The sequence below is a fragment of the Rhinolophus sinicus genome, linkage group LG04 (assembly GCF_036562045.2).
Source record: "Rhinolophus sinicus isolate RSC01 linkage group LG04, ASM3656204v1, whole genome shotgun sequence".
In the NCBI taxonomy this organism is placed as follows: Eukaryota; Metazoa; Chordata; class Mammalia; order Chiroptera; family Rhinolophidae; genus Rhinolophus; species Rhinolophus sinicus.
The window spans coordinates 5134626-5278804 of record NC_133754.1 but is presented as its reverse complement, the minus strand read 5'-3'; the positions used below and the strand labels follow the sequence as shown (position 1 = coordinate 5278804).

At 46.9% G+C, this 144179-nt stretch overlaps 1 protein-coding gene across 1 annotated transcript; it reads right to left on the bottom strand.

Annotated features, from left to right (window-relative positions):
• Positions 1-36608: 36608 nt before the first annotated feature.
• Positions 36609-96109, bottom strand: SIAH3 (siah E3 ubiquitin protein ligase family member 3). The gene is made up of 2 exons (XM_019756993.2): positions 95750-96109; positions 36609-42733 (listed from the first exon to the last, which is right to left on the bottom strand). The coding sequence occupies exons 1-2, from the start codon at positions 95882-95884 to the stop codon at positions 42062-42064; spliced, it is 807 nt and encodes a 268-aa protein (XP_019612552.2). The 5' UTR covers positions 95885-96109; the 3' UTR covers positions 36609-42061.
• Between the last annotated feature and the right edge of the window lie 48070 nt (positions 96110-144179).

The window sequence follows — 144179 nt, the reverse complement described above, 5'->3', positions numbered from 1 at the left end:
ATAAGCTGAGGGTCAGGTCAAATAGAGAAGAACACTCACAACCTAACTCAACTGGCTGGTTAACGGGAACCAGAGCTCCCTGAAACTAGTTGAGGGAAGGGATTCCAGAGGAAAACCATCTATGCGAGGACAGTTGTCCTGAGTTGCTCGGATTGCCAACAACAGGAACCAGAAACAAAACAATCCTGAAGGAAATCTTGTACGCTTTCATATGCTAGATTCTATTCTTGAACTTTCCCGTTTTCTAAGGCCTTTTCATAAGACCGAGTAACCTCCATCTGCACGGATACTTGCTGGATCCAGTGTTCGGTTGGGCAGCAGGGCCAGCATTTGGGAGCAAGGTACCTTGGGACAAGGTGTCTGATGGAGGAAGTCAGGGACCCCTCAGCCCTCAATAACCACCAGTTTGTTGTCCCTGGAGGTGAATTTCTGATGCATTAGATGGGAAACGTCTTTTACTGAGGAGCTAGGTCATCTTCAGAATATTCTGGATATACCAAGAACAGCTGCTGAGAACCGCATTCTTTCCATTGTCATTTTGAAGCCCTGAGTATTTGCAGCAGACAGAGTGTGTGGGGTTGCCCATCCCCTCCCTCTTTCACATGCATCTTCTCCAGCCACAGCTCTTACCAGTTTCTCTGGATAAACAGTTCTTTCCAGATTCCTTACCCTCTTTGTTCACGCAAACAATGGCCTTTGTAACCAAGAACAAAGTTAGGAGCTGGTGACAGATGATATTTCATGCTGTCAAGACAAGTGGCTGTTTAATGTATGACATTTTCTCTCTCTAAGCCTGCCTTTATTCTTTGGGTGATTCAGAGACCTCCATCAGAAATGGCTCCGTGGGTACAGTAAGTCCAGACCTTTTCAGAAACGGGTCAGTTGTCACTCAGGGCACTGTGTGGGACGGAACAGAATTTCTTGGCTGTCAGTTACTTTTCTGGGAACCTGTGGTTGGGCCGTCCTCCCCGCTTCCCACTCCTTCACTCATTCAATCAATCACTGGGTCCTGTTGATTCTATCTCCTAAATAGCTCGCGAACCCTCTGGCTTTTCTCTCTTCCTGTGAGTGTAAGTCCAGTCCTGACCACTGCCGTCTTCCTCGTGGGTGCCCCGACTCTGAATCGATCTCCTTATCTCCAAGGTTCCTTCCAGCCCGTTTTCCATGTTGCAGCCGGACAGATTTTTCTTAAATGTGTATGTCATCATGTTATTTCCTTTTAAAAATGTATCACTAGCTTTCCATGGTCTTTAGGAGAAAATAAAACTCTATTATGGGTCTCTGGCTTAACTGTGGATGCTCCTTTATGTTCTTCTGGCCTTCTGAATTTAGTTGGCACAGCGCTGCTTCTCAGGGTCCCCACTGGGCTCCTTTAGAACTCAACATAATTTAACCAAGTGCCCGCCTTATCCCTTGGAGGTCACATCCAGAGAGGAGAGATTCCACCGCCTGGGAAGGGCAGGCAGAGCTCTAGGGAAGATATCCCTGGAGTGGTGAGGAAGGACAGGGACATCTATGTGGTGGTTGTAATGAATCTTCCCTGGTCATGATTGTTGTGGGTGACGAAGCCCAATCACCTCCCACTCGCTTTGTCCCTAGTGACCATCATCTCCTCTGCATGGCCGTACACCAGCTGTGCGGACTTCAGTCAGACTGGGAATGTATCTCGGCTCCCCACTTACTGTGCGACTTTGGGGATGCCACTTAACCTTTCTCTGTCATGGTTTCTTCTAGAGGAAACAATGGCACCTGCTTCTGTCAGTTGGCTATTGTTGCACCATAACTCCATTCCAAAACGTGCTACAACCATTTACTATTTAGGCTCAGCTGAGCAGTTCTGGTCTCAGCTGGGCTTGCCGATGTACCTGTGGTGACCTGGCAGGTGGCTAGGTGGCTTTCCTTCCGGTGGTGGGCTCACTTATCATTTAGGGCCCTTTGGATCTTCTCCATGTATTGTCTCATCCTCCAGCAAGTTACCCCAAACTTAGTCTCATGGCAGAGGCAAAGATCCAAGAGAAAGAAATCAGTGTGCAAGGCCTCTTGGAATCTAGGCTGGGAACTGGTCTGTCCTCACCTCAACTGACCATGTTCTGTAGACAAAAACCAGGCATATATGAATGAGCTTGCATTTATTCACTTACTAAATGATTTACCAAATATTTTCTAAACACCTAACTATGTTCCAGGCTGTTATAGGTACTGGGGGTTCATTGAGGAGTAGGGCAGACATGGAATTTACATTATAGTGTTTGGGGAGACAAACAATAAACAAGTAATGATATAAGCAAGATGATCTTAGCTAGTGCTAACTGCTATGAAGAAAAACAGGAAATGAGCTGCTAGACCAGAGGAATGCATGGTGGTTTTAGATAGGATTGTCAGGAGAGGCCTTTTGGAGACTTCGTAAATGAAGGGTGAGATGTGCTGTTCTTTAGCTGTAGCCCCCTGTACAGAATCCCTATTGACGTGATGGGAAGTGTGGGGGAGGGGTCATTCTACAGTCCTATAGTATCAGCCTTTGGGTGATCCTGGGCTGTGACCTCACAAGTGCTGCTCAGTTTTCCCTCTCTTTAGGTGGGACAGGAGGGCTAGATGGCGTTGGAGTTGGGGATTTCCCTTCTGCAAGGTAGGTTAGGCTCTGACCAAAGCCCAGCTGGTAAAATCATTTCCCTTGAGGGCAAGCTTTGTTAAAAAGAATAGATGCTCTGGTGTCTTCCAAAATGGCTACTTCCCCTCCTCCTGCTAGAAGCATGAGTGGGTTTTCCTCTCATCTCCACTGTGAGAAACTCCACTGTGAAGAGTGGGAGGGTGCCCCTGACTGGGTCCCTCTCAGAGGTGCCCACGCTGAGCCTCCAGCAATTCATCAATTACAGTTCAGATTCTCCTGCCCCGGCACTGCTTCTCGTGGAAGCTTCTGCTCTAGTCAGTTCTTCTCTGTATCCTCCTTTCTGTTTCTCCAATCTGGGGGCAGTGGCTATTCCTGTGACCTCAATTCTCTGCTGGATCTAAGAAGAGTTGTGGATTTTCAGTTTGTAAAGATTTTTTCTTGTGAGAGGAGATGGGAATGACACTTCCGAGGATTTACATCCTGGACTGGAAACCAGAAGTCAGAAAGCCTCTCTGAGGTATCTGAGCTGAGATCTGAATGAAGAGAGGGTTCTGCCATGTGAGGAACCAGGGAGACTTCTCCAGGCAGGGGACTGACACATGCAAAGGCCCCGAGGCAGGACCAGCCTGGCGTGGAGGCCAGTGCGGCTGAGCTGAGTGCTGACAGGTTCAAGAGGGAGGCAGGGGCTGGGTCATGGAGGGCCTGAGAGGCCGTGGTGGGAAGGCTGGAGGTCTTCCATGTTAGAGGCAAACATGGATCTTGGAGACATAAAGAAAAAAGATTAAATGGCATGCTCCTGACTACTTCTGCACATACCATAGAGATAGAAAATTGACAGTAGGAATTCTCCACGTCATTTCCTTTTTGTATGTGTCTCCTAGTAGACTAACGTGGGATCCAAACAAGCAGAATGGAACGGGACCCTTACTTGCTGATGGGGGTCCCTCATCCCAGGAAAGGAGCTTGTGCCAAACCTGGGTAAAATCTGATCTGCGACCCTGGTTAGGCCTTATCTGTGAGGGTGACTAGAACTGAGTCCTGGGAGGACAGAGGGCACCCCATCCTGCCTTCACCTCCTCCTCCTCCAGATGGCCTCAGGAAGTTGGTTAGGTGGCCCCCCCAGGAATGGGCTCATTCAAGTGACCACATGGTGGCCCTCAGAGTAGTCTGCCCTGGTGTGGGTGAGAGGAAGCTTCAGCTGGGAATAGTGGCCCTGGGCCTGACCACAGACTCCACCTGCCTGCTGATTCCCTAGAGACCTCAGGTCTCCAGAAGTCAATCTTTGCAGACTGCTGAGATGGTCTCCATGGTAATCTGATTGTCCTGCTGGCAGAGGGTGTTTTCCTCATCTTGACCAGGTGCTCCTAGGAAAGTGAATGCATTTAAAAATCTGGGTTAGACAAGCAATTCCCAGGTAAATTCGATCTGCACGGAGATCAAGTGCAGGTTCTGCAGGTGAGAGAACTGTTTTACTCCCAAAGAGCAGTTTTCTTTTCCTTTCTGAATGATTTGAATAATGCCTCCTCCCTGGGGCATGGCAGCGTTTCATCTCATTTTTCCTATCTATACCCTGTACACTGATTTAGCTTTAAGTGTTTTGAGTGACAAGTCTTCCATCATTTACCTATAGAAGTCATTTTGCAGATTCATTTTAGTTCTTGCAGTTGCTTATTCATTCATCCAAGTATTTCTTTTCTCATTTCAATTCCATTATTTCTTCGTTCCATCGCTCCCCTTTGTTATGTTAAACTTTTCTCCAATATTCAAGGAAATTCTGAGTTCTCTCTTAAGCACGTCCTGGCACTGTAGGTTTTATTCCTTTCAGTTCTCTGCATGTCCCACCTTCCCAATCTCTGCTCTCGAGAATGTTGGGGTTTGCTCCCCACCTTCTTCCCAATGTGGGTGTGTGAGGCTGGGGGGGAGGTGTGCCGCTGCAACTGGGGGACACAGTCTGCTCTCCAAGAGTAGAACCAAACTCTCAGGGGGAGACTCCTTCCTGCCTCTTCCAGCTTCTGGGGGCTCCAGGCATTTCTTCATTTGTAGCCACATCACTCCAATCTCTGCCTCCATCTGGAGGAGGAGGAGACTGGAGTTCTTGGGTGTATGTCTCCTCTTCTGTTTCTTATAAGGATGTGTCATTAGACTTAGGGCCTGAGTAATCCAGGATGATCTTCTGAGATCCTATCTTGATTATCTTCATAAAGACCCTTTTTCCAAATGAGATCACCTCTATAGATTCTGGGGGTTAGAATGTGGACATATTTGGGGGGGCACATTGAACTCACTGGAGTGGTCTTCTCTCTCTCCACTTGCTGTCTTCAGCTGAAAGTGCCACTATTTAGAGACACAACTGAAATTTAAGCACTATACCTCTAGAGGGCTCCTATTAAAAGGGAAAATATCCCTGAGAAAGGTCCCCCGAATATTCAGTGCCTATTAGTACAGGGTAGAGAGCAGGATCCTGGGGGAAGGGACAGATGAGGCCAATTTTAGTAAAGGAACAAGAGACAGGAATGGTCTGGTAGATGGGCATACGGGGTTCAGGACTGCATTGTGTTTAGGGGAGGACCTTGGGCCCCCAGAAGACTGGATCTCCGAAAGGGCTCTCTGAGCAGTTAGGGCAGGGGTGTCCACACTTTTTTCAACGTTTTTCACCAAGGGCCATACGCGATAAAATACACAAACAGCTGGGCCACTCACTCGAGGTGAAGTACGTATTGCCTCTCCTGGTTTATTTAAGTAAACTAAATATATTTTTGGAATTTGCTGTGGGCCAATTAACAATGGATTGCGGAACATAGTTGGCCCACGGGCCGCAGTTTGGACACCCCTGAGTTAGGGAGTCAAATGTAGAGTCTGACGTTCCTATTTTCGCATCTATTTTCATATTTTTGTATTTCGTATTCCATTTTCGTATTTATACGGGGCTCACCTTCCGGGACTGCACAGGAAAACTGACCAGCTTCTTGCTCTCATCTGTTTATTCCTGGATCACCCCATACAAGTGTGGAGTCTGCAGCGGAATTGAGTTGGGCTTTTACGCATGAACAGAATGTCGCTAGCCATTTAACGCATCATGAAACATGAATCCACAAGCCAAGGGTCACATGCCTAATACGTGGAAAGGTCTACAGACCTCTGACTCCCAGGTAAATGTTTCCCCTGCTACATTTAGTTGTCTCTGAAGATTTCAGTGGAGTTTAGGAATATGTTTCATGTATACAGATCTTTCTGTTAGAATTGGAGTTTATTTAGACAACCAGCTGACATCATGAAATCCGAAATTTGTAGAGATCCCAATGGTGTACAGTGCTTGCTCCCCAGGGACTATGGCTTTGACCACCCTATTATATCTTAACTATCACTTACATGAATGAATGGATGGATAAGTAATTTAAATCAACCTTCCCTTTAAGGATTTTACGTGTTTGCTCAATGGAAGAACCAAGGTTAGAAATACAGCCTTGAGGAGTGAAATTCTCATTTTAAGCTGCTTGTTTTTATGGATAAATGGAAACCTCAGGTCTAACAGGACTGTCCATGCAGTTTGCTCCACTTCGTATCCTGGAGCCAGACAGAATGAGTTCAAATTTGGGTTATTCCATTAAATTCGCTGGAGGTTAGAGGCTAATTACTTACCTCCTGGAGGACTCAGTTTTCTCCTCTGCCAAAGGTGGTGGGGGCAATAATCGTTGCCATCTCTTAAGGTTGTCAGTAGGACTAAGGAAAGCAAACTTAAAGGGCTTGAGCTTTCAGGAGGAGTTCATTGTCATGACTTCTCTCAGGAGCGATGCTAGTCAGCGGGGAGTTAGGTGGGTTGGAAGGACAGGGAGTGTCACATGGGGCGTCAGGCGGGGTCTCAGCTCCCGCTGCCCGCACAAGAACGCAGGACACGGTGAGGCCAAAAAGAAACACCCACGGAGCCATAGATAGGGAGTTCATACCACTATATCCTCACTGGCAGCTGGGTGGGAGACACAGGAAGCAGGAGCCACACAATCCGCAGCCATCTGCTTCTCTGCCAACCAACCAACCCCTTGCTAACTGCAACCCGCGCTTGCTAGCTTAGCCATGGCTGTTGTGTCAGTGGCTAATGGCTAACCGGTAACAACTGATGGACATCTGATTGCAGCTGATGGCCATCTGCTACCCAAGCCAGCACCTTTCCACGTGAGGCCGAGAGCCTGGAAACTGCTCTCTGGGACTCTGTCCCCACAGGGAGTATTTGGTTAATACACTGCTCTCTGGGCTGGGGTTGGGATAACGCGGTAACAGTTCTTTATTAAGGCTTAGTTTGCCAACCTGGCTCTCCCCTTGAGCATCTCCTCCCTCCGTGTCCTCCCCCAGGTCTGCACCTGTCTCATCCACGATATGCTCTCCCTGGAGACCAGCTTCATGTGCACAGGTATTACAATGAAATCTATCATAAGAAAGATTCCCTCCAGGCTCCCCAGGCTCACGGTGGGGCACGTTGGTAATTTATGTGTGTTGTGTGGAGTGTGAGGCATTATACAAATAAAAATGCCATATATTTTATAGGAGTGAGGGTAAGCATGGCGATTACCCATGACTGTCGTGGCTTCCAAATGCAAATTGAACAGCTTTCTTTTGATCCTGAACTATGGCCACAAGCTAACATGGATCTTTGATCCTTTTCCAGCGTCTAGAGAAAGGATGAGGTCTCCAGGATGGGATAACAGGTCCTCATCAAGACGTCTAGCTTTAGGAAATTGTTTAATCTCCCTTCTCAGTGGCTGCAGCTTTGAGGCAGCTGTGACTGAAAGGTCCCAAGTGCTATTGAAAACAGCTCATCAGTTCAGAACAAAGCCGATTATGTAAATCGTGCATTACCGATGCAGCTCCAATTTAATTTTACTCTGTAAATAAATATCCCATTAACATCCATCTGTTGAAAGTCAGGTAAGACTATAAGGCTAGGGCCCCCGTGAACACCACATAAATGCCGATGGGGGAGGGATTAGGGCATCCAAGTTCACTAGGGAGAACTTTGTTTTTTCTTTAAATGGCAAGTCAGCTATAAAATAATTTTAGAGCAAGAAGAAGCCCAGATTGGCCGAGAAAGACACTGCCTCTATTTCTGGTCCTGCTCTTTTCAGGGCACAGGAAACCTTTCTCCGATTGCTGTCACAGAGATCAATAATAATTATGGCTCGCTGGTTTCCTCCCCAAATAAAAACATTTCAGCTGATGAGAAGTGAACACTAAATTAGCACCAGCTCTCTTTGCTGCAGGGCAATCTACCCAGCCAGAAATGCCACATGCGAGAACTATCTTCCCCGAATGGGCACAACTTCCATCTCAGAGTTGGCTGTGGTGGAAAATCCCACCTTGCCTCCAGAACCAGAACCGGAACCGGAACCGGCAGCAGGATTGCAGGGATCGAGACAGGCCGCCTCCAGAGAGCTGCCTTCTCCTCTCAGTTTCAGCTCCGTAACTCCCCATAGGCCTTGAGCTCTAGGAAAAGCTTCTGATACTTCCGTGGTAGCCTATTAACATCAGGTGCTCCTAGGGCGTGATGCTCAGCCCTTATCTGCTACCATTTAAGTGGGAATCAACTGTCAGTCAGCTGCCCTGAGGAGAGGTAAGAAGCTGTAGTATTTCTGGACGGTGGTGTACTTCTGTGCTGCGGCTGGTGGTGATGGCACGGAACAGAGATGAGGACTGGGGTTAGCACAGAGCTGGGAGGATCCGGGGAAGACCCCTAGTGGGCTACACACACTCACCCCCAAAGCCCTGTTTTCTAAACTGTTGGTCACTTTTCCTGTCAAAGTGGCCATATAGCTGGCTGGGGGCATCCCTGGAGGGTGTGAGGCAGAGGCCCTTCAACCAAGACTACTGGGCCCAAGGCCCCCAATATAAAAGGTGCTTTTGTGCATATTGCAAAAAGAAAACCCCTCTGAACTGAAAAAGATTAAAGATACCCCTTCTTCCCTGCTGATGAAGCCCTGAGTCTAGGCCCATGGAATCAGGAGAAGCAGGTACGTCTCTCCCATGCTTCTCTCTCTAAAGTATGCCCCTTCCTCAGGTGTGAGGCCTGGACCTCTGCCCCACCTGTTGTACCACAGGGAATGGGACTGAAGCTAATTCCTCCTCTTTTCTTCTTCCTGTCTTGAAGGTGGACATGATGTTGGAGCTAAAGCAGCCATTTTAGAACCATGAGGCAGCATGCCCACTTGCTTAGGGAGGCAGAAGCTAAGATGGGTGGAGTCTGGTCCTTAGTGACGTTGTTGAATTGCTCCACTAGCCTGGGACTGACTAACCCTGAACTTGTTACATGAGAAAGGGAAATCTCTATTGTAAACCACAGCTAGTTAAATATTCCGTTATAGCCAAAACAGCAGTAATAGAAGCAGGGAATGAGGGAGGTGGCAGCTAGGTGAATGGTAGCAGAGTCTGGACTCCTGATTCTTGGCAGGCTCATCTGCAGAAACAGCACTCATGCCTCTTGTCAACAGGATGCTATGACTCCCGTCAACGTTCACTGAACGCCAAATGGCTAAGTCTGTCCTTATCTTGTGCCCTTTTACAGAATTCCCTTTAGGTGTTCATTCCAGGATTGTTTGTTTCTGCACTGTCACTATGGGTCCTGAATGAATCAAGGACGCAGGTTGAACGAGGCATTATGGTAACTGTCAGCCCTGGAAGTAAAATATCAGAAGGAGTTCCATGGGCAGGAATGAGGTAAAAACATCTCAGCACGTGTGGCTGTTACACAGCCAAGTGAAAACCCCAGCACCAGCTGTGCCTGGAAGCCAAGTGCTTTATAAGACCTGTTCAGCCTCATTTTTGACTCCGGTGTCTGAAGTGTCACTGGGCAAAAAGAGCATTTCATGTCCTGCCTTCTCTCTCACAGGAGATAAATAGGTGTGTGTGCGTGTGTGTGTGTGTGTGTGTGTGTGCAGGAATGACTACAAGCAAGATCAGGACGTAAGGAGTATCTCTTCCTCGGTGTCCCTTTCCTACTGCATGTCTTGCCATCCCTCCACCCAGACTGGCTCCTACTGTCTTCATCCTTCTTGTGTCAATTAGAATAGACCAAGTCATCCTGTGGTAATGAACAAAGCCAATCTCAGTCACTTAAACTAATAAAAGGTTTATTTCTCTCTTATGCTGCTGTCCTTAGAGGATAGCAGGAGGGCTCTCCCCACGTTATTGTCATTCCCACTCCAGGATCCTGGCCACCAGAAGTAACCTTATCTGGCACATTCCTAATCTTTGTAGCAGAGGGAAACAAAGCTCTCGGGCAGCACTGTCCAACAGAAACCCACAATACAAGCTACATGTGCAAGTTCACGTTTTCTAGTAGCTACATTAAAAAGGCAACATGAAAGTAAGGTGGAATTAATTTTAATAATGTATTATATGTAACACAATATAATTTCCACATATAATCAATATAAAATACATTTGGGCATTCTTTCATATACTTTTTTTTGGGACACTTACTCTTTGTAATCCAGTGTGTGTATTTTATACTTATGGTACATCAAGGTTTGGACCATATGTGGCTGTTGGCTGCCATGTTGGTTGGCACAGCTCTGGAGTCTCCCTTCAACAATTATGTGCTTGGTTTAGTTGTGACTGACACGTATGTTTTCTGCTTACAACTCATTGGATAAAACTTGTCACAGGGAACCAGCAAGGACAGTCCTTCCTTGTACCTTAACACAGAGAGGCGGACATTTAATAAACAGCAGTTACGTCCAGCAAGCCCTGCTCGGCCAGCATTGCCCTTCGCTGGGACGTCTTCCTGGGCGGTGCCTCCTCCGGTATAGAAGCCTTTTGGGCCAGCAATCTGTTTTAGCTTGACCCCATTCCTTGTGTGGCCAAGGAGTGGGAGGCAGATATGCCAACTCTTGTAGGTTATGACCCAGAAGACAGCCACATTCTTTTTGGGGAAAAACAAAAAGAAATCTTGGAAGTGTAAGGTAAATACTAACATATTGAAGCCAAATGCTGGGGGTTCAGGAAACAAGGGAAGGTAGTCATGGAGCGGAAGGATTTTGTTTATCCTTTACATTTGCTAATACCTTTAGCTTCCTTCCTGGTGCCTTGTTGCTGGCCTCCCCTAGTTCCCCTCCACTCATAACACAAGAGCTAGGAGGCCGGGACTAGTGACTGTCCACTCCACTCTGTAGAATATAAGGTGATACGAGGTCTGATAATTACACTCGTGAACTTGTTGCAACGATGTTGCTAACTTTTGTTTGATATTAGAGGGATTATTCATTATGAATTTGTACCAACTGGACAATCACTTAACTTTTACTATTTGGAAGTGCTGAAAAGGCTGCGTGAAAAAGGTAGACGACCTGAACTTTTTGCCAACAATTCATGGCTCTTCACGACAATGTACCAGCTCACAGGGCACTGTCTGTGAGGGAGTTTGTAGCCAGGAAACAAATAACTGCATTGGAACACCCTCCCTAATTACCTGATCTGGCCCCTAATGAATTCTTTCTTTACCCAAAGATAAAGGAAATATTGAAAGGAAGACATTTGATGACATTCAAGACATCAAGGTTAATACAACGACAGCTCTGATGGCCATTCCAGAAAAAGAGTTCCAGAATTGCTTTGAAGGGTGGACTAGGTGCTGGCATCAGTGCATAGCTTCCCAAGGGGAGCACTTCTAAGGTGACCATAGTGATATTCAGCAATGAGGTATGTAGCACTTTTCCTAGGATGAGTTTGTGAACTTCATTGTCAGACCTCTTTTATGGGCACTAATTTTTTATACTAGGAGTTCTTGGAAGTCTGGACTACAACTTACTCTTTCTTGAATCTCTGGTACACAATAGATGCTGAGTAAGTATCAGAATGAATGAATTTTATGTTAACGGTCACAAAACCATTTCCTACCTAAGCTGTTTGTGTTTTTAATGGCACTGTGACTGAGAGTGTGAATTGGCCCATGTGACAGCTGTGCAGCTGGCATTGAAGAGCATGCTTCTTGGGGAGAGCTCTTCAAGTAAACAGTTGGACATGTGCTTTGTCATACATGTGGATGTATGTTTTAAAATGTAGATTTTATTATGGTGAAGCCAACAGATCAGGAGCTGATTACCATGGAAAAGACAGCGTATCACTAACAGTTCCCAAGAGAAAAGGGGCATGCCACATCATGCAGCGCCACACAGGACAGCACCAGTGTTGGTCAGGAGCAGAGGGAATGAGGGGAAAATGTAGACAAGAGCCTTTATTGTGGTTTCTGCAGGAAATGCAAGACAAGGCAGGGGAAGCAGGTTTAGGATGAGCTGGTCTGAATAATTTCAGAGGGTTCTGGGGTACAGGTGCTGTCCCTAATTGTCTGATACCTGGCCCTGGGGGGTTAGGCTCTGTGTAAAAGCTTGATAAAGGAAGTGGTGGGGGTGTGGTCATCCAATTGGTTAGTTTTGTGAAAATTAGTAAACAGAGACTTCATTTAAAATGGATTTGGGAGGCTGAAAGAGAACTCTCACCCGTGTGTCACTTAACACACACTACTGACCCAAACAGGAAGAAACATACTTTGCCTCTTGGACTTTACTACCTCAGCAGGAGGTAAAAAAGGTCCCTCCTCATTTAGTAACAGCTCAGCTAATGGGAGACGGCCATAACTCAGCCAATGAGAAGTCGCTACACTTCAAACTTTCAGTTTCCTCCAATGGACTCTTCCTTTACAATAGCTTCTCCCGAGTCGGTAAAAGGGGGTTTCTTTCCCTTGTTTCTTGGACTTGCGAGTGGTTCACTGTTATACTGTGTGTCCCAAGGTGCAATTCTTTGTTTTTCCTGAATTAAACCCATTTTGACGGAGGAATATCTGGCTTTCTGTTTAAGGTCAACAGTTTGCATATAAAAGGCATATTTACAGGCAAGTCATTTACTTTACCTCTAGGGACTGGCCAGCTCTGGCAGGGGCAGTCTCTTCAGGTTAGTAAGGCCCAGATGTCAAAGTACGGGTATCAAATACAGAAAATAAAAAGGCATTATTAATACATATATAAGTGACTGCTGAGTTGAAAGATGCCATTTCAGTCTCTCAGGGCTTCATAGAAAACTGAAGTTTATATACCCTTTACTTGTAAGTGTTCAAAAGTGGTGTTTACCACTAGTCTGGGGGATGAAGGGCAAGAATGCAAGTCCAGAAGGCAGAGGACCGAGCTGTATTCGTGTATCTGAGCTGTTGAAGTGCATTCCAGGAGGACCTCTGGAGAAATTTCTGAACCTCTGTATATCTAAATGGGTACATGTTACTGGATATGTTTTACCTCAAGCAATCTGACTTAAAAAAGTAAATAAATAAGTAAACAGAGCTGTCCTAAACATCCCAGGGGTGAAACGGGGGTTCATTCGTTTTCTTCCCTTTGCACCGTGTCCCACAGAGCAGACCACATTGGGATGCCAGACCAGAACTAGAGGAGTTGAGTGGGATCGAGGACGCAGAGAAGACTATCTGCCAAAACTGCCGGGCACGGATGGGGCCGTCAGTGCTCCCCATGCTGAGTGCCTAGCACCTTGCAGAGCAGCTGGGGGGCTAGCACGCGGACAGCTCTGGGAGTTCCTCCAAAGTGTATTAGATTATTTCAGTGACAGATACTCAGAAAGTCAAGTGGAGCTGAATCATACCTGAAAAATGTCGATGCACCATTTGGTTGTCCCTTAAGCTTCTCTGCAACTCAAATGCATGGTCATTCAACCACATGGAGCGCTTCCAACCAGAAGTTAAAAATTAAGTCTCCATCTCAAAAGATCTGAACATTTCAATATGTCCTGCAGAATTGGAGATCTGTGAGTACTAAGCTGCAAGGAGAACTCTTAAAATGATGGTGTCTAGAGCCAAGGATAATAGCTATTTATCTCCAATAGCGAACATTGGCTTTGAGAGTGATGGAGTGCCTGGGCCGACGCTTGTGTACCTGCAGTGGCAGCGCCGTGCTTTACTGTGAGGTCTGGCAAGGCAGTGTCATCTGAATGGTCACAGCAGAATGGCTGGCAAATTCTTTGGGACTAAAAAATATATATGAAAAATCTGTATTTTCACTTAAAAAATATATTTTTTTTACAGCCACACACAAAAAAAACCCTTTATATGTTTATTCAGACTTACCTGTCTAATTCAAAAAAGATATTTACTGATGGCTGGGGAAAAAAAATGGACTAATGATAATATTAACAATAGACTGATAATATTAATAACTGGTACTTATAGTACTTACTATGTTCCAGGCATTGTTCTGAGCCCTTTACTTATACTGATTTGTAAATTCCTTACAACAACCCTATGAGGTAGGTGAACACAGCTGAGATTAAGCAATTTGCCCAGTGGCCATGCAGCTAGTAAATGATGGAGCTGGGATTTGAACCCAAGGAGTCCAGCCCAACACTGTTAAGTGGGAAGGACAGATGGGAAGGCAGCACTGCCTTTGCTTCAGCTGGTGGTTACTTCCTTTCCAGTCTGTACTGATGTCTATTGAATAGCCTATAGGGAGTCATGGCATACTTGTATATCAAGTACTGAAAGTCATATCTCTAGAGTCATGAGACGGTCCATAAACCCAAACAGGCCTCCAAAGGGTTTGGGATTTTCACACTGCTGCTCCAGAAATAGAGCTCCCCTTAGAACACCAAAAATCTTAGGGATCCATAATTTTCACAATTCTGGCAAAGGCTTCCTGTGATCGCAAGGCTCCTGGTTTTCTTACTTGTGCCTGGTTCAAAAGCTTAGATGTATCACGGTAACAAAAACTCGCAAATCCCAGTGGCTTAAAACAATAAAGGTTTATTTTTCATGCATGACACCTGTCCATAAGTCACGGGTATGTGGACAGATACTTGCATGTTAGGTGCCTATCCCAGGTTGCTGAGAGGTCTTTGTTCATAGTAATCAAGAAAGGACCCAGGATATCAGAGCAGCCACCATCTTGAAGTTGGCAGCTGCCATCCAGAGGAAAAGAATGCCCTGGGAGTTCTTGTGCCTACAATTAAAGGTTCTTCTGGGAAATAACACATAATACTTGGGCCAGAACTGGTCTCATGGCCCCACCCAACTGGAGGAGACCAGGAAGTGCCACCCCCACATGTGCCCAAAGTGGGGGAGAACAAGCAATATTGGCAAACAGCATTAGTGACCTCCACTGGGCTCGGTGTGAATGACTATGAGAAAGAGGGTTTCAGAAAGAGCCCCATGTACCAGTCAGAGTCTGCTGAGACCGTGGTAGCACAGTGACTGGGATCGGTGTCAAACTTTACTGAGTCGGACGTAAATGCGTTACATTAGAATGCACTTACTTTGGCTGGTGGTTTCCCAGATTTCAGTGGCTGTGCCACCCATTTTTCTCTGCTTGCCTCCTTCCTTTATCCCCCGTTCACCTGCCAGATGCCACGATCGTAATAGTGATGCTGTGTATTTGGCACAAGGCAAGGTGCCAGGGCAGCTTTCATTCATAGTGATTTAGGGGATTGAATGGAACCACAAAGGGTGAAGAATGAGAATAGATTTGTAAACATGTTCTGTACCATCCATTGATTATATGTTCACAAGAGGGGGCTCTGTGGGACTCCTTCCTACCCCTCATTCGATAGAATCACTTAATTCTGTCTGTGCTGTTTTTGGTGTGTGTAGGACGCTGCTCATCACCCACACGTTGACCTAGAGCAGAGGAGGTAAGAGACCTGTCACTATTTCCCAGTTTGACTGATTGTGGGAAAAGGCTGAACTACAAACGTGATTATCTCGGTGTGTTCTTCTCAAGGCAAAAGACAGAAAGGGAATTGATTTTGGAGACATGGGTTCAAATTTTAGCGACATCTCCTATGGCCTGTGTCTTGGGCAGGTTTGTTTCTTCTTCCTTCATAAATGAAAAACACTGTCAACAGCTGCTCAAAAAGTTTGTGTTTTTAAGCAGACATAAAATAAGGAAAGCACTAGGCTGCTGTGAACTTACCTTTGATTCCGACCTGCTAGGAGCTGTGGTAGGAGTGTGGTGGCAACGGACCCATAAGGGTTGTCGTTAGGGTCAATACACGGGGCGCAGAAGCCACATGTTTGCATGTCCTTGTCACTCCCATGTCTTCAAAGAGCCATAGTTAAAATATTTCGATGTGTGGTTCATATTTAGGAGGGCCAATGAATAAACAGAGATCACTAATAAAAAGACTTTCAAGGAGAGAGATGTCAAAATAGCCCGCACTGGGGTGGGGGCTGATATTGAGTGTAAACAGCCTGATTTTTAGAGGAAGACACCCGAACGCATCCAAAGCCGGGAGGGAAGAGAGTCTAATCAAAGTGGTTACTTTTAGTCCTTCATTATTGAAGAGAAACATATAGCAGTGCTGGGTGAATAAACTCCATTGCATTTTCCAGAAACTTATGTATTTAAATAAAATTAAACCATATTTCTTGTTTTCTTTTTCATTAGAGTGAAAAGTACGGCAGTGAGACTGGTGAGTCCTGACTAAATCCATAAATCACCAAAGCAAAGGCCCCTTGAATCCTGTTGACTGCCCCCTCCCCAAATCTAATCCTGGGGGACCTGGCAGCTTTCCTGCTCGTTCCTGCTGTGGCTGCACTGGTGGGTTATTAAAATCAGGACCACTTGCCTGCAAATCACGTAATCAGGACCCTGGAGATGCGGTGTAGGGCTGTGCATTTTCACACGTTCCCCAAACACTGATGCTTGAAAACCAGTGACTTAGTGTCCATGTAGGAGATTCCTAAACTCCATCATCAGCACAGACAAGCCTCACACCCCGAAGGCTTATAAAAACCAGAGGTGCACTCCCAAATTGGGGAAAATGTTGAATTTGTGAAGCCCTCTGCTCCAACTTCGTATTCTAAATATTATTTTGGAAGGGGCAGATAGTATTTAGTGAATATTAAAGTCAGAATAATTCTCAAAAACAAACAAACAAACAAACAAACAAAAAAAACAGAGGTGGAACGTTCTAGAGCCTGCCTGTGGGCAGAGAGCCTCCGGAAACCCAAGCGGTTACCCCTTCCCCCAATTGAATTCTCAAACTCCCAGTAAGCATCCTGAAGAAGAGGTGATTTGCTTGTGGCAACACTCCTTCTTGGAGCCCCGACCCACCATGTGGAGTCTGACTATGCTGAGACTTCTGCATGTGGGGGAAGCCACCAGGAGGAGCTTCGAATGGCAGTCCCAGCTGAAGCCTTCCTCAGACAGGCACAGACCTGTGAGTGAAGGAGCCCCTGGAAGTGGGTCCTCTGGGCATGGTGGAGCCCTTTCCGAGTTCCTGACGTATAGAGCCCTTGAGCATAACCACATGGGTGCTGTTTCGTGCCACTAGGTTTTGGGGTGGTTTGGCAGCAACACGTAACTGAACAGTGGCATATGAGAAAAGGGCAGCTTTGGAGTCAGTCATAGGTCAGTTCACATGCCAACTCCCACTTGGCTAGTCCTGTGACCGTGGACAGGGTCTGATACAGCTTTAAAGTGGGGACCGTATCACCTCTATGTCAGCTTGATATGAGGGTTAAATGAGGTGATATATGTACAAGGCTTATCGTGCGTTAGGCATTTGCAAAACGTCTTCCTTCCCCTTTCCTTTCCTTCTCTTCCACCTTAGGAAGAAGAAAGCAATTGCCTAGCTATGTCCGTGTTGGAAACGTGAGTATAGTTGATGCAAATTGTGACCCCAGGATGCGTCACTCTGCATCAGAGCTGTCAGGTCACTTGCTCCAGTGCGCTGCCTGCCTCCCCCAATTCCTTAAGGCGGGGCCTGCTCTCTACAAACTTAGAGCTTAGCCCAGGGCCTCGCTCAAAATAGTTGCTCAATAAATGTCAAATAAACGTGTGGAAGAAATGTCCACAAGCAGAAACCTGAACCTATATGTCTGGCTTCATAGTGGTTTAGGGGGTACAAGCATTATATCTCTAAGAATTAAGCTTGCTTTTTAAATGTCAGCTATTAAAGAGACCCAGACTTTGGCACTCGACTTCCAGGGTCAAATTCTGGCTCTATTCTCCATTGGCTGTGTGACTTTAGGCAAGTTAAATAACCTCTCTGTGCCTACATTTCTCCATCTACCAAAAGGGAGAACAATAATGCTACTTACCTGAGAGGTTTGTTGTGATGAGTAAACACTATGCGTAAAACACCTGTAACAGTGCCTGGCTCATGGTAACCTGTAACCTGTAAAGTTGCTCCTCAAAGTATGGTCCATGGAACCAGGAGTCTCCACATCACCCATGAACTTGTTAGAAATGCAGGAATCTCAGCCGGTGGCCGGACCCCAGACCCAGATAATTGAAACCTGAGAAAATTTGTTCTAATAAGCCTTAGCTATTATTACGACGAGGAAGAGAATTAGCATTTGGGAAAACGTCTTCCTAAAAATTTTGTGCAGCCCCAACCTGCAGGGTTTTACAAAGTGGGATGACTTGTGGCGAGGTCAAATGAAGGACAGTGTCAGGGGCTGCCTTCCACTGGTCCAGCAGCATCTTCTCCTTCCCCTCTCACCGTACTCAGTCCTTCAGCCTCTCTTCTCGCTTGCCGACCCATGCGAGCCTTGCCAGGGGACTCCTGTTCATTCCTGGGCCTGATGGCTCTCTGTGGTCCAAGTGAAGTTCACCGGCCGGTGCTTACTCCAGGTAAAGGGAAGTATTTTAGTACCATCTGCAGGATCCCGACGCAGAGAGTTGCTCTCCATTTGTCGGAGACATCTCCTTTGTTGCACCTGTAAGTGTACCTGTAATCTTATGTGAAACTAGGAACCCATAAACATGTATCTTCGTGTAAAACCTCAGACTGCTCCACAGTTAACACCTCTGGCACTCATGCAAAACTAACCATCTGGTCTACTTGTGGATTGGTTCTTTCAGTCACGTATACCCTCTGATGGCGGGTATCATTGGGGAGAGTTATGCAGATGGTTTGGGACTGAAGATAATCAGTGCTTCTAAAATTACTGCAAGCTGAATTCTCATTTACATTTTGTTAATGCTGTTCCTGGTGTGTTAATCAGATACTTTTCAAAGCACATTACTCTATTACGTTTCCATTAGTATTGTCCACTATTTTAATAGTGCCGGATTGTTTGGATACCTTGGTATTTCATACGTTTGCATTTTGTATTAACACCTTTGTGCAAGAAAAGCAGTGTAGAGTGACTGACCAGAGTAAACATCCTGGTGTGGACTTTTGCACCCCCGGCTGTTCCCACACCTCACTAATACCCCAGAGTTCAGCGATAAAGGCAGGAGGGCCTTGGCGACAATTCTGCGAAAGTACCAATTAGGAAATCAGCAGATTCTGCATTCGGGGTCCTGGGGCCCCTGTGTTGTCACTTGACTGATAAGGACCACCCGGGGCTGGCAGTGCTGTTTCTTCCCCAGCCTGGTGTGGGTGGCTGGGGCTTCCCGAGAAGGGACAGGCAGGCTGTGGCCTTTTGGACCCGGCGATCAGGTGGGGAGCCTGGGGGGGCTTGTCCATTGCTGCGTGGAGGTGCTCTGACCTCTCCCTGCCCACGGAACCCTGTGCACCAACTCTGCCTCACACGGCCCTGGCCTCCTGAGATGCTGTGGACACCAGGTGTGAGATGGTTTGGAACAGCAAGGGAGGAAGGAGTGCCGCCTGACCAGAGACACCTGTGTGTACGCTGCCTCCCCCTCCCGCTGCGGTTTTATTGATTCCATTGTGGCAAAGCAAGCTGCATGTCTTTCTGTCCCCAAAGGGAGTCCTTCAAATTTGCAAAGCCTCCCTCCCAGCCCGCAGGCGTCTGAAGGTTTTCTGGACCAAGTGGCCGTCCCCAGTACAGATGTGATTGTTCCAGATGCAGGGCTCACAGTAGCCCCCATCCTTCAGCCTTTCACGCCGGGCAAGTCTATTTAGTAAACAAATGGAGTGATCAGGGAGCACAGGGCAGCCTGCTCCATTATTCAGGTTATTATGGAATCAGAACTGGCAATATTTATTTTCTTATTATAGTTTTCCAATTATGCGAGGGGTCTCCAGGGAGATGCCTGAAATTTCATATGCAGCTTGAAGGGATAGAAGGAGTTCACCAGGGCGGCGACTTGTGTGAATCTTCCCTTGTCACCGAGGGACTAGGGGAGCGCTGTGGATTTGCAGTCTTAATCAGAGGGGCTGCTGGAACTTTCATCATGGCTCCTTCCTTCTCTGGTGGAGCAGGTCACTGGATCCTTTGTGCACAGGATCTAGGCGCTCAGGGCTTCCTGGAATGGCAGCCCAGTGGCCAGCTGTTTCCCGTGCTGAGACCAATGAACCTTGCCTGTCCTCGGCCACCAGTGTGGTTGAGGACAGCATACTTAGCAGGGCACCTCCCGTGCTCCAGCCAGCCTGGCCGCCCCCTCTGCCCCACCTGTGCCCACTGCCACCCCTGGAATGTCCTCCTTTCTTCCCTCTTTGGCCACCATACTTGGCTGCCTCTTCCAGCTCTGAGGACACTATCTGACATGCTCTCAAGGCTTTAGAAGTCTCTAAACAAGCCCTTTCTTAAAAAAACAACAACAAAAAACAAAAACAAAACAAAAAAAAACAATGCCAAGATCTAATCATAAGAGCAATTCATTTGCGCAAATGTTGATAATACAGAATGTAATGTAACCCCGCTGCCCCCGAAGGTATTTGTTTTTCGCTCTTCAGCAATGGTTTTCATAATACATACTCAGTTCCTTTGGTCGCTTGGCAGGGCCGTGAGCCTTTTCTCATGCCATTACCAATCTTTCTGCAGCATCATTTTAAATGGCAGAGTAGTATGTTATTATATGGGTATCTTTTATTGTTTGGAAACCAATTCCTCATTTTGGGCCATTTACGTGGTTTTTAAGATTCACATAAACTGCTTAGTAATGAATGTGATCGTCACATCTATTATTGTCGCCTTAAGATACATTCCTAGACGTGGATTTGCCGAGTTCAAGTCCCCGCCGACTCTGAAGCGTTTGGACCAATACTGGCATTTTATCTTCCGTAAATATTGCTCCAGCTGCCTTTGCCCAGCAGGCAATTGGATTGCAGCTGCAGTTCCTGACAGGCAGGCAGCAGCACGCCTTCTTCTCGGGTCCCTACACCAAGTGTCGGGACTGGGTCTCTTGTTCGTGCTGGCCCACCCAGCCTGGGCCAGGTGAGGGACTCACTCTCAGGGGCAGATCTGGTCTGTTTACAATTCTGACAGTTTTTTCATCATGGATTTTTTTGGCATCAGTTCTGATTCTTTGAAAATATTGCACTAAATTATTATTTATCTTGATTACTGACATTGTGGCATCCTCTTAGATTTCACCTGAAGGGAATGCCTCACTCTCCTTCCTCTCTTCCTGGCCCTGTGCCAGCTTGCAAGGCCTTCTCTAATCCACTGTCACCTGCCACACAGGGCCTTGTTGCGTTGTCCTGCATGAGCTGGCCAGCGGCCGAGCGGTCAGTGTGTCTGGCCGGTCCTGTCTCTGCTGTAGTGAGTGTGTCTCATCTCTTGTAGGTGCATGAGATGACAATGGCAGCTCTGAGGTTGACACCAGCTTTGGCCCCGCTTGCTGCTTGTCTGTGGGGTGTCTGATGCTTCAGGAGGGTGCAATGAATGGTTCAGGACAAGAGAACGGGGCCATGCTTCTTGGCTCAGGGCTTTCCAGGAGCAGAGGTTTCATTCTGGCCCGGAGGTTCAGTGGCACCCCAGGGGTCCTCCCTTCCTCCTCCTGCTTTCTAAATCCCAGGGGTATCCGCCTCATTGTCTCCATAATTTGTTGCTAATACGTATGATGATAATAATAGACACTGTTCTCAAGCTCTTGCCGTATGCTCCGGAGAACACAGCCAGGAGGAGATGGAGTCCTTATTTAAACTCCTGGCCATGGCCAAGCCATTACAAACCATGGCTCTGGGTTTAGCCCGACTGCATTCAAAATCTAATTGGGCCACTTTCAAGATGGGTGACGTGGGGCAAATTACTTAAGCCTCCCTAAGTGAGCCTCAGTTTCCTCCGCTATAAAGTGGGAATAATAAGTGTGCTCGTTTTATAGGTGGTGCTTTGCCAATAAAGTACCAAGCCCAGTGCTTCACACACAGTGGGTGATGAGTCAGTGTCAGTGTGTCAGAGGCCGTAGTGATCCTCCAGAATTGGTTCTCTCCTTCTTATATAGTTCTAGAACCTTCCGTTGTTCTGGCATATAGTTATACTGAATAGCAACTCCTCTTCCCAGCACCCACAAGCCAGTGTGGTCACCCTAATTCCAGCCCTTCAGAGAATCCTAGGTTTAATTACAGTGCAGAAGGGGCCTCAGAAATCATCTCGCTCTTTATTACACAATGTGTGGTCGGAAGCCCAGCAGCACAGCTGTCACCAGGGACTTGCCAGAAATGCAGAATCTGGGACGCGACCCAGCCCTGTGGACTCAGAACCTGCATTTTTACAGGATCCCCAGGTGATTCTTGGGTACCCTAAAGTCTGAGGAGCACTAATCCCGTCTAATTCTCAGCTCTGTCTCTCCTTCCCAGGCCACCACCTCTCCTGCCTCTACTACCCCGTTTGGGGCTCACAGCCGGCACTCTCTCCCTCTCCTTTCTCTCTGATGCCCTGTTCGCCTGTGGGGCAGAGGAAGAGGACAATTGATGCCGCATCCTTGAAAAGTCGCACCTTCTAATCTAGGCTCTCAAGATGCTCCTGCCTTGACTCACATTCCACACGTCCCCAGGTGGCCAGGCGTGGCTCTGACATATATAAGAAGGTGACAGCTTGTGTGGCACCATGGTCACTAGCTTCTGCAGTGACCGCAGTGTTCCCAAACGTGCACGAGTAGGGCATGTGTTCCTGGGGGGCCCCAGAGGAGATTATCATCAATGTAGGTGGTGGGTCTGGGGTTAGGCAAGGGGAGGGAGCACAGTTGAACCAAAGAGCTAGGATAGTTGAATAATAACAGAATTGCACCAATGTCACATGCGCCAGTCCTCAGATCTGCCAACAGGGGCCCAAGGTACCATTAAAAAGGCTAAGTAAGCGATCAATCATGTGGAATGACCTGTCCCGGGTTTGCAGAAGTCGAGTTGCTCTTCGCCCTGTTTCTTTGTACTCAGCCTTTGGCACACTGGCCTCCAAATTCAGCTCCATCAACAGTAGCAGGTGTTAACTGAGCTCCCACTATGTGCTGGGCCATGTGCAGGGGTGAAGAAGGGATGGTCCTTGTCTTTCTGTTCACAAACAGAGATGGGGGCATCTGTGAATAACTGGGATGAAAGATGACTTGAGGTGGAGCTGTGATATGGACACGGAAATGGCAGGAGAGACGAGTCCAGCGCAGGGGAAGGTGGCACACACCCGGGCTGCTGACCCAAAGGCAGTTGGTTTTGCTTCTTCCCGGCTACTATCACCGTAATTTTGTTCAGACAGTGGGTGACCATCGGCTTCAGGGGAATTGGATCCTATGTAACTTTAACAACCTAAATGGGATGATGAAGAAAAAGGAGGATTGTAACTTTTCAAAACCATCACTTTTGGAAGTAATAATATTTCTTTTTCATCTGTTTGTGTCTTTTTAAAATCTCCTTCCATCGTAGCACAACACAGTGACCACAGAGCTTCTGCCAGCCTTGTTCAGGCCTGTCCCCTAACACTTTGGGGACAATGTCTGGCATGTGGTCAATATTCGCAGGAAACATGTGGACCCCCCTAGTCGGGCAGCTCATTTCAATTCCACAAATAGTGATTGATTTTCTGTGCTGTGCCAGACCCTGTGTTGGGCCAGAGGGACAGACACAGATGCAGGAAAACGGACACCAAACTCAGTGCTACAAGTGTGATGAGTGTTACTGTGCATCAGGATGCCAGGAGCGCAGAGCAGTGGGAGCCGCGTGGTACATCGCGGGCGTCAGGAAGGTACCAGGAGGGTGGGAGTTATCCAGAGGAATGAGGTGGGTGGGCAGGAGGGAGAGCATCGCCGACAGAGCACCAGCATGAAGACCCTGAAGAGAGAGCGCTCTGCACAGTCCCCAGGGCCTGAACGTTGCAGAACGGAGTGAGGGGAAGACGGGTGAAATAAGGATGACGGAGAGGGGAGGATCAAAGGGCCAGGGGGACAGAGGTGACAGGCGGAAGGGAGAGCAGGAGGCGTTGCACTGGGAGGCGGTCAGACCCGGGTCAGGATTCTCTGGAACCCCGCACAGGGGCGAATGGCAGTGCTGCGTGCTGGGTACTGAGATGCTCGTGTGTCGTCGTTGCTCAGAGCTGACTGACCGCAGGCAGCGTCCCCCATGGGGACTCCCGGCCCAAAGCCCGCCGCTGAATGAGTGGTGGGGATTTTACTCTTAACCAGAAGACGATTGGCACTAGAGTCACCCCAGCTGCCACAGTCCCATTGGGAAGGACCTCCGGGGCAGAAACAGTGATGGTGGTGGGCTTGCTTTGGAGCAGAGTTCCGGAAGTCAAGCTGGCTTTACACTATCGTCTTTTAAGGAGATGGGGCATTTATTCCTCATTGTTTTATTGAGGTGTGCTTTTTCTTTTCTATTGGGTAAAGTGAACACGACTTTATTGGGGAACAGTGTCTACTTCTGGGACTTTTCCAAGTCAAGTTGTTGTCCTTTCAGTCTTAGTTGTGGAGGGCACAGCTCAGCTCCAGGTCCAGTTGCTGTTGTTAGTTGCAGGGGGCGCAGCCCACCATCCCTTGCGGGAGTCGAGGAGTCAAACTGGCAACCTTGTGGTTGAGAGGATGCGCTCCAACCAACTGAGCCATCTGGCCACCCGGGAGCTGAGTGGCAGCTCATTTACTTCATCCTAGTTGCCGAGGGCACAACTTGCTGGCCCATATGGGAATAGAACCAGCAGCCCCATTGCCCAGAGCTCGCGCTCTAAGCAACTGAGCCACCCGTCTGCCCAAGGAGTGCTTTTAATCTCAATTAAAATAACAGGATGGAAATATCAGAGGCCTTTCCTAGGGGAACCCTATGCTTTTAATTTAGTTTCATTAATAGGACTATGGAAACTTCCCTTCCCTCAGCCTCACACAACTGGTCTTTCTCCAGAAATAGTTTGAGTTCTAGCAGGATTTGCTATTTCAACTCAACTCAATAAGCATTTATTTTCTTTCCTTCTTTCCTTCTTTCTCTCTCTCTCTTTCTTTCTTTTTCTAATTACAGTATTATATTAGATTCAGGTGTACCACTAGTGGGTAGACATTTACATAACCTACCAAGTGATCCCCCTAGTGAGTCTCGTTCCCATATGACACTATCAACAAGCATTTCTTGAGCACATGCTCTGTCAAAGCGCCACGTGCTCTGTCAAAGTGGCAGGTACTGAGGGGGATGCAAAGATGGGGCAGTCCTGCCTCGGGGGACACACACACTGGGGGAAAGGCATGTAAACAACTACCCTATGGCTCAAGGAGGGGTGAACTGGCCACCCTGATGGGGCTTATTCAGGAAGAGTAGGGGGCCTGGGAGCAGGGAAGGCTGTGTGGAGGGGTGACCCATGTACTGAAGTTTGGGGGGCTGTTAGGAGGGAAAGAGGATTCAGGTGAAGGGAGCAGCATAAGCAAGTGTCTAGAGGAGTAAACACCCCAGTTACTGAAGCGTGTGATGTGTGGGGAACTCGGAAGGACACAGCCTGAAGGGACCTCACCGCGATGGCTTTTCCTGGCACACTCCAGGGGAAGAACTGTCTCTCAAGACAGTGAGGAGAGGAGACTGACGTGGTCTGCAGTGTGTTGTCTAAGGATCCTCTTTCTGGCAGTGCGAAGTGCGGGCTGGGGAGATAAGAAGGTGGAGATACAGGGAACGGGGAACGGGGTGGATGGTAAGTTTAGGATCTAGGAAAGAATTTAAAAGGAAGCAGTGGGCCTGGCAAGGAAAGCTCTGAGAGAGAGCAGCATTAACCAACCCCATCTGAAATGAAGTTCCTAAATAATACAAGTAACTTACTCGCATAACTTCGGAAATTATAATACACTAAGTGTAATATAAAGGGGACACATTGAGAAAGTCATTTACAATCAAATAACATTCATTTCATTATGAAGTAGTCAGATATTTTTACCCAGATCTGTTACTAAGATCACTGTGAAGGTGGCAACTGCAATGGGACATAATATCACGGGGAGCTCTTTATACGGTAATTTGAATACCTTGAGTGGTACTGCCAGTTGTGAAGAGAGTTTCTGAAATCCGGGACAAGTCTTGGACAGCCAGTGACATAGGGGAACAATCAAGAGGGTGCCAGGTGGACTGGGAAAGCTAGTGAGGAAAAGGGAAGGGCTTAAGATGCCTCTGGGATTTCTGTTTCCGGGTGACTGAGAGGAGGCAGGGAACTCCAGAAGAATGGATGGTTTAGTGGGGACGCCCCCATACAGGTGGAGAATGCAGCCAATGATGAGTTTGGGTAAACTGAGTTTGAGGGGCCTAGTGGACCTGTCTATAGAGTGCTCAGGAATTGCCCAGAAATCCACGAGCACCCATAGCATCAAATGTGGCAGACTTTGAGTAAAACGAAGCTGATAAGAAGCCACTGAATTTGGTGATATGTGACGTGAGCAAGCCAAGGCAGCCACGCTGTGCCGGACGACGTGGGACACAGAAAGGGAAGACACTGGAAGTTTATGAAGTAGAAGGAGCGGGCTGTAAGAGTCTGGGCTGTTGCACGGAGCGGGGAGCGAGCGCGGATACAGAGTGTGTGTGTGTGTGTGTCCATGTGCACGTGCCCCCATGCATAGAGGTAGATGGGAAATAAAGGTAGGGACAGGGAATTACAAGTCATTTGGCAGAGGTTCCATTTAGAACTTAGAGAATTATGCTCTAGCCAACATTTTACAGAATTTGTTGAATTAACAAAAACAATATGAAGATTTGTGTTTCTCTTCAGGAATTTAAAAGGCACCTAGCCCAGTGTTCCTGGTATAATCATTGCCACTTCATTGTCACTTGGCTCTAGGCATTGGTGGGCCTTCCAGGAAAACAAAGGTCACTTGTTAAAAGATGCTTTGGCAATTTGTTGTTTTCCAATGAGGAGGCCAAAGGGTCCCCTGGAGTCAGCGGAGGCTTCTGTCGGGCTGAGCCTCCTTGAGGAGGCAGAGGGCAGATCGCATACAGATTATCATCTCTCCATTTGGACATGGACAAAGAAAAATGTGTTTTGTTTTTTAATAAAAGATCACCTGCATGGCACCAGGGCACATGGCACCAGGACGGAACCCCATGTGGGGTTGAGTGGTGAGATTAAAATACTTAGGGTTGGTCCTTAGAACTCAGTCTAAGGCACTGCAGACCCTGGGCCCCTCCCGCTGAGCCTGTTGCTGAAAAATTCATTTAATTCCAGTTTCCATCTCTGACCTGCTGGGCTTATTACCTTGCTTTTCTCCCATTCACCCAATTGTTTAGTACAACTGAATCAAGCTGGCATTTTGATAATCAACTCCAGGATAGGGCGAGTTTTCAAATTTGGTGTCTTTTTCCCTAATCTGGTTTTCATTGATTCTGAGAGTTGTTGGAACAGCGGTGGCTCGTTTACAATTCCCGGCAGGGACTGACAACACTCTCTCTTTGTACAAAGATGGCTTAGATTTCTTCACAGCTTCCTCTCCTGCAACAGCTCAGGAGGCATAAATGGGCTGGGGGATGGGCAATGTGTCGAATGGAAGCGTTTTGTAATTTCAAAGCAACCACGCAAAATAGATCCTTCAGAATGGTTTTCTCTTCCGTGGCGATGTAGTCCGGGCACGCACTCTCCTCTTCCTCTCTCTGCGTCTGTAGCCTTTTGCATTACTTCATCACTAGCAGAAAATAGGATTTCTCACCTGCAGATGGGGAAGAGGGAAGAGGCTAGCGTGAACATTAGGTAGAAATTACTTGTCAAGTTTGATCAATTCAGAGAAAATCCAAACCCTTTTTGCAAAGGCACAGTTGATATTTGACAATTTGTGGGGATTCCTTATAGAACCATTGTTTGGCTAAATTGTCTGCATATGCAGTGTGTGTGTGTGCTAAATGAACGATACATTTGCATCTAAATGGTCCATAAATAATTGGATTCTGCTCCAGCAGGGTAATAAACAAGCCCCCTCCCCTCGGTTGGACTAGTGAGATGCCTGCGAGTGTGGGCTCCTCTCTTATTGCTTTGACTGTGCCATTATTTGACAAGGCACTGGGGGAAAAGTGTGTGAATCTATTAACGAGAACCAATCTCCATTATGAGCTGAGATTGGAAGGAGCTGGAAGAGAGAGTTTTCATAATGTGCAGCGTTTGGCCTCTGGCTCTCTGGGCAAACATTTAAAACAAGAAGTCAGAAGTCAGAGTTGCTGTCACCGTAGCAAGTCTGCTTCAGATGTGGGGACAGTGTGAGGCGTTAATTACCATCTGAGTGCTGCGTTGTGTGAGAGCATTAAGTACCTGCGCCTGGTGTCCAGCACCTTGGCGAGTATTTATAGCGTACACATAGCCGTGGCCCGTGACCTACGTTGGAGGTGGTCCTCAGAGGACGTCAGCGACTAAGCCCTTCGAGGACCACGCAGGTCTTTCCCACCGCGTCCAAGCAGAGGAGTTCCAGCACTTACTTTGGAAGGCAGGGAGTGCAGCGAAGGCAGTGACGGTGGCCACTTTTACATTTGCAGTCATGCCATGCCTGTTATGTCAAAACTGTGACTTTTTATGGCCTCCTTTCATAAAATTTGTGATGTTCCGCTCTTTTAAAGGCTCCAAGGGGATGGTATACCTGAATTCGAGAAAGCGCAATATATTAAATCCAGCTTCATGTGAAAGATATATAGAAGGACGATTATTCACTTTGCCAAGGGATTCACACTGGGGTGCTTTAAGTAATAAATACTGTATGAGGCACTTAGCATGTGATTTAGTTCAGATTTTCAGGACTAAGGTCTATTGGCAAAATGCAGTCTTACTTACAGCATTTTGGTGCTTCTTCAGATGACTCACCCCTTGTTTCGTAGCTCACACCAACATGGGTACAGTCCAGAACTCAGATGACAATCCCAGTGGCACCTGCCTCTAATCCTCAGTTTTGGTCTCGAAACTCGAAACCTCTCATTCTTTACTCTGTCAGGTAGTGTGACTGGCTTGCTGCGCTCACACTCTGATTCCCTTTCACTTTGCCTTCCTGAGCAAAGAGCCCCAAAGCTGAGACCTAGGTTTCGGTTCCCTGGCATTGAGGACTGTTCACATGACTTAGGGATTTGATCTTTGGCAAGCGTGGTGACAGGGGAGGGAAAATGCTGTTGCTTCTACCCTTCTGAGTTCTTAGCTGAGACTCCCGCAATAAAAGACAGACTCACAAGAGAAAAACAAACAGAAGCTTATTAACATGTGTACCATATGCATACATGGGAGAGGCCCAGGAAAAATGAGTAACTCCCAGGTGACGTAGAACTCAGCATTCAGTACCCTCTTAATAGGGAAAGGGGAGGGGAACAGAAGCCTCTTCGGGGAGTGGAAATGATTTTAAGGGAAGACTGATGGGCCGGGTCCTTAGGAGAATAGATGAGAGGTAGGACAGTTTGTGACAAAGTTTGTCTGAGTGTGGAGTCCACTTGTAGTCTCTCCCGTGACTTCTCTGGTTGATGAAATTGTTAGGGAGGGGACCTATGACAGCCAAGTTCCTTCTGGAGGATCCGTCTATAGGCAGATAAGGACAGTTCAGAGACAGCCTCTCCCTGCATTTGCTGATTTTAAAGTGCCTACAGCTCAGCACAATCGAAATAGCAAAGGGGCATATTTTGGGGTAGCATGTCCTGAACTTCCAGTGATGTTTTGGGTGGTATGTGCTGCTACCCTTCCCTCTTCTGGGGAAGCTGGGGCTCAGTTTCTGCCCCCAGTGTCTGGTTGTTACCCTCAAGGTGTTGAGAGCAGAGGGCGACAGCAGTGTGCTTCTGCTCAGAGAGTTCTGTGCTGTAGCTGAACGTTCCTGCTGCTCTGTCCCTCCTGTGAACTTCCTAATTGATTTTCTGCTTACACTAGACTAGATGTCCTTGTCTGCAACTAAAAACCTTGACTGTAGGGGGCGGCCGGATGGCTCAGTTGGTTAGAGTGCGAGGTCTGAACAACAGGGTTGCTGGTTCGATTCCCACATGTGCCACTGTGAACTGCTCCCTCCACAGCTAGATTGAAGGACAACAACTTGGAGCTGATGGGCCCTGGAGAAACACACTGTTCCCCAATATTCCCCAATTAAAAAACAAACAAAAACCTTGACTGTACACGTCCACTTCGCTGTGTGTCCTGGGTGGTTCCCACTCAGAGCTCCCGGGTACAGCTGTGCAGACTGTGCACTGCACAGCTACAGAGGGCACCGTGCACCTCAGAGGTCTGAGGCTGAACAACGTTTCCTTACGAATTGCTGTCGTCTCGAAAGGCTGTTTTCTGTCTCCAACCCTGCTGCTCCCACTGCCTGAGTTCAGGCCTCACGCCACAGCTTGTGCAGTAGTCATCCAGGTATGAAGAGAGCACCTTCCACGAAGGTTACACTTTCAGTCCACACGACCTTTTCCAAGACATTCAAACGCGTTCAGGCTGTAATTTCTTCTGTCTAGACACTTACAGAACTTCCAGGAGCTAGGTGTTTTAATCATGTGTTCTGTTTTCTATATTTTCTGATGCTTTGACAGCTTGGGACCTTGAGGAACCAAGAGGGGACTGGCCCTTCCAAGGTCAGCTAGCTAATTCCTAGAGCTAGCACAGGATTTGCTGTGAGTGTGCCTTTGACATGCAAACCAGCCAATCCTGAATCCACACCCCAGGGCTCCTCCTTTTCTCAGCCTCCCTCCTGAAGTCAAGAACACTTCTGCCCCTACCCTAAATCACCCCAAGGCCAAGTACGGGATAAACTGGAGACCATCCTGCAGCCTAGAACCCAATGAAATGATTCAAATAGCCAACCCAATCCTCTCAGCGGCTTACTCTGCCTCACCCATTCCTTCCCATGAGAAAACTACAGTACAAGCTTTTGCCACTGGTGCTTTCCTGCCTCCTGGTCAACGCTGCTTCCTTGTGTGTGGCCCGGCGTGGCATGGTGTGCCCTTCCTCCTCTTGGGAATTGTAAGTAATAACCTTTTCTTTCAAAGGTAGTCATGTCTGTGCCTGTCATCTTACCATACCTGATTCAATCAAACCTGGGTACATCTTAAAACGCTGGGAAAGAAGATATTTGAGCAGCATCACAGCATGTCTGTCACATGCCGAAGTCTTCTCTTACGATGAACTGGATTTCCCAAGACAGACTCTTGTATTTTGACTGTCTTCTGCCTCAAGGATGTTACTTGTAGAATTATCCACCAATGCACTGCCCCCGGCCCACATTGTTATAATGAAGCTGTAGTCCTGATTTTGTAGAAAGGTCAAAGTCCCTTTCATCATTTAGAGAGCATAGGAGCTCTCACGAGTAAGGCTCACTGTGGCCTTCTAGAATATCTAGTTCTTCTAGAATCTTGGAGGTGAATACATAAATTAAGATTCTAATGGGACTGTAACTTTATTCTTATATTAGGGAGAAAGCTCAAAATACTTGTATAGTTTGTAGTCATTCTATCAAGTTTCTAAACAATTATGAAAATTCAGAGTGATAAGGTACGCTAGGAATTATGTAGTATAGATATTTCCTCTTTCACTCTTTTCATCATTTGCTGCTGCTTCATCCAACTCTCTTCCCCGTGAATGAATCCCGTCCAGCATTGTCAACATTTGATCATTCCATTGCATCTGTGTGGATGCTAATTGTTGTGAAGGAGTTGATAAACTAGCCTGTAGGACCAGTTGGCTGCCTGCTTTTGTAAATGGTTTCAATAAAACTTTACTTGCATCCACACTCATTCGTTTAGGTATTGTCTATGGCTGCTTTCACACCATAAAGGCAGAATTGAATAGTTGCAATAGCAGACATATGGTCTGCAAAACCTAAACTATTTCTTATCTGGCCCTTTATGGAAAGAGTTTGGCAACCCCTATTTTAGCAGATAAAATGTGCTGCTAGTCTCGAATATTACAAGTTCTTCAGGGACAATCTCAAGTTCTTCCTCTTTATGTCAGCTTCCATCAGCTCTTCGTCAAAGGATGCCACTTAAGGTCCTAATCATTTCATTAACTCTGCATTATACTGTTGGTAGACAGGTGTCCATGAATGTCTCATGTTTCCCCACGTATAGGCATGAACAGCCAACTTACTTCAGAGCTGTCTTTTCAGGAATGTTAATATAAGCGTAGAGACAGTGACTCATTCCAGAGCAATATTCCTGGATAGTAAAATTCCTATATTCCTGGGTAGTAAAGTTAGAGGTATTCCTTCTCAGAGATTTGTTTACGTTTCAGGGGGAAAAAGTCTCTCTCCCCAGAGTGGGGAAGGGCAGGTTTGCTAGCAACCCCATGTAAGATCAGAGTCTCCGAATCTCAGGGTTCCTCTCCTGAATGCACCCCACTCTCCGCACAGGCCATGCCTGGCCCTCACTGCATCGTCCTGTTGGAATTGGGGCTCGGGGAACCCGCACCAAAATGTCCTTATTGCCGTAAGTCGTAAGCTGTGTAAGTACACTTGGCCTCATCGTGTCCTTGCTGTCCAAACCCATCTTCTGCTACTGGGCTGCTGCTTAGAAAGTGCTGGAGTGCTTGACAGTGGTTGAGGCAGGCGTTCGTGCATTTGTTTTGTCCCCTGTAGTACACCGAGGAGTTCCTTGACGGTGGGGACCAGATCTCCTCTTCCCTTTGTATCCTCCAGCAACCCCAGCATCCAGTAATATTTTGTTGCTTGAGATGAAGGCACCCACACATCCTGTCCTGAAGTGCTCTTCTTAGCGGTGTTGCAAGTGAACTGACATCTTAAGATGCTTAACCATAGAGCTGGGAAGACGATGGGTCAAGCTGGGCCCCTTGTTAACTCTCTAGTCTTGACTTCCTGTTGAACTCTATGGTAACCTCTGGCGGAGGGATGTTGGGGCACCTCTCATTTTTCCATGTGGGTGGCGGGAGGGCAGTCCTGCCTCGAGTGTGCTTGAGCTCTTTGATGGTTCCATTTCTTTTTCTTTTCCCGAATAAACTTTTTTCTTTGGTGTATTATCTGGAGAATTATTTGGCCAGACGACAGTGGCACACAGAGACTTGGGACTATTTTAAATGGCCATGACTTCCTTCTGCCCAAGTGCCCCTGAGACTCTGGGGTCTAAAGCCACCCTGGTCTTGTTCAAAAGCAGAGGCAAGTTCCAGCCCACCAGCATCCACTCAGAACACGGGCCCCTGGATGTGGTGGGGGGAGGGGGGCTAAGGAAAATGGCCCCGCCAGCCCTGTGGCCAGAGGGAGTGGGACACACTCTTGGGTCCCCAGATTGGGGGCAGAATTAGCAAGGGGGCCCCTCCCTCCTGAGTGCTTGCTCGGGGTAACAACCTCCATCCACAATAAAATGAATGTACTTTATGGACTTGTGGGGACAGAGCCCCAGAGAGTAGTTTACAGGCTCTCGGCCTCACGTGGAAGGGTGCTGGCTCGGGTGGTGAATGGCCGTCGGCTGTGGCTGATTGGCCGTCGGCTGTGGCCGGTTAGCCAGTTGGCCGCTGGTATAACTGCTGCGGCTACAAAGGATTGCCGAGCAGAGCCGAGCAGAGCCGAGGAGAGCGGAAGGGGAGAGCCGAGAGAGAGGAACAGAGGAGAGAGTGGAGGAGAGTCGTCGGTCGGTTGGCGGAAAGGCGGACGGCAGGTCGGCGTCCGGTGGGCCCAGCCTCCAGTGAGACCGTGGTGGTATGGCTCCCCTACCTATGGCTCTGTGAGTGTTCCTTTTCGGCCTCACCATGTCCTGCGTTCTTGTGTGGGGAGCGGGAGCAGAGACCCCACAGGCCGCCCCGCCTGAAAGATGGCGCGGCAAGAAGGCCTCCGCGCACGACAAATGGCGCAGCGAGCAGGGTCGCCCGCACGAAAGGACTTTTCCTCCTAGGTTTGCCAATTTAGCAAATAAAAATACAGGATACCCACTTCAGTCTGAATTTCAGATAAACAAGAAATACTTTTGTAGTATAACTATGTCCCATATTTTGCACAAGAGACACTAAAAATGTTGTTGTTGCTGTTGTTTAGCTGAACTTGAAATCAGCTGGGTTCCCTGTATTGTAGGAAGCAGCCCTGTTCCCTGCCCATTCCCCTGGAGGGCCCATTCTCCCCCTGCACCTCCCCACAGGGGGTCGCCTCTTCTCTAAAGCAGCCACGGTGATAATGTCTTCCTGACAGAGCACGTTTCCCCCATTTCCTGGGTGCAGAGCTGGGTGTTCAGGGGATGGACACAGGCTTTCAGGAGAACTGCGAGATTTGTTGATGGACCTAAGCTCCAGGGGGTCCAAACTGCGGCCCACGGGCCAACTGCGGCCCGCAATCCATTGTTAATTGGCCCGCAGCAAATTCCAAAAATATATTTAGTTTACTTAAATAAACCAGGTGAGGCAATACGTACTTCACCTCGAGTGAGTGGCCCAGCTGTTTGTGTATTTTACCGCATATGGCCCTTGGTGAAAAACGTTGAAAAAAGTTTGGACACCCCTGGCCTAGACCTTCTGTCACTGTTTGCAGGACGCAGGACCAGGGGATATGTGGTGGGCTCACCTTTTGAATGGTCTGGGAGCATTCCAATGTATTGGGGGGCTTCATTTCCTGTTGAATTGCCTTTTATTTTGCAAATCTGTAATTCCCAGAATTGTCTGTCAAGTCAGACCTAAAAATTAAGAACTGCCTATGTCCTGTGTATCAGTGAAAGTTGAATTGGAACCCAAGAAGAGGCAGAAAGATGGGAAAATTCGATGAGCTCCTATGGGGTGGTAATCCAGGCCCCAGCTTTGATCCTTAGCAGGTGCTTGCCCCCTGTGGGGACAGAGCCCCAGAAAGCAGTTTCCAGGCTCTCGGCCTCACATAGAAAGATGCTGGCTCAGGTAGTAAATGGCCATCAAGTGTGATTGCATGGCCATCAGCTGTGGCTAGTTGGCTGTCAGCTGTAACCAGTGAGCCATTGGCCACTAATATAACTGCTGTGGCTACGCTAGCAGAAAATGGGGGCTAGCAAGAGCAGATTGCAGAGAGGCGGATGCCGCCAGTGAGAATATAGTGGTATGACTCCCCTACTTATGGCTTCGTGGGTGTTCCTTTTTGGCCTCACCCATGTCCTGCATTCTTATGTGGGGAGCGGGAGCAGAGACCCCGCCCATCACCCTGCACGACAAATGGCGCAGTGAGCAGGGTCTCCCGCAGACCGCCCCGCACTACACCCCACCATCCCCGCCCCTTTGGAGAGGGTGTGCAGAGTGTATCTTGTTTACCTCCAGGCTGCTCAGAAACTAGTCCCGTGATTTCCTTTGCTCTCACCCCATAGGCAAGGCTTCTGTGAGGTTTAGCTCTAAGCTGCTGGGGAAAGTGGCCTGATAATTCACATTCCCCACCAATGGCCCTGAAATGGTGACCCCTGCTCAGGCATTCCAGAGAGATTTGCAGAAAAAATAAATGCATCGCTGGTGATTTGGTCGGTAACTCCCTGTCAGGGCCAGGGGCAGAGATTTACATATGAATTATCATCCTGACTTGGTGGGGATTTACAGGATGAGCCCCTTCTGCGCTCCCAGGGAAGATTTACACAGTCTGCAGTCTGTTCCTCAGCACCAGGCTGCAGGGATTGTCACTGTGTGGCACGCAGCACGGGGACCGCTCCACACTGGCCTCCATCAGCCAGCCCCCGTCCTGGGTCGTGGCTGATGAGCTCGGGCATCCTGCCTGCGCAGCCATTTCTCTGGTTCCTGTCCCCACCGCCCTCCACCTCCAGCCCCCAAATGACAGAAGAATAGAGCGCTCTCTCCCCCTTGGTCGTAGGGAACCCCGCTCAGCTCCCCTCTGCTCCCCTCCATTTCCTGTTTCTCCATCACAGTGTAACCATGGCCACTTCCCTCCCCTTGTTCCCTGCCTTCCTACCTCTTGCAGGCCCCCCCGCCCCTTCAGGTGAATTTATCTGCTCCTTTGTTTTCTGTGGCCCCTTTTCTCATCAGTGTGCTCAGCTCTGGATTTGAGAATCTAACGGTCCGCCAAACACCTCTAGCAGAATCCCGTGGGGAGAGTGTTAAGAATCAGAGCCCCGGTTCCCCTGTGGACCTCCTGAATCAGAATCTCTGGTTCCGGGCCCAGAAATCAAGTTTTCTGGATAATTCCTAAGTACACTGAAGTTTGAGCACTAAAACTCTAGGTCTCAGGGAGCAGCCTGGACTGGGCCTCCCTCCCCCGCTGAATTTCAGGCAGTTTCTTCTTTCAGCAGTCTCTCTCTGGTGTGTCTTTGAGGACATTTGGGAGGGAGGGGCAAATATCTGGGACCCCATAGGAACGGAATTGTCCCAAGAGGGAGGAAAGGGCCTGAGAACACACGTGGCTCATGAATATTCATGCTGGCCCTGTGGTCAGGGTTGATCACTCAGATCAATTCAAGGCGTTCTCTATAAGCCTCTGTGAGAGCAGCAAACAGGTTCTGGGAATAATAAGGTAGGGAAGGAGATAGAGGTTAAAATGAATCGACAGGCAATAGGATTAGAACTCGTGCTCAATCCTCATCTTGAGAGTAAGTAACAGTAGCCTGAGATTAAAGAATTAAACCAAGAAGCTCTCCCTTGACAACTGATCTGATAAGCCCAGAAGTAAATTTCAGAATCGCTGTCATCAGGGAGAGGCAGGGAGAACTGAGATAAGGGCACTGGGAGGGAGGGTGCTGGGGGTTGACCGCCTGTTTCTTTCTCTGCAATCCAGGGCGGAAGGCTTGGTCCCTCTTCTTGGGGCAGCACTATATTGGGGGCAAACTAGTTGCTTTGCTTCAACTCCACTGGCACTTTCTTTCTTACATCCAGTTATAACTGTAAAATGGCAGCAAAATTGGAAAGGGGAGAAAGATAATGAAACATAAGTCAAAAGTGGCAGCTGGCGAATTTCTGATAATTGTGTTTTCCCTTGTAGCGTTTCATTTCTGTTCCCTCGTGTTGCAGGGTAGCCTGTGGGAAGAAAGAACCCCCAACAACAACAAAAACAACTCCAAAGAGTTCAAGGAAACAATATCAAATGCAATTTAATGACAGTTTTCATGGGAGAAAGGGTAGAGATCAAGTAGCATTCTCGGTCTGCTTCTTCTTGTTCTCTTTAACATCATCAGAAAGCCTAGAAAATTGTACATACATCAATTTACATTAAGTAAAATGATTCTCAATTACCTTTCTCTTTCTTATCTCTATACCTCTAAAAAAAAGGTTAAAAAAAATGGAGGGGAGTCTTTATAGTATAGCACTCAAGGTGAAATATTTTCATACATTATTGGAAAAGACAGACGCTGACTCATGTGGGTAACCCATGTGATAACCTGATTTGGAGGAAAAAAATCAATGCTTATCTACAGCAGTCCTCTTGCATCTCTATTCAGTGAAGTTTTTCTTGGCTGGCCCTTCTCCAGGTTCACATAACACAACTTACCAGTTCTTGGAGGAAATTTTCTGAACAAATCATCTCAAGGTCTAACTATCTACTAGAAGACTCTGCTCTTCCTCTTGATGCTATTTGTAGCTGAACTTTAATCACAGCGTAATTCTTGGATGTCCAGGCCACAGTCCTTTCCCCTCCCACCAGAAATTGGACCCAAGTGGAAGCTGCAGCAAGCCTCACCTCTTCCATGCCTTCCATTGAAACCACTGGGATCAGAGTAACTGAGTCACTGTTGACCTTGGAGTTTCTGCCTGCTTCAAGGCACTCACCCTGCAGTTTCCTATGTCTTTTATCCTAATGGGAACCATAGCCTTCATTTAGGAAGAGTATTACTCTGAGCAGCCTATGGAGTAAGAACAGGGTCCTTGCTAGGTTGCAATGAACTGTAATAGCCAGAGTAGGAAGGTAAGGCGTTGGGCTCCATTCTCTACGTGACTCATCTCTTGACTCATTCCCTTTCCTGTCCCTCAGCTTTGAGCTATGGAAGAATCCCACTTTTGTAGTCACACATTTTATGTGATGTTTGAAACCACTGCTCACTGTGCCCTTCTCAGATGTTGCATATTTCCAATCTCTAATTTCAAAGTAAAATACTTCCTTAGGCTGGGTTTTTGTCTACACGTAGCGATAAGAAAGATGGCCTGTAAGAATAAGCAGCAGGAGATTCTAGTTTGGGAGAGCTTGGTTTTGTTTTTTGGATTGGGATGGCCAATAGGCTGGTTTTGTGGAGCCAGCTTTTTCTATGAAAGTCATCAGCCAGCAGTTCCCACACTAACAACCGTAGAGAAGGGGCTGGAGTAGGGCAGGGAATGCTCTTGAAGCAGCTTCAAAGCCTCAGAGTCTCTTCTCTAGAACAGTTTGTATTTTCCCAACAACTTGCTGTTTCACTGGCTGGGTGGTCATCTGTACCCCATCAGTATCCTCACCAGGGTCTCGTTTCTCCTTCTAAAGTTTCCACCCCACTCTGTGCATCCGAGATGTCTAGGTAGTGTGTGTTGGGAACCCTTTAACAACTAGCTCTCTGAGGAGAAAACCCCTAGTTTATAGCACTTGCCAATTTCCATGGTGTAACTACTACCATCCTGGCCAATTTCAAACTATATCACTACACGTGGACCTGGGAGATGGGCTGTAGACATCATTATATGGTATGTTCACCATGCAGCCACGGTAGATGGGAACAACCGCTGGAGCACAGAAATAATTAGGAAGTGATGGGTTTTGAGTATAACCTTTGCTTTTTAATATAAATAATTGTAAATTTATATCATTTCATTCTTAATAATGGCTGTGCTTAACAACTGGCTCGCAAAATTCCTAAAAAAATGTAACAACTGATATGCAAGCCACCTTAGCACAGCCTCTGTCTTGGGGTAGGAAAAGAGGGAGGAAAAGGAGAGGTGAAAGGGCACATTTAGTTCTAAAGCACTGAAAGGCCTCTAAGCCTTACAGCCTTTATGACCGGTCCTTCTAAGCCTTGGGTCCAGGAATTCATTGAAATAACACGGTTGATGTTGGTCAGAAGCCTGGACTTTGGAGCTAGACATGCTGGGTTTGAGGCCCGGCTCTCCCCTGTGCGAGCTGTGTGGCCTGAACCGTGTCTAACCGCTCTTAGGTTAAGAGTCTCATGGGTACCATGATGTAGTTGCTTTGTCAGTTTGCTATGGAAATTAAAGGAGCTACTGTACACTAAGTCGTCAGCCCTCTGGGCCACATAGTGAACCCTCAATGAATGGTAGCTATGAGTACTACTGTTATTATGAACCTGATCTATTTCTAAAATGTCAGCAGTAACCGCAGGTAGTGATGGGATCTATCTCAGATGTAAGACCATGCTGCGTCCGGTTGTTGAAGACAAACCTCTTTGTATGGTGTGACCTTTCCTTCTGCATTGACCATGTATATAGAGTCAGCCTGAGGGGCAGAAATGTCCTCTCCACATCTCCTGAAAAAATTGTTTTTACAGATGCCTGAAGTTCAAATACTGTTAACTCATTTTTTTGCTATTAAGTGCTACTGTCTCCCTAGGCCTGCTTTTTAAATGCAGATACTTAGAGAGTGTCATTAAGTCAGCACCTGGGTGGGAATGAAGGCAAACAGGTCCCAGGCTCGGCACAGGATGACTCCTGAGAATGCAAGCCTGAGCCTGGAGTGGGAGATGGACCCAGAAAGGGGCCTGAGGGCTCCACATGCCCCGTGCCGCAGAGTGGATCAGTTCTTCACGCTGAGATGCCTCTCAAAGCAGGTCTCTCTCACTGTTCCCCCAAGTATCCCGGGACCAAGACCCAGCTGACCCTCAGGCCCACAGTTCACTGATGAGGTGGGGACCTTGCTGAGTATTTGGGGTCGGTCTCCCTATTGCAAGAACACCAAGTTTGCAGTCAGTTTACTGGGTTCTAGTTGTGGTCCCAACCGCTTGATGTGTGACTTCGAGAAGGTCATTTCATGTCTCTGGACCTATTTTGTTGTTGTTCTTGTTTTTTTAGGAAATTGAAGATTCTGATGAAGATTAACCTGAGACTCAAATGAAGGGGCCCTTTGTGATTATGAAGGTCGTGTGACTATAAAGAATGGTGCCAACATGCTTTGTTGGTACCACTCTCTATCCCTCCTCATTGCTTTCAGTTGGCTCCTTTTTCTTTAGTTCTTCACATGTGGATATGGAGAGAAAGGCCTCTTGGCAGCACCGTAGATGGACAAAAATAACGCACTTCTACCCTTTGTTCTAAATTTGCTTTCTAGGAACCAAACGTAGATCCTATCTGGGCTCACATATTCATAACACAATGTGCACTAACAACCTTGGTTACTGCCGGTTTGGCTCAGGGCACTTGGCACAAGGAGGCCGGGTGAGGTTTGCAGGAGCCCTAAGGCCCTGTGAACACTCATTATATTCCTGCTGAGGTTTTGTTTGTTTCCCTGGGGCACCTGTTAGGATACACAAATGTTAGCAGGTGGCTGAGTACCAGAAACCAGGGGAGGAATTGTGGCTCGCAGAGGTGACAGACCTGCAGCCAAGAAGGTCTTAGGTGCCAGGGAAGGGCCTGGGGACAAAGGAAGGAGCCAAGAGAGCCAACCTGCCTCAGCTCGTTCCTCACCATCCGTGTGGTTTGGGGGGGGGGGGCAGCTGGTGCCCTGGTAGGATGTTCTGACAGTGCTAAGGAAGGAGGTGACAACCTTTTCCTTGGGACTGCGGACCTGACTTTTGCCTCGTCAGTGACACAATATTCACTGGCCCCCTTAGAAGTCTAACAGAAGGAAACCTCAGCCCCAGGGTCCCAGCCATTACTGTGTGACCAGAGGGAGCTTTGTTATTAAATCTCCTATTGAGTGGCACCACCCTTCCGGTGATTGGGGTGGGGGTTGGCAGCACGGGTGGCTAGAGGTTTACCTGGCCATGAAGGGAAGGGAAGGCTGTTATGTTTTAGGATCGATTATTTTTGGTGGGGGAAAGATTGCTGATGGCCAGCCAGGCCAAACTGCCTGAAACTAAGTACTCAGTTGGAGGCCTGCCAGGATCCAGCAGAGGTGGACGCGGTGAAGAAACAAGGCAGAGGGAAACATTAGGTTGGCAAAAGGCCCACTCGGTTCTAATGAGCATCGCGTGGGGTTTGGGCGCCTTGCTTCTGCAGCGACTGGAGATTAGCCAAGGGGAGAACAAAAATGACACGGAGGGAGAAGAGGGCCTGCTGGGAAGGCTTACAGGTACTCGACCTTGGACAGAGGAGACGAAGTTGACTAAATATGCCTGTGTTCTTTAAATACACGGTAGGCTCCCACAAATTGTTCTGATAAGCAAAGACAAAGCCATCCGCACAGAGGCAACGTGGATTTTCATTAACCCTCCGACAGGCTGCCGAATACGTATTTGACCAGTGAGAATGTCTGTGAGCTGAATGGGGCCCTCAGAGCATTTTAGAAAGTACAGAAAGGAAAGGGGACCCTCCCAGGTGTAGGAGGGATTGGGCCAGCTCTCCACGTCCCTTGTGTTTGATGCTGAGCTGTGGTTCTGGTTTAATGAGGTACCAAGAGCACAGTGGGTTCTTTGCATGATACAAAAGTGCTCAGCACTAGTGAAAAGACTGATGGATTGATAACATGATACCGAGCCTCTCTGAGGAGAGAAAGCCCTCCCAGAGGTGGGCAATTCATTGCATCCTTTGTTTCTTCAGCTGCTTCTCTTTCCCCACCTCTTGCCCATCCTTTTTACTACCTGGTCAAGGGAGGGCAAAGACATTCACAAGAAAGCACCAAAAACTTGAGGACTTTGATTGCAGAGCTGGAAAAGATAGCACAGGCTGAGAACAAGCCCACGGCAGGCCGCCAAAAGAGGCTTAAACACCTGCCCACTCCTGAGCCCTGGGGTCGACCCACAGGACTCAACATAGTGGTGCCTCCAGCCCCATGCCTGGGCCTTCAGAGGAGGCACCATCTCCTCACACCCAGCAGCTCAGCTCTGACCCTGAGGTTCCTGGAAAGGTGCCAGAGTTGTGTGTGTTTGGTCTGAAATGTACCTCTGAGCCAGCCAGGTTCCCCTTCCCAACCTGCCTTCTCACACACTTCAGAGTTAGTGTGCCCTGAAATAGGCTGAGAAGAGAAGGAAGAAATGGTTTGGATACTAAATCTCCTTTCAACCCCAAAAGTCTGCTTCATGGTCTCAGTGACTTTTGCTCATTTTGGAAGCCGTGGAGAAGGGAATTGGGGGTGGCGGGAAATGACCATTCTGATTGACTCTGATCCAAAAATTTCTATAAAACTATACCACTAATTAGAACAAAGGACACACCAAGGTCTTGAATCACAGGATGCTTACATAATATAATGCCCACGGCAGACAAACACTAAATACTTCTAAGTACCTGAGACGAAAAAAGAAAGGAAGGAAGGAGGGAGGGAAGGAAGGAAGGAAGGAGAAGAATAAAAAGGAGTCTGGAGTCCTGGCATCTGGAGATTCGAGGGGCACAGGCAGAGTGTCTTGGTGGAGGGGTGGCTGTGTGTGAGCATCTAATGGCTTCTTGCTTCACATCTCAGCCTCTGTGGAGCAGACCTCCGTTGCTGTGATAGCGATTCCGATGGCAAGGCTGCCATTGTCGGAGAAGAGCTGGGCCAGCGAGGTGTTGAGGATGAGGCAGTCTCCGTCAGTGATCACCGAGTCCACGCACTCAAGGACGGACCGGGGGGTGGCCTCCCATTTGAGACGCCGATGGTTTCTGTTAAGCTCTAGGCGATAGGTGAAGCAGTCGGCCTGGGTGGGGGTCCCAATCAGCATCATGGTGGCAAAGAACTGGGGGTGCCCTTCATGCCGCTCCTGTTTCCTAAGCACCAGCAGAAAGTGGTGGCCAAGGCAGGAGTGCACGATGATCCAGTCAGCCGGGGCGGGGAGGTGCATGTCCGTGGCCAGGAACACTATCTCGGCTCCCTGAAGGATGTCAACCCTGTGGATCTGGCGCAGGTGAGGCACCACCACCTCCAGGTGGCCTTCCCACGGGCAGGAGAACAAGGGGCACAGGCAGGTTGTCACCTGGGCGGCGTGCAGCTCTGCCTCGTGGTGGTGCAGGTGGTGAGGGTGTGCATGGTGGTGCAGGTGGTGCTGGGGGCGGTGTTGTTGCCGGTGGTGGTGGGTGAGGTGGTGATGGGGGCGGCTGCCTTGCTCTGGCGCGCTCTGAGTGACGGCCCGGCGGCTGGACACACACTGCAGGAGAAAGAGAAGAATGTCAGTGGGCGTGAGGCCAGTCTCTCAGCCTGGCTGAGACTCCCCTGGTGTTCAAAGGAGACTCTCCAGCACAGGCGGAGAAAACTTGATTTCTTAAAAAATGAGGAGAACCGCCATACTGTTTTCCAAAGTGGCAGCACCGTTTGACATTCCTGTTAGCCATGTAAGGGGCTTCCAATTTCTCCGCATCCTCGCCAACAATGGTTATTACCTGTTTTGACAGACATTTTGTAGACAAAATTGTTTCAGATGTTTTGCCAAATTTATATGCTGAAAAACTATGTCTTCTCTACATCAATTCATTTTGGTATAGGACCTAAATTTACCCAATTAAAAACAGAAACTCCTTCAAAGATTCCTCCTGCAAGAATAATAGATTTTTCAAATCTAATGGAACATTTTTTTTTTTTTTAATCCAAAAGAAAAATAAAGGATATGGTGGATACCTTGGGTGGTTGAAATTCTGAAAATTCAGTGCAAGAAAATGCAACATTTATGCCTTTCTGATTCCTTAATAAGATAAACAAAGAAGCAGTTTCACACTCAAATAACATACATTACGGTGGTCATTAGTATTAAGAACAAAAGAAATTATTGCTACTGTCGATATTTATGTGCTGGCACTGGATGCCAATGGGTTATTCCCCCGAACTTTATCATTGCTTTTATTTTTAAAACAAAATTTCAGTAAATGCCCATTTGTCCTCCAGTGTTATCAGGACTGTGCTGTTTTGGGTGCCCCTCTCTTGGGTCCTAAGGCAACTGGTGGGACACAGGGCTGGTTATGTGCAGTTGGGCCATGGTTCCCAGGGAGGGAGCCTCACCTGTGACTCCCGGGACTTTGTCTCCAGGCACACTTCTGCCCTTCCAGGCTCACTGTTCCCAGGCAGCCTCCACCCCGAGACTCTCCTGACCTTTTGTTCCTCATGGCAGTGTGCCCACAATGTCCTCCAAAACACCAGGAGCTGTGATGGCACCTATTGAGCAGGTATCAGTAAACATTTATTGACCACCTGCTATGGCCAGACCCTGCAGGAGCTAGGGGTACAGCCTTGGGCGAAGTAAACACCACGTTTCTTGGTGTGGATGGCAGACATTAGTATGCATATGGTTAATTGTGGTTTTCACAAGGTTCCTCCCTGTGACACGAGAACTGTGATTCATAGTTTTCAGATGAAGAAACAGGCTTCCTGGAGTGATGTGCCTGAGGTTACGAAACTCTTGTACATTCGTAATGAAAGTTTGGGATTCATTTTCATACCCCCTGACTCTGAGCTCAGCAGCGTTCCTCCTCCCCCAGTTATCCCCGCCTCCAGCATGCCCCCTCCCCCCACACACCGTTCCTTGAGTTCCTGTTCTCTGCAGGATCTAGGCTGTTCTGTGGAGGTGGCAGCTGTATGGGTGCTCCCGGCGTGAGGCCATCACATGGCAGCCTTCTCTGGTCTGCCCTCAGGTAGAGACTGTGTCTTCTGTCCTAGCTCTCCAAGCCCTTTGGGCGCTTGCATCCGTGCCTGGCTTCGGCATAGAGTACAAGGACATAGGTCTGTCTTTCACACTCACCACCACTGCTGCCAGACTTGCTGCCTCCCCAGACTCAGTGTGTGGCTAGCGGCTGAGGCCTGGCTAGTCTCTTTCTTTAGGGCACACGGCGGTCACTCACACACACACACACACACACACCACACACACACGCTGAGATTATCTCCCTGGTGGTGGAGGTGACTTGCAGGCAAGTGTGGTCCAGACCAGCTCTATTCTTGAGTTCACCCCAGCTGCCAGTTTCTGCATCTCCCCGCAACCTCGGGAATGCCGCAGTTTGAGCTACAGGGGCCCTTCCGGTAGCTCCTGCCCTGTTCCTGGATGGCAGCTACTGGGCAGTCTGCTGTCACCCACCCATCCATGAAGGGACCAGCGGGGTTCCGGAATCCTGCAAGCAGTGCATCTGACTTACCTTGTGGTATTAAATTCAGGGAAGGGAACTACTATGTAGGATCTCCTAAGTGTTTGGCATTGTGGAAAGTAGGTGTTTTTTGCATAATTGTTTAATTTTACACAGAAAAGATCAATTTCCTTTTTAACAAAAAATAAAATCTGGCTTAATTCCCACTTGCCTGCTGGTGGCATGTACCATTTAGTCAGTGGGTGATGGCGGGCATGGGGTCTCTTCCCATCCATTGAGCTTGTACAAGCCCAGGGCTCACACACTCCATCAGCCAGCTGCGAGGGCCCCTCCCAGGGCCTTCTGTCAGTCTCATGCACTGCAGAAGGTCAGCCTCTTCTGCTGAACTCAAGTGCATCTGGTCTTGGCTTCTCATGGAAAGCCCCAAACGCTGTCCCCTCTCCCAGCCTTTGAGAAGCCCCCCTTCTCTCTCACTTAGCTTTTACAACAATTACAAGGGAAACATATTATGTTGTCGTATAGATGAAGAAACTGACACACAGAGAGGTTGAGTCACTCGCCCAAGGTCACACAGCTCCTAAGGTGTACAGCTGGGAATGGAACCCAGATCAGTTAAAGGTGACATAGATTATAGACTGGGAAGATCACAGGTTGGATCCAGCAGACTCTGGTCTGATTCACGGTTTACTCATCCAGAAGTGTTAGTTTCCCCATCAGCAAATATTTATCTCAAAGGGTTTAGGGGATCAAATGAAATAATGCCTGCCAAACAGCTTTAAAACCACATTAAGTATTACATCAAGATGGCATTTCCAGGGGCCGGCCCGGTATTCAGGCGGTTGGAGCTCCGTGCTCCTAACTGCGAAGGCTGCTGGTTCGATTCCCACATGGGCCAGTGGGCTCTCAACCACAAGGTTGCCGGTTCGACTCCTCGAGTCTTGCAAAGGATGGTGGGCTCCACCCCCTGCAACTAAGATTGAACACGGCACCTTGAGCTGAGCTGCCGCTGAGCTCCCGGTGGCTCAGTTGGTTGGAGTGCGTCCTCTCAACCACAAGGTTGCTGGTTCGACTCCCACAGGGATGGTGGGCTGTGCCCTGCAACTAGCAACGGGCAACTGGACCTGGAGCTGAGCTGCGCCCTCCACAACTAAGACTGAAAGGACAACAACTTGACTTGGAAAAAATCCTGGAAGTACACACTGTTCCCCAATAAAGTCATGTTCCCTTTTCCCTTTAAAGACAAAAAAAATCTTTAACAACAACAAAAAAAGATGGCATTTCCATTTGGATGTGCTTTGGGGTGAAGACTCGGTGGCCTCCTGCCCCAGTCCATGCCTACCTGTGCCTACTCTGGTCAGCTGGCCTTCGTGCCTGGGCAGCACCCCGGGCTGAGTACAGGCCAGCATGAGCCCCACATCACACTTGCCCTGGGGCCTCCTGTGTCCGTGCTGACCCGTGACGACAAATATCCCGAAATTCCCATCTCAGAAGCAGTCTCTCGGCTAGTTATTTTCCACATGCCCTTCTCCAGATCAATTTTCCACCTTCTCCATTGTCATGCACGAATTCAGCTCCCACCACCCCCCCCCCCCACCCACACAAAAACGCAGGATATGGTGAGGCCCCAAAGGAACACCAATGGAGCCATAGGTAGGGGAGTCATACCACTAAATCCTCGCTGGCGGCTGGGTTGGAGACACGGGAAGCAAACATCCGCCAGTACCCCAACAAGGGGTCTTCTGCACCCCCGTTTCGCTGGCAGCAGGGGAGACACAGGAAGTTGAATCCACCCGATGCTCAATCCTCCATCCGGTTCTCTGCCAGCCAACCAGCCAACCAACCAACCAACCAACCAACCAACCAACCAACCAACCAACCAACCAGTGTAGCCACAGCAGTTACATCAGAGGCCAATTGGCTAACTGGGTACAGCTGATGACCAACTAGCCACAGCAGACGGCCATCCACTACCTGAGCCAGCACCTTTCCACATGAGGTCGAGAGCCTGGAAACTGCCCTCTGGGACTCTGTCCCCACATCCATCCTATTCTGTGCAGCAAACATTGGAGATGTGAAATCACAGCAGGGAGGGGGTGGGAAGAAATGCCTTGATCTCCCTTTCTTCCCTTCCTCCACACCCTGCCAGGGCCTCCCACTGGTTAAATCCAGAAGGAAGCCCAGAGATGCACTCAGCAAGGGTCTGCTCCCTTTGGAAATGGTGCTGGGTGAGAGGACAGGTGAAGAGGGAATGCCCACCTGTATGCAAATGTCTCCATTTCCTCCTCTGTGATGTTCGCTGATCCAAGCAGGCTGGGCCTCCTGGGCTGAGATTTGATGAGGCTGAAGGAGGCGTTGGGGGGTAGGCCTATGCCTACAATTAATTAAGCCATTCCACAAAACCGCACACACCACCTACCGTGTGCAAGGGGCTGCGAATACTGAGCAGAGTAAGGTCCTCATTCCTGCCCCAGTCGCTTGCTATGATTATGAATAATATTATACTAGAACGCACAAAGGCAGGATGCCGTGGGGGCCCTGTCGCTACCAGCGGGGCAGGTAGCCATTCTGGTCAGTGTGAAGTGACATTTAACGTGAAGGGTGAAGGCTCTAACAAAATAGGCAAAAGACGTGCTCACAGGGTGAAAGGCAGCTGTGACGGAGCCGGGGACAAAAGAACACGGGATGGTTAAGACATGCCAAGTTCCAAGTGGCTGTAGATGGAGAAGCTGGTGGACAGGACGAGCAGCTGGACCGTATTGCCCACATCTTGGAAGCTGAGCTGAGGTACCAACGTGGCACCCAGTTCCGCAATGGGAGTCCGTAGGGGGCCCAAGAGACACAGCGTCCTGCTTTAGGGAGCCCTGCGGCAGCACCAGCAAAGCCTGTTCTAAGGGGGTGCCAGGAGGGGCCAGCCGTCAAGAGGCCGTGCAGGAGTCCAGTTATCGGACCCTCACAGTGGCCATTGCATCTAGACTCTCCCGTTGCTACCTTTGGGCCTCATCCTCCACTAGCCTCTTCATGTTTCAAATTGCTGCCGGCTAACAAAGCAGCTGCAGGTCTAACCCATCGGGATGGAAGTGAATGACTGTGCCTATAGAATGAGACATGGAAACTCATGGAGAACCGGGAGCTTGCTGTGCCCCAAGAAAGCACTACGAATACTCATGGCCTTAATTCTTTCCTTCCTGCTCCATCTTCTGAAGCAAAATATGTTTCATTTAAATGATCTTGGGGTGAGCAAGGTCACAGGGCTGCCGGCAGGGAGAAGGAATTCTTTTAATTGGCAAAACGCTAATCGTTTTGGAAAATGAATTCTAATCTTTCCATCCAATACAGTGGATGTGTGAGTAATTACTTTCCTTCACTAAACTGTTAGTGCAACATTAGTGATTATGCTAATTAAAACTGATGAACTCTTACAGACTGATAAACCCCAGCCAGTCCACAGATGCCTTCTTTCAATTGGCTGTATTTAACTTCCCATTTGGAAGAGAGGTCTTGAATTAACCTTTAGAATATTGCCCAAAATTGAGTTTTAAAATGTAGGGCTTTATGGACTGGGTATAATTCTTTCTCGAAGCATTAGTGAGACCATTTCCACTGAGGGTGTAATTGAATTTAAAAACACTTCCTTAATCCGATCAGCCACACTCCCATAGTTGGTAATGGCGATCCCTCCAAATCCTGGCGTCCAAAGGGGAAAACTGCCCCTGGAAAAATCACGTGACCCTTTCTCCAGTGTCTGTTTCCTTTACTTAGAGGATGGCTTTGCTTTTGCAGTTGTTTCCAGGAACATGGCTATGCTAATGCGTTTCAGGTGAAGGAGGATTTTGCACCCAATTTCAGATGAAAGGCGTTTGCTCTGAGTTTGCTCAAGCTGTAGTATTTGTGAGAGTTAATTACCTAGGGTTTTCAGTGCTGGGTGAAGGGGGAAAGCAGCGACGCTATGGATGCATGTCTGAGAGGCAGAGCTGGTGTGTGGGGTGACATTTCAGGGCGGGTATCAGAGTAGTGGGATAAAGTCAAGACCTGAACCAAGCTGGGCATCAGGTCGGCTAAGGAGAGAGAACTGTGACTACTTTTTCACTCCACATGAAAACTTGTTGCTGTTTCCAGGGAGGACAGTCAAGGCTGAACGCTTAGTGCTGCCCACTCCATTTTCCTGGGGTGCCCTGGCTCCCCACTTCTCATCAAAATCTAGCATGACTGTACACGAGCCCACAAAATCCAGGAGGACTCTGGGACTCTTCCAAACAGTTAAGAAATAAATTAAATGGAGACAAAACAACAATGGGGCTTTTATCAACGGGAATAGAACATCTTAATTAGAAAGCATATCTACGCTCCTGCCCCCCAGTCATACTTGGTACGCAGATGGATGAGGTCTTCTGTAGACAGCATGATAATATCTATAATTTTCTTTAAAAGACTTCAGTGGAGAGAATGTGATATAAATATGTACATGTTTAGCCTACACTCTAGGGGCTGTCAATTCCCTAATCAGGAATTCACATTTCGAGGTGATCACCTAACATTTTACTGGAAAGGCCACATCCAGAGATAACAGTTACAATTGCTTCAATTAGCATCCATATTTCTGATCCACACCAGATGCTGCTAATTAGCATTTCCGCAGAGGTTTTCACTGGTGAAGTCAGTAGTTTGTTAGGCAGCATAATAGAAGCGAGAGATGGACTCTGATGAAATTCGTAGTTTTCAAGCTATGAACATAGGTTAAAATATTTCAGAGAGATCCATTACTATAGGGGTGGGTCCAGAAGCTTATTCCCGAAGAATTCCTACATCCAGTGTGGGGACAGAGTCCCAGAGAGCAGTTTCCAGGCTCTCGGCCTCATGTGGGAAGGTGCTGGTTCGGGTAGTAGATGGCCGTCAGTTCTGACTAGTTGGCCATCAGCTGTAACCAGTTTGCCATTGGCCACTGATATAACTGCCATGGCTAACCTAGTAAGCGCAGATTGTAGTTAGCAAGGGGGTTGGTTGGTTGGTTGGCAGGCAGGCAGGCAGAGAAGCGGATGGTGGGTTTCAGCTGGCAGGTGGGTTTGGTGGTTGGTTGGCAGAGAAGCGGTGGCAGATTGCGAATCGTGTGGCTCCTGCTTCCTGTGTCTCCAACCCAGCCGCCAGCAAGAATATAGTGGTATGACTCCCCTATCTATGGCTCCATAGGTGTTCCTTTTTGGCCTCACCATGTCCTGTGTTTTTGTGCGGGGAGCGGGAGCTGAGGCCCTGCATTACATCCGGCCACTGAATCAAGGATTTATGGTGGTCTGATGTCATCTTTAACAGTATCAAAACCTTGCCTCTGATATGTGACTACATACACAATTTCTTTATTGGTGATCAAAATTATGTAAATTGAGCAGGGAGACATTGGTTAGCAAACACACAGAAGCCTTGAGTCTTGGGCTATAAGTGTATTATCTAATTAGAAAAGAGAGAAATGAGTATTATTGGTAAAAGAGGAAAATGAAAATTGTGGTGGCCAAAACTTTTTAAAACCTAGGTTCATGGCTGAAAAACTGTAAAAAGGGGTCAGTACAGACGTGTCCACTGGTCCTATCATCTCAAAAGCCTGCCGACCAAGCTGGTCGTCTTATAAACACAGTCCTTGGCTATGACGGGGGCTGGGAAGGAATTTGTGGGTGACATTGTGAAAACAAAAACTATGACTCAGTCTTCGAGCTCCCGGGCCCTCCTGTAGTTCCTAGCTGCCCAGCGTTGGTTGACTTACACGTGCGTACTTTCCTACCTGTTGAGTGCCTGTAGAATGGGGACTCATTGTTCCCATGTCCTCACTGCTAGCACAGGGCCCGCACACCATAGGTGCGTGACACATATGTGTAGCGCTCATCAATGCATTAGTGGCAGCTTCATACATGAGGATTACGTTGGTCCTATTCATGTCGGGCAGTCATGGTCCCAGCTGGCGTTGTCTGTTTGAGACCATCGGCCCCTATAAGACAGGGATGCTGCCTGCCTCCCTCCCTGGCCTGTGGGTCAGGCAGGCAGCAGTTAAGGTCTGTCCAGACAAGTCACTACTTATTTCAACTCAGACTGAAAATCACTAGTTCATGGCCTTCTCTTCTCCACTAGGATGGCAGTCATTGAGAGCAGGGGCTGTGTTTCGTCTGCACGGTGCCTAGTCCAGTGATGGGCACATTTAGCACTTAGCAGTGTCGGGCATCTAGGAGACTCTCGGTAAGTATTTGTTGTTTGAATGAATGAGTGACTTATAGATGGAACCCTGTTCTGGATCTGGACCATATCTATGGTGGTAGGCTGTTTGTCTGCAGTTGGAGGCTCTGTTGCCTACCTTTCCTTCTTGGTTGTACAGAAATGTGTGTGTGTGTGTGTGTGTGTGTGTGTGTGTGTGTCCATCTGTGTGAATCCACAGCTGTGGGCTCAGCAGGAAGGTGTCCTGGCAGCTCCTCACCCAGAACCCAACAGTGACGAGACACAGAATATTCTCTGGGCTTTGACCAGGAGAAGGGCACTGACACTTGCTCAGCTGCCATCACAGGAAGTCAAATAAAAGCTTTGAAGAAGAAATTTCTCATGTCAGAGAGGTACTTTCTTTGCTTTTACTTTTCAGAGAGATTACTCTCAGCCTCAGGTGTTCCCTTTCTCAATAGCGCTGGTTTTATATAAGTTGTTTGGGAAACTCAGTCTTCTGGGTCACCCCAGAGAATCTGTCCACCTCCTAGAGTGACCTCGGCCCACTTTTCCTTCCCACACCTGGCAGGACCATTGACCTAACTAAAGCTGGATGCACGCTCACTACCTTATTCATTGTTAACAGCCCCCAGGAAGTAAGTTCAATCCAACCAAAGATTACTGCCCTCTCCCAGCTATACCCCTCCCCATGAGATGAGGTGCCGAAGGGCCATGCCCACCCCCAGCCATGAACTGGCCCGTTTAGACCACACTCCAGATATCTGGGGTCCTGGGATTCTCTACACAAGGCCTCTGAGTCAGTTTCCTGCAGCCTGTGCTATTTCTGGGATCCAATGTACAGAAAGTGGACCATTAGACACGAGGTGTGGCCAATGGGTGAATATTTGGAGGTGGATATGAGCAAAGCTTGGATGTGTGACCTGCTGCGTCCGCTTGCCTTTGCGTGAGATTCATCCCAGTGTAGGATTATGTCTCACTTGGAAAAAAGTAAGACATGTCATGGGCTGAGGGCTGTAGCCATCCAGATCACTGTGAAGGGTCAATCACTAAGGTAGGAGGGTAGAACATATTTGAAGAGCCTCTTGCCTTGATTTTTACTTGTAAGCATTTAGACATCCAGTATATAGGCCTCCATTTGCACTTTGGTGGTTAGCCCTGCACATGTCGGGGGTGCCCCGCTATCAAACCACACAGTCAAAGGAATGCTGCTCCATCTTTATTTAGTCTTTGGCTCTGCCTTTCATTTGCCATGAGTTTTATCAATCTTGCTAAATCTATGCTAATGAGTTTTATCAATCTTGTAGATGAAAGACTTTTTCTTAAAAGCAACTTTTTGTGTAGTCAGAGTTTCATATCTGCAATTGGCAAGTGAAACCCGGTGACTGTATGTGCAGTTGAAAGGCTAAAAATTAATTAATGAAGCCCCATTAATGATGACATCTCCAGAAGATGACTTCAGGACCACAGGGGTGACTGAGGGAGGTGTGCCTAGCACGCTGGGAGCACTATTGCCCATGGACACACACACACACACACACACACACATACACACACACACACACACACGGTATGGGCAGTAGTGTTGCTCATGTAACGGGTCATTATTCTAGGAGGGAGTGCTGTAACCTTAGAGAAGGGGTGGGTTGCTAAACATGGTTATATATGCAAATGCAAATTTCAGAAGCAGATGTGTTAGCAGACGATGCACGGGCAGAAGTGTGTCCTAGATGGTCTGAGACATTCTGATGGCCGGGCTGCCCAAGGCCCCAAGCCATCTTTGTTTGTCTGGTTCATTAAAGACCTCATGACCAGGAACTCCATAAATTCAGCTCTCGCTGCCAGAACCCTCCACCCTCTGCATCCCCTACCCACAGAGCACCCTTTGGCCAAGTTGTATTTCTCCTTTATGTGTTTCTCTGACTAGGTCATGTCTGTCTGTTGCATGTTTCCTTCCTAACATGCAACACACTTATTCAATGTCTAATTTTCCTGGAGCATGATGTGAGCTGCTGGTGGGTGTGCATTACCCACTGTACCCCCCACTGTACCTCCCTTGTCAGCCGTGCTTGGAACATGGCTGCTACCATAGAAATATTTACGGACAGGATGAATAAATGACTCTTCCCCATTGACCTGTCCCCCCAACACAATCTAACCACTTCTCACCATCTGACTGCCACCAGCCTAGGGCAAGTTACCCTCGTCACCTGTCTGGACTATTATGACAGCCTCCTAACTCGTTGTAGAGGGTTGAAAGTTGATCCCCAAAAGATATGTCCACATCCTAACCCCTGGAACCTGTGAATGGGACTTTACTTGAGAAAAGGTGTCTTTGCAAATGTCAATGAGTTAAGGATCTCGAGCTGACATCATCCTGGATTATTCGGATAGGCCCTAAACCCGTGACAAGTGTTCCTAGAAGAGATGGAAGAGGAGAAGACACAGACACAGAGTGAAGACAGAGCCTGGAGTGATGTGGCCACAAGCCAAGGAGTGCCAGGAGTCCCCAGAACCAGGAGGAGCGAGGAAGACCCTTCCCTGGGGCCTTCACAGGGGATTAGCCCTGCCAGTACCTTGATTTTGGAATTGTGGCCTCCCAAACTGTGTGGTAATAAGTTTCTGTTAGTTTGAGCTCCCAAGTGTGTGGTCAGTTGTGTAGCAGGCCTAGGAACTTAATCCATGAGTCTTCCTGTGTCCATTCTTGCCTCATACAGACTGTCGCTCTTCTCACTAAATATTTTAATGGTTTCCATCACACTCAGAATGAAACCCCATGCCCTATCATGGCCACCAAGAGCCAACATATGCTGGTCCCCAGCTAATTCTCTGACCTCGTCTTTTGTCTTACCCACAACCCCTCTCTCACTCTGCTCTAAGCACACTGACCACTTGCTGTTCTTTGAACATGCTGTCTACACCTGCCACAGGGCCTCTACACTCTGTTTGGAACACTACCGGCGCCCACGTGGCTCACTCACACTCCACTCATGTCTCTGCTCCATACTTACCTTTACCCTGAGGCTGTCCTTCCCTCACCTATTGAAAAAACAACCCCTCAATCCTCTTACCCTGCTTTATTTCACTTCACAGAACTTATCGATACTACAGCAGTACCCCCTTGTCCTTAGGGGATATATTCCAAGACCCCCATTGGATGCCAGAAACTGCAGGTAGTGGTCAACCCTATGTACACCGTGTTTTCCTGTACATACATACCTATGACAAAGTTTAATTTGTAAATTAGGCACAGTAAGAGATTAACAACAACAAGTAATAATAAAACAGAACAATTATAACAATATGTTGTAATAAAAGTTATGTGGATGTGGTCTCTCTCAAAGTGGAATTTTCCATATAATGTTTTCAGACTATAGTTGACCATGAGTAACCGAAACTGCAGAACATGAAACCTCGGATAAGTGGGGGGCTTCCATATATAATCATAAAGTATATATAGTGTAGGTCATCTATTTATCTGTGTGCTATCTACCTTCCTTACTGTGATATAAGTTTCTTGGGAAGAGGAACTTGGTTATTTTCACTGCTGTATCTTGAGAACATTATCTGGTACCTTAAAAAGCTCAATAAAAGTTTCTGTTAATGAATGGATCAATTCTTCTGGGTCTTAAACTTTTCCATCTTAGAGGCCCTGAGTAACGTGTACATGTCACTGGCATGTTGGTTTGACCATTCTCATCCCCCCACTGCCCCCTGGTCTCCCTGTCAGAGTTTTGGGCAACTCTGAGCTGGTGATGGGTGTCTCACAGCCTCTGAATGCTGGTACTACGGAAGTGCTGGTGCTGGGAGGGAACCAGGCAGACCATGGATGGCAGCATTCATCCCTGTGTGTCCCTGAGCCCAGGTGTATCTTTGAACTGCTTCTCTGCAGATTCAGAGTAAAATGAAGCAGAAGAACTCCCGAGCTCACTTGCTGGACCAGTGCTTGGGGCAGGCCTCGCTTACTGTGTACAATATCAGGCACATCCTGGCTCCTAGTCTGTTTCCAAATCTCCCAGCGCTGATGAATTCATGCCTGCACACCTGACCTCCTCTAAGTCTTCTAGGCCCAAGATGGCAAGGCTGTGCGAGAAGCAGGGGTTCCCTCTGCTTGCCCAGGACCTCTCCTCAGAACTCTGGTTTCCTACCTGGCGACTTGCTTCTGCCCTGGAGGACTGAGACTGAGAATGGCCTCACTGTCAGGACACACTGTTGTGTCTACACAGAGGCATAGCTATGGATGATTATCAACTCACACCCAAGGGATCACGCCAGAGAGGCTGAATCGAGAGCAGATGAACAGGTCATTTCACACAAATGACCATCTTCCAACAGCAGGCTCAATTCCCAACAGTCGTCTTCAGCAAATGAGGCCTTCCTATGAGCCTGTCCTTAAAATAGGAAGTGCGCCGTTGGACCAAGCATAGAAGGAAAGACAGTGCTTCCAAGTAGAAAGAAAACACATTTGAAGTCAGACAAACTTAGCTATGAATCCTGGTTTTGCTACTAAAAGCTGTGACACTGTGGACTGTTCACCTCTCTATGCCTCAGTTTCTTCATCTATAAAATGGGAATAATAATATCTCATAGGGTTGAAGTGAGGATTGAATGATATACAAAGTACATGATATAGTACCCAGCCCAGAGTAAGAAGATATTATTATGTTCATCATCATTATTATTATTGCTATTGAACAGCTAGCTGATGGAAACGTAAGCAAAGGAAATTCACCTAATTTCTAGGCTCGTATCTGAATTAGATGAAATCATGGAAATACCAAAGCCCTCCCAAGTCACCCTTAAAGCTCCCTGACAACTCTCACCCAGGACCAATGTTTTCACTAGCAACAAGCCTTTCACTGAGTATTTCCATCTCGTCACTGGCTAACGGATGCTGGCTGCAATGTACAGATATGTAAAGAGCCTCGCTTAGTGCCTGGAACATAGATGGTACTCAAGAAACAACCACTACGATCTTCATCATCATCATCGTCATCATTTACTAGCATTTTGGTCAGTGTAGTGCCGCTGGAAAGCTTAGCCATGCCCATGAGCAGCTCTGGCCAGTGGCCCTCCCAGCCTCCCGCGAGTTCACCCCTTTCTCCTCCACTGGGAGTCTGTCCTTCAGGTCTCTTACCCACCGTGGCAGGTCTTGAAAGACATTGCACAGGCATCACCTTCCCTTAAGATTAGCTTTCCCTGCTTGGGAACCACCTCACATTTCCTCTGTCTTTAAAATGTGTTACCTGAGAGAAGTTTGCCGTGTGTGTCTTTCTGCTTCCCCAGAGCCTGACCCCCGTTGCCAATGGCTCCCTTGGTATACGGCTATAAATGTATAGTTGACAGATCAAAACTTGGTAATAATATTCACGTTGATCTGAACCATTTACATTATAAATAACATGTAAGCAGCCCTGTATGTGGAAGCATCCCTGAAAAATCAAAGGCATGGCCATACCAGGAGGGTTTAAATGAAACAGACCAACAATGCCAAGTGCTGACAAGGGTATAGAGCCCTTGAAACCTCCTACATTGCCAATGGGAGTATAGACTGGTACAATCACTTCGTGATACTTTTCTGGTGGTATTGACTAAAACTTTGACACAGCCAGTCCACTCCTGGGCATACTCCTGTTGGGAAACAAGTCTCCACTGGGCTCTTGCATTTCTGTCTATCTTGCGAGCCAGGCATTGACTATCTTTTGTTCCAGAATATCTTTTCAAGGATGTTTGTCTAGTGAACAGCCTTGAAATATAGCGACACCAGTCGTGTCTCCCTCTGAAGCAAAAGGCAGGTTTTCTTACAGCCGCAGGCCTGAGATCTGATCTCTGTCTACAGCTAAGGGCAGGCAAGCCTACTATCCATTATGAAAGATTTGGGCTTCCTAAGCTTTTGTAATGCAATCTAGTGTGCGCAGCCATCGTCTAGCCCTCTTTGCATTTCCCTGTGGTAACTGGGTCTCTAGGAACGGGTGCAAAAATGCAAATGCTCTGCCTGCTGCTCTTGCTGTGGGTAAAAAGCTGCCCTTCATCTCTGACACAGGAGCTCACACGGCATCCACGAAACTGGGGCAGGCTAATTGGAGAGCCTGCAAGTAGAGTACAATCTCAGACTCTTTATAGTTACATTTAACACCTGATAGAAATGAATATTAGGTGATCAAAAAACACACATGAATATTTACAGAAGGATTAATTCACAATAGCCAAAAATCTAAAAGCCACCTAACTGTCCTTTAAATGGATACGTTATGTTACCTTCTTACAATGAAGTGCTACACAGCCCTGGCAGAGAATGAACGACTGCTGCAGGGACACACGGATACATTTCAAAACCATGCTGAATAAAGAAAAGTTAGACACAGGAAAGTATGTACTTAATAATTCTATTTGCGTGAAGTTCTAAAACATGCAAAACTTAATCTATGGTGACAGAGACGCGAACAGTGGTTATCTTTGGGTGGGGGCATACAGACTGGGAGGGGACAAGAGGAGGCTTCTGGGGAGCCAGAAATATTTTCACTTTGATCTAGGTGGTTGTTGTATGGGTAGACCTATAGATAGATAGATAGATAGATAGATAGATAGATAGATAGATAGAGATGTTATAGATAGATAGATGATAGATGATAGGTAATATAGATGATAGACAGATATAGATACGTGTACATTAATACATATTTATATATGTATATCCACTGAGAAATACACTAAAGATTTGTATACTTTACTGCATGTTATACTTTAAAAAAACAAAACAAAAAAAACAGCGGGCGTGGGTGTGTGTGGCCATTATCTCCGGGTCACTACCAAACGGGCATGTTGTCCGGGGCTTAAGGAAGAACCCTAGAAAGCCTTTTCTTTCATTTTCGCATGTGCTCATTTGACCACGTATTGATCTGGCTGCTGAGACGCTAACCATTAGGAAGACTGGAGGTCGCGGAGGGGAGTCACTGCAGGGACAGACAGGTCCTGGGTGTCCAGAGAGAGGAAGAGTCACATAAGCTTGGAAGGGGGTCGTGGCTGCCACTTCCAGGGAGACTCAGGGCCTGGAAGCCGGAAGAACGGCAGTGAGGGCGTTCCCAGCCTTGCCTGGAGTGGTGCAGGCCTAGCCCTTAGGTTCTAGGGGCAGAAACCTGCTCCCTGAGACTCGATTAGGGGCTAAGGACCGAAACCAGTACCACAGCCACCAAGTGGGGAGAGGAGGCCACCCCTGACATGGCACGTGCCTGGCTGGACAAATGGCTCCTTCTTTCTCTCCAGCACCGCCATGAAAAGCTGCTGACAGCTCCCAGGAAAGCCCCATGAGTGAGGTGGGGACAGGTGTTTTATTGGCTCGAAAGCTTTCCCAGTCACTGGGTATATATTTAATGAAAAAATCTTAGGCTTTGGGGGAAGACATGGGAAAGCCGAAGCTGGAATTGCTGTTCCTGGGCTTGGGAGGCCAGCGGTCCGGCCAGTCCCTAATGACTCATTCCTCCAATATTCATCTTTGAGTTATTACGGTCACTGTGTGTCTCTAAGGAACACATTTATTAGTGTCTGCGAAGATAATTAGCCCGATGTACTTCAAGGCAATTGAAATTGTGTCCATATGTGTATTTCCTTCCAGAATTCACCCTGGCTGCTCTTCAACATTTGTCCTGTTTTGCTCACATTTCCCCCACTGGAGGATTTCCTCTTACTTCCTGCAAGTGTCTAAACTCTTCCCCTGGCGCAGGGGAAGGAGCGTTTACTCCCCAGGCTCAGCCGGCTGCAGGCTAGGATGGGTGCAGCCCCACCACACCTGCGGCTTGGGCCACCTCTGGGATGACGCCAGGGGCTGGCTTCCCTTCCTCTCTCTGCTGTTCCCCATGCTCTAGGCGGGTGTTGTAGAAGGGAAGGCACATGCAAAGCTTCGACTGATTTAAAGCACCCGATTGCATGCCTTGCCTGTGTATGAATCTCCCAGCGGCCCTTGGAATTCCAGCAGCAAAACTCTCCTTTCACCTCCCCACTGAGGTTGGGCTAGACCTGCCAGCCTCCAATGCGGCCGTATGCACGAATCACCCGGGCGTCTTGTGAAAATGCAGACTGATTCAGCAGGTCTGGGCTGGGGTTGGGATTCTGTGCTCCTAACCAGCTCCCCAGACAGACGGACGCCCAAGCTGCTGGGTCATAGACCGCACTTTGAGAGGCTCGCACACCGACCTTCCCTGCCCTCGCACACCCCGCTGGATTCCCTTGTGGGATCAGAGCTACAGTTGGGGTGACCTCAGACATTCCTCTTACCTCTCCAATTCTTTTACAACCTCCTGCCCTTACAGGTTCCAAAGTACCTTCCTAAGGGAGGGCTGCCCATTCTGCAAGGTGTTGACTTGACTTGTCAGTCAGAGGGAGTCCCCATGCCCAGGCAGAGCTTGGAACACCGACTGGCTTCCCAGAAGGCGCAAGGGGAAGCATAGCTGTGAGGGAATTTTTAAGTACAGAATGGGAAGTTGGTTTATCTTCTTTCTTTTCACAGTAGCTAAATTCATTTCTTAGGAGCAAGCTCGGCTTTAATTCATAAATTCCCCACTTTTTAAATGGCTGTCGGTAATTCCTACTATTTAGTTTAATTGGGTTTTCAGGCTCAGAATTTAGAAGCAGCTTCGTCCTCTTATTTTTAATCAGCAGTAATACATGAACGTGTCAACCTCTTCAGTAGCATCCATTGATTCCCATACCATTCTGCTGTTCCATAGTGGATTCATTCATTCATTCCCTCACTCATTCATTAGACAAATATATACTGAGCGATTACTGTGTGCCACGGGAGGTGCTGGGGAGTAAATGGTGAACAAGGCAGACATAGTCCCTACGGCCACGGAGCGTGCTTTCTGGGGTCAGGAAGGGGTTCGTAGGAGAATGACCAGAGTGGTATCCTGTCCAGGGACTTGCAGAGGTCTGAGTGCAAACTGCCCATCCCTCCTGTTTTTCCTTTCCTGATGTCAAACCCAACAGGAGGGCAGGGAGGAGAGGGTGCCTCGGTGGGAGGTGAGGGAGAGCTGGAATGCACTTACGAGGCTAATTTCTGTATGAATTACCTGTAAAGGAAGGAGAGTTTGGAAGCACTTCATCCTCCGCCTCATCCCTTCCCCCGTTCCACAGCTGCCAAGCATTCTTCCATGAATCTAACTGCAGAGACTATTTTGGAAGGAAGAGAAGCTGCAAATGGCACTAAAGCCTTCCTCCATAAAACACAGAAATGACAGGTCCTCAGTCCCAGTGCTGCTAATGTACCAGCCTCGCGTAAGGACTCAGAAGGAACGGTGCTTCTTCACTTTCTCCCCACGACTACAACTTGGCATTTTCATAGCATGTGAACTCGGCCGAGCACTTAACAGTAACTACCTGGCTAAGCTCCACACTCTTTATAGATGGGCCTCGGGTTGAAACTTTCATTTCCTTGTGTTGGCGGGGGAAGGGGACTGAGGCACAGATTGTCAACTCAGCTGTGTGGGAGGGGAGGGGGCAGGGCACGTGGGGAACTGAGAGGTGGCCACAGCCCTGCCACACCTTGCAAGACCAGGAGCAACTCCTCACTTTTCCAGGACTTAGTTTCCAGGACTGTACAGTGAGAAGGATGGCGCCTGCCCCACTCCTAGGGGACACGGCGCCTGCCCCACTCCTAGGGGACACGGCGCCTGCCCCACTCCTAGGGGACACGGCGCCTGCCCCGCTCCTAGGGGACACGGCGCCTGCCCCGCTCCTAGGGGACACGGCGCCTGCCCCACTCCTAGGGGACACGGCGCCTGCCCCACTCCTAGGGGACACGGCGCCTGCCCCACTCCTAGGGGACACGAGGACGAGGTGTCAAGTCATTGGGAAGGAAGGATTATGTGAATACAAGTCATGGAAGACCACGCCCCAAGCAGAAGTGCCCTGTCTGACACCTGCTGAGGACCTATGCTGAGCCTGGACTGACGGTGTCATGGCATTTGGTCCTCCCGGGGCTCTGGCAGGGGAAGGCCATTATCACCAGCAGTTTGCATACAGGGAAACGAGGGTGCAGAAAGCATGAGGGTCTTTCCTGAGACCTCAGGGTTAGCAGTCATGGAGCTGGGTTCTGATCCTCGGGGGTCTGGCTGTAGAGCCGGGATCCTGGGCCCCCCCAGAGCTTCCTGCCCCCTCTGCGTGTGCAGCCAGAGCTCAGTTACCCGCCTGTGGGTTATCTGCAGCTCACATTTCATTTCACTCCAAGCTGATTTTTTCCTGCCATCCAATTCAGCTCATTATTGGCAAGGGAGCTCAGGGACTTAGAACTAATCCTAATATTAAGTAAAGAGCAAAGCATAATTAGGAAGATAAATCTTCTGGGGAAGAAATGTATGGAACGTATTCCAAAGTCAAGCACGGGTGATTTTTTCCATCTTCTAGATGATCTACGCTGCTGTTCTCTTTTTCTAGCACAGAGAACTACAGGCTGATGGGGGATATTTAAAAAAAAAAACTTTTTTTTTTTTTTCTGATTAGAAGGAAATATATTCTCATCACAAAATTTTTAGAAAATTCTGCATAGCACAAAGAAGAGAATGGAAAACTCCGAATGCCACTATCCTGACAGTACTACTGTTAACATTTCAGTGTGTGCTTTCCCAATGCCTTTTGCACATAAATACCTTAGTATTACTATATGCATAGTCTTTTCTTCCCCACTTAATAGCTTATGGGAAAAATACACGTCAAAAAAGCACAGCTTGACACCATTGTTTTTACTGGCTCCATTGGCCTTGGCGAACTCATGGAGAACTCACATGGGTGTGGCATAATTGGTTTCCTTCACATCTGGCTAAGAGAGACACAACTGCTGTACGCATCCAATCATTTACCAGCTAATTTATTCAGTAAACCTGACAGATAGTGGGACTAAAAAGAAAAATAACATTCAGTTAAGATCCTCAAAGAGTTCACTGTCTTGTCTCAGGTCTCTGCCTCACTTTCTTTTGTGGCCCAATCTTGTTGGTTATTCTCTGTTGCCCCCTCTTTGGACAGTGTTGCCACACCTTGCGAGAAGCAGCTTTGTCCCTGGAAGCAGTCAGGCCTTATTCGCAGACCCTCTCCCACTTCCAATCCCTTTCCCCACCCCCACCTTTTTTTTTGCCTCTGGGTTTAACAGTAGCATAAAACTAATTTATAGCTGTTGCCAGGAAGAGGACAAATTTTCATCTCAGCCCGTCATGCGTAAAGCACTAGTACAAATGAATAATTGTTGACCCATGCTACCTATTAGAGATTGTGCTGGGATCACCTCGCTTGTTGTTTTAACACCAGAAATTAAAGGCCCTGGCAGGGGTTTCCACAGGGACTGAACTGGTCATGAGGGCACACCGTCTTCGTGGGTGACCTCTCCTGGCGCCCTGTTCATGGCAGGGAGGGGCATGGCACCTCACTTCCATGACTATCCCATGAGAAGGGCAGGTTCTGCCTGTGTTCTCCTTGGATGGTAGGCTCAGGGCCATTTCCTCTCAGGGTTCTTATCAATCAGTATATGCCTGGAGGGCAACTAGAATGTGCTGGACACTGTGTGACCTGTTGAGGGGACATGGCGATCGACACGGCTGTTTTGTCCACCAGGGAGCTCACCAGCACCTGCCATGTGTGGAGCCATGTTTCTGCAATATGAGCGCATGGAGTGAAACAGGCGCCTCCCGTTCAATGTCAAATGGCTTGAGTGGTATTAATAGAAAAAGACCTGTGCAGGGGGTGACCCTTGCAATGGGCCAGAAACAATGGAGAGAGCTGGGTAGTGGAGGGATGAGAGGACGGCCCCCCTTAGGAAGGGGTCCAGCCTGGCTGGCAAGGGGCTAGTCTGTTCATGGACTGGTGAGGCCTCAGCAGAGTCATGAGAAATAAGGCGGGTAGGAGTGGGGGCACCAGGTTACCAAGGGCTGGGAAAGCAAGACTGGGGTCCGGGGCGGGAAGGGATTTCACACCACTTTTGATTGGTTCTGTATCCTGGATATATGACCATGATACATAAGCTCCATTGAAAATGACATGCCTTCCAACAGGAAAGACTAAAAATTGCAATGGAAATGTGTGTAGATAGAACCTTTCACACAGGGGCTCAACAGGCATTTAATACCACGTTACATTATTCATTCTTATGCTGTCTCTCCAGTCCAGAACTATTACCCTGAACCGTCGCTAGCATTTTAGGAAGTGTTTTCATACCTAGTGTCTCATGTAATTTTAAATATAGGTAAGGTCACGTGCACGTGTCTCCCAGTTGATAGCATTTGCTGACTGAAACTCCCCACTTCCAGGCATTGGTCTAGGCCAGCGGACGAAGATGCTAAGGGGCAGAGAGAGTGAGTTTTGATGGAGACTCTGCCAGCCTGTCCATGCTGAGTCTGGAAGATGCAGGCACCAGGAGGGAAAACTGCTTTTCAAAGAGACTGAGATGTTATGCAAGAGAACCAACCAGGAAATTAGTACAAAGAGTAAAAAAAAAAAAATCAATAAAGTGGCAGGGTAACAGGAGTCCAGTTTTTTCCAGCCACAGAACCCTGATCCGACAATGGTGAGGTTACAGAGTGAGGAAGGGTGTGGCAGAGAAGGAACTATTGAGTGAATCCTTCTTTTGGATCTTGGACTATGGTCCCTGGGCAGAAAGGAGAGTGGGAACACCTTCTGGATTATTAGGCTCATTCTCGGCAAAGGTGTCCAAACACTCGGAAGGGGAGCCACATTTGCTGTCGCACGGGGCCACAGTTCACATCATGTGACAGGCAGTGGGCAGGCTCTGGGATAATGCAGTGTTTTGAAACATGAGGCCTTGGGGAGCCTCACGAAGGCTCCCAGCGAGCTCCAGTTCTGTATTCAGCATGTTGTTATCCTACATTCATGGGCACGAGGCAAGCAAAGAAGGTGGAAGTAGAGTGCTGGGTTGAGGCAGCCACGGAGCCCAGTGCTGCTCAGCAGGGTGGGCAGGAGTGATTTAATCTCCTAAGGAGTTTGAAAGTGAGGGCTGCACTTTATACACCTCTAGCTCAGGTCACCGGGGGTATGGAGGAGGTGATCAGGTCGTGTCTGTTGATATGCCTAAAGCTGGAGTGTGTGGATGTAGTTTCATTCTTTCATTCATTCACCAAATTTTATCAACCATTTTCCATGTGCCAGGAACTGTGTTATGTTCTGATGATAAAATAATAAATAAGACCTAGTGTTTGCCATTCCATAAATTTAACAGGATCATGATAAACACGCCAGTAGTTTTTAAAAAAACACACACAATTAAACAAGTTAATTAAAAAAATTGTATGAAAAAATAAAAATACAAGTATAGTGAGGATGTTACAGAAAAATGAGTAGTAGTGAAAAAGACTGGCTGACCACGTGGCAAAATACAGATGAAAGTTACAGTATTTAAAACAGTGTGATTCTGGTGCACAAAACGACAAGCAGACCTGTGAATTAGCACAGAGTCCAAAAATGATTTATTGGCCTAGATCTAGTAGAGTAGAAAGTTAGCATTGCATATCACTAGAGAACAGAATCTCTCAGCCCTTCTAATGAGTTTTAAAACCTGCGCCCCATTCATCCAGAAGCACAGAGATGAGCGGAGGGAAAGATTGAGGACCTTAAGAAGACAGCCTGTGTGAAGTCCGGGCACAGTCGTTACCTGCTCGGACAGATGAGCAGAGACCCGATGGCAGCCAGAACTGCAGTGGGTGTCGGGACGGATCAATGACAATAGCTAGAAAGAATGCCCACCAAATCCAACCACTGACAGCACAGGCTCAGCGCGTATCAGCTCACAAAAGCTACTGGGTAATGTTTCAGGAGTTTTGTGAGCTGACTGTTAAATACAGCCATTATTAAAATTAAATTATGTAAACTGACAATTAGATAATTTATATTAAAAACAAAGGTAATAAATACTCCAAACTCATCACTTCCTGTTTTACATGTTATACGTGTTCTTGAGGTTATTTACATATCCATAAATCTGTATTTGTATCTTTATGTATGGTGGAAATACTCGATAATGAGAAGCATCTCTTTCCCAACTTCATGTACAATGTCACATTGGTAGCTTGACATTAGCCATGCTGAAAGTATTTACACCATGGACATTAGTAAATGCTGGAAATCAGGGATTAATTTCCTCTTGGGTTTTTTTTTTTTTATTGTCTAAAGTAGACTGAAGAAAGTGATGGAGAAATGTTAAGAAGGCAAATTAAACTTAAAAGTGTATCATGTATGTAGCCGTTACTTTGTGTTAAATAGCGCTAACAATTGAGGAGGTATTATTTTAGTATTCCAAAATTATCTGAGTCAGCCAAGAAGTCAGTCATTCAGGTCATTGATGAATGATATTCCGACATTTACTTGTACTGTTTCACTTTTATCTTGTTAACGAAAAAGGAAATATCAACCAACATTCATATGGAAATCACACACATTCATCAATGATGCAGTGATTTCTCATTGTAATCTATTTTGTCAAATGATGGTTGAATTGCAACGTAGGTTGACTATGGGTACAAAAGTTCAGCAAAACCAATGAAGGCATTCTGTGTGGCTATAGGACATTTAAAATTAAGACTACTGTATATATTTATTATTCTTTAAAAGTTGTGTCACACATCCTTTATATTAGTAAAATTTATAATAAATTATGTACATATGTGCATGTGTATTTCCCCAGCCCCCCACACCACCCCCACAGAGCTGATTGTTAAATATCTACTAGAACATCACTTTATAGATCCCTGAAAACTTGGACACAACTCTGGACAAAGGTGGGGACTCTTCAACGTGGCTAAGATTAAATTTCCACTCTTGATGGAACAGGAACCCAAAATATGTATTAAATTCAGTTATGGAGAAAAGAACGTTGCATTTACTACACACCTCAAATTATGAATCTGTTTAGGACTTGTGCTCATTTCTCATCTGAAATTGCTTAGCTGAGCAAGGAGCCTCTGAAGCCAGAGTGCCCTCTGTCTGTGCCCTCGGTGGCATGGCCCACCGGTGAATGAGTGGGCTTCCAACCCTGTTGTAACAATATTGATGGCCCCTTCCTGGTCCTGACTCATAAAAGAAGTCGATGAGGGTCAATGAATCCTGAAGTGGATATAAATTCCGAGGCTTCTCTGCACAACCTCTGACCTTTCAGTGGCTGCTGCCTTAAGGTAATTGGCTGAACTGGGAGTTAGGGTAGGGGGGATAGGGGTGTTGGGGGCTCCATAGACCTGAGACCTTCAAATGGACTCCATAATTTCCATTACACACTGGAAATTTATAGACTGCGGTTTGGAAATCATTACAAGTTCTAGACACGTTTTTTGTGCCTGCAGATCTGAGAAATGAGAAGCTCTGGACATTGTAACAAATGCCTGCTGAAGATTGAGAGCTGTGCCTCGTGGAGAAATTGCCAGACATGACTCTGGCTCATTGGCAGAACCAGCTGCTTCGTGACTGCAAGGAGAGTTTCAGGCAAGAGTATCGGTAATTGGGACTATCTCCCTCTGGCCTGGCCAAGACGTAAATCAGGGGATACAGAGCTGAAAAGTGCCCCGAATGCTTCCCCCAGAAGGTCCTATCTTCATACTGACCTAGAAAAAATGCTTGTAATATAGTGATTTTTTTTTTAAAAGCATGGTAAAACTGTATATGCATGATGCTATTTAATGCTCTTCTTATAAAGAATACAATCAAACGTTGCATTAAAAATTTACTGGAAGCACAATCGCCAGAATATTAATTGTGATGATCTTTGGGTGGGATTATAGGCAATTGTTTTCCTAGTGGTTTCCTGTATTTTATAAGCATCCTTATGAATAAAGAAAATGTATTGATTTTGTAATTAAAAAAATAAATGTTGTTTTAAAAATTGTGTGTGTGTGTGTGTGTGTGTATGTGAGAGAGAGAGAGAGAGAGAGAGAGAGAGAGAGAGAGAGAGAAAGAGAGAGAGCAAGAACAACAAAAACCACTTCCGTTTAGAACTTGTCCTACCAGCAGCCCAAGGCCAGGGTTGTCACTTGGCCATGGGCTCCTCATTTGTGCTAATCCTGACCCACAGCACCCAAGGTTCCTAAACCATTGCAGACAAGCTGAAGGCACAGTTCAGCAAGGGTAGCTGTGAAGCTTTCAGCTTGGATCACCGTGGCCCACAGCCAACATCTGGATCCTCCCAGGAAACCAAGCTCTGCATCCTCCCCCAGGACAGGCCAGGGTCCTCTGGCTGCTGAGCCCCTCCTCCACCTTCCATGGCAGTGAGGCCAGCAGGCCTGTGCTGCATACAGGGGGATGCTCCATAATTCCAATTGGCTGAATGGATAGGCGAACTTCTGCTTTGCATGGGAGTCAGCCCGGGTGAGGAATGGTTTGCACCAAGAGCTCACATATATCGCGACTCTGGCGTGTGATGTCGGGCTGATGTAATGCTGCCACAAACCACTCTGGATATTTAAAATCCACAAGGAATTTCTCAAACCCTGCTACCCAGCTGGTGTTTGGTGGCTTAGACATGGGGTATTGATGTGTCCTGGATTCGGAGCAAATCGCCCCCTGGAAATAGAAAAATGCTGCAACAGGGACCAATGTATCATGGAATTTTAGCCCAGCATTTGCCCAGAGCTCGTTGATTTCTCTACTTCTAGGCTTGGAGTCGAGGCAAACCCTTAGAGAAACAATGTGCTGCTATACTCAGGCCACTGATGAGAGGCTAGAATTTGTTGAGTGATTACTTTGAACAAATTCTATTGCTAAAATCTGGCTGTGCATTGTCACTACCAATTCAATTACAACCAGTTCTGGAGAGATGAAGCAACACCCCCTCCCCCCAGCCCTCCGCTTCGTCACCTCCATGGACCCTTAGAGCAAGGGTCTGCACATACAGTTCCTAAAAGGGCGTGGGACAGAATTTCCAGAAGTCAGGCACAGAGTCAGAAAGAAAAAGAATGCATAGCTTGCATGCCCAGGTCCTTCTGGTTGGCTTTCATGGGAATACGGTTGAGGAAGTATTCTGTTACATCCAAGAGCGGTAAAATAGGGAAGAAGTTAAGAGCATGAATTTTGGAGATTTGATGTTGAGTTCCAGTACAGCTGCTCATTCGCTGTGCCACCTGGGAATCATTACTTAATCTCTCTGAGCTTCATCTGCAAAATTAGGATGATAACAAAACTTCTGTCATAGGGTGATTTCAAAAATTAAAAGATTCATGTACCTTAGCACATGGCCTGGGACAGAGAAGTTATGATCAGTGTTGGTGGGTGTTGATGATGGTGATGATGGTGGTGATTATGGTGGTGATGATGGTGGTGGTGATGGTGATGGTGGTGATGATGGTGATTGTGATGGTGATGGTGGTGATGATGATGGTGGTGATGGTGACGGTGGTGATGATGATGGTGATTCTGTGAACCTAATGAGGCAGGACTAGTCAGAGGGGATGAAGGGTAGTAGTAGTGAGTACATTTCCTAAGAGAAATGAATGCTTTTAGCCTCACTGGATTTTGAGAATTCCATAATTAGCCTTTGTGGATAGAACAAATGGAAGATCAGTAACCTTTGAGTAGAGCAGATTCCCCTGCATAATGTGGGCGGGCCTCCTCCAATCAGCTGAAGGCCTTACGAGAAAACAGACTGACCTCCCCTGAGGAAGAGGGGATTCTGCCAGCAGAACTGCCTTCAGACTTGACAGGAAACATCTACTCTTCCCTGGACCCACAGCCTGCTCTGCAGATTTTGGACTTGCCAGCTCCCATAATCACATGAGCCAAATCCTTAAAATCTCTCTCTCTTTCTCTCTCTAGGTAGATTATTCTCCTTTGTCTATAGGTAGGTAGGTAGGGAGACCCTATTGGTTCTGTTCTCCAGAGAACCCTGACTAGGACAAGCCCTGGGGCCTTTAAGGCACCTGATTTATTTGAAAGTGTTATATCTTATCCACCAGGAAAGAGGACGCTTTCTGGCTTTTCCTGCTGATTACTTGCATACATGTTCACACTATGACCTCAGAGGGCTTGGTAGGAAAAACAACAACCCCAAATTCCATTCTTGCCCCTGCCTGTACCATGTTTCCCCAAAAATAAGACCTAGCTGGACAAACGGCTCTAATGCACCTTTTGGAGCAAAAATTAATTTAAGACCCGGTATTATATTATATTATATTATATTATATTATATTATATTATATTATATTATATTATACTATACTATACTATACTATACTATACTATATTATATTATATTATATTATATTATATTATATTATATTATAGACCCAGTCTTATATTATAGTAAAATAAGACCAGGTCTTACATTAATTTTTGCTCCAAAAGTCGCATTAGAGCTGATTGTCTGGCTAGGTTTTATTTTCGGGGAAAAACAGTAATGAGACTCTAGAGTCTAAATAAGTCGATTAACTTCCTGGGAGCTGGTTTGTTCATGTCACACAGCTGGCAGAGGTTGCTAAAGTGACATGGCAGTATGGGGGATCCTTGTAATAAAAATGACAACAGACACTATTTATGTAACGTTTTCCAGGAGCCAGACCTCCCAGTAAGCACATTACATGAACCATCTCAATTAATTCTCACAGGAAAGCCAAGCATTAGGAATCATCAACTCTGCTCTAGAGATGAGGAAACTGAGGCACAGAGACACTCAGCTGTATTGCCCAGGTTCGCACAGGTAGAGGCAGGACCGACGCCCAGGCAGCCAGGCTGGGCCCTTTCTGCTTTACCACTCGGCTGGGCCTGGACTGGGACCAGGAGCTGAGGGCGAAGCTGCTTCTAATTTGTGTTTCTGTTCTCTGCCATCACATTGTGCAACTCCAGAGACCCCCTCCCCCTTTCACAAAGGCCACAGGGCCTGGTGCCCTGCAGCCAGGCTGCCTGGTGGTCCTGTTTCTGCTGGCCTCTTCACCTTAGGATGCTGGTGACTAGACTGGAATAAAAAGAACGAAGTGCGGTTTATCCAGTAAAACCTGTTCATGTCCGAGCCAAAGAAGAGAAATGTTTACCGCCACCTATTTCCACTAACATGTGGACTGGAAAATTATGCATAGAAATCTATTTTTAAAGGTCTTGTTATAAACTAGGGCAGCTGAGTTAGGAAACGCTGGAGGAATGGCATCTGTCCAAATGTGAGTGTCAGCACAGCCCCAGGACAGCAGCACGCCTGGTCACACCTGTAATTAGGGTTTCTCCACACTGCCCACCTCCACCTCTGCCAGAGGGTGAAGGCCCCAGGCTGCCCTCTGAACCATGTGCATTCAACAAGGGGCTCTCTTCTCTTTGGGCGACATTTACTGCTTCTCACCTGCTCTGGGACAGCCAATCCAGTGTGGCTGGAGAAGATGGGTCGGAGAACAAGGACCGTGGGGAAGGAGTGTGTGCTGTGCAGGACGGGGGCCCAAAGGTCGCAGTGATGAGCGACAATGACAACAACAACCACAACAATAACAATACACTGAGCACTTCTTACCAACCAGGTCATTCTCTCACTGAATCAGGTAATAGTATTCATTGCAAAGAGGCCGTGCTTTGGCATGATTAGGAATTTGCCCGAGGCCACCAAACCCCATGCCTGCTGCTGACTAGCTAGTGCCTTAATTTCCTTATAGGCAAAATAGGAATAGTAATATTATGGGCCCTTTACCATTACTGAGGATTAAAGGAGCTATTTATATAATGCACTTAAAATAGTGCCTGGATCACTGTGAGCACTTCAATATATATAATACCTATGAATTCTTAATATATGCATCATTTCTTATTTATAAACATATCTACTCCTAACAACCCCATTAGTCAGGCAGCATTGCTCTTCCCGTTGGAGAGATGAGAATATGGTTTGAGGTCTGTCAGAGTCCCAAGCCCCTACGCTCAGTCTCTGTACACCTGTCGGTGTCCCCTGTCTCCCGCGTGCGTGTGGAAGATGGTGTGCTGCACCTGCCTCGTCCCCCGGCACTCACAGTTCCCAGACACGCCACAGCAAGTGCCCGTGACTCTGCTGCAGGGGCAGCTTTGACACAGGATGAGAAGAAATTGGGGTAAAACTGCCCAGATTCTTCCTTCTTGAGGGGACAACTCTGAGGCGTGTTCCACATTGTCTCCCATGGGTTCCCCAGGGTGACTGTGCCCCAGTCGCCCGCAGCTAAGTTGCTCATGCATGCACCTCGCATGGCTGCCTTCCTGAGGATGGGCAGTTCCTGAGTACACCTGAGCAGCAGCGCTTCTCTGCTCCCTGCAGCTGCCTCCCTTCTCCACCAACACCCTAACCAGCTTTCTGCAGAAAATGTTCCCCGCCTGGGCCACCTCTTCTGTTTCTCTGGTTCCCTGGGGCTTCCTTCCCCTGCCCCTAGGTTCCGGGTTCCTCTGAGTGAGCATCTCACCAGAGAACAGCTCAGCTGTGGGGCTTGTTTCTGTCGTGTTGCTATGGGCCCGGTTTTCTAGGAGGCTGATCTAGGTTCCCGGGCCTTTGCACATGACATTCTCTCTTCCTGCATGGTCCTCTCCTCCCCAAACTCTCCCAGCATGACCTGTTATTTCTTGCTCTGTGCTTTGTACATGTATATGGGAACCTTTATGGCCAGAACTGTGCTCCCAAAAAAGCTGTTGAAGTCCTAGCCCCTAGTGCTGGTGGTGAATGGGACCTAATTTGGAAATAGGGTCTTTGCAGATGAGCAAGTCAAAAAGAGACCGCTTTGATGGGCTCTAAGCCAGCATCATTGTCAAAAGGGGAATTCTGGACACAGAAACCAACATAAACAGAGGAAAGAGAAGGTGAAGATGCCGGGAGAATGCCATCAACAAGCCAGAGAACTCCTGAGGCCACCAGAAGCTGGGAGAGGACAGACCCTCCCTCACAGTTCACAGGAGGAACAAACCCTGCCTCAACTTGATTTGGGATTTGTAGCCTCCAGGATGGTAAGATAATATTTTCTGCACTTAAGGCCCTTGTTTATGGTACTTTGCTAGTGTGGCCCTAGGAAATGAATACAGGTACAAACAGCCCAATCACAGTGTGTTAGATTTATTTGGTGTCTTGTCTCCCCAACTAAGCCATCAGCTCCTTGAGAGCCAAGACCATATTGCCCCAGTACCTAGGACAGTGCCTGACACATAGTAGGTGGTCAAAAAACGTTAGTGCCATAAGAATAGTTAGACTTTGAAGTGGGAAAGCACCAGATTGAATTTTAGCTGTTTCCAAAAGAACTAAAACGAGTTCTTAAACGCTTGCAGTTTCTGGGCAAGCGTTATGTTGTGGCTCTGTGGCCCTCTTAGTCACATCATCACCTAGATGTGGCCCCAGGAAGTCCCTGTTCTCCTAGACTGGGTTGATAACCAATGAAGTGGGGCTGAAAGGCAGTGAAAGGGGGATTTGCTGCTCAGCAAACTGGGTAGGGAGAGAGAACAAGAACAAATGTTCACTGAAACACCTGGGGGTTCTTTTTCCCGAGCCAGATTGATTCCTGGTTCTTATCTTTCGGCACCACCCTCCCTGAAGCCCAGCGAGGGCCTGGGGAAGAGCTGGCAGTGATTTATGGGGCCACCAGCAGCGGTTACAGGGAATGCATCACACCTGTGCGCTCCGAGCTCGGACGACATGCCTCTGCCTTACAAAGCTGGTTTTAAAGCTGCCTCCGTGGCCTCCAGCCCCCACCTTAGAAATTACCTCTGGAAGTTCTATTTCCTTGATTAAAGAACAGATGAGGACCGGAGGTCACATGGTCTCCCATGAAAGTCTACGCTTAGTCACCCTAGAGAGAGGCCAACACCAGGGCCTCTTGTAAAAGCCCTCTAGACAGACAGACCGTCCTGAGGTTTAACGGGGCCCTTCTACTGCAGAGTAAAGCTGTTAGCTCTTATCTGAACCTTTGTAGAAGGCGGGCACCCCGTTCCATCACAGTGCGGGGTCTACTTGCATAGTCATGTAATCACAAGTCATATTTCCACGATGCTTCCGAATGGTGGTCTCTCAGCTTTAACTGTACATTTTAAATTGCCTGGGGAGCTTTTACTGCTGGGCCCCACCCCCAGCGTGCCGACATCACCTGTGTATGGTGCCCTCTCCCCCCTACCCTTCCCCCACCTCGGAGTCCTGTGATAGCTCCCCCAGGAGATTCTAATATGCAGCCAGCACTGAGAACCCCTGTGTCCCCAAGAGTTTCAAAGCACTTTCTGCACTATTTCAGCTGAACCGCTAGAGGCAAGGTGAGCCTGCCCCAGTTTCCCAGGCAAGTCTTTTTATAGCCCCGACTTCAGAAACCTTAAGTCTCATTCTACCCCTGGAGTTTTTCCAATTTCCTTTTCTTTCATGGAACCTACAATTGATATGCCTTCCAGCTTTAAAATTCTCCAATTATCTGAATGTACCCTCTGGGCACTAGAGAGCTCGGTCTGTTCCGTGATTCCCCAAGCACTGGAAACATTTTGGCCCCAAACCTTCACTCTCTAAAGACACTAGGAAGTCTTTCCAACTTCCCTCCATCTAAGGAGGAGACCAAAAGACCCAACTGCCTTCAGGGCAAGCGTGTGAAAGTCTTCCTCTGGCGGAAAGGCCCCACCTTATGGAGAGTGGGGCTGATTTCTATTCAAAGGACGGTGTCTGTCCCTTGGAAGGCCTGGGCTGCGACCTGTGACCTCAGGCAAATTGCTTATTGGGTCTGCACCTCAGTTTTCTCCTCTGTCATATCAATGGGACAGTGTTTTTACGGCTCACATAACAAACCCTACAAAGTGCAAAGACACGCTTTCTTCCACTTTTACTCAGGGACAATTTTTACATTCCGTTTTACAAACTAGGCACATTTGACTGAAAGAGGTTTAAGTGACTTGCTCAAAATCGCACAAATAGAAACCGGCAGGACTTGGTTTGGAAGTCAGTTTGTATTAGTTCCCCACCCTTTATTTGTTTCACTATCGCACAGTAAGTTCCCGAAAAGTGTCAATAATAGCCTCCGCCTCAAAGGGTTTTAGTAGCATTGAATGTGGTAGGCTGGGCGGCAGGCTGTCAGCAAAGCATTGCTACTGGTACAAATCATAACAGAATAACGATCAGATTCCCACCATTTTCTTCCTTCTCTCTCCCATCTCTATAAGCTGGAAGGTCTGGGCCTGCTCTGATCTAATGAAAGCACGATCTCTGGGGCTGGGGTCCAGGTTTTGGCTTTTTTTTTTTTCTTGTTTGAAAGCTTCCTAGATGCATCTAGCACGCAGGCAGACTTGGGAACCACTGGCAGAAAACGTATCATGTGCTAAATTTCTCTGGCCCTCCAGAATGCGTCACATTGAGCCGGGCACATAAAGAACATGGTGTGATATAAAACCAGGGTACTGGAATTGGAAGATCCAGCCTTACTATGTATGTATGTATGTATGTATGTATGTATGTATGTATGTATGTATGTATTTAAGTTTAGTTACATTTTTGCAATAATAGATGAAGCTGGAAAACCCAGCTTTCAATCCAGCTCTACCACCTATTAGGGGAAGGGACTCATTCTGTCTGCACCTGAAATTCCTCATTTATTAAAAAACAAACCCAGGGTAACAGGCTGTTTTCTGCTGTCTGCAGAGCTGGGCTGAGAAGTGAGTCAGAGGCCTAACGTGTGCTCACGTGTTCACATTCGTTGAGTGCCGCATGTTAGGCAAGGTAAGGTGGTATGACGGTATGAGAAGTGCTTAATAAATATTTATTGGTGTTCACACGAGCTAACCTCCCCATCTTTTCTTCACCCTTAAATATGAAGCCGGAGGAGATAAATAAGAAATATAATTGCACCTCACACTTCAGGACTCCCCAGGCATCTCACATTAATAGGTCTCTTCAGCTGTCCTCTGAGTGCTAATAATTCCAGAGCGTTTGATGCTAGCACTTTCTCCCTGCAATGAATTGACCCCAGCTAAGAGCCCGGCTCCTTCCCAAATCTCATTACAATCAGCCTGATGGCAGACAGCCTTTAGAATGTAACAACATTGGAGCTTTTAAATCATTATCCTGACTCTGGGAGCATCACATTAGTAAATGGGGCTGAAGATGAGAAAGGAAAGGCAGGGAAGGGAGAGCAGTCTCCATGCCAGAGCTAACCCGCCACACGCCTCACCGTACGTAACCCACGGGATAATTTCGCCGAAGCCCGCAGCCCAGCTCCCGGCCGGCCAAGTGGCAGGATGTGTTTGGCATCACCTCACCCCTCACCCCACAGTGGAGGGTGGGGAGACATCTGCATTGACCCTTTCACACCTTTGCAAACTAGTGCCTAGATTACCCACTTTTCCCAGCTCACCATCCCGCCAAGGTAAAGGTCGTCAGTCTTTAAGACACATCTTGGTGAGCAAGAAGGGACTTAGGAGGCATTACTTTCTGTCGCTGCAAATGAGTTCCCCTCTTGCTGCTTTCCTGAGCTTCTGAGCTTCCTCATCACCTGTTCATTTGTTCCACAGATGTCAGTGCACACCTGTCATAGGTAAGGTACCAGGGAGGCCCTGCGGAGCATCCAAAGATGAAAGCCCAGCTACCCTTCTACTTTCTGCTTATCTCCCAGATGACTGTTTCCTACCACCAGCCCCCTCCACGGTGTGGGTTCTTGTCACGTCTCTTCTGGATATCGCGATGCGTCCAATGGGTCGGCTGTGGCCTGCAGTGTCCCCACCCCAGTGGTCCTCACTGCCAACGCCCTGAGATACCTCTCCCCACTCACTGGGAGTTCCCAGGGAGTTCCCAAGGGCCCAGGGCAGAGACCCTTCTCAAGACCCTTTCTGCCTATGTGGACCTTCCCTTGTCTGTGTCACACCTGCTCCAGTCCCACACTCAGCCACTAGGACTTTGTCACCTTCCTGCTTTGTCCACAGGAGGCCCCTTCTCTGGCTCCGTTCTTGCTACCTGGACTCATCCTCTAAGACCTCGCTTTCCTTCAGAGGCTCCCACACGTGGGACAAAGCCCAGAACCCATCACTCAGGGGTCCCTGCTTTCCTGCCTCTGGCCCTCAACACTCTAGATCAGTTGCTTTGTCTCCTGGTGTCTCCTTAGCTTCTGCCCTGGAGGCCATTCCCCTGAGCCTTGCAGGGCGGGTTCCAGAAACGTTCTTTGCATTTAGATTCTAACTCATGTGCCACTTCTTTAGAGAAGGCTTTCCTGGATGACCCAGTCCTCAGATGCTTGTTTTAATTCTCTGTAAAGAACTGACCATTACTTGATATATTTATAGTTTTTTTCTTCCTCCCTAGACTAGATTATAAACCCCATGAGATCAGGGACCAGTTTATCTTATTCACTAATACATCCCCGGAGCCTAGGACACTGCTTGGTATACAGTAGGTGCTAAATAAATACTTGAATGGGTGGGCGAGTGTGGATGGATGAATTGATAGCCTTCTCTGAAAGCGCTCCTTGACTCTCCAAGCTGTTATGACAGGCACACTATGCTTTCTCTTATCCCTCTGCTCAGGTTTGTGTTGTAGCCTTTATTACACATTAATGGATTGTAGCATAACCACAGCTCCTAACTCAGTTGACGTCATTAAATACATTTTCAAATCGAACATGGATTTGCCGTCTGGGAGTTTGCAGTCCCACAGGAGAGGTAGGGCACGCTCAGAAAGACCTAACCCCTCTATGTCAGTGTAAGTACAGTCCTCCCTTGGCATCCACTGGGGATTGGTTCCAGGACTCCCTGTGGGTACCAAAATCTGAGGGTACTCAAGTCCCGAGCACACCCTCCATATCTGTGGGTACCGAGTCTGTGGATTCAACCAACTTATTTCCCATCCGTGGTTGTTTGAATCCTCAGAGGTGAAACCCAGGGACATGGCGGGCTGCCTGTGCCCCAAAGGGAAGAGATGAAGTGACATGGAGCTGCAGGCTATGGGCTGCAGAGGAGGCCAGCTCCCCACACTCCTGGGGTAATAGGCAGGTACCCCCAGATTGATACCCAAGCTAACCGGGACTGGGGTGTTTCCCTGCCCTTCTTGGCAATTCTGGGTGGCTGTGTGGCCCAGCTCCGGTCAGTAAACCTTAAGGGCCACCCTTTGGAGGCGGGGATTCTGAGACAGCTGCTGCTTTCCCTTTCGGGCACAGCGTCACCCCTTCCCTTTCTCTTTGTCTTGAATGCAGTGAAGATGGTTAGAGCTGCCTAACCATGAGGTGACACCTGACAGGAAGGGAGAATCCCAGAGAGGCCAAGACCAACACTTTGAGAACCTGAACTAATGCTAAGAAAACATCTACTCTTAGACTTGTTTGTGAGAAAAACAAACCTTATTTGTCCAAGCCACTGATGCTCGATTGTTCTGTTCTTTCCACCCAATCTTACTCCTCACGGATAGAGAACAATGCAGACAGGTCCCATCCAGGCCTGGAGCTGGTCCAGAAGGCCACAGAATTCTCAGAGGAACTGGGAAAGTGACAGATAGCACAGAACAGAACCAAGAAGTGGCAGCTTGCTCCCAGGACAGACTCCTAAGTGCCACAAGCTTCAGGAGACCCCTGAGCTCCTGGCTCTGTCTGGCTATGGTTACAAAGCATTGGCGTAGTAGTCATGTATGTGACGATAGGAAACCAAAGTGACATGCCCTTCCGGTTCACCGTCACCTGTATCAGTGAAGCTCTTCATTTTCTCAGTCGTTCCAACCAAGGTTAGTCTCTTCCTCCTTCCTCCTTCCATAATTCTTCGTAGCTCCTCCACTCAAGGCTGGCTTCATGGGCCTCCAACCTGAGCAGCTACACACGGTCCCAGGCTTAGAGGTCCCCATACTTGATTTGATGCCCCGCTGTCACTGCCATGCTAATGTTTTAGCACAGGGCCCGATAGTTTTACTTTGCACTGTGCCCTACAAATTATGGAGCCAGTTCTGGTTCCACTTACAAACTCTGTGACGTTGGGCCAGGTCTTAGCTTCCCTGAACCTCAGTTTCCTCACTTGTAAAGTAAGAATAAAATAACTGCTTTGCCAGGTTGCTGAGAGGACTTGCTGAGATACAGACAAAGCAGCCCTCGTGCCTGGCGTCCGGGAGTGCTCTGTTCAGGTCTCTGTCCTGCCCTTCTCTTCTGGAGTATTTGTCCCAGCCTGACTTGTACTGTGGTCAGCTGGACACACTTCCAAAGCTGTGGAGGAGGTTCTCACTCCCGATGCCTCTCTAGGGGGTTGCCAGGGTTGCTCTCTGAGGGCTGAGAGCTCCCCCATTTCCTCTCACTGGGCCTGGGATGGCCCCTTGTCCTTGGAGGGCATCAGGTAAAGGTTAGAATGTATGAATGCTACTCTCGAAGCTTCTATGACTCTGCGTCAAAGCCCACTTCTCCTTTTCAAGTTGAATTTAGAGAACAGCGTAATTTAACAGAAGTATAATCAGGAAGGCACAATCAATATTTTGTGAGACTCAAAAACTGCTCTCCCAGCTCACTTAACAGAAGAAGGGTCAGAATGTCCTCGCCAGCCCTGCTGAGCATCCGTGTGGTGTGAGGTCAGAGCCAGGGTTTTACCAGACAGAGTCACAGGCAGACAGGACCTGGCTTCTTTCAGGGCCCAAGGTGAAGTCCACCCCGGGAGCAACAAACGTCCTTCGCAATAAGCCAGTTTCAACAGGGCGCTCCAGTCCCCTCGGACTGAATTCCAGGGCGATTGTGGGGCCTGATGGTGAAGGGTAACCCGTCCGCCACGCAGAAAAGTGGACACCGAGACCGAGTGTGGTTTCAAAGAAGTCAGGCCGCGACGTCAGGTGGTATTGACAGAGCAGTCAGAAGGCAGGAGAGTTTTGGACAGAGCTAACTCATTTTGTTGCATTTAGAAAAACTGTACTTTCAAAAAAATCTATACATTTCAAAGTTTTGTAAACAATAATGTAAATGGAGCCACTTAAAATGGGGCCAGAGCTGCCATCCTACAGGAACTGCCTGGCACGTCTGATGCCTCCAACCTTGGAATGTTCAAACAGGACAAAGTAACCTTCAGACCGGGCCCAAGCCACCTTGTTTCCCAAAGAACTGTTTGCAAAGATAACAAGAAAGCAGTTATTATGACTACCGGACTGCAAATTAAAAAGTGTTTAGAATGAACATCACTGTGTTATGTTATCTGCACCAATAGAAACACCTTCCTGCTGTGGATGTAACTGTTCTCCTTCCCTTTCTCATAAATTCCCTTTGCCTGTGTTTCCTAATTGGAGCACTATTTGGGCTTCTACCGGAATGAATGATGTCCAGATAGCTATCTCTTCTTACTAATGTCAAAGAAAGTCTTGGTTGCCTCTCTCTGTGAGAGGCCTTTTCATGTTTAGGTTAGCAGTTTCAAGCATTTTAATAAGCAACAGCTAATTGAATAGTACTTGATGTGGCCCATAGGACAAAGGACCGCCACTGACTGGGCCCCGGCTCCTCCCCTTTTCCCCGTCGCTATGGGTCAAATGTTCATCGCACCCACCAAGCGTTCAGTAAATCGAGCTTTACGAGGATAAGTACCTTGCTCAAGGGCACAGAGCTGGCAAGCCCAAGCTGACGGACTCCAAAAACCACTTGTGTGTAAAGTGCTTTAATCTCAAGTGTGCAGCTTGGTGAATTTTAACAGGTGCATAACCCAGGAACCGCTGCTCACATCATGCTACTTCCAGCATCCTGGAAGCTTCTCGCATGTCCCTTTCTGGTCAGTCCCCCTGCACCCCCTTCTCCAGGTATCCCCTCTTCTGACATCTATCTCCATCAGTTAGTTTGAGGCAAAATTATCTTGCTCGTTTCCCTTTCTGCATTTCTGTCTCCAGAGAAGACCAAGGGGTGCTTGTCTCTCCAGGGTCTGCTCATAAATCGTGTATCGTCCCGAACTAGAGTAGCAATTGTCTTGAATTTTTATAGGCTTTTGTGTTCAGAACACAAGAACCATCTGCCACGATCTGCCTCTTCTGGAGGGGAGGACTTCCTTTCTGTCTGGCTGAGGTGCAGGCCATCCCCTAATGTGAGGGAGACCCAGGGCAAAGGTCAAGTAGAGGCCCGCAGACTATTTGTCTAGTGTTTCAGAGTTACACACCAAGCCAACAGACTGCTAAGCAAAGCACATTTTTCCTTCCTATCTTGATACACAAACATCTTCATAATATGTTAGAAGCCCAGTCTTGAATTTAGACAGCTCAGAGTTCTGGAACACGGAGTGGAGAAAGTCAGCTATGGCTCCAGGCTGGGCAGCCCACCTGCTTCTCTTCCTGTCTCTGGCTCCATCCACTACCTGACGTATGGATATGGCCACCCCAGCCTGTCCATCTAAGTTCTGTCCACAGTCAACACAAAAATGAAACCGGACTCCCTGCCAGGCCTAAGGGCACGCATGCTGGGGGCAGTTGCATCCTCGGGTGGGCAGGTGTGCAGAAGACAAGCTCCCGATACCCAGAGAGGGCCTGGAAGGGAGGTGCAAGCTGCAGGTAGCAACACTTACTTGGGGCTGCAGATTCCTCCCCCCACGGGGTGGGGCACACCTGGAGGAGGACCAGGGGGGACCTGCAGAGCTTGGGGCTTAGGATCCCCTCTTGTCTGGTCTGAGGGTGGCGCCCCAGAATCCAGAATCCAGGTCACCTGTCTCAATCAAGAGACAATTCTCCTCATCCTCAAATTCACTTCATCCAGCACATATCGATTTCCCGAGGGCCTGCTATGGGCAATGGCGCTAAAATGGAGGATCAAACAGACACTGTGCCTGTTTTCACAGTGGTTATGTCTCCTGGGGTGGGGCTCATTCGACTATCCCACCACCGGTTCCGCTTTGAAGAGAAGGAGTGTGGATCTTTGAGAGCATATAACCAGGAACCAGGCCTCGTCTGGGGCGTCTGAAAAGGCTTACGCTGGGTGGGCGAAGGAGCATTGCAAAGGTCCAGTGGTGGGCGGGAGCCAGGGGAACAGTCTGAACCAGTTTCAGGTGGTTGGGGAGAGAGAGAGAGAGAGAGAGAGAGAGAGAGAGAGAGAGAGAGAGAGAGATGGAGTGAAGCCACCGGGCAAGCAAGGTCCCTGTCGCATATGCCCACATTTGTTCGGGGACTTTGCCTTCACTTAGAAAACTGAAGTTTTTCCTTTTTTTTCAATATATTGTAAAATACATATAAATAAAATTTACTATTTTTAGCATCTTTAAGCGTACAATTCAGTGGCATTAAGTACATTCCCAATGTTGTACAACCACCACCCCTATCTATTTTGAGAAATTTTTTTATCACCTCAAACAGAAACTGCCATTAAGCAATTACTCCCCATTTTCCTTTCCCCTTAGCCCCTGGTGACCTCTAAATAGTTTTTGTCTCTCTGAGCTTGCCTTTTTGAGATCTTTCACATAAGTGGAATACACAATATTTGTCCTTTTTGTGTCTGGCTTAGTTCACTTAGCATCATATTTTCAAGGTTCAGCCGTGTTGTAGCGTGTATCAGACTTGCATTCCTTTTTATGGCTGAGTAATAGTCCACTGTATGTACAGACTACATTTTGCTTCTCCGTCCATCTGTTGATAGACATTTGGGTTGTTTCCACCTTTTGTTTTTTGGGAATAATGCTGCTACGAACATTGGTATTCAAATACCTGTTTGAGCCCATTTCCAAATCTTTGTGGTACCTACTCAGAAGTGGAATTGCTGGTCCTATGGCAACGCTACATTAAATTTTTTGAGGAAACTCCGTGCTGTTTTTCCCAGCAGGGGCACCATTTTATATCCTCACCAACAGTGCACAAGTTCTCCGATTTCTCCACTCCCTCGGCCAACACTGTGACAGTCCATTGACTTTGTATCCTAAGAGTGTCAGGTGTAAATCCATTCTCAGAACCTATACTGACCACTCAGGTCTGGGAGGCAAGCTGGGGAGTCCTCCTTTCTGGGGGGACTTCGAGGAGTGTGCCTTCCAGGTAGTTGAAAGAATTCAGGGGGATTGAGTTCAGCATCCTCATTACTCAACATCAGTTAGAAAGCAGGGGCCGAGATGGGAGGCAACTGGATAAGAATTGGAAAACTGGTGCAGTATGTGGGACCTCTCCCCGGAGGTACCTGTTATGTAGGTGTCTTTTGAGGGTTCTTAAAATCTCTCCATTCTAGTGCCACTCTCCATAGAAGGCCCTTGATAACTAAATAGATGCTCAATAAGTGGACACATGAACGAATGGGTTACCCCATCTTCTTTCCCCCCTCGACCACTACCCATAGTGCATTCCGCACTCTGAAGACCTGGCAATGGTTCTACTCCCTCTGGGGCCCTCTCAGCAAACCATCCTGTATCCTTTTTGATACTGAACCACTGCCTGCCACGACAGTTATTCTGCAGGGTGCTCATAGCACTGCAAGAAATGAGAAAGAAAAAAAAAAAAAAAAAAAAAGGTAGGTGGCCTTGAGTCCTTTTTAGAATAAGGCAGGGCTGAGAAAAAAAAAGGAATGAGAAATAATACTTCCCACCCACACTGACTTTGGGAGCGCTTTGTCAGATATTGTCTCCTTTGATCCTCACAATAAGCCATTGAGGCTGGCGGGTAAGTGCTGCTACCCGTCTGGTTAGCAGGAGGGGACAGATTCAGACAGGGGAGGTGATGTGCTCCCAGCAACCTGTCCCCCACCCCTGTCTTCCTGCGGCAGACCTGCTTGGGGGCTCTCAGGGCAGCTCAGCCAGGTCTTCAATTATCAATCAGAAGTTTCCCGAGGCATCTGCACAGACTTTTAGGCTAGTCTCCTGAAAAGCTGTTCTTGCAAAATGCTTTCTTATTTTTCACCCAATCAGTACTAAGCTTAAAACTGAAACAAAACAAAACAAAACAAAACAAAACAAAACAAAACAAAACAAAACAAAACCCCTTCCATTCTCTTTTTTCTGCACCAGCCAGCCTGGTAAAGCCTATTTCATTCCCGAAATTCAAATTGGAAACTGCCTTCTGTTCTCATTAGTTTGGGTTGTAGCAGTCATTATATTCTAAACAATTAATCCCCGAATGCCAGTTTCTTACTAGAATTACCCTGGACTCCACAACTGGTTTTCTTAGCAGCAAGGCTGGAGCAATTATTCCTGGTTTTTGTAACTTAACATGCTGTGCTTGGCACTTTACAATGTTTTCATCATCATTGAGTTATCAACATTTATCTCTATCAGGGGAAAGAAAAGGCTGTCTGATTGTGACGGCTCGGCAATCACACAGACCTGTTTAGGACATCCACGGGCTCCCTGGGGCTTCCTCCCTCTGCTTGGATCAAAGGAAGGAGACCCCCGGCCCCAAGCCCTCCCTGTTCTATTTGGGAAACAGTGGAAAACCCAGGGGAAGAGGAGGGAGGTAGAGGGCTCTGAGGCCACAGGGCCCCCGGGGAGCTCAGGGCCCATGGCTGACACGCCTTGTGCCATCCTCATGGGGGGCGTCTTCTGGGGTTCTCTGCTCAGGGTCTGTAGGAAACAAAACCTCCCTTCCGAAGCTGGGCCAACTGGGGTGAGCCCTAGGAATCTGGTGGGGTCTGTGGGGCCCCCTTTCCTTCCAGCATGGAAGGTAGAGCTGTTCTGGGTGGGGGACTCTGGGACAGGCAGCAGCTCAACCCACCCTGGACTGGAGTGGCCTCCTTCCCTTCTTGTGCATTTGCCCCAACTTAGGCCTTTGGACAGGAGGCAGAAGAGGAGGCACAGGAGAGGCTCTGGGCCAGGCTCCTGAGTTCACCCACCATCCTGGCTCCAGCTCTCACTGCTGTGTGGCTGTGAGCACATTGCTCACCCTCTCTGTGCCTCATGTCTCATCTGCGAAGTAGTGGTAATAATCACTCTATTTCACAGGGGCATTTTGAGGACTAAGTGAATTAATATTTGTAATTAGAATGGTGTATCTGGCACATAGTAAGTGCTTTCTAAGTGTGTGTTTAAAAACAAATAAACAGGAACTTTTGTCTAATAACTAACGGGGCTTTGTAATGTTCTTCTGTCCCCTTTAGGTCTGAGAGCCCACAAGACAGACTATAATGACAGATGGAGAAAGACTGATCCCTCCATCACCTAAGCCACAAAGCCCCCTGATTCATTTGAATGCTCCAGCAAAGCAATTCCAAACCCATCGGTTGTTTTTTCTGTTTGTTTGTTTTTTTTGCACCATTGTGGGAGTGACTCTTCCCCAGGCTCTCAAAAAAATAGAACTTAAAATATTTCTTGACAGCACGTGGAGAACTAATTTTCAGATGACCAACTCCTAACCAGTTGAAGGTAGAACAGCTATGACACAGTACGTGAAATCCCGGAGTTACTAGATTCCTCATTCTCCTTCTGCATCACCGTCAGGACCTGTGGGCTAAGTGTGCCTTCCTCACATCTGGTAATGATAACGACGACAGCAGCAGCAGCAATAATAATAGCTATCACCACTTAGAATTTACTCTGTGTTAAGCACTATTCCAAGCACTTTACTATATTAACTCATTTCGTCCTCATGACAACCCTAGGAGGGAGGCACTATTATTATCCCCACTTTACAGATGGGAGAACTGAGGCATAATAATGCTAAGTCTAACACTTACTATCACACTACGCTTTCTTGTATCCCTGACCCCAACCGTAAGCCCAGGTCCAGTCAAAGCTCAGAAAACCAACAGTTTTCAGGCAGGCGGGATCTGGGGGCTTGGGGCCAAGTCGCACTGCGTGTCTAGCTCTGGCCTTGTAACCTCACTGTGCTCCTCACACAGGGCTTCTAGCTTGGGGCAGCTTCGGACACAGGCTCTGTCTCTTTCCGTGTTCTTGAGCCTCTGTCTTGATAACACGCTCAGTTCTCCCACTTTCTTGCCTTGTTCTCACAGTCCTGAGCCTTCTGGTCACTAATTAGACTCACATTTACTAAGCACCTACTATGTGCCAGTCATGGATTATAGGCCTGGGGACACAGAGCCCTTGGGGGACTCACCGTCCAACAGAGACACAGATGTGCCAATGCCTGCGAAGAGAAAGAGTCTGAGGGATCAGTGAGGCAGAATGAGCAGGGCCTGATTCTCCCCGGGGGAGAGGTTATCAGGGAAGGCTTCAGAGGGGGCAACGTGGGCTGCTTTCTGCTGCCTCCCTTCCCATAGGCCAACCAGTTGCCTGGAATTCTTGCTGGTGGTCACTCTGCAGACACCACATCCTGCCTTCCTGGATGCATCCATGCGATCTCAGAGAGTAGAGGGCAATGCATTGGTCATCCTTATTTTCTGATGGGGAGTGGGAAATGTGCAGACACTTGCTGTCCCAGAATGGCAGGTCCTGGCACCGCAGACTGCTCAGCCACTCTGCTGTGGGGAAGCGCCACATGTGTCTGGTGTCGTGCCCTGGCCTCCATAACGGCGGCCCTGTATTCCCGACTTTGTGTAATGAAAACACCTGTGGAATTTCACCTTTCTACTAAATTTCTGTCACGCGTGACAAATGGGTTAGGCCCAGACAATTAATCCACTAGCATTCTCCATTTCACTTCCACTTTATTTACCTGGTCACTCTACCATTTGGTGTAAATTGCCTCAAACCCCTTTTGAAAAGCATGTGGATAAGACCACTGGTAGAGACCCACTACTGCACACCAAGGTCACCTCAGAGAGAGGCACAGAGTGAGGGTCACCCTGTCACCTGACAGCTGGAGAAACCAAGGTTAAGCGACTTGTTCAAACCCCCCCAGGAGGGAGCCAGACTGTGGTAAAAGCTTGGCCTCTTGGTTCTGAGGAAACTTCCTCGGCCAAGAATTTTCAAGGAGGGGGTGGGAAAGTGCCTGGGAGCACTCCTTTCTGCCTCTAATTTCTCTCAGATTCTTGGACAGCCTTGGGTATCTGGCACTTGCTTCAGTAAGCACGCTGAGAAGGGTCCAACTGGCATTTATTTAATTACCATAAACAGATGTATTGCTTTGGCTTCCATGAGGCAGCTACTTAAGTGCTTATCAGCCCGCCCGCTTGTGGGGAGGCCGGCCAGGGCAGGGGAGTGGCAGAGGGTCCCTCTGCCAGCACTGCCTGTTGGCCTTTATGTGACCCCCCCTCACCCCAGCAGCAGGGGCTGTGATGAGCAGGTGTCACGGGGGACGGCATGATGGTGATGGCACATCACCCATGTCTGACGCACTTTCCTCACAGAATTCCCTGAATTCTTTCCACTTCAGTGTCCCTCTGCGACTTTTCCCAGATGTCAGGGCTGCTGCATGAGGTGACTCTGGGCTTTACTTTGGTGACTTCCCTCCACAGCTCCTGGCTGAGTGTCTTGACGCTCTCTGAGGCAGTATAAACCCTGACCCGAATTTCTCCAGCTTGCACACTGGACACGGACCTCACAAGCATCGTTCCACTTTCCTGCGATAAGCTCACCGCTCGCCTTGCTGCCTCCCTCACTCAGGACTTCCCACAGCAGCTTTGGAAAGAGACGATGTTTGAAGAGCATTAGAGGAAGGGCGTACTAGAAACCAAGGTAGAGGCTGAGTAAAATTAGGTAGAAAATGGTCATTAAAATTTTGTTCCTCTTTGCCTTAAGAAAAGTAAATTTGGTAATGAAGTATGGCTGCTAATGAGAAGGGAAATTTCAAAGGCCTGCGATCCCTCAGTGGACAGGTGTGGCATGGTAAGAGCCACAGTTCTCATAAAGGACATTTTTGCTTAAGTAGGAAATGATTTCTTTCTTTTCTTCTTTCCTCAGAGAAAAGGCAGCCTGTCTGATGCTATCCCAATGCTTAGAGAGCGTCTGCATTTCTGAGGAAACTTCCTGGGCCAAGTGTTTCCAAGCTGCCATTGTCACTGAGAAGTCAGGTACTGATAAGACGATCCTACGTTCCCGATTTGGGGGTCACCGTTTCAGGTGTTCTGTCCACCTGTCAAACCCTGTAACCTATTTTTAAAAACATGGCTATAGAGCACAAGTTTCCTTTCCTGCAGGATCATTTTGAGTTGGGGATTTCAGTCAAGTTGTTGCAAAGGTTTCCCTCAAGTATTTTATGCAAAGTGTAATTTTTATGGAGCCTGAATGTGGATGGTTGGGCTCTTTGCAGAAGCTTCCAGACAACCAATTCTGTGATCAAGAGGCAGAGACAGCTTAACAGAGAGGTTAAGGCACCCGCTAAACTCTACCACTCATAGGACGCACCTTGCATGACGGACTTAATCTCTGTGTGCCTCAGCTTCCTCCTGTGTGATGTGGGCCTAAACTGACGGCATGGTTCTGGGGACTTAAAAGAAAAAGGGCAATTAACTCATGTCAGTCACTTAGCACAGCACTTGGCACTTAGTAAATGCTCAATGAACATTAGCTGTTAGAAAAGCACATACACATACTAGTCCTCACTGGTTTCCCCAAAACAGAGCCTGAGATAAGGCCTTGGGTGCAGGAGTTTATTTGGGAGGCAATTCCGGAAGCAGGAGGAAGGGAACAAAGTCCCTGCTGTAAACTACAGGCGTGTATCCACGGGCGGCACAGGGAAGCCTGGGGCATGGCTCCCAGGGCCGTCCACCAGCAGTGGGGCTTCTGGTGTGTGTTTGATGTACACACCCGGGTGAATGACAGGATCCCAGGTCAATATTTTTGAATGAAATGTCATACAGTCAGTATCAGTCCTATGGCCACGCATTTGGCTCACTTGTTTGTTGTGAAAAAAGACCACTAAGGAATGACCTATCAGGAAGTGCTTAAAAGCACAGGGTTTTAATTTTAAAAGGTTTTGCCACAAAGCGCTGTGTGACATTGAGCAAACTCTTTCACGTTTTTCTGCTTTGATATTCTGTACGAAGGAGAATGACAATAATATACCACTTCCCAGTGAGAATCAAATACACAACATTTAACACTGTTCCTGGACATAGCATGCCTTCGATAACTGGTCGTCATGCTGTGGTTGTTTATTATTATTATCCTTATTATTACATGCATAACTGAGATAGTGGAAAACTATTTTCTGAGGGTTTCAGGACGTGTAGTCAGCTAAGCTTAGTATAAGCCACAATGTACCCTGTTTACAGAAAGGGAGCCTGAGGTTCCGAGTGGCTACTTGCCTCAGACTTCCTGACATGTCCTTGTCAAGGTCTCAGGAGTCAGATCTGAGGGGCCGTGGCATTTGGCTACAAAACTGGGCAGATGGTTAGACTTGCTGGCCAGCCTTTTGGAAAATGTGTTATTGATCTGGGTTTGGTTCCATCTCTGTGGGGCTTTCCTGATGCCAAGTTAAGCCCGTCTTCCTTCTCCAAACATGGTCTGCAATGGCCTTTCTCCTCCATGGAGGACACTCTCTGGTTTTGTCCTGGGGGCCTGGCTCTGCCCTGTCCACAAGCCACTGTCTCCTGGCCAGAGTTCCTAGTGCCGTGGCTAGAGACAGCCCTGCAGCACACATCTCCTAATCATGGATTCATGATTAAAAATACATTAAAGGACCAAGAAATGATTAAGAGATCCAGCATCATGCAAGGAAAGCTGACATTTCCCCTTAGACCACAATTCTAAATTATCCATGAGGACCCTGTTCTTTAGCTAAAAACATCAGGCTGGTTTCAAATCTGTTTTCTGATGGCTCTTTCATCCTGGGCCCATGGTCAAGATGAAAATGTAGTGTTTTGTAGCAGAACATGGTCCATCCTACTATCTGAAAGTCTGGGGCTGTGGCTTTGTGGCTTTGATGCCTTCACGTGGAGCCTCATCCCTGTCCTCGCTATATACCATTAACCCCCTCAAAATACGTCCCCTCCCTTCAAACACACTTATCCCATCGTTCTTGCCACTTTCTGAAGCAGTTCTGGAAGTCCTCTTTCATGTCTTTAGTTGCACTGCCGTGGCTGCCTCGATGTCCTGAATCATTTTGACTCTGGGGAAAAGCCAGAAGTTGCACGGTACCAGGTCTGGAGAATAAGGTGGGTGAGGCCACACCGTAATGTTTTTATTTGATAGAAATTGCCGTATACCAGACGTGATATGTGACACAGAGCGTTGTCATGATGGAGGGTGAGTTACGGCACATTTTAAAACACAATTTCTCTGAACCGTAGCTCACACCCGACTGACTGCACCAAGCAAGTTGAAACTTGTCACACATTGTGACTAAGGTTCGACCTGCCACTTCCTGTATTGAAGATCCTGCCTTTCCGTTGGATGGCACTTGGCAGCAGCATTCACTGTATTTTATGATCGCAACGGAAAGGCTTCAGGAGAAGAGGACTGATCTGCTGGACTCCTGGCTGTAAGAACGACGGGGGACCCAACTCTTCAGCCCCTGTCCCAACATGGAAACGCTGTCTTCCCAAGGCCCTGACTCTCTCCCACTGGACTTCTGGGCTCAGAACCCCAGCAGGGGTCAGTGCTGTCTTTGAAATTAAGCATCAAGGACAAAGCTGACTTCTATTTAAGGCAAGAAATTGTTCTATTCCAAATTCTCTTCTTGGCCAAGGGCAATCTACATACCAAGGACCAGCCAGCACAGAGGCTTGCAGAGAGGGAGGAGAGGCAGGGAAAGATGGCCAGGTGGGGTTGCTTTCATCGTAACGACGGTGTTGACAGTAAGTGCTGTGATTCCTGACTCTCTCCTCGGTGGCAGACAGTGTCCTCTGTGAGCTCGAGAAACCCTCACAGCCACCACGGAAACGGCATTATTTTCTCCTTTTTATAGTTCAGGCCAAGTCATTTGTTCAAAGTCGCACATGGGCAAGTGACACAGCCTGGATTGGAATTCAGGGCTGTCTCTCCCAGAGCCGGGGTTTTCCTTACACCCTCTGCTTCTCTCCATGTTGATCAGGTGGGTTTATAAAATATGCACCAAGGGCAAAATGTGAAGCTCCATCCATGCTTTTGACTCTGTATCTTATTATCATTTGATTTTTAAGATACGATGTGCACGCATCCACCTGAATTGTATTATTTTTAAAAGAATTTGAAAAAGGAAAGGAACGATTTAAGGGGATGATTGATGATGGAGAGGGGTCTAATTTGTTATGGAAATATGGGTCTGGTGAAGGGGAGACGGTAGGCTGTGGGGTACAGTCCCTGGGGTCATATTGCTGGCCCAGGGCAGAGTGGTGGGGTGTCGGAAGGGTGTCGCTGTGATTTTCTGCTCTCACAGCATGTACCCACAAAGGACCACAGTTTGGGATAATTTGAAGGCAGTGTAGGTATGGAGGTCTGTCATTAGGACACCTAAGTTCTGGTTCTAATTCTGTCAGGAAATATGTTGACTTTGCAAAAGTCCTGCATGGGTTCAATGTTGGCCCCCCCAAAACATATGTTCACATCCTAATGCCTGGAACCTGTGAGAATTACCTCCTGTGGGAAAAGGGGGGCTATTCTACGACTAAAGTTGTGCTTCCATTCAGGCTTTTGAGAGGAGACGTTTGTCTTGGATTATCTGGGTAGGCCCTAAATGCAATCACATCTATTCTTATAAGATAGACACACAGAGGAGAGGACACACAGAGAAGGGAGGACGGCCATGTGACCACAGAGGCAGGAATTGGTGTGACACGGCCACAAGTCAGGGAACACCAGAAGCTGGCTGATGCAAGGAATAGACCGTCCCCAGGAGCCTCAGAGAGAGCGTGGCCCTGCGGACACCTTGACTCTGGGTTTCTAGCTTACTGGACTGGGGAGAACATATTTCTCTGGTTTTAAGCTGCCCAGTTTGTGGTCATTTGTTACCGCAGCCTGAGGAAACATAACAAGTCACCTCCCCTCTCTGGCCTCAGTTTCCTCGACTGTCAAATAACCTTCCAGTTCTGACACTCTCCCCATCATTCCTGTCGCAGGCCTCCGTGGGAGGGCACGTTTCCTTTCTCCAGGTTGACCCCTTCCACACAACATTTAATGTCTAAACAGGTCAACTTTTCCCTTTGGGGAACAGAGCTGGTTGAGTCAAGATGACTTTGCTGAGGGTAAAATACCTTCACAGACAGTTAATTTTTTTTCTTACTGTTAATTGCTAGAAAAATTCTGCCTTACCCCAGGGAAGCCATCCAAATCACTCTGACCTCTCTGTGCCTTTCAAAGTCAGCTCTTGGTACCTGTTTTCTAATTTCTTCCAAACAACCTCTGCAGCTTGAGGGACCGTGGTGAAAGGAGTTCCATAAGATTTGCTTTGGGGCTGCTGGCTAAACGTGGTTCAGAGGCAATCAGCTCGCCTCATCTCAGAGCCAGCCCCACCCCCACCCCCACCCCCACCCCCACCCCACCCCCACTCTGCAACTCCATCACTAGTCCGCAGTTCACCAAATGACTGCTCCTCAGGGCTCAGGGCGTCCAGTTATGTGACTCGGGAGCCTCATTTGCAATCACCATGAACCAGAAAAGCCCCATGACTGCTCTGTGCCCACAGAGTGGAGTGTCATACAATATTCACAGAAACCAAAGGGTTGGAAGAGGGGGCGGAGGAAAGCATGGAGAATAAAGCTCCTAGCGTGAGCCACACGCGCTCCGGCCCCTCCCTTTCTTATCCTTTCCAGCCCCTGGAAGCTGCTAATGAGCTGTGAAGAGGCTCAAGGCCAGGAAGCAGAAAGAAGACGGTGACATTTCCAGAGGACCGGGGGTGGGCCCCTCGAGGTGGCTGTGTCAATAAGAACTGCGTAACCCACACGCTCGCCATTAAACGGTCTTGTTGGAGCCTTTGACTGCTTTACTGTAGAAATTCAGACTGAACACTCCAAAAGCCACCACTAAATCTCTACAAACAATGCTAAGGTCTTTAGCTGTCACTGGGCTGCCTGCTGGGCTGTGTCAGGAAGAGTTAGTGAAAGCCCCAGGATGCATGAGCTGCCAAAGATGGTCCCATCACTGGTAGGGGCAGGGGTGCGGTTTGGCTTTGCCACACTTCTCCCCTCGGCTCCCTCCTTTGATGAGGCCCAGCCTCCTCCAAGCACCCCCACCCATCCCTCTCATCACTTAGCACACTCCATCCACACAGGTGGTCTTAGAATGAAAGGCACCTGGATGCTTCAAGTAATGGTACTAAAATGTCCTAATCTTAGATTTGGAACCGATCAAGCACTGAAAGCCATGGTCCCATATGCCACTCCCACCACTGTGTGCGTGTGTGTAAACCGAAGGTGAACTGGTTACCATAGAGAAGAGCTCTGGGAAGCCTGGGTAGAGGCATGAAGAGCCTCCCAGGAAAGGTGGGGAGGTTGCTCCGTCAGGCCTGGATGCTGGGGAGGGCACTGTGGGTCTCAGCAATGATGCTGGCACTGGCAAGGGCCTTGCAGAAGTTTGCCAGAAGCGCTTTGCTGGTCTTCTTTCAGAAAGTGGTTTATCAAGGGCTGTGGGTAAGAGGAGGAAGTTACCCAGCCAGCCTTAGCTCAGCTACTGTCTGCTTGGGAAGCTCTGAGGACTGACCCAGAGGGGCTCTGGCTGCCACTACAGACCCTTTCCTGAAGAGGCCTGGGTCCAAGGACTGGCAGAAGAAGGGAGGGCGGCCCAGGGCAGGGCATTATAGAAACGGCTAGTGTGGAGCTGGGAGACAGGCTTCTTGGGTTTGGAAACAAGCAGAGGAGAGGAGGGGAAGGGAGGGCTGAATCCAGACCAGTAGCCCTCCTCACCGCGCCTCGCCTCGCCTCACCTCAGTTAACCTCACCAGGCCAGCCTGATGCCCCCAGGCCACCTTTTAGAAACCTCTGTGAGTGAAGAAGCAGAGGGCGGCCAGCCAGGAACACTGGCTCCTTGGTGGTCACTTTCATGGCTTGGGATGGGGTAGTGGGGGCAGCATCTTACAAGGAGTCATCCCCACAGGCAGAGACAGACAGACAGAGGGAAACGGAGTGTCATTTGCACTCCAGAGACGCTCTGCTAGGGAGCCTTCTCTGCCTAGGGCCTGTTTAAAGCAAAGGTCCCTCACATTCCAGGCCATCTACACTAAACAGCCCTTTTAATTAGGGTGGGATTGAGGGGTGTGATGGCTTTAACTGGGGTGTCTGCATTCCTGGGAAGGCTTGTGCATTGAGAAAGAAAGGCATCAGCTTTGCAGGAACCCCAGGTCACTGAGTAATGGCCATAATAAGACTGAGAATGAAGGTGACCTATAGAAGCATAGTAAATACATGATTTTCTCTGCTCAGTCAGTGAATTTTGATTATAACTCAGCACTTGCCTCGGGTCCTAAAATATTGTCAGCATTCTCAGGAAAGCCCAGGAAAGGACAAAGTGCAAAAATGCTCCCACAAGGAAAAAACGCAGGCTGCCCAGCCCTCTTTGTAGTTACACGCCACCCAGAAAATTGAAAGCGAGGTTGCAAGCTCTCTGTCCTTGGTCATCCCTTCGTGTACCAGCTTGTCACACAAAGTGCGGGAAGCACCACAGATCAATAGCTATTCTGGGTTAACACTGCCACAGCGTTTTATTTTTCTTAAGGAAGAATTTTCCCCACGTGGATCACAGCTTATTTTATCCAAGGTATATTTCTGTGGTCTGTCTATGGAAATTAATGCCTAGAAGGAGCACTTTTCTCTTGAGGTTTTACACACTTTTTGGTATAAGTGATGGGAGCAGCAGTGCTCCTACAGGATACTCCTTCAATATCTCTGCAAGCAACTGTTAGCTGCCAGGTTTGAGAAGCAGGTAAAGCTTACCTGAGGGGCCACCTGGACTGTGGGTGGGCACATGGAGCTTACGGGGACCAGGACCTCCATGGAGGCAGCCTCTGAGTCCTGTGTGCCCTGCCACACCCCCTGCTGCATTAGCAGCGTTCAGTTTGCTTTGTTTACCTGTGGTGATGCTCATCCGAGCAAAATCTCTTAAGCGTGTTGTGTTTTTTTTTTAATGGGAAATGAAAAGCCAAATGAGAATGCATTTGAAAAAGTGAGCCATGGAAAATAGCCTCCCCAAAGATATGTCACCTATTTTTATGTTACTGCTTATGTGGTTTCTAAGTTGGCCAAAGGCTTTAAGTGACAACTTTTGAAGGTCCTAATGGACCCCTACGCATTATGTGCAATAGCATAATGTTTTTTTGGAGGAGAGTGTTATAAAGCACGTCCACTTCCAGTATCTCTTTTCAGCCTCACAGAGCCATGGAGGAGGCAGGATACGTATTCATAGGTTCATTTTGAAGGTGGGGAAGGAAAGGCTCAGAGAGGTCGAGTCTTTTGAGGTCACACAGCTGGTCAGACATGATCCAGGGCCTCCAGCCCTGACTCTGGCCCCTGGGTCCCAGCAGCAGGACTACTGGTCGGTGCCCAGGCATACAGCACTGAAATATGCTCGCAGATGCGTTTCCCCGCACTCCACACCAAGACCTTAGCACCCCCTCTTTCTCCATCATCATCAGCTGCAGCCAATGAACCATCTAAATTCAAACTCGGGAAATGCTAAATCGCATAAACAATTTTTAAATGCATTGAAATGCAAAACAGGAGTAAACAAAACTTCTTGCCATAGGGAACTAACTAATGTGAAGTGACAAAATAATGGGAGTTTGAATGTGGTCTCAAAAGTGGCCATGAAATGAAATTCAGAATCATTTTTTAATATGTACACCATACACTTGCTTTGCCAAGGATGACGGGTGGTGAATTCTCATTTATAAAACTAAGCCATGAATGAAAAAAGAAATAGCAAGAGGAGGGGACAGAGACCACAGAGAGAGAGAGACACTGAGAGAGAGACAGCGACTGCCTGAGATAGTATTAGTCACAGCCTGGGCACCGCGGCTCCAGGTGGGTGCACAGAGCACTTCCACAGCGTCCATCCAGCACTGGCCTTGGCACATGGCCCCAGGGGCTCCAGGCAGCTGCCCCTGCTGGGGACTTCCAGGAATTGGGGGGCGAGGGGTGGTTGGAGGCGCTGACCTGCAGTGCTCGGGCTGAGAGAGTCTGACGGTTCATAGGAGTTTATAAAGTGAGGAGCAACAAGCAACACTTCCCGGGCAAGAGCAGCGATGAACATGACAGATCGATCCTGAGAGATTGTTCCAGCACTCTCCCTGCAGACATGCCCTTCCCCCGTCACGCGACTCTGGGTAGAGTGAGGACAGGAAAGCAACTCCCAGTGAGTCAGTCCATCGTGTGTTTTAGTACAAGAGCCATGATGGCTCCGAGTTTCACATTTGGGGAGAGGCCAGCCGCGTCCTCCCCTCCGCGCCCCCACCCCCCACGACTGCACTGCTTTCCCTGCTTCGCCGCCACTCCTTGCCAGCGGCTCTTCGTTGCCCCATCAGTTTTGGCTGGGATGAGACGCGGTGCTCCCGCATCCCATATTTTGGCTGCACTTTTATAGGGCATTGACCTAAAGGCACGAGAGCAGAGGCAGCGGCGCCAGACGCGCAGCCGGCAGGTCGCAGGCCGCAAGGCACCCGCAGCCGCCCGGGGTGATTCAGGCGGCAGCTCGGAGCCGGGTTGATTATTACACAATCGAAGCAAGCAGCCTCCTCCCGGCCTCAGTGCAAGGGGCGCACCTCGCTCCAGAAAGCAAAGAACAGAACTCCTGATGTTCATATTCTCTGTGTCCCCCCCCCCCCCCCCCCCCCCCCGTCTGAGCGCAAGGAAAAACAGTCTGCAGGAAGAACCCCCTTGCCAACTCCCAGGTCCCTGTCTGGGGGGTGCCTGCCCCCATTACTTCCGCAGTACCCAGAGGGGGCTTCCAAAACCCCTGGGCTCTCCTGCCCTTTCCAACACATGAGGCAGATGGCAGTTTGCGGAACTTTTCAAATCCTGCCTCTAGGGCACTTGCCCACAAATATTTGGGAGACAGAGGAGGACGCCCCCCTACTCCCTCCGCCACCTCCACTTCTGACCGCCACCTCCCTCTTAGGCTGACAGCTTGGGAGAAAGAAACTAGACTGTCACTTCAGCTGTTGTTGCCAGTCAGGGGAAAACACACGGTCACGGAGAGCGCCACGCCACCCAGACAGCGACAACGAGCCGAGGCAGCCTCTCCGGGCACCCACGGTCCCGGCGCCCGCGAGCCAGCTTTTGCAGGAGCCCCGCGCGCACGCAGGAGCGCGCGGGAGGAAGGACTGGGACCCGAGCGGCGTGAATGGAAAGCCATGCAGAGCAGCTCACCTTTAGGTTGTGCGTGGGGTTTACGACGCAGACAAGTTGCCCCGCGGCGGAGAAAACGCGTTTAGCCTTGTAGTGCTGAAAGCGCAGGTGAATGAGATCTAACACAGCCCCGAAGCACTGGGTGAAGAAAAGCATCACAACTTTTGGGGGGTCGTTGGCACAGGAAGGCCGCCGAGGCAGCTGCAAGTCCGTGGGCTGTGGACGCAGCGCAGCCTCTGAGCACTCGGCTCCTGCCCGGCTTAGCGCGCCATCATATTCATCATCGAAATAAGACGGTTAGAATCTTGCGGCAGGGAGCAGGCCAATGAAAAGGACAGAAGTGCTATCCTTGAGGTGCAGCGACAGCCAATAACAAATGCCTCCCCGCTGAAACTCCCTGATGAATTGAGCCTGGCGGAGGACGTGTTATTGGACATTACCACCATCGATGAGCACATAGCATTTATCTTGTGATTACAGCCAGCCATACATAATGCTGGGGAGACTGGCTGACAAAATTGATTGCTTAATGTGTCTCCATTTATTAATTGACTTAATTTAACACGAGAGCCTTTCTTAACGCGCTGGCAAAAACGGAAACCGTTTAAACCGCCAAACAGTACAACAGCCCGCTCCAAAGTAGGCAGATGGGTAACGCAGATCGCGGCGCGACTCCGCAGAGCTGCTTGGGAGAAAATCAAACAGTACAAGATTCTTCTGATTCCAGATAAGGACTTGGCAGGAGGAGAAATGTGCCTCTTTCAATCTTGTGCTCTGATGCTCTGCAGTTTGGATTTTAGCCCCCTGATAAATCTTACTCTCTCTCTCCGTGTGTGTGTGTGTGTGTGTGTGTGTGTGTGTGTGTGTATAAAATGAATCCCGGGCAAGGAAAAAAAATAAAAAAAATATGTATGCTCCATACTACTGTAATTACTGGAGCCTGAAAGTATTAAAGCATAAAAAGCCCTGAGTATGCGTCTGAAAATAATGAAATCCCAGATGCATGAATACACACAGAAAAAACCTACACAGAGAGGAAAGTGGCTTGTAAATCCGAGAAATAATTACAGATGCCGAGAGCCTTTGCTTGTCATTCATTTGCATATTGGTGGGCAGCAAATTGCTAATTAACCACTAGATTGTTGGAGACATTAAAATAGAGAGTAAGCACACACATGCCACACCGCAAGCTGGTCTCTGTGAATGCTGGCAGCACCTTTTTGTGCTGGAGCAGGCAGAGGGCACCCCAGTCCTCAGACTGTACCCCCTCCCCCTCCTGAGCAGCCCACCTGCAGTCTTAGGGTTTCTGGGGCGAGTCAGCCTTTGTGAGTAAACCAGGAGCATTGAGTGTGTTGTGTGTCTCTCTTCTTTGGTTGTTTCTCTACTGAGAAGTCTGCCCAGATCCTGGGCATCTGGGTGAGGGTGGGCCTTGTGCATGAATTGTGCCCAGAGTTGTCAGCCCATTGCTCCTTCTGGAACGGCTTTCACTCTGCTCTGGCTGCAGTGCCACACTTGTGATGGATGACACTGTACACACACTTGGGGCACCTATTCTGTGACCTGATCAGGCAATTAAACCAACAACTGATTAAATTAAAAAAACAACAACAAAAAAACGATGAACGGGTTTAACTGAAACCAAGACAAAGCCCAGGTGGTCATTTTCATTTGAATTTAAAGCCAAACAAATGTTTTAAGAGACAAATAAACCAAACTCCAATTAAAATGGAAGCTTTGTACTTGTCAAAATAATTGCACTGGCACAAACCTAGAAGATGACAACACTGGAAGGGATGAGGACCTCATCAGTATGATACTTTTCCAGGACGTGAGTCCCTGCATGGGGTCATTAAACAGTTTGTAAAGAAGGTTGCTAACCCACAACAGCAGAATTTATTTCTAAAGTTTCTATTTTCCAGAACACGGTTTCAGCATTCGGCAGGAAATCATTCAGTGTTCTTTTATTGCCTTACATTTTTATAAAATAAAAGTGAGCATGCAATCCCAGAGATTTCTTAAAAACACGTAATTCCCAAAGGCCCAAACTTCTCCTTTCTCTATTGTTTGTTAGAGTGGAACTATTGTGTTGTTTGTTTCTCCCTTTGTGGAACCTCAGGCCAGGTTCTAGCCTCACTGAGGCTCAGTTCCCACACCTGTCACCTGGGGAAAATAGAAATTGTTCTCTCTCTGAAGATCGTTGTGAAGACAAAGACAACACATCTGGAAGGACCCAACACAGCACCTGATTCAAAGCAGCCTCTCAACACTTGAGTCTACACAGCATGTTTGGTGGAAGGGTGATGATTTGGCAGCATGAGTTTATTTCTGTCCCGTAAAATAGTTTACCCACGGATATCCACGCTACCATTTAGGGACATGCAAACGAGAGGGTGTGGTAAGAGTGAACTTGGCTCCTGCTAAGTTCTTCCGGGTCAGCGCTCCTGATATTACCTACAGCCGGGCTCGGAAGTGAGGGCTGATGGGCTAAGGAGGGCATATCACCTCAGTCATGAGAGCAGTGCCACAGACCTGCTATTATGGTTTCTTTTCCTTGGTCTCAGACTTGACCCCTTGCGCTACCTCTGTAGACCAAAACTGGTCAATGTCACTCTGTTTTAGACGATTAAGTGCCCCCATCTGTTCTCAGAATCAGTCCTCAAAATAATCATCCACTGGGAAATGTCGGGAGCTCACCTGAACAATAGATGTTCATGTTCAATGTCCCCCAAATAGGGTGGCACAAACTGTCATTCAGGTAGAGATGTAGAGCTGTGACCACCTCTTACCACTAAGTTGTCCCCTGCACAGTAGCCACACCAATCCCTTTAGGCTCCATGACGATGCCTGGGCTCCCCTTTGCCGCCCTGACAACCAGACTTACATTTTATCTAGATTAGAAAGTCTCTGTGATTAGTAATCAGACATCTGGATTCAAACCCTCTATGGCTACTTACTGTTACTTTGGGCAAGTGAATTTCACTGACACTTAGTTGTGTTGCCTGTAAAATGAAGCTAAAAGCTTGCTTGAAAAATAGCTGAAAGACTGAATCACATAATACAGGTTAAATGACCAACCCAATGTCTACTTTTCATAACTTTAATGAGAAGCTATTAACATTATTATTGTCTCCTCATCAAAAATACCGTTGTCCCAGTCAATCCAAAGTGCTGGTGAGGATGAGGAACAACCCAAATTCTCACACACTGTGGGACCCACTTCGGAAAACTGTCTGGGCGTATCTACTAAAGCTCAACACACACACCCTATGAGCCAGAAAGTCCACTCCACGGACCCAACGGAGATGTGAGCATGTGCTCACCAAGGGGCCTGTCCTAGGATTTGCATCACAACACATTCCTAACATAGTCTCAAGCAACTATATTCACTATAGTTAAACACTGGAAACCACCTGAGTCTCTAGCAACAATAAAATGGATAAATTACATTAGCTTTTCCTCCTTTTGTTAAATACTACGTAAACATGAACAAGAATGAACTAGTGCTACACGCAACAATGTAATAACATGGATGCATCTCACAGACATAATTTTGAGGTAGAAAACCAGACAGAAAAGAGTTCATCTTACGTGATTCCATTTATGTGAATGAAGTTCAAGAACATAGAAAAGGTAAGCCATGGTGTAGGAGAGCAGGAGAGTGGTAACCTTGGCAAGGGCTGATGGCTGACTGGGACATACGTTTTGGAAGGCTAGGTATATTCTATGTTTTTTGACCTGTGCTCTAGTTTCATGACGGTTGTAGGTTGAATTGTTTCCCTAAAAATAGGTATGTTGAAGCCCTAACCTCCAGTTCCTCCGAATGTGATCTTACTTGGAAATAGGGTCAGTACAGAGGTGATCACATTAAAATGAGATCATTCGTGTGAAATAGTCATAGCTAATGTGACGAGTGTTCTTAGGAAAGGGGGGAATTTGAATATAAAGACAGACACACAGGGAAAATGCCATGTGACCATGAAGACAGAAATTGAAAAACATCCAAAATATTGGGGCATATATATTTGCAGCAATTATGACAACAAAAGATTTGTATTCCTACTCAACAACTCTTGCATATGCATTTTAAAGAACTAAAATTATACAGAACAAATAGGCAAAGGATATAAATGGAATACACCAAAGAATAAATTAAAAGATTAATGAATAAATGAAAAATGTTCAATCAAACTAGAAGTGAAAGAAATGCAAATTAAAACAAGATACCGTTTTTACTTGTCAAGCTGGCACTTCTTATGTTTAAACAATAATATCCAGGGCTGATGGCTCTTCTGTGAGACTCATATTCTCATCAGCTGGTGATAAGAGGAATGACAACAGACATGGAAATGCCCGGCATGCTGCATGTCAGGTGCCATGCCACGTGCTCAGCAAAATTAACTTGTCCAGGGTCACTCAACCAGCAAATGGTAAAGGTAGAATTTGAACCCAGATTTTTCCACTGCCAGATACTGAGATTTACTGCCTCTGAGAGTGTAACTTGCCAGGCATTTTCCTTGGAAACAATTTGACAATATGCACCAACTGCCCAAAAAGGTACAGAAGCTTTGACCTACTAAGTAAATTTCTAGGAATCTGTTCTTATGATATAAACAGAACGGTCAACAAACATTTAAGCACAAGGATATTCATTGTTGTATCACTTATATGACTGGAAAAAAAATAGAACCTACACGTCCACAGTAGAAGTACACTTAAATCATTTAAGGTACAGCTATCTAAAACATGGAATAAGTTACACATATAAAATATGATACTGGAAAAAAACAATTCGAAAGACATGCACAAAGTTATTCATTGCAGCACTATTTGTAATAGTAAAAGAGTAGAAACTTCCATATTATCTCTCTGTAGGGGACTGGTTGAATGAACTATAAATACCTATATAATGGTGACTATTAGCCATTAAAAACCCCTACAGTTATATTGCTATGAATTAATTCAGGTTATATTTGTAGATTTAAAAAATTGCGAAGGATCGTGTGCATAACATGCAAATATTTATCTCAGATGGGGATATATATTTATTTGTTTAAAAAATGGAAGAATAAGTCAAAAACTAAAAACAAAGTTACTGATAGGGGAGAGAAGGGAAGAGGGTGGGGAGGGCAGAAATGCAGCCAGACTTCTCTGAATGTACCTTGTTCCATAGTTTGACTTCGAAACCTTGAAAATATCTTATAAAATTATAAAATAAAAATGAAAAAGAAATCTCCAAAAGCCAAAAGCAAAATGAAGCAAATCAACTGTTTTTCAAGTTGGTGGCATATGCACACAGAAAGGACAATTTTAAGAGACTTTGGAACATAGTAATATGACTATAAATTCTTAGTAAAATATACATACTCTAAGGACAAAAAGAAGTTCAAAAAATGTAACTGCTTTTAGTATTTACATTGTTAGTGGTAGTGTTTTAAAAATATGTCACCACCTTCAAAAGGTGGAGCCTACTCCCTGTCCTTTGAGATGTGAACCAGACTTAGTGACTTGCTTCTAATGGGAAACGGTGATGTATGACTTCTAAAGCTAGATGATCAAAGGAATTGCGGTTTCCCCATTGTTCTCTTGCTCTGCGGCCAGGCTCCATGTCATGAGGACATTCCATTAGCCCTCTGGAGATGTCCATATGGAAAGAGCCTAATGTCTCCAGCCAACAGCCAGTACCAACTGACCAACCATATGAATGAGACACCTTGGAAGCAGATCCCTCAGCCTTGCTTGAGTCTTCAGACAACTTCAGCCCTGGCTGAACTCTTTACTGTAACTTAATGAGAAACTCCCCACCAGAACTGCCTGGCTGAGCTGCTCTCAAATTCCTAACCTACAGAAACTGTGGCATAATAAATGTTTGTGTTGCTTTAAGCCGCTAAGTTTTAGGATAATGTGTCACATAGCAATAGATAACTAACACAGAATCTGTACAAAGAGTAGCGTGCTGCCATGATAAAACCCTAAAACGTAGATGTGGCTTTGGAAGTGGGCAGTGAATGGGAGCTGAGGGTATTCATGAAAGCCCAAAGGACCTTGAAAAGACTTCAGTAGAAGGCCAAGGTGAAGAAGTACTTATTTTGAGTTTGTGAATGTGGTTTTGTCTGACTGAGCTGCAACAAGAATCATAGGTTCAGGATGTTTTTAACAGAAGTAAATTGGAAGAAATACCACAAGTCTGGATTGGAAGGGGCAGAGTCAATGTAACATGATAAGAGGCCCTTGGATCCTGAAGCTTCTACAGGCAGGAAGCAAGCTCAGGAAGCTCTTCAGCAGAAAACAAGGGCTTCTTTTCGTGAAAAAGAAAGGATGACCTCGACAGTGGAACCAAGAGCTCAGAGGCTGGAGCTGAGAGCTATGAGATGCATTTGTAGGCCTTGCGTTCTAGTTAAGGAACTTCCAACATTTATCCTGATGAATTTTGCTGTGAGGCTCCTGTTTTCCTCCATTTTGATTGGGGGGGAGGGGCTTCCTAGTAGTTGTCCTATGCTTGCCCACCATTGTATGTTGTGTGTGTGTGCATTTTGTGCGTGTGATTTGTATGTGTTCTGTGAATTGTGTTGTGTGCATGCACATGTGTTTTGTGTGTTGTGTGTGTGGGGGTGGGTGTTGGTGTATGGTGGTGGCACATGACTTTTCTCTTTAGCTCACAGGTGTCCAGTTGCGAAAACTGTACTCAAGGAGCTGTACTCTAGGACACCTGAGGACTCTCCTTCACGTCTGGACCCGATTTAGGTAACAAGATCCTGGATTCAAGCTGACGCTGCAAAAGAATGAGACTTTGGGGGAGTCTTTGGAAGGAATGAGTATGTTCCACATTTACAATGTAAGTAAAGTTGCAGCCAGAGAGTGAAAAGAAACATGCCTGCAAATTCTTTGACACTCCTCTTCCAGTGGGTGGAGATTAATTCTCCTCCTGAATATGAGCCAGATGAAGTGAGTCGCTTACAACAACAGAATGTGACAGACATAACAATGTGTGATTTTGAGGCTAGAACAAAAACACTGCCGTTTACTACATGCTGTCTGGAACTACTCACTTTGGGAGAAGCCAGAAATCACACCCTGAGGACCTTCTAGCAGCCCTTTGAGAGCAACTGACGTCTTCTGTCCACATCCAGCATCAACCTGGTGGCCTGGAAGCAGGCCCCTTGGGAGCCGATCTCCCAGGCCCCGTCACACCTTCAGATGACTGCTGCCCCGGTTTATATACTGTGCAATCTCATGAGAGACTCGGACCCCGAGCTGAGTAGCTAAAAGCTGCTTCTCACTTGCTGATCCTGAGAAAGTGATATAATTAGTGTTTATCATTGCTCTGAACCATTAACTTTTGGGGTAATTCGATGTGTGTGTGTGTTGTTGATGAAGCAAATGAGCAATTATGTTGGTGTCACTGGCGTGAGAGAAAGGAGCCACAAGTTTTGATTGATGAGGTTAAAGAAACACTGTCATCTTGAATGCAAATGGCAGTAATTGCAATGGCGCATTTTATGTTAGGGAGCAGGCAGAGGAGGAAGATAACAGTGATGGGGGGAGAGCAAAAATAAAGTTTCTTAATTCTATTCACAGAAAAGACCTTGAAAAATGAGTACCTTAAAACCCAGATTGTGGTTTCTATATATATATTTTCCCATTTTAAAACAAACTAGATCTTGAAGAAATAGCTAGTTTTAGATCTGGAGCAGAAAATATTTAAGATGAGTCTGGAACATCTCATCACACCAGTAAGTGAGGGTGCAATAAAAAAAATACTAGAAAGCAATCTCAGGTTTTCTTAAGGATTCAGAAAGCCGTGGGGAGAGGCGCCCACTGGCTAAAGACAGGACAACCAGAGCATGGTGAGGAATAACAACTGCAATGATTAAAACACAGCAAACATGTTTAAATCCCTGCCTCCATAATGATACTAGGAAAACTAATTAGTTTCCTTTGGCTCATGCTTGGCACTTAATTCATTTCTTTGATACCTGGCAAATACATTAGGCACGTAGCCTGCCTTTCTTCTATGCTGTACCTCAGCACAGCTGGCCAATGAGAAGCTTCTCCTTGCAGAAGTAACTCCCGTGAACAAATGATGAAATAATGGTAAAATGGGAACATCCCTTTTGGAAATTCCTGACGAAATAACGGATCTGGGCAGTGGTCGTGAGGTCGCTGATATCACAGAAGACAGCCTGGGGTTGTGTGCCTCCTGGGAAATGTACAAAGCATCTGGCCAAAGTCACAAACGTGAAATCTGATCAAACTTCGAGATTTAGCCACCAAGGCTTAGGAAACATAGGGGACAGAGGACCATGGTAAATGACAACAGGAAAAATGACTGGGTTCTTTACCAAGTAAATACATTGGAAAGAGAAATTGAGGGATGGAGGAGAGGAGCGGAGAGAGAGAAAAATCATGTTTCAAATAATTTTGATAACATGCAAAAATGTCCAATGTATATTCAATTAGGAAACTTAGGATATAAAATTGTGTTTATAAAACAAATCCATCTTATTTTTTAAAGAAACACATAGCACATAAGAAAAACATACAAAAATCGTAATAATGTCTATCTATGGGTAGCAGGATTATTCGTAATGTTTAAATATTGCTTTTGTATTTTCCAAATTTGTTTTAAGATGCAAATTTTTTTTATAATCATGTTATATCCCTTTTGGAATAAGGATAAACAGATAAATTAGTAAAAACATGCCTATAGTCAGAAAAACATGGCGGCCCTGTGCTTCTGTCCACTGGGATTCTGTTTTCTACAAGAACACTGACTGATCCCACTGGACTGTCATGTGTGGGTAGGTCCTGTCTCCCTCGTGACAGGCATCTATTTTACAAGGGTCCTGTGGGAAAGACCCGAATCCTAAGGAATGACTCAGCCCTTCCAACTCTGAGATGGGGAGAGGAGTTCTGTTAGCCGTCATGTAACTTCAGGCAGGCCAGCACCTGACGGAAGTCTGGCTTTTGGGAGATGACAAACGGGAAAAGGAAACCAACAGCCTCAACAAAGCCCGGGCTGGGTGCAGATGGTCCAAGAGCAACAAGTTTATGCTGTAATGTTGCCAAGGCAACAGCAGCTGCTTCTGGCATCACAGAGGGTGTGGGGAGGGGGAACCGGTAGAAATAAAGAGGCAGAATGATTCCGTAAATCTTTCCTAGGAAGAGGGGAAAGAATATTGTAAAATATCAGATGTTTTCTGGGAGAAGACACTTCCATAACACTTGAAGTGTCATCCGTGAAAGGCAAATAGCATTTTTCATATTATAAACCACCTGGAACCAAACAGGAGCCCACGGTCTCTTGTCACATTGTTTTTCCCTCCCATGGTTCCAAACAGCAGTGGGTAAGGCTTGCTCACAGATTTAATCCCTTGAGTGTGAAAACACATGGATGTTTTCTTGTGACAGTTCCTGCAGCATCTAGTCACACGGCTGAGAGGTACTTATTATGATTTTACTGTGTGTGGACTTGAGAGGGAGGATGAGAAGGAAGGGACAGTAGGGCTGGTCTCCCACCTCCTCCTGTCTGCCCCTTGGCTCCTGTCTCCAGACCTTTTATCTGCACAGAAAGGTAATGAAGGAAGGGAGGTGGCCGTGAGGAAGGACAGAGAACTGCAGGTCTGGGGAGGGTGCTGGAGAGAGGTGCGCCTAAGAGCCAGAAGGCAGCCCCTGTGGGACCTCAGGGAGCCTGGCAAGAGCTGAGTCAGGGGCTGTTTCAGCAGCGCTGGAGCCCAGCTCTGCGAAAGGGATGGGAGCTGGGGATGAAGACAGAGCGGGAACAACTGGTGGGAGACGTTACGCATCCAAGTCATTCTCGATTGGAGAGACTGACAGAGGCCTGAGCACTGGCGCAGGGGAAGAGCCCCTCCCCACCGAACCCCTTCTGTGTTCAGCAGCTGGAACCGTCACTGGGGAAGTCTTCACCAGCTCGGGAGTAAGGAGAATTTAGAGCCCTGCTTGTCCCCAGTTGTGCCTGAATATCTCTTGCAAATGCCAAACCACTTTTCCAACAAGGCTGGATGGCACAGAGGTCAAAGTCCTGAACTGGGGAGTCAAGCAAGTCAGGTGAAGCTGGAGCTGAACCCCAGGCTTGCTGCTTAGTGCATCTCATACTTTTTAGCTGGACTCACCTTTACAAGGCTAGAGGCAGAGAGCCCAGCCCTCCCAGGCCTGAGCTTCCTCTTCTGTCCCTGGGGGCGCTAAGGCCTTTTAGTGCTGGGTTGTGAGTTTGGCACAGCACTTGGACCCTTCCTGTTATCTGAGCATGTCTTTGAAATGTGGGGAGGAATGAGGTTCACCCATGCTTGCTTCTTAGATTTGAAAGTGATGCTAGATAAGGTAGAAATGCATGCATATTATGGGGGGAGAGAAAAAGGAGGGCAGAGAGAGGACTTATTTTAAGGAATTGGCTCACACAATTATGGAGGTCGGCAAGTTCAAGTTCAAACTCCGCAGGGCAGGCCAGCAGGCTGGGGGCCTCTGGGAAGAGTGGGTGCTGCAGGACAAGTCCACAGGCAGTCTGGAGGCAGAATTTCCTATTAAGTCTTTTTCTACTAAGGCCTCCAGCTGATTGGATGAGGCCCACCCCCATGACGGAGGGTACTTTGCATTACTCAAAGTCTGATGATTTGAATGTTAAGCTCATTGGGGAAAAAGTACTCTCATGGAAATATCTAGAATAGCGTTTGACCAAATGCCTGAGTACCGTGGTGCAGCCAAGTTGAAAGATACAATTAACCATCACAGGGAAGTCAGTAACCATGACCTCACAGAGTCACATAAATCGGGTTCCCTGAATGCAGTTACTGGCACGGCACCTGTGGAGTAGCTGGGACCAGTTTTGGTTTTGTCTTATTTGTGCTGCAACCTTCTTTAGGAGAAAATAAGACAAAGCGCAACCTAAGCTGACACCAGGAGTTACGTCAAAGAAGTGATTTCTACCACAGATCCTGGGGCTAATAAGTCTTTATTTCAAGGGCCTCAATAGTAAGTGAAAGAGGAAAATATTTAAAGGGAGCACTAGACTGGAGACCAGAGTTTCGACATGCTACCCTGCCGTTTAGGCAAGTGTCCTAGCCTGCAGAGAAGCACGACCTGCTGAAGAAGGTCGTGGGGACCATGTACTACGACAATCTACGTGGAAGCACACAGGTGTCAGTTATACCCAAGTCTGGAAAAGGATGGAAAGCCGAAGCCTCGTTGGGGTGCAGGATCCTCGTTGGGAGCAGTATAAACAGAAAGTGTCACTGCTTTCAAAACAGAAAGGAAGGAAGGAGAAAACCAAGCTGCGTGTCCTCGAGGCTGACATCTTGCTCTTTTCTCTTTCTTTCTCTTGAGCAAAATTTCACTGTATCCTGACAGCCCCTCTCAGGGATTTCTCCAGGCTGTGGCTGCCTGCCCATCTTCCTTTGTCTGGTGCACACGTGTGGCACAGAGCTCTTGCTGTACCCTGCAGTCAGGAGGGGTGTGCCCTGGTTGGGAGTCCAAGGGTAAAGATGATACACAGTGTAAAGACGAGCGGGGAAAAGAACGGGGAGGAGCACACGCTAGAGTGGGGCTAAGGAATTTATTTAGCAATATCTAATCAATTAATTTAGCAATATGCAATAGCACAAGACAAAGGCAATGAACAGAATGTGCTAATGACAGAAAGTAACGGTGGTTAAGACTAAACTATCTACATTGATACCAATGTCATGTTAAAGGAGTACACATACATATAAGTTTAAGAGATCTGAACACATATTTACTATTGATCAAAAATCACTTGGCTAAATACACAAATAACATCAGTAAGGAGTATCCAAAAACAGTAATAAGCTCTATAGGATAGTAACTATTACAGTAGATGCCAAAAGCTCACCAACCCGGGGAAGAACAACCCTGGAAAAGTCATAAAAGAGAACCTTGCCAGGTCTGTAGCTGAGAGAAACTCAGGCATCTCCCACACGGCTGTTTGCTAGGTCCCAAGAATGCTGCTGCTGTTGGCATTGTTGTTGTAGTTGTCGGAAGTTAGGAAGTCTTCTGACACTGCAAGCTGCATACAAGTTCCCAAAGATGCTAGAATGATGACAATTCACCAACAAAAGAAGTCTCTACTGTCCATTGAGGCAAGTTCCGATCTCTTACTCTGAAACAATCCAATCCTGAAAAGCAGTCCTGAAACAGCAAATCTTCTGACTAGCAATCTCTTGAAACAGCAATCAATCAATCAATCCACCTGAGGTCTGTCTTACATATCTCTTTAGCTGCACCCCAGAGCCAGGTTTGGTGTTCCTGCCTCCCCATAAGGAAATGGCCAGTTCTGGGAGGGTCCAGCAGTTCCTGATATAAGTGTTGCCCAGCCGGCTGAAGGGCTAGTTCATCCGAATAAGCACCAGGGCCTGGCGATGTGTCTGTCACGTCGTCCTGACATAACTTAGCTCCTTCTTCACTTCATCTGCTGATGCGGGCGAAACAGACAGAAAGCAACCTCATCTCACGTCTCCCCTGCCCGAGAGAATGAGACCAAAGGGGGAATTTACTCAACCCCTGATCACAGCACAGAAATCACCTCACATGCAGGAACAGACAAAAGCTAATAGGCAGAAGTTAACACCAGCCAATGAAGGCAAATTTTCCTCACAATTTTCCCTACACACGGGATTTTAAAAGATGCCTCTCCTGGGTCTAGGGGAACAGCCTCTCTCAGACACTGTTGCTAAAAGTGTAAATCGGTGCAATATCCTGGAGTACAGTTTGGAAATATGTAGCCGATGCCGCAAGGATACGTATGTGCCTGGCAATTCCATGGTACAGAGTTTAATCCTAAGGAAGTAACAGACAAGTATGCAAAGTGTAGCTATAAAGATAATCATTTGGGTCTGTTTTTAATAGTGAAAGGTGGCAAGCAACCTAAATGTCTTAAAAAACGTACAGGATTGAATAAATGAATTGTAGTCCATCTTGAGAATAGAATAGTATTTAACTATTAAAAATAATGATGTGATTGTGTGTGCATCTATAACTATATCGAGATGTGCACGACCTATTAAGGGGAACACTAGGTCACAAAATATTAAATATTTAGCATGAATAAATAATAGGTATCAATTCTATTAAAAATAAACACACACATGAAAAATAAAAACACACATATGAAAAATTTTGATGGATGTGTTAGCCCATGTGGGCCTCTAGAATAGAATACCATAGACAAGTGGCTTATAAACGACTATGAGAAGGAGGCTGGACGGTCCAAGGTGTGAGCACATCCCGTGCCTGGTGAGCACCCTCTTCCTGGTTCACAGACGGCTGACTTTTCACTGTGTCCTCACTTGGTGGCAGGGAGAACCGAGCTCTTTGCAGCCTCTTTTCTGCACTAATCCCACTCGTGAGGGCAGAGCCGAATCACCTCCCAAAGACCTCACCTCCAAGTACCATCCTTCACATTAAAGGTTAGGATTTCAACCTTCTATAAATGCGGGGGGCAGGGACACAAACACTCAATCTATAGCAATGGATATACACTAAAATATTTGCAGTGATTTTTCTCTGGGTAGGAGAATTTTGGTTCATTGTTTTATCTCTTTTTACTTATCTGTATTTTCTATTTTTCTACACTGAGCATACGATTATTTGTCTAACTTACAAAATCAGGGGACAATGCTTTTCTTAGGTATTATTACTATCCTATGATCGGCCCACCCTTGATCAGAAGGGTGGGTGCTGTGTATTCTTGAGGCCCATCGGGGCATCTGGCGAGGAAAATTGTTCTCAGCATTATCTCTGTTATTTTCTCTCTCCATTGGTATTTTAACATCAACGTTGATGGTAACATCTCAGATTGATTTTTCTCTCTCCTGTAAAAAGGAAAACCCTAGCACACGTCAAAACGGAGAGGTCTTTCTAAAGAGCCCAGATCATGAAGCAGAGCAAGGCGAAGCAGCCGTTTCATTCCCTACGAGGCCCTGGTCCTATTATCATTGGGACTGTATTTCTTTGAGGTTTGTCAACCTAAATTCATCAAGAAAGCTTTGGGTTTATAGTGAAAATGAGAAATCAGGAATATAAACAAAGGTAGCACTGAGAAACCTGACAGTTGTGTGTGTGTGTGTGTGTGTGCGCGCGCGCACGCGCGTTTCCAGGAGGATGGTAGATATTTTTCTTCCTCTTGGCAGACCATGAGATCTTATTTTTAGTGCATGTAATGGCAGGGCTTGAAATGATGTTATTTCTTGATAACACTGGGACGTTTCACCCTGAGTGCTCACAGTGCAGAAAACCTAAACAATAGCCTGCACTTTTCAGAGTGGATACTGCAGAAATGTCCGCATCTAATCATGTACCCTGTTCTCTTGGACTGTTGATCTGCAATCAGAGATTCAGTCTCCTGGCTGCACAAATGTTAAGACCACTTGAAGTAGTCTCGGGCTTCTAGATCCTGAAATACAAAGCAGAAGCCAAAGTTTTCAGCGTCTTAAAGAGGCACAAATAGTAAGTCAAGGCAGGGGGAGAAAGGGTAGGAATTTCTAATCATACCCTGCCGCTGTATCTGGAATGTTGGATCAGCTTTTGGAGGTTGGGTGGTGGGCACCCTGATGGACCTCTCCCCTCGCCCCTTTCTCGTGTGAGGATGGAGATGGTAGGTTCTTGTCTTGCCACAGCTCTGCCACCTTGGGGCCCCTGCATCTCTCTCACGGCCTTTCCCTTATCTTGCCTTGTTTTATAGTAATATACGAATACTTCTTGGATTCTTACTAGATTGCAAGCTCCCTGATGACACTGGCAGTTTCTACATGGGCTTGGTATTGATGAGACACAGTAACTACAGATGTTCAGTAAAAAAAAAAATCATCAATGAATGAATAAATGAATGAACAGCAGACACTTGCATTTTACTCACTTCCACTGACAGAGAGAAAAAGAAGTTATAGCTCTTTAAGAAAAGCAAGTTAATTTTTCAAGCTCCTAGTGGTTCAATGGATGTGTGTGACTTTCCTCTTCTCAAGAAAGGAGTTGGCTCTGATATCGCTGACATCGCCACTTTGATGCTTTCTTACCCTTCTCCTGCCAGCAGGAAAGGTGAACTTAGCCATGAAATGCAAAGGGCTCATTATTCAGGGAGCTGTGCTCTCCATCTGGGGCTTTGTCTAGTCTCTGCACTGTTCACAAGCCGCCTGACGGTGGCACAGGCTTAGGCTTTCCACTTAGAGTCTATGAAATGGATTTGTAAATTCAGTCCATAGGTATTTATTATTCAACTATTACATCACTGAGTGGTACAATACTTATACTGACGGAATTTTTGCACTGAAAGGGAAAGTGGTTTTCCGTAGATCACAAGGAATAGTGTAGACCACTGAATCCATCCCTTTTACAGGAAAGACTGCACCAAACCACTGCACGCAACACCATCATCATCTCCTCCAACCATTGGCCACAACCTGTCCCAAACGCCGTCTACAGGGCGCTACCCTCCGTGTGTGAAGTGACTTCAGAGAACCGTTAGGTCAACACATGCACACATACAGAATTGTTTTTCCCTGGCTTAGTTTCACAGTATAGACTGAAACAGAGATCGTACCTTCCATTTCTAATCATACCCTAGTATTTTGTCACCACGCTGAAGGACTCGCTAGCGACGTTAATAGAACGCACAATTTGCTGGCCCACGCCCCTTTCCCTCTCCCAGGGCCCAATGGAGCAAGGCCAGGGGCAAGCTCTGGGTGTTTCTATCAAAGGAGGTGATGGCACCTCTGATGGAAGTTCCTGGGAGGGGGAGGCTGCCCCTCTAATTACCCTGTTTCCCCGAAAATAATATACAGCAGGACAATCAGCTCTAATGTGTCTTTTGGAGCAAAAATTAATGTAAGACACGGTCTTTTATTATATATCATAAGACCTGGTCTTATAGTAAAATAAGACCAAGTCTTAAATTAATTTTTGCTCCAAAAGACGCATTACAGCTGATTGTCTGGCGAGGCCTTATTTTCGGGGAAACACGGCAGGTACCACCCCAAGAAGTGTGCGCTCTGCGTTTCCTCACACGTACCAGCCCCTTCCTTCCCTACTCGTGCCCGTAGGTCTTTCGTCCCGCTAGCCCTCCCTCCCTTCAGACGTCAACGGAGCCTCAGACATGCCCCAAATCATCGGGCCAAATGCACCAGAAATCATAAAGAAAAACAAAACGAAACAGTTTCCAGGGGTGAGTTATATATGCCGATGAATTCATACACTTTGTGCAGCAACTCGTCTCCTTCCATTATGCTAATTCTCCCAACTCAATAACCTAATTCCCTGCCCCCCACCACACACATTTTTTTTTTCCCTTGAGGAAGAAACTGATTGATGCTGAAGGCAGAATGCATCCAATTTTGTGATGGTCTAAGTACTCCAGGCAATTGCCCCACAGCGGCCAGTGGCTACCCTACACCCCCACTAAAACCATCACGTTTTCTTTCAGCAGGCTCATTTACAGCTGCAAGCAGGTCGCTGGTGTGTGCTAGGTATGCATTTAGGAGGCTGTGTGTTTGCAGCCTGAGGTCCTGGCCAAACGCCAGGTCAGGAAATCTGTAGAGGGGTGTCCTGATGCTTCCTCTCTGATCTGGCTCAACCCGCCTTTGTTCGCTTGGGGAGGTGCTGCTCCAGCCTGTTGGCATGGCTCCCTCACCCAGTCTGTCTTGACTCGATGCTTATTTATTATTCAATTATTAGAGTTACTGGATGTGCTCATGGCTTATTACCCTCTGGGCACATTTACAAGTAGGATAGGAAAAACCTACAGCAGCTTAATTTCTGTTATGATCAAGAAGTGGATACTTACTATGAAACATTGCTTTTGTTTCACAAAGCTTTTCTGGCATGTTCATCTTTTCAAACCCTGATTTTCCTTTTAGGGGCTAACTGAAATGTATATATGCATCTTCTCTATAAAGCAGGTTAGTAGCAAGAGACTGAGCTAATAGCCAAGAGCCCCAGCTACTGGGGAGAGGGCCCCATAAGGGAAAGCCTGATCCGTGCAAGGTGATATACATGGCTCCTGATTATGTCAACATTTGCATAACAGGCTGTGTTTCCATTCCTTTCTGGTCTCTCTCAGATGCTTGCTCTCGGTCTCTTTAGTCTGTGGACAAACACACACACACACACACACACACACACACACACACACACACACAGCTGCAATATCACAGCCTCCTATCCACACAACACAAAGAAGCATTAGCAGTTTTCTGGGGACAAAGGAGACACATTTCATGTCATCTCAGCAGATCTTTTCTCGTGGACTCTCTCAGAGGCTCCTAATTTTCTGTACTGCTGTGTACCCTGATGGAAATGGAAGGGCCTGACCATGCTTGGCCCGACTGAGCCTGTGGATGGTCCTGTCCTGAGTGCACAGGCTGATAAAAGGCTCGCAGAGTGTCCCTAATGTCACAGAGCGTCTCCCCTCCCTACCTTGGAAGAGGAGTGCTGCAATGAAAGGGACCTGGGAACCTCTTATTATTCTGGCCCTAAATTTTCAGTGACTGTCAAGAAAACAGAAGAACACGCGAGTCCTGTCACTTCTCTCTCATTTTCCTGATCTCTGCCCTCATCCTACAGTGACCACCCTGACGACGAGGCCACACTCCAGCTGCCCAGCACCACTGCAGAGCCATTCGGGAGCCCAAACGACTTCCTAGCCTCTTGGCAGCTCACGTGGAAGGTTCTGAGCCTGTGCACCAGCCGGGTGTTTATCAGAAGCCGGGCTCTACCTGCTTGTGGTTCAATGCGGGACTAGGGCAGCAGTCAACTCTGACCTCCCCGGGCACAACACCGGATGCTCCAACCACTTTTCTTTTCAAGGCGTCAACGGACATTGTCCCAAAGTTCTCACGAGCAGCCAGAGCCTGCCCTTCTCTGGTCACTGTCTGGAGAAGGGCTTGGGACCAGCCCAAGGCAGAGGCTGTAGAAATAGCCCACACGGGGGTTTTATTAGATGCGCTGCGGTCCCTGGCGACAGCAGCCCCTGGGCTCCGGCTTTGGCCTGTCTGGGAGTCACCAACTGCTGAACTTGAGTGTCTACAGGAAAACCAGAAGACAGCAAGGAGACCACCCTAGCAGGGGCCTGGTCTCCTTGGTGCAAACGTGTGATTGACATGGGTGGGAGCTGGCTTGTGCCGTCCGAGTCACGCTCAATGTTAAAAGCAATGCTCACTGAAGCCCTGGAGAGGAAAGGTCTGAGTCATCGAGACACCAAAGCGTGTTCGCTGCTCACCCATTGATTGTTCCTATGGCAGCTCAGCTGTCTGGCCAGTGAGCAGCCCTTTCATCCACAGGCCATGCCCCCCACGCAATGTAGGGCACCCCAACCAAGAGTTCTGCGGGGGTGCTCTGTTCCAGTCGCCTTCCACCTCTGTTTCCCAGCCCCTCAGATGCCATTGTCAGCCCTTCTGTGGATACTTTCCATTGCGTCTTTCGTGATGATACACTTTGGTGTATTTCTTGGAAATGCTGTTTTTCCACCCCGGAAACACAGCCCCCAAACTGTTGCGTCTGGCCTTCTTTTTCCTTGGCTGTTCGAATCAGATGAGGACGGTGCCTGATTCTGGAGCGTACTAACCAGTGACCACTTATTGGACAAGCTTCCGGGAGGAGGGGCTCTGCCCCTGAAATGCAAATAGCTGGTCAAAAGTGAAGAATCCCTTCCAAAAACATGGGCTGTCTCTGCCGTATTGGGCTTTGCTGAATATTTCAAATAGCCTTTCTGATTTGGGCGAGGTGCAATGTTGGTATTCACCATTAGTCAAAGGCAGTCTTCCTAAACTGTAGGTCCTGACCCGCCATTGGGTCCTGAAATCAGTTTAGAAGTTTACAACTAGCACTGAAAGCTAGGCTTGAACCAAATGCAATAAACGTGTCAGGGTACACACCTCATGTAACAAAGGTAGGTTTCTTTGCGCCATTGTTGTTTCAGTGTAAACACACAGGTACATAAATGTGTGTCCTGGGGTGAGGCATAAAATGTATTTCTGCTTATTTTCTAATCTTTATTGTGAAATAAATTAAACTCCCCGAAGCATACATACCATTCATATAAGACGAATAAAGCCCGGACCTGAATTCCTCCCACTACAGTTGACAACTAGGACAGACAGTACCTTAGAAGTCACCTGTGAGACCCTCCTCACCTCACCGCCCCTTCCCCCCGAGGCAGCCACTACCCCTCGCTTTCCTCCTGCTTCCGTCGTCCACGTATACATCAGGGAAGACAGGGCTTGGTCTGGCCTGTTGTGAAGCTCTTCCAGACAGTTCTTCTGGGATTTGCTTCCTCCGCTCAGTGGTGTTTGTGAGATTTATTCCTGTTCATTCGTTTTCACTGCTGCGTAGCTTTCTTCCCCCCGAGGCACCAGGAGATAGGAGCCGCCCCAGGGCTGGTGACACGTGCGGGGAAGGTTCCAGTTCGGGTGTTGACGAACAGCGCTGCTGTGAACCTTCTCCCGATTTCCTTGGCACGCCTGTGGGGCAGTTTCTCTGGACACCCACAAGAGGGGTCTTGGGTGTGAGATTCCAGCATGTTCAGCCTGATGAGATGGATGGAGTCCAGTGCTTGCACCCATGTTCCCCACCAGCCCACACGTGATTTTGTTCACATGTATTTTTGATTGTGGGTGGTGATTAAAACTGAAAAAAAAAAGTTGGAAAACACTAGTCTAAATGCTCCTAGGGTCAGGATGGTACTTTTATAAAATGGAGACTTCTCATTGCTCTGAGGGTGTGTGTGTAAGGGATGGGGTGGGCTCCAAGGAAACTGCAGCCCGAGAGGACAGGAGGAAGCCCACGTTTCCTGGGCCCTGTGACCTGCCGTGCACAGCTCAGTGCCGTCCTCTTGTACGTGTGGTGTCCCCTAAATGTTCCAGAAGCCTCAGGGATGTGACTGATCCCACTCGATAGAAAAACTGAGGTTCCGAGAAAACAAAGAACACCCCGCGAGTCACAGAGCAAGGAACACGCTGGAGCTGGGATTAGAACCACGGTGTGTCCATCTCCAAAGCCTGACCATCCGGTCCCAGCTTAGGGGTCCTTCCTGGGGCCCCCGAGTCTCCAGGCTGTGTTCCTCTGCCTCAGGGGCACGTGGCCTTGGCACACGGCTGCACTGACATCACCGTAAGGGAGGCACGATTCATCCCAGTGCCCTTTGCCGCCCTCGTGGAGTATCCTGGCCTTCCAGCCAGGCACCAGGGACTGTCACAGCCTGCCTCCTCACTTAGGCTTTCCATCCCTGCACGATACTTGGACGTCTCTTCCCGCTCACCGGCTTTCCCTTGTCTCTCAGTCTCCCACCCTTTAAATGGGTGCCCTCTCACTGGAGGGGCTTTCATCAACCTTTTCCCTCAGAAAGTTTTAATGTGTTTGCTCCCACAGAGGGAGGTGAGTTTTAATAGGGACCACTCCATAACTGCCCCCTAATGGTGACATTTCAGACACTCGAACTACCTGACAGAGAGAGAGAGAGAGAGAGAGAGAGACAGGTTTGCAGAGAAGAAACACTGACGCGACCTTGGCCACACATGGCCAGAATAGGACAGGCTGGGATACTCAGATGCAAAATCAGGGCCTTGGTGGCCAGCCCAGCAGGAGCTCTTTTGGACTCTATCTTAAATAGCTCTCACAAGACCTACGGTGGTTGCTTGTAGCCAAGAAACGATTCCTCTTCATTCAAAACAAAATGCAGCATGGAAGGGAGATGAGAGAAAGGACATTCATTTATTCACTCATCAAACATTTACTGGGCATCCTTGGGCACTGTGCAGGATTGCCAGGTCTTGGGGTGGTAAAGGGCATAATACGCAGCCCACTGCCCTGAGGGGCTTGCCATGTGGTGTGAGAGACAGACGTGGAAGTTACTAAGCACAGTACGTTACTGTGGGGGTGATTAATGCTACCTGCTGAATATTTCCGGCACTCTACTTTCCAGGCAATGGGAAGACTCTACTTCCGGGCCCCCGGGATTTGGGTGGGGCCCCATGACCTGTTCCGGCCAGGGGGTTGTGAGTGGAGACCGCACTTCACGGCCGGGCTGAGCGTTTCCTCGCCATGCGAGTGTCCCCAGTGTTCTTTCTTCCCTCGTCACAGCAATGAGAAATGCACAGACAGAGGCTGTTTTGTCAGCCTGAGTCCCAATTAAGGATGACCCAGCACAGAGTCCCTGGTGATGAGCATGAACAAGAAAGGAACTTCGCCTATTTTACGCTGCTGAGTGTGGGAGCTGTTTGTTCCTGCGCTATAACCAAGCCAGTCTCCACGGGCACGAGGATGTGAGCACACGTACACATTCCCAGCTTCTGGGTCGTGTGCTGATGTGCCAAACACGCACGGAGGCTTTCTTCTGGAATGAGACACTCTCCCAACCATGCAGCGGCCAAGTGTGGGGGGATGTTTCATTACCAAGGTATCTTAGAATGCTCCCAAAGCTCTAAACAGTTCATTCAGTAATTAATATATTCAGGCAGGTTAGTCATTTACCAGCAAAACCCTCGACCTCTATAGCACTGCTGGAGGCAGAACTCTCACAGCATTTAACACTTAATGACGAGCTCAGGACCACATCTGACAGCATTTAGGAGGCCAGTGGATAGGGTGGCCGATCACCAAAGACTGAGAAAAAGTGTTACCTAGGAAAATAAGACGATAGCATTTCCACTTGGTCAAACTGGATTTGCTTTCAAAGGGCAGGTCCCTACTGAGTAAAAACCTCATTGAACAAGCTGCTCTGGAGAAGCAAGCTTTTCCCCACATTCCCTGCAATCCCACCGCACTCCAGGAATGGGCCCTGAGTCCTCAGGGACTGGGCCTGCAGCTGCTGGGCAGCATGGCCCCGGAACCCTGACGGAGAGGCCAGAAGACAGGCGTGTCTGGCACTGCCCCTATTATTAGATATGATATTGTATTCTATGCCATATGTTATATGTGCGTTCCATTGTATATCATGTTATATACCACACACATATCCGTGTGCGTGTGTGTGTGTGTGTGTGTGTGTGTGTGTGTATCAAGAGATTTGATTTAAGCAGTTGGCTTATGTGACTGGAGGCTGACAAGTCCCCAACCTGTAAGGCAGGACAGAAGACCAGCAGGCAACTCAGTCAGGATTTCTGTTCCAGTCTTGAGTCAAAAGTCCTCCAGGAAACCTGTTTTTGCTCTGAAGGCTTTCAGCTGACTGGATGAGGCTATGAGGGACTGACCTGTGTCCTCTCAAAATGCATATGCTAAAGTCCTAACCCCGTATATGGTCTCTAAAGAGGTAACTAAGGTTACATAAGGTCACAGGCGGGGCCCTAAGCCAACATGACTGACATCCTTCTAAGAAGAGGAAGTGACGCCAGGGACGGTACACAGAGTAAGGCCCTGTGAGGATGCAGGGAGAAGGCGACCGTCTGCACGCCGAGGAGAGAGGCCTCAGGAGAAACCGACCCTGTTGGTGCCTTAATCTTGGACTTTGCAGCCTCCAGAGCTGTGAGACATAATTTCTGTTGTTTAAGCGCCAGTCTGTGGTATTTTGTTACGGCGGCCCTAGCAGACGCATACAGAGGCCCACCCGCATAATCCAGGGTTATCGCCTTTATTTAAAGTAAGCTGGCTGTAGATTGTCATGCATCTTCCAAATACCTTCACAGCAACTTCTAGACTAGTGTTTGACCAACAGCGGGGCACCAGAGGCTAGTCCCTCGCATTGTTTAACACTTCAGTAGAACACGTGTCAGTCTTCATACTAAGATGAAGTCTGTCACTAACCTCCTTGACTTGCGGTCAGGTTTTGCCACCAAATGAGATTTTGGAGCTTGGGGATGGAGGGTAGAGATGGAAGGCAACCAAAGACTAATTTCACTTACTTTGCATTTTTGATTCTGGTCAGACCTGCTTGTATTGAAAAAGCAAAGAGCTACATGTCTTCCTAGTAGTGACAATAATGGCTGTCATTTATAGATGTCTACATGAATATCAAGTGTTAAATAAGCTTTTTCTTATGTCTCTTCCGCAATACCCCTATGAGGTGCATATTACTACGACCATTTTATAGAAGAGGAAACTGAGCTCAGAGAGGTACAGTAATTTGCCCCAATCACACAGCTACAAAGCGGCAGAGCTTGGAAGAGCTCACAACCCACTGGCCATGCTGCCTCCGCCTGAGGGGATATGTGCAGAAGGGAGAACGTGACACTGCTCAGAAAGCAGACAAAGTCCAAACCCTGAAGCCGACATCACCGCCAAACCACTGAAATTCTCCCAAAGTCCTCCCACGTGGGTCTACCCTCCAGGTTACGGCGCCCGAAACCTTCCTAAACATCTGGCAGCAGCACCCCTGTCCTCACACGTCCTCAGTGGCCCCCATGGGTGACTCAACATGGGCAGGAAGCATCACCCTGGCGCTGAAAGCCCCCAGGACCCGGCCTTCACTGAGTTTTCAGCTTTTCCTGGTGGCACTGCATTTCATTGCTGCTTTCCCGCCCCTGTGCTCCCCCCCCCCCCCCCCGCACGGAAAACCTCCTCTCCCTGTGCTGGTCCCTCGTCAAGGTGACTGATGGAGCCTGTGGTTGGATGGGAGTGGTGAGGGCTGTGGAGTCCTCCTGGCCCCCCATTTTACCACCTGGGTGAATGTTCCTATGTGGTTCACTCACTCAGGGCCTTGTCCCCATGTGTGAAGAGGGCAGAGAGAGTTGTATTGCTGCACAGGGTGGGTGTGAGGACGCAGAAGGAGAGCTCATCACGTATGAGGACCTTGGGAAATACGGGTTCCTCCCCTCTCCCAGAGCGTCCGTGCGCCAGGGGCCAGGAGAAGGCTCCCCCCTGCCCCTTGGGGTCAGCGTGACTGCCCCTTTCTGCCCAGTGGGTGACCTCACACCTCTGGTCCCATGCATTCCCAGGACAGCAGAAGCCCCTTGGTGACTGCCAGCGCCTGTCCCCAAGCCTCAGACCAGAGCTCCCTGGGAAGCCTCTTCTTCCTTTCAGCCCCCAAGTTCCCTGACTGACATGCTTTTTTCTGGAGAGAGAGCTGGGAGTGAACCTCCACAGGCTAGAAGAACGTCAAGCAGAGTCTCACTGAAATTGCGCCTTTTTTTCCTCTTATTTTTAATTAGAAGAAAACAAAGGCCCAAACCCTGCAGTAGAAGATTCATTAAATAATTTACTGCACTTGCCATTTTAAATTGGCGATTTAATAATGCCCCCTCCAGCCACCTTTACAACAGAACTTTTCCCAGCGCCTCACTGGAGTCCGTCCTGTAGATGAGAAGCAGCCCTGAGGGGTGGGGGTGGGGGGTGTTTCCTGGAATGGGTGCCATGAGGAGCCAGAAGCCCCAGTGAGAACCAACTACATCAGAGACACAGCTGTTGGATGACTGCACAATTCCACACAGAAGAATTTACCGTCGGGGTAAAATATGGAGACTTAGACAGAAGCCCAAACGCTGAGTTGGAAAGGGAGCCTGAAAACTCACAGGGCTGTGTGTGCGCCTGAGAGCCTAGTTCCGGGGGACCTGAAAAGAGGTTTGTGACCTTTGGGATTTAATGACTTGGACGTTTCTCACTGGCTCTTCAAAACTCACGGCACCTTTTCTCTTTGCAGAGCTCACCGGGTTAAGAATGCCATCGTTCTTACTAACAAAAAACCGAAATGGATTTATTTCTTAGTTTAATGCTCTAACTGCATTACTAGTAACCTTTTTTTTCATCTGATTCAAATCCTCAAGAAATCACCGTGACACTTTTTAAAGAAACTGTGGCTAAATACACGTGCCATCGTAAGCATCTGTAAGTTGTGCCTTCCTACTGGCCCCTGTCCCCACCCGCAGAAGTGGCCACCGCAAGACTTTGTTGACTAATTGATATTTCTCCCTGTCCATTCCGACTTTCCTGGGATATCGTGCCTTTATCCTGAGAGCCACTCCCACCCCTCAACAGTAACTGCCATCAAACTCCTTTGCTTTAGCCAGACACCCACAGAACTAGAGGGATGACATACTTCTCTCTCATTTATGGCTGCTTTTCTTCACACAAAGACTACAAACAAAAAGAAGAGCCATCAGGGGAAGGAACCAACGCTTACTGGATAGCTCTGTGCTCCTTCTCGGCGAAGCTATTCACAATGTCATTCCATTTACTGTTTGCAAGGATCCTCCACCATACTATCTCCATTTAACAGATGAGGAGATTGCGGCCCAGAGAGCTTAAGTAAGCAGGCCATACAGCTGGGATTGAACTCCATGTTTGACTGAATCCAAAATCCAATATGGTCCATCGCTCAGGAGAAAAAGAAGCTGGAAAGGCAGGAAGATTTTGGACGGGGTGGGGAGGGTGAATGAGTGCATGAGAGTAAAGAAAGAGAAGGCTGGTCTCCCTTTTCAGGAAGAATCAACACCACTGACTTAAGATCTTGACAGCACTTGCAGCTGGCTAGGCCTCCTTCTTATGGAGAGACCTCCCCAAAGGACTTAGAGGCCCTGCTCTCCCTGTTGGGAGTCTTTTTACAGACATATGGATTACTTTCATCACTTGCATTCTCCAGCTCAAAGGGTCACTCAGAGCTGCTGGCAGAGTTTGTGACTCTTGCCTCAATTAAAATGCCAACTATTTGTCAAGATAGATTTTCTTAACCAACTGTCTCCAAGTGTGGGAATGTCTCTGCCTAGTTGAAAATGCCCCCTGGAGAGTTACCATGGCAACGCTAGTCTGCAAACTGGCAGGATCAAATCCTTAAAAGAGACTTCCAAATTGGTGTGGCCACTTTCAGCCACAGGCTCACACTGGGTTTTGCTTTTGGTACCTATCTGATGACTCTGGCCTAGGGGATGAAAGTCCGGGAAGAAAACTCAAAGGGACCAAAGACATCTGAGGGGTCTCCCCCAGGCTCAGGAGGGGGCTTTCAGTGTCTTTATCAGGCTGTCCTTATTTTCCCCTGTCCTTCCTCCATCTTCTGGGTTCAAGGTCAAACACCGAAAATCAGATTTATTCCTTACAGGAAAGTACTGACATACAAGTTAGGGGAGAGGTAACTGGCTCAATAAAGGTGGATAAAAGAAAAAAAAAAAAACACATTTCAAGGTTTGAAAACTGGAATTGGGTTTTGATAAAGGACTAAGATAATTTTCAAGCGCACTCAATGTTGCAAGTGTGTTTCTCTTTCTTCCTTCTTTCCCTCTCCTCGGTCCCTCCCTTCCCTCCCTCTCTCCCTTTCCTCCTCCCCTTGCCTTGCTTTCTTTCTTGGAATGGAATAGAAATGTACACAGCCAAGAGATCTGGAATGCACAATTTGACATAAGCAAGTTTTAAAGTTGTACAAACTCCTGTGCCAGTATTTAATTAGTGAGGCGATCCATCTGAAGATGGCAAACATACCTTAGCGTTTAAAAGCTGTGCAAGCTCAGTTACATGTGAGTGTAGGGTTTGATGGATGTATGTGGAAAAGATCTGTAAACGTTACAAAAGCATCAGGCATTTCCAACCCTGTCTGTTTGTAAAATCTGGTCACATTGTTATTTTCACTGGCTGGCACTGCCCAGGAGGACTCTAGAAGAGTCCATTTGCCTCCTTCTTCCATCCTTTCTGTCTGATCTGCCCCTCTTCACAGCCTGACTCCAGAGCAGGAACAGTGTGGAGTCCTGCAGGGAGGGACTCAGAAGCACGTGGCCACAGAGCCTCAGCCTCTTGGAAAATTCAGGAGAAGGAAACATTCACTTTTGTCATATGTTGGTGTATTAGTTTCCGAAGAAAGTTGTAACAAAGGACCACAGACTGGGGGGCCTAAAGGAACAGGAAGTGATTCCCTCACAGTTCTGGAGGCGAGAAATCCAAAATCCAGGTGTCGGCAGGATTGGTTCCTTTGGGAGGTTCTGAGAGGGAAATCCTTTCCACGCCTCTCGCGGCTTCTGATGGCGCTGGCAGTCTTTGGTGCTCCTTGCTTCCCAGCTGCATCTCGCTCCAACCTCTGGCTCTGTCTTCACACGACCTTCTCTCCGCGGGTGTCTATATTCTTCTTATAAGGACCCCAGACATATTGGACTGGGGCCTACATTAATCCAGGATGACCTCATCATAGCTTGATCTTATTTGTAAAGATCCTGTTTCCAAATGAGGCCACATGCGTGGGTGGAGGAGGGGAGGTTAGAACTTATTTTCTGGGGAGACACAGTTCAACCCATGAGAATTGGGTTCCTCCTGAAATGAGCTTGAAATAAGCTCGGGATCATTCAGATCCTGAGCCAAGGATCTGAATGCAAATGGTTTATTTTTGAGGTGACCCCAGGAAGTGCTGGTAAGGAAGTGGAGGAGGGAGGAAGAGGAGGGAAGGAAGCCGTATGCAGTGCACTAATGAGCGAGACGCTGATGTGGACACCTGGGGTGCAGTCGCCCTGGGGCCCCCAGGAGACAGTGCAGAGTGCACCTCTGAGTTGTCACACCTGTGGAAGTTGGGTATTTATCCTCCAGCATTCTGTCACTGGCCTAGGGCTGCTGGGGCACTGCCACGCAGCATTTCAGCCTGCCGTGAGCAGGCTGGGCCCACCTGGGAACGCCCCGAGGCAGAGCTGCAGGTGTGCAGGAACTGGCTGCACACAGGAAGAGTGAGGGCCACGCAGGATGGGCTGCCAACGGCCTCTGCTGCCACCTCAGATAACGGGCTCTCTCTTCCTTTGAGAAGCAGGAATTTTTAGCATAAATTACCTCCACTCCTTTGCGAACATTGGCAGTAACCATTGTTTAATAAATTATGAGGGACAAATAATATTTTACTCCAAAATCACTTTCTTCAAATATTGCTCAATTATAGATCATCCCAAACATTTTAAAATTCATAATTGCCTTATCTGAACTTTCATAAACCCTGTCCCTGTGTCCTAGTGTGCCATCTTCCTGAAAGTTTGATTTTCAGTCCTACGCTTTCCCTACGCAGCCCAGACCCATCCTGGCACATTCCTATTGAAACTTTAGGACCAGTTTGCCTTTCCCCATTGACCATGAGCTCTTCTCAGTCACCCTGCACTACCAGGCACAGTGGCTCGCACGTAGTCATTACCCCATGAACGGATGAATGAATGAATGAATGAATGATCGATCATTGGCTATTTCGAGCTCTCCATACCCCACAACTAAAAAGAGGCACGCTAACAACAGAACTGTGCAATTCATTACATTTCAAAATACATCATAAACCAAGACGCACTTTGTATTCATGCAAACACCCTGAAAATAGCTACTGAGAGTCTCTTCAGGTATCACTGGAAAGGCCAGTGTATGACGACCTGCCTTCCCACATGGGACTGTCCTTCGATAAGCAACCACAGGGCTTTCTCCCCCAGCGTCTGTCCGTATTCCGTTCACAGCTTCTTCTCTTGGGCTGTAGGTGAGCTGGCTGCCCTCCCTCAGAAGAGCAGGCCCGTCCCCTCGTCCCTCCCAGCAGGTCACGGCTCCGTTCTCTGTGATGCAGCTCCCTCCGTGTGGGTGTGGGGCGAATGTAAACTTCTTTTCTAAGCCCAGATCTCTTGTTTCTTCGTCTGGACTTCTGCAGGAGCTGCGGGACATCTGCCACGCAGGCCACTTGTCTTTGAAGTGTCCGAGCTTGCCATCATGAATTAACCTTCGAGTCTGTGAGGCAGAACGCTGCTACCAGAACCAGCTCCAGAATGAACATCACCCTTGGTTTCTCCTGCATCATAATTGTCCGTTTCTTCGTCACTGTTGGTACCAAACAGTGTGAGCTATTTTCCTTGGCGTTGGAGATGAGGTAACAGGATTTTTTAAGCTTAGAGCTTAACATTTATTACATTAGCATATTTTTTTCACAAGCATTTTTTGACCATCCACCCAACTATTTAATAAATATCCACTGCAGGCCTACTGAACTGAGACTGCAATGGGGAAACAGACCCAGTGCCCCAAGTGTTCCTGGCAGCATTATTCATCACAGCCACAAGGTGGAGACAACCCAAATGTCCCTCAGAGGGTGAACGGATAAGCAAAAAGTGGTCTATGCAACAGAATACTATTCGGCTACAAAAAGGAATAAAGTATCGATACACACGGCAACACGGATGAACCTCGGAAACTTTATGCTGAGTGAAGAAGCCAGACACAAAAGGCCACACATTATCTGACTTCATCAGTACGAAACATCCAGAATAGGTAAAGCTATGAAGGCAGAACTCAGATTGGTGGTTGCCGGGGGGGTGGGGGGGGTGGGGGGGGAAGGGGGGCAGAGGTGAGTATAGCTTAATAGGGACAAGACTTTCCTTTGGGTGATGGAAATGTTTTGGAACTAGATACACGTGGTGCTCGCACAACCATGTGAATGTACCAAATGCCCTTGAATTGTACACCTTAAAATAGTTAATTTTTGTTATGTGAATTTTGCTTCAATTAAAAAAGAGGACCCTGTTCCTATTCTTCACTGTCCATTATTTCCAAAAGGTTCAGGTCCGAAGTTGTACGGGCGCCCAAAGAATCTGTAATGCAATGGGGGAGACGGCGACACACTTAAGATGAAGGCAGTCATTGATCTCTCTGAAGGCTTTAAAATGGAAGATAGAAACCTATCAATGGACAAGAGCTACGGATTAGCAGAGAACTGTGGTGTTCATGCTTCTTAGCCCAGTCCTTAGTTAGCAGAGTTTCTGTTTTGCTTTTGCAATACTTGGCAGCCACCTGGTAAGATGATGGAGGAAGAGGGAGATACTAGGATGAACGAGACCAAGACTCTGCCTTCAGTCCAACCCACCTTTCACCGGCCTACCTTTTAATGGGGGAGGGAAGAGACCTGTCCACAGACAACTGAGCAATGAGATAGAGTAACAAATGCCTGGGAGAGGCTCACACCAAGCTCTCTGGGGCAAGCCCAGGAGGAGGAAGGGAAATAATCTCCACCCAAGAGAAAGGCTCACTTTACACCCATGCAGGGCCCAAGGGGAAATGCCAAGGGTTAAGGGGACCCCATACCCCAAACTGTCCTGCAAGCTTATTAGTAAGAAGGCCAGTTCACTGTGCTCCAAATGATTTCCAGTTAGTCCGGCATCCTGCCAAGGATGAAGGACATGCCCAATTGCTTGTTGATTCTGGTTTTTTCCTAGTTTTCTGTCCCCAGTAGTAGCCCATGTGGTTTTCCACATCCCCTAGGGTTACTTGGTTGTGGGAAACACGAGGGGAAGGGAACGCTGTACCTGGGGTTTCACTTGGCGCTTACCTCAATGAGAGCAAGCCCTCGGACTGGAACCATTAAAGGAAAAAGGAGCATAAAGCTGAAAACGTTAAGGACTCACAGTTTAAAATACCACACCCAGCGCAGACAGTGCCCTCCCCTTTGACCCAGGCTCACGTCCTCGAGATTTCAGCTCTCCTAACACAGGGTGCACCCACCGCAACCTGACATTAGCTGTATAGATCAGCTAATAGATCAGCTGACAACGCTGTATAGATCAGAAGCCAGCTGGCAGGGGAGGTGGAAGGAGAGTAAACTCAGACAACAGACATGTCCTGTTAGGCCCTCAGAGTGGGTTTTTTCTTTTTTTTTAACTTTTGAATTTGAGGCCACTATTTAAAACTCAGGAGATTTCACATAAAATAAGATCCCTGCCTTCTCGTGACAAGCCACACTAGACCTATATTCCTGAACGTCCCCGGGCATTGGGTGGCTGTACCCCGGTCACTCCCGGGACCTCCCTGGCTCCCTGGGCCTCACTGCTGCCTACAGTCTGTCCTCAACACCGAGCTGAAGCCTGCAAGGTTTCTGAGGAGGAAAGAGCAAAATGCATGCAAATTCGAGTTACACTCTGTCACCATGAAAAGGCCAGAATTGACATTTTAAAAATTCATCGACTTCTAATAATAAAACTGTATTTACAGAGAGTTATGCTTCCGAGAGCGTCAGACTGTGCAAACATCCCTCGGGAATGCTCCCAGCAGAGGTTTGGGGAAGTGAGAAGGTGACTCGGACTGGGGTCTCTGCAGTTAGAGGAAACAGGCATGACGGAAGAGTGGTGTGTTCCAGGCGGGGCAGGTGGGGCAGGTGGTGGCCAGAGGGATGTGATGTGAATTCAGAGAACAAATATTTGCTGAGCCCCCGTGGACCGGGCGGGTGAGGCAGGCGTACAAGCAGACCAGTCTTTGTCCTGTGGAGTATGTGCTCCCTGGGTCCTGTGCTCAGTCCCTCATTCCTTGACTACAAAAGAAGTGGAGGGAGAGGAAGCTGGTCCTCAGAGAGCCAGCAGGACGAAGACCGCCTGACTCCCTGCCTGCCCGTCCACCCTCGTCTTGCGCTCGCCCTTTTCACACCAGGCTCCAGGCCCAGGCTCACCCTCGTTCTTCTGCAGCTTGTCCAGCAGGCAAGGGCCCGTCTCATCCTTCTGGCCTCAGCCCAGACGCGCCTGCTCCGTAAAGCCATTACTGTGTTGCTGTATGATTCTTCTCCTTTACCCCTGCTGTGTGGCCTCTCCATCAGAGGAAGGACTGTATTTCTTAGGAGGCATCTAGTTCCCTGGCACCATGCTTCCAGGTTGGGGGGCTTTAGCCAGAACAACCTCCCCGGCCCTCCTCCCACGTCACTTGTTCTTCCTTACAGAGGAGTCACTGGTGATGGAACTGAAGTGCCCCGTCCTCTGGGCTCTGCCCTTCCTTCCTCTCTCAGCTCGGGCCCTGTGGAGGAGCCGGGTGTGCAGATCTGCTGGCAGCCTGGCAGCTAACTCCCTGCACATGCTCTGCCCTTTGCCGCAGGCTGCCGTGGTCTGGCTCTGCAGTAACGGGCAGGGCACATGTGGGAAATAATAGGAGGCCATGTGTCTAAGCCATGTCCTCCAATCCAGCTTCTACCAGTAGTAAAGTTGACATTTTAATCTCCATCTATCAGCCTCCTCAATGCATCTCTCCATTGTTTCTGAACCCAGATGATAGAAACAGGAGGAAAGAATTGCCTCTTCAACAGATGGATATTGAGGACAACTGGATACCCACATGCAAACAAATAAAGTTGGATCCCTATCTAATACTATCTACTCTATATGCAAACAAATATGCAAAAAAAGTAACGACTCAAAAAAGTAACTCATATGGATCAACTTCCTAAATACAAGAGCTTAAACCATAAAACACTTAGAAGAATATATTGAGGTAATCTTTGTGACCCTGGATTTGGAAATGGATTCTTAGATATGACACCAAAAACACAAGCTACAAAAGAAAGGAAAAAAACAGATAAATTTAACTTCACGAAATTAAAAACTTTTTTACATCAAAGTACATTATAAAGATAGTGAAAAGACAATCTACAGAAAAGGAGAAAATATTTGCATATTACACATCTGATAAAGGTTTAGTACCCAGAATATATAAAGAACTCTTACAACTCAACAACAAAAAGACAAACAACCCAATCAAAAAATGGACTAAGTACTTGAACAGACACTTTTCCAAGTACATCAAAGACACACAGATGGCCAACAGGTACCCGAAAAGATGCCCAACATTATCAGTCATTGGAGAAATGAAAATCAAACTACAATGACATATCACTTTACATCCACTAGGATGGCTATAAGTTAAAAACAAACAAATGGAAAATAGCAAGTGTTGGTGAGGATGTGGAGAAATTGGAACCCTCATATACTGCTGGTGGGGATGTAAAATGGTTCAGTCACTGTGGAAAAGCTGTTTGATGGTTCCTCGAAAAGTTAAACATAGAATTAACATATGACCTGGCAATCCAGCATTTCCAATCCTAGGTATCTACCCAAAAGAATGTTGCTATGGAAACAATCCTAATGTTCACTAATGGATGAATGGATATATATATAATGAAATATTATTCAGCCATAAAAAGAGTAAAGTACAGATAACACAGTACAACATGAACGAACCTCAGAAACATTATGCTAAGTGAAAGGAGCTAGACACAAATGGTCACCTGATTCCACTCATAAGAAATATCTTAATAGGGAAATCCATAGAGACAGAAAGCAGATTGGCGGTTGCCAGGGGCTGGGGCAAGGGCCAGTGGGGAGTATCTGCTTACTAGGTGTAGGTTTCCCTTTGGGGAACCAAAAAATTTTGGAATCAGACAGAGGTGGTGGCTGCACAGCATTATGAATATACTAATTGTCACTAAGTTGTTCACTTTTAAATTGTTAATTTTATGTTATTTGATTTGCATGGCAGTACTTTTTTTAATTGAATTAAAATGTAAAAGACTGTTTGTCTGAGTCCAAAGCTGGGCTTTCTTCACTGCTCGTCGGGACTTTCGCGGAGGGCAGTCCACAGAATGATTCTCTAATAGTTGTGGCTCTGGTGTGACCACGTTGAGGGACATGAGTACGTCGCCCTCCCTCAGCACCGCACACACCACATAACGGTGATCATACCTGGCCCCCCAGCGCTTTGACGGTGACTCAATGAGTGAGAAGGAGGAAAAAGATAAAACCAACAAGAAAATGAGAGATGATGATTAATGTAATACCCAGATTCTGCCATCATTTTTAGAGCTCATCTTATAACTCCCGGATGTTCTTTTAAAAACAAAACAAAACCTTAAAGAACCCCAACATGGGGCACAGTCACAAAGAGCCAATAAAGACGTTTTAGATAATATCTCAGATATGATTAGAGAAAATAAACCAATTTAAACTAGGACTAGCAAGAAACGTTCTTAACTTGAAAAGGGCATCTACAGAACCAAAACCCAAACCAAACCGACAGCTAACGTTACATATTTATACTATACTTAGTGGTGAAGACTGAATGCTAAGATCAAGTACAAGGTAAGGAGCTCTGTTTTCATTACTCTGATTCAGCATCACACTAGCAGTCCTAACAAGTGCAGTAAAGCAAGAAAAAAAAGGCATACAAGTTGGAAAGGAAGAAATAGAATTCTCTCTTGGCAGGAGACATAATCACATATGAGGTATGACCGAAAGGTACAGTGAACATTTAAATAAAAAAAGTTTATTGCAGCAAACAGCACACTGCCATTAATCCCCCTCAAAATACCTCCCCTCACTTCAAACACACTTATCCCATTGTTCTTGCCACTCTCTGAAGCAGTTCTGGAAGTCCTCTTTCGTGAGTGTCTTTAGTTGCACTGTCGTGGCTGCCTCGATGTCCTGAATCTATTCAAAACGTTTAGCTTTCATGGTCATTTTGACTTTGGGGAAGAGCCAGAAGTCGCACGGTGCCAGATCGGGTGAAAAAGGTGGATGAGGGCACCTGTAGTGTTTTTATTTGACAGAAATTGCCATACCAGAAGCGATGTGTGACATAGAGCCTTTGATCACAAAATACAGTAAATGCTGCTGCCAAGTGCCATCCAATGGAAAGGCAGGATCTTCAATACAAGAAGTGGTGCATCGAATCTTAGTCACAGTGCGTGACAAGTTTCAACTTGTTCAGTGCAGTCAGTTGGGTGTGAGCCACAATTAAGAGAAGGTGTGTTTTAAAGTGTGCCATGCCATCAATCATCCTCCATCATGACAACGCTCCATGTCACACATCGCTTCTTATACAGCAATTTCTGTCAAATAAAAACATTATGGTGTGTCCTCATCCACCTTATGCACTGGAAGTGGCACCGTGCAACTTCTGGCTCTTCCTCAAAGTCAAAATAATTCAGGACATCGAGGCAGCCATGACAGCACAACTAAAGACACTCACAAAAGACGTCTTCCAGAACTGCTTCAGAAAGTGGCAAGAACGGTGGGATAAGTGTGTTCGAAGCAAAGGGGAGTATTTTGAGAGGGATTAATGGCAATGTGTCTTTTATTCACTGTATTGTTTGATCACACCTTGTAGGTAGAAAATCCATACAATCTACCAAAAAAGACAAAAAAAAAAAAAAAAAAGCTCCTAGAGCTAATAAAAGAGTTTATCATGATTTCAGGATGTGAGGTTAACATAGGAACTGCATTGTATTTACATTTCATAGTCATAAACAATTAGAAATGAAAAACTAAATACCATCTATAATAGCACTTAGAATGATACAATTAGGTATAAATGCACAATATGTAGGATGAAAAACCACAAAGCTCTGATGAAAGAAATCAAAGACAATGTAAATAAATGAAGAGGTATATTGTGTTAATGGCTTGGAAGATTAAATATTGTTAAGCTATCAATCCTCCTCAAATTAATCTATAAATTCAACAAAACTTCAAATCCCAGTAGGATTTATTAATAGAAATCGACAAGCTGATTCTAAGGTTTATGCGGAAGGGTAAAGGGACTCGACTAGCCAAAACAATTTTGAAAAAGAGAAAGTTGGAGTACTCACTACCTGATTTTAAAATCACCATAAAGCTACAGTAATCAAGTTTGTGTGGGATTGGCGAAAGGATACACACATACCTCAATGGAACAGAATGTTCCACATCCTCTGGGACCCACTTATGGCCAATAGATCTTGTCAAAGACACAAAAGCAATTCAGTGGAGAAAAGATAGTCTTTTAACCAACAGTGCTGGAACAGCTGCACATATACATGCAAACAAACAAACAAAAAAGAACCTCAACTTAGACTTCACATGCAATACAAAAATTAACTCAAAATGGATCAAAATACAAAGCTATCATTTCTAGAAGAAAACAAAAGAAAATCTTTGCGATTTCAGGTTAGGTGAAAAATAATTAGATATGATGCAAAAAGCACCATCCATAAAAGAAAAATAATTGTTAAGCTGGACTTCATAAAAAATTAAGTCATTGCTCTGTGAAAGGCACTGGCTGTTAAAAGAATGAAAACACAAGAAACAAACTGGGAGAAAATATTTGGAAATCATACATTCAACAAATGACTTGTATTTAAAGTACATAAAAAGCTCTAACAACTTAATAAAAGTAAAACAACCAAACTTTGTAAATGGGTAAAAGATTTGAACAGATACTTCGCCAAAGGAAACAAGCAGATGGAAGATAAACACATGGCGAGATGCTCATCATCGGTGTCATTAGCGAATGCAAATCACAAGCGGAGCTACCACGACACTGATCAGAATGGTTAAAATTGAAAAATAAAATAAACTAGCAACATCAAATGCTGGCAAGCATGTGGAGCAATTGGAAAGCTCATACATGCCTGGTAGGGATGCAAAAGGGAACAACCACTCTTGAAGACCGTTCCATACTTTCTTAAAAAGTGAAACATAATGCTTACTACACAATGTATGTAAGACAGCAATCCCACTCCCAGTATTTACCCAAGTGAAATAAAATTCTATGTAACACAAAAACCTGTCCAGGAAGATTCTGAGGAGCTCTATTTGTAATCCTCCAAAATGAGAAACCTGAAGTCCCTCCACTGCAGAACGAATAAACTGTGGTAAATCCACAGCATGGACTGCTGCCACTCAGGAATAATCCGCAATGAACTGTTGGTATACATAACAACATGGATGAACCACATGCATTACGCTAAGTGAAAGACTGCAGACTGTATGATTCCATTCACATGACAGTCTGGAAGAGGCAAAACTATAGAGAATAGATTGATAGTTGCCAGGAGTTCAGGATTGAGAAAGATCAATTATTCTTAAAAGAGAAATTCCATTTTCTTCTGAATGAGGCTTCAGGTTAATCAGAGTCTCTCTCAAAATAGAAACTGTTAAATGGCTTGGGAAGCCAAGTTCTACTGAACTCATTTCCTCCCCTCCTCCTGTCTCCCCTCCGCACCCCGTGTTTCCTCTCCATTAAGATGACAGCACCAAGCTGGGGTTACCCAAGGCTCCTTCCCTGCCACCCCAACAACAGACTCCCAGGCCTGTGATGCCTGCCTCCTCAGTACTTTGTGTAACTGCTTCTCTCCGTCACCAGACCTCATCATCTCTTGTCTGAGTCACTGGGCCAGCTTCCTGTCTGGGTCTCCCTGACCAGGCTGAGCTCTCCATCCAGCCTTCTCCCTGCAGCCAGAGTGGGCTTCCAAACCACTGGTCCAACCATGTTGCTCTCCTAGCTGAAGGCCTTCCGAGTGCCTGGCTTGGGGATGGGGGTGGGGGAGGCGTGGGCAGGCATTGTTCTGTTTGCCACTGCAGCCTAGTGCCAAGCACAGTGCCTAGTGTCCCTGCACACTCAGTGACTGATGGCTGAATAATGCACATGGTAACAAAGTGGATGCAGGAGTCATTCGAGGATGTGCAGGCCCCCCAGAAACTCATTCACAGAGGTCAGGAGACAGTGGCTAAGAGTGGTAGGAGAAGCACCACATGTACCCAGAGCACCATCCATCGTCACCCAACAGTACTGACTGAGCACCTTCCACGTCCCAGGCCCTGTCCTGGGTGCTCCTGACCGGTGGTGCACAGAGTGTTCACCGAATAGACAGATGAATGCACGCTTACAAACAACGGCACGGCCATGAAGGACAAGCGCTCGGTGCTGTGAGAGGACGTGATGTGGGAGGAGGCGGGAGGCTGCACGGGATCTAGCCGGCAAAGGAAGGCTTCCCTGAGGAGGTGATGCATAAACCAGAGGATGAGAAGTTACTGGTTGTACAGCTTTCAGCCAGCTGGAGGATTATGGGCAACAGTCCTGAAATCAGAAGAACCAAGATCCCTTCCAGGCAGGAGAGAAAGGGCGGGGTGACTGGAGCCTCAGAGTGAGGGGAGGGAGGGCACTGGCGGAGGCCAGAAGGGAAAGGGCTGGATCCAAAATGGTGTAGGATTTTAGGTGGGAGGCTGCCGTGATGGAATCTCTCCTGGAAATATCATTCTTGCTGTTGTATGGAGAACGGATTGAGAAAGGGGCAATCGCCAAAAATCCCAGAGAGATGCTGAGGCGCTGGGATTGGTGCATGTGGGCAGAAGGGTCTAAAATGCAGCTCTATCTAGGAAGTAAACTTGACAAGCCTGGGTGCTGGGAGGGAAGGGAAGGGAAGGGACGTTTGCAACGTCCCCTGGGAGGCCCAAGGCATTTGTCATACTTGGTGGTTCCTGGAAGCCAAGATGCCACAATTAGCAGGTCACTAAGTTAGACGCCTCGCTCACACTCATCACCAGGCAACGGCTTTTCCATAGACACTTCAGTTGTTTTTCAGCCTCTCACCATGTTTGTAAGGAAACAGAATCAGACAATATAAAGTGCAGATCAAATGGCTGCAAACGAGGGCAATAAGATTTGACAGCAGAAAAAGTGATGAGGGACAATATCCCCAGACAGGAGAAGGGGCCTGTTATTTATGGAACCTGTGGCAGGTTCTTTTATAGAAATCACTGCAGATGACACTATATATATACATTCAATACAGACAGTAACCCTCTGAAGAGGGTAGTATTGTACCTCCTGTTACCGATGAGAAATGTGAGACCCGAATAGCTTAAGAGACTTGCTCAAGGTCTCAGCCAGCAAGGGGCTGATTCGGGGTTCAGCCCCAGATCTGTTTGACCCTGAATATCATGATCTTTCCATTCTGCCACCATACCTCACCTCCAATTGGACTGGACCATTCTTCCTTTCCTTTCATCTAGAATGCCTTCGTGGCTGACCATGCCCACCTGGGCCCATCCCGATTGCATTCCCAGTAATAAACTGCAGACCCCTTGAAGGGCATAAATGTTTGATGTGCATGGAGCTAGTCTATAGTGTGTGGGTTTGAATACATGCACTAAATCGACTGAACGGGTCAAAAGTGGGTAAACAAGGCTAACAAAAATGTGTAGAGAGTAAGTAATGGGATAGTTGATTATTCACATTTTTATTTTTTTCTTACTAGAAATGAAGTGTCAAGTTCATCCAATACATACTAGTATTATGAAATTCATATCCTTCTTTTCAGGCACATATTAAAATCATCTATACCCATATGCAGAAAGCATTCAGAAAAACAGAAGAATGGAACTGCATTCATGAATAAGGTTGAAATGAATCTTTCAATTACAAAAATAAATTTTAAGACATTTGATAGACATCTTCTTGTATAATATTTTCTTCAAAGACTTTTTTTCTCTTTTATGAAACTTTATTTACCTTACTATAGACAAACTCAAAGACTCATGCGATGTTACAGTTAGAAGGGAACTTAAAAATAATTCAGTCTGATTCTTTCATTTTGCAGTTGAAATTGAGGCTTAGTGGTGTGGAATCTGTGTTCAAAGTCACAGCTAGACAGTGCCAGGGACAAACCTAGAACTCTCTTCTCCCAAAATTAAACTACAACGTCCAGGGAAGAGTTGGCCGCTTACCTTAATACTCACTCAGAACCTCAGCGACAGAGCCCCAATTTTAGTTAGGGGTTACATACAACCTTGAAAAGACATGTCCCAGACTCCCTGGCAGCCAGATGTGACCATATGACTATGCTTCAGCCAATGAGGTGCGAGGCTAAGTGTGTGAACTTGCAGGAAGTCTCCTTAAAGGGAGGGGACACACTGTTCTCCCCTTTCTTCCCTCTTGCTACCTGGGACGCATATATGAGGGCTCTAGCTCTGGCAGCCTGTGGGACCTCGAGGATGAGGACCACACCTTGAGATAACCTTTTAGATCTTCTTTTATGAGAAATAAATTTCCATGTTACTTAAGCCATCTTTTTTTATTTTTGAGTTTTTCAGTTACAGTGAGCCAACCATAAGCAACGCACCTTACTCCCCACCCCCAACCCCCCACCCCACTCCCATATGCCTATTCCTCTCTTAGCTCAGTAAACGGCAATTTCATTCCATCGGCTGTTCAGGCCAATATCCTGGGAGCCAGTAATAGTGACTTGTTTTCTTTCCCATCCCACAGCCACCCCACGTGCCCCTCTCATCACCTCTTCCTTCAGAACAGCGCCAGCCCTGTCCGTGTCTCCCCACTGTCACCGCTCTCACTCTCATCCCAGCCATCAACCTCTTTCACCAAGTTTGCAGCAGTTCCCTCCTACCTCGGCTCCCTGCTTTCATTCTTACCCGCCACCTGCGCTTCCCAGGCTCCTTCCACAGAACAGCCAGATTTAAGTTCTTAAAACATAAGTGGGCCCACATTTCCGCTTTGCTTAGAATTTCCCAGTGACAGACCCTGACTCAGGGGAAGAGCCGAGCCCTTACTGTAGGTGAGCAGGCCTACATCTCTGCCTCACCCACCAGCCTTCCTCTCACCCACTGTGTCCAGCCCCCAGCCCCCACTTTGTCATCCCCTGACCTTGTCCAGGTTCTCACCAACACAGGATGTTTGCCTGGAGTCACTGTCTCCCTCCCCCACCAGAGTTTCATTTTGCTACTCTGAGCTACTGCCAGCCCCATCAACACTTGATAAATACTTGCTGAAAACAAAAATAAGCCAGCTTTCTCTTAGTTAATGAAGAAGATCTAAAACGGTAATATAGGTTTCTGTTCTAATGATAATAGTTAATAGCAACTACAAAAGATTTAAAAAATTCAAAAGAAGAATGAGGGACAGCAGTACGCCGGGCCAATTTGTAAGAACCAGACAGCCTTTTATAGCAGCCCAAAAGGTGCAAAGCCTTTTCTGACTCTTCTCACATGATCTCTTTAGTGAGAAGAGGGGGTCAAATTGACCACTCCGTGCCTGGTGAAGAGCATAGCTGTCCTCTCACAACCCTCCAGCTTTATGGAACATTCTGGTTCTTTAAAACATGAATAAATAAAAGCGCACTGGAACAGATTTAGCTTTTCACTTGCAAATAGTCTCTCTCTTTTCCAAGTTATGAAGTTTTCAGTTGGACAAGGAAACTTAAATAAGAAATCTTTTAAGTAAACCTGACTCAATAAATAGGTCTTCAGCTTGACACATTTAATATTTGTCTTCATGCAGAGAAGGAGCAAAGACGGAGAGAACATCACAGTTCCCATTTTCAAAGAAGACCAAGAAGTCAAGTCTATCTTCTTGAAGCAAACAAGAGGCTCAAATTTGCAAAAGGAAAAACAGCAAGCTATTTCTAAGATTTTGCTTAAAATATATACGTATATATATGCCTCTTGTACATTCCAAATGATTATTGTTTCAAGCTGCTAAAATATTCCTTTTTGGGGGGGTGGGAAAATATAGCTCTGAAGAAACTTAAGTAAGAGCCTGGCTTTGAAGGCAGAGGTCCCTGAATCCCATCTCCACTAGCTGTTTTCCTTAGCAGACTCACCTCACTTCTCCCCTCGGGCTTCCCCTCCAGAAAACTGAGGGAAACTTAACAACCCTGGGAGACAGATGGTATTAGAGATAATGTGTGTAGAGTGTGGGGCCCAGACTCCAGCACCTCTTAGGGGCTCAGTAAATGGCTGCTGTTATCACTCCACAAGCAATGATCTAACGAGGCCGGCTCAAGCCATCGGCACTTTTAAACACAATGTATAAAAATAACTGACTGTTTAAAGAACATTTGGAAAGTACAGAAAGTTATGGCTAAAACAAACTCTCCCACTAGCTGACTACAACCTCCCCCAATCAAAAGAGAAACGGTGTACACCGTAGGTTATTTTCCTAGAACAACTTGGAAATGGTGACCTCTGCTGGCCAGTGGAAAACATGAGTTTTCCAACCAACGGTTCCGGGATTGAGGGAGGAGGACTGAGTCAGCCTGCGCTGCAAGGGGCAGAAATGACCACCAGGGTGTCCACGATGTAACTCGAATGTTAACAGAATTGAAGGCTGGCCTTTCCATTGGCTAATGCGCCCAGAAGCTTCTTTTTTTCCCAAACCCGTGGTCTCCTATTTTTAAAGTGCCTCTCCTATTTTTAATTGCATGCAAATGTTACAGCCTAGAAAGAACGCAAGGAGCATTAAATATCAATCGTCCACGGAAGCCTCACATCTTCCAGCATAAAGATCTAAAAGCAGAAGTGGGGACAAATGTGTAGAAAACAGAGCGGAAAAGTCAGAATGCACCACTGGAATATAACAACAAAGGGAGGCAAAGCTCTTTGGGAACCCATGTCTGATTCCACTGGGGTGAACAGCCAACTACAAAGAAGGCTTTAGAAAACCCTGCAAACCTCTTATAGGTATGACCCAGAAATCCGACAGGGAAGCAGTCACGATCGTTTTCTTTAGGCAGAAATATGCTTGATGCTCAAGAGTCTATTGGTTGGGGAATTTAGACATGTAACACACCCCCACATCCTTTTTTTGTTTTTTTAATCTACGGAGTGTCTTTTATTTATTTTTATTTACTTATTTATTTTAAGTTTTCAATTACAGTCTACATTCAACATTATATTAGTTTCAGGTTTACGGCGTAGCAGTCAGGCATTTACATAATTTATGAAACAAGCTAAATATCCCTTGATAGATGACTGCATAAAGAAGAGGTTGTGCATATATATACAATGGGATATTACTCGGCCATAAAAGAGACTGAAATCTTGCCAACAACAACAACATGGATGGAGTGAGAGGGTATTATGTTCAGACAGAGAGGGACAAACATTCCCACCTTTTAAGGTGTGACGTAAAGCTGAGGTTGCAAACTGGCAGCCATACAACCATGTAGTCTGGTTTGGCACTGGCTATATTTATTTTAATTAGTTTCCAACACTTTAAAACATGGAGATTTCGCATCAAAATATGAATTTCCACTTTCTTATAAACAAGTGGGGGAGAGCTATCCATTCCCGTGCTCTCCCATAGCAATGACCAATGAGGGCCAGGCAGCGGCCAAGCACCCTGGACATGGGCCATGTGCTCTCCAGTTGGCTACCTTCCCCACTTGTTGGCCTCACACATTACATTACCTGCCTGGCTTTTCCAAGCGCTTGAATCTGAGACCCTGGGTTTCTAACAACTCTAAGGCACTGATGATAAGCTCAATTCAGTTCAAACAAGTACCAAGCCTGTGCAAGGTAATTTAATAGGCACTGGGAATATAAAGAATAAGAGATGATCCCTGAACCTAAGGAGCTCACATATCACTATTTCCAGTGACAGAAAGTGAACTGGTAATTATTATATAATACAACATGGGCACTTAAAAGGTTGATGAGTGGTAAAGACTAAAATGATTAAATTTACCTTCTAACAATTCTAATAAGGCAGGTCTAGTAGTGATGGACTCCCTCAGCTTTTGTTTTTATCTGGGAAAGTCTTTATTTCTCCTTCATTTATGAAGAACAGCTTTGCTGGGTATAGCACTCTTGCTTGACAGTTTTTTTCTTTCAATATCTGGAATATATCATGTGACTCTCTCCTGGTCTGCAAAGCTTCTGCTGAGAAATCTGCTTACAGTCTTACGGAGGCTCCCTGGTATATGAAGACTTGTTTTTCTCTTGCTGCTTTCAAAGTTCTCTTTTACTTTTGACAAATTAATTATAATGTATCTTGTAGTAGCACTTTTAGGTTTCAATCTATTTGGGATTTTTCAGGCCTTGTGAATCTGTTATGTCCATTTCTCTCTCCATGTTTGGGAGAGAAAAGTTTTCAGCTACTATTTGTTTAAATAGACTGTCCCTTTATCTTTTTCTCCTTCCAGGAGTTATATAATACATTAATTATTTTTCTTGCTGGTGTCCCTTACTTTTTGTAGGCTTTCTTCACTCTTTTCTTTTTTTCCCTCATTTGAGGAGATGATTTCAAACGGTCAGTCTTTGAGCTCACCGATTCTTTTTTCTACTTGGTAGAGTCTGCTGTTTAAGGCCTCTATTAAAATTTTCCATTCAATTATTCTATTCTTCTACTCTAGGAGTTCTGGGGGTTTGTTTGTTTCATTTTATCTGTTAAACATCTCATTTTGTTGATACAAAGTGTTCCTAATTTTAAGTTGTATGTGGGTTTTTGTAGTTCCCTGAATGTCTTTAAGAGGATAAGTCTGAACTCTTTGCCAGACAATTCATAGATTTACATTTCTATAGGGCTAGTCACTGGAGCTTCATCAGTCTCCTTTGGTGGTGCCATGTTTACCTGGTTATTTGTGATCCTGGTATCCTTGCATTTTTATCTGTACATTTGAGTAGGTAGCTTCTTCTTCAAACTCCACAGGCTTGTTTTGGCAGGGAAATACCTTCACTTAGGCAGCTCTGCTTGGTGTACTAGATGAACTTTCTGGTAGCATCCATGGCAGGTGGGACTTGCTATCGAGTTTACTGTGTGAGGCCGCTGTCCATGCTGAGATATGGGTGAGGCCCTGGCTGGGCTCTGTGATGGTTCTGTGGGCCTGCTGGCTGGGCTCCTTATCAAGTGTGGCCACTGAGTGAGCTCCTCAGTTAGGTAGGGATCCTAGGTGCACTCCAGAGTCAAGTGGGGCCACTAGCTGGAGTATGTAATCCCCCAAGTGGGGTCATAGGCTGTGTTCCTTGGTGGGGTGATGCAATTGGTTGTACTCCACTACTGAGGAGGGCTGCAGGCCGGGCTCTGCAATCAGTCCTATTTAGGTGGGGCCACAGACTGTGCTCCCCGACTGGACAGTGCCACTGGCTGGACAGTGTTCAGATGGGGCTGCAGGCAGTGCCTTGCAGAAAGATGTGACCTCACAGCAAGAACAATATTACAGCTATAGATATGAATACGTACAGTGTTATTTCAGAGCATAAATGTGTTCAACACATTGTGCTGCATTTAATACACTTTGAAAAGTCATATGTATAAAAGATGTCTCTAAGAGTGTTAATTAGATATGAAAAACTGCAGTGTTATTTCATTGAAAGAATGTGTTCAGCAATGGGTGGTGCATGGAGCACACTATGTAGTGTCACATGGATAACAGGTGTTTCTATGGGTAATAAAACTGCATTGTATCCAGGTAATGTTACTTCATCTCATTGTGCTGCATTTAATACAATGTGTAAAGACACAAGTATAAGAAATGATTCTAAGAATGTTAGTTGTATCTATATATAAAAGCAGTGTGTTTTCACTGACAGAATGTGTTCACCATACTGTGATGCATAGAATCTGCTCTATAAAGTTACATGAATAAAAGATAGTTCTAAGAATAATAGAATTTAATTGGATTGGGGTTGTGTTATTTCAGTGAATAACGTGATCACTACACTCTCTAAGTACGCATATATAAAAGATCTTTCTCAAAATGCCAGTTGTATCTATAAATAATGAAATAAGTGTTATTTCATTAAAGGAATATGTTCAGTATACTGGGATACATGCAATAAACTATGTAATTAATGTCACACGTATACAAATATTTTCATGAATGATAAAATTTCATCGCATCCAGATACTGCTAGGTCAATAAAAGAATGTGTTCACCAAATTTACTGCATTTAGTAAAATATGAAGAACTATAAAAAAGTTATTAGACATTTCCGTAATTATGGAAACTATAGAATGTGATCTGTACTCAACTAAATAAAAAGCAATGTTCCTAGTCCGTTGTGGGAAGGCAGTTTCCAGCTTGGCTACAATTCTCTCCCAATTCAACATGGGGATCACTTCCCAGACCCGCACTGGGAGGCCCAGCCTTTCCTACAGGCACTAGCACAGTCCAGGCTGTGCAAGTCACCTGTGAGGAGCATAGACTTATAACCCACCACCTTCAATTATTACGAGGCAATGTTCCATGCCGACACATTTCCATTGCTCAAGAAAATGGATAGAATGAAGAAGAGAAAAATTGATATGCACTTTCCCTTTGTTTTTTTCCCCCCTTAACTTGCTTGAATTGTTTATTACCCTTGTAGCAACTCCTTAAAAATGGATCTACGTGTCTGAGCATTAGAGATGTCAACTGATGGCCGTTGGTGCCAATTCAATGCCAACAGGAATCCCCAATTTAGGGGCACAGTGAAGGAAACTTTATTCAGTGCAAACAGCTTAATTATGATCTGGCACTGTAGAACAGAATGGCTGTGAGTTAGCCATGTGGCCAGGCCCCTCTTTAGCACAGCTCTGCTCTGTTTCAGTCTGGTCCTGCTGGAAAAACAGTCTTCAGTGGAGAGGAAAAGTGCGCTGCTCAATCCACATGGCAGGTGACTTTTATACGGAGAAGTCCCCACTCCTGGTTCCTGATTGGTCTGTCCTCATGCAAATTAGGACTCCAAATTCTCAGTGTGGTCCAAATAGCACTGTCCTGATTGGTTGGAATGGAGCTGCTCTGATTGGTCAGTGAAGATGCTAATGGGGACATAGCTGCACAGCTTTGATTGGACAGGGAAAGTCTCAGTCCTATTGGTTGAAACAAGATTGCAGGAACTCCTTTATAAGGGTTGGCTCAGATGGCAGGAACACAGTGCAGGCAGGCAGTTCAGTGTAGGAGGCAGGCAGCTTAGTGCAGGCTTCTCCCTGAAGCTTGACTTGCATAAGATGCCATTGTTTAGCAATGGGGGCTAGGCTCTGTTTATAAATTTGAGCCTAGTTAGCCACCAGGAGCCCTTCTCAACATGTACATTCATTCTTGGGGTCAACATACATCACAATAAGAAAAGTCTATAGCATAGTATTTATTGTATTACTCATTTATATTAAAATTTTATAAATGTGTATTCATGTGTATATATAGAAAATGATCTGAAAGTTATAAAATAATCTGTTACCAGTGATTATTTGCTAGGGATTCAATTGCAGAATAATGTGGCTTTGCACTTTGAATATTTCTTTATTATATATTTTGTATATTATGTGTATATTTCTATATTAGTTGCATTTTTATGATTAGCATACACTTTTATGAATAGAAAAATAATAAAGTTGAATTTTCAAACAACTGAAAAATGAGAACACTATGAGAAAAACATTAGAATGCTAGTTGTATAGGTGCATATAGTTACTTCTATGAAAAAACAATGTGTTCACCACACTATGCTGCATTTAATACACACGTACAGCCACATGTTTAAATGTTTCTATGAGAGAGAGAATTTTATTACATCTGGGTGGTGTTATTTCAGTTAAACAATGTGTTCACCACATCGGCTTCATTTCACATACTTTGTAAATGCTCACATATAGAAGATATTTCTAATAATTCAAGTTTTATATGTCAACAAATATAGTGTTATTTCAGCAAAAGATGATTTTCACAACAGGCATCCGAACTTTGTAAAAGCATAGGCATAAAAAGACGTTCCGCAGGATGCTGGCTGGGTATGTGATGGAGCGCCATGCTCTTTCACTGAAAGAAAGCACTCACCACATGTGGTGGGTGGCCTGCACTCCGCAATGTGACGTGTGTAATAAATGTTGCTAGGAGTGATGTAATTTCCCTGAGTCTGGGTAGTGCTATTTTGATGAAAGAATGTGCTCATCACATATGCTGCGCTTAAAACACCCCGTAAAGGAACATATATAAAAAGATGTTTCTAATAATGCTAGCTGTATATGTGATTAAAGACAATGCTATTTCACTGTATTCACATTGATATGCATTTAAAATATTTTGTATTTACATTTAAAATGTTTTGTAAAGGCACATGTATGAAAGATGTTTCTAAGAATGATATTTGTATATACTACCAAGTACAGATTTACTTCCTGGAGACAATGTGTTCAGCACTCTGGAGCATGGAATACACTATCAGGCGCATGTATAAAAGATGTTTCTATAAGTGATAATTGTGTCTAAGGAGTGATTTTTCAGTGAAAAAAATGTGTTTACCATATAAGCTACATCGAATACACTTTGAAAAGGCACATGTATAAAAGACAGTTCAAAGAATGCTAGTTGCATTATCAGTTCTCAGACAATGGAATTAACCTAGATATAATAACAGAAAGATGACTAAAAAAATCCCAAAACACATCATGTGAACAACACACTTCTAAGTAACACGAGGGTCAAAGAATAAATCTCAAGAGAAATTTAAAAAACATGTTAGACTAAATGAAAATGAAAATACAGCTTATCAGAAACTGTGGGGTGTAGTGAAAGCAGTGCCAAGAGGGAAATGTATAGAATTGAATGCATATTATTAGAAAATAAAAAAATATCTAAAATCAATAATCTAAGTTTCCACCTTAGGTAGTAACAGAAGAGCAAATTAAATCCAAAATAAGCAAAAGAAAAATATATGGGCAGAAATCAATGACATTGAAAACAGAAACTCAATAAAACCAAAAGGTAATTCTTTGAAAATAGCTTAAAATTAATAAGCTTGTTGCTGGCTATCTAAGAAAAAAGAGAGTGGATACAAATTACTAATACCAGAAATGAAAGGGAACATCCCTAGAGATCCCACGGACATTAAAGTCAGTAAGGGACTAATAGGAACAACAACTCTGCCCAGAAATTTGATAACCCAGAGAAATAGACCAATTCCTTGAAAGACATAGGCTTCCAAAACTCACACAAGAAGAAACAAAGTTTCAGTATAGGCCTACATGTATTAAAGAAACTGGAAAAAAAAAAAAGCTTCCCCCAAACAGAAAGCACCAGACTCAGGAGTTCTGAGACAAAAATTATACCAACTTGTGAACATACAATGCAACATACAGATGATGTGTTATAGAAATGTACACTTGAAACCTATATAATTTTATTAGCTAATGTCACCCCAATAAATTTATTAATAATAAAAAATTACATCAATTCTCTAAAATCTCTTTCAGATGATAAAAACAAAGGCAATTCAGAGGGAATTCTTCCCAAGTTATTCTATGAAAC

What these genes read in the sequence shown, in the direction of transcription:
- SIAH3 (XM_019756993.2), bottom strand. Translation starts at nt 95,884, where the DNA reads ATGCTTTTCTTCACCCAGTGCTTCGGGGCTGTGTTAGATCTCATTCAC. An exon ending in ACCCCACGCACAACCTAAAG is followed by an intron (nt 42,734 to 95,749) that starts GTGAGCTGCTCT and finishes TTTCTCCTGCAG; the next exon opens with TGTGTGTCCAGCCGCCGGGC.